The sequence below is a fragment of the Pseudopipra pipra genome, chromosome 8 (genome assembly GCF_036250125.1).
Source record: "Pseudopipra pipra isolate bDixPip1 chromosome 8, bDixPip1.hap1, whole genome shotgun sequence".
NCBI classification, from domain to species: Eukaryota; Metazoa; Chordata; class Aves; order Passeriformes; family Pipridae; genus Pseudopipra; species Pseudopipra pipra.
Window position 1 is genome coordinate 15,010,043 of NC_087556.1, and position 121,896 is coordinate 15,131,938.

Here is a 121,896-nt window from a genome sequence, read left to right on the forward strand (position 1 = left end):
CTATTGAATGTCTGAGTTCCAAGTGAGTCAATACAACAAAGTAATTTTCTATCCTAAAATAGGCTCTTGAGTAGCAGAATAATTGGTCCTACCATCAAAAGAAGTGGAGTTTACTAATGTTTATAGCCATAATAGAAAAATGGATTTTAATGAAATGACATCAAGGAGATTGCTAGCCTTCTCAAACTACAAATATTGAAAGTCATTCTTTATCCTTGAAGAGTACTACATAACAAGTCTCAAATAGACATGATTTGAAAAAAAAAGTTCTCTTTAAAAGCTTGCCAAAGGACAAGCTGTATTTGCTGTACATTTGCAATACAGTGTTTGCACTCTCTGAAACCTTTGTGCCCAAGGTCTGGGTTTCTTTCACCTACGTAACAGTGCAGGTAGATTTTTTTGAAGTCAGAATGAGGAAGAGCAGATGGGCAAGAAGTAAACCAAAACAATTCTCCCTCCTTCCTTTCTCCCTCCCACTTGCCCTCAAAGAAGCAACTTGCTAGGTGCTTGTTTCCTAGAAAGTTGAAAGCACAGAGCATTGGTGGCAAGTCTACAGAAGGACTGTGATTGTATGAGGACACAGTACAGCTGTTAACTGGCTATTCAAATCAGTACTGCAAGCAGAGATTCCCTTTCCTAGGCAGCATGTAACAAATTTCAGCCTGAAATTCTTAGTGCAGATAAAACCTGCAAGAAACTGAAAGTAGAGTTTTACAAACAGAAGCTTCACTGGTAAATGTTTTGGGGGACTGATAATACTGGAAGGGTACCATATGTATAGAAGAAAGAGATCTTTAGATTTTTTGATCTCCTGTAGGGAAGCTGTATCACAGCTAAAAGAATACTTCTTCCATTTGCTTAAATAGTGCACTTGAATGACTCAAGACACTGGGGGACAAAGATCTCAAGTCTTAGAATTGTTAAAACTGTCTAGTTGGCTCATATTTTTTAAATTCCAGCTGGGTGGCTTGGGTTCTGGTAAGGGGCAGAGGTTCGGGGCATGGGTCTTGCCTGTCTCGGACACTTGTAGCTTACTGCAGTGGGAGACCAGTGAAGAAAGGAAGCATTGCCTGATGACTTCAGGGTCAGGTTATGACTGAGATCTCAATTCTATTTCTGTCACTTCCACTTAAAACCCTGATTCAGCAGAGCATGTCAGGATGTGCTTAAGTACTTTGCTGCATTGAGGACTGACTGCAAAATCCATGTCTGGGAGAAGGCCAGCACAAGGTGCATGTGGCCCTTAAATGGGAATTTAAATAGGGTGTAAAGTTTGCCCAATTTCTTTCCCTGAGTGCAGTTTTACCCTTAGAGCTTCAAACCTCTGCATGCCGCAAATTTCTTATCTGCATAAAAGAAATAACACCTTATTAAATTTTTAATTACTGTAACAGCTCTCAGATGGAGTGGCTAAAGGAATATACAGGATCATTATACATTTGCATGCAAAGCTTCTGGCCGTGTTCTACTTTACAGTTTTACTTTGTTGGTAGATAACAAAAAAATCATAAGGGTTAAAAACACAAAATGGGACACTTTCACAGCTGGGGCATCCCCTCAAATATTCCTGCCTTCAGAGGCTCTAGACTGATAACCATGAGCAAGCTACAAGGTGTTAAGAACACATACCCTGTCCTAAAATTACCATGATGGCCTTTCCCAAACATGCAGAAGTCACTGGAAGATTGATCACAGACTCTGCAACTGTTTGCCACTAATTTTCAAGTTGAAAGAACCCTCTCGGTACAGTTGAGCCAAAACCAGGCAAGCATCGTGAGTATTTCTGCAAAAAACTGTCAAATAAAAGTTTAGCAACATTGAAAACCAATACAAACAATCATAGTTCGTGAATTCAAAAACTCCCGTTCCTTGAATGGTAGGAACTGTCAAAGTCCCCATTACCTGTGCTAAAGGAAGACCTATAAGTGCCTGAGGTTGAAGCCAGGTACAGTAGCAGGTTAGCATCTTGCCTCTGCTTTGGACTCTGTTCCGTTTTAAATATGCAGAGCATAGTGTGAGCATTTCATCAAACCTGTCTCCATCCTGATCATCTAATTACCATTAGAAAGAATAGCAATGTGTCCCTAAACTATAGATTGATGAGCCATCTGTAAGCTGAAACAAAGAGCAGAAGGAAGCTTAATTGAATCAAATATTTAGAATACATTACACTATCTTGTAGTTACCCAGAAGCTGGCCTTCTCTTCAGGCTTCTGTCCTGCGCATCTGGAATTCATCACCACTAACTGCATTTAATCCTTCAACCTTACTATAAAGTGACTGCTGATAATATATAATTATGGTTTAATTCAAGTAGTGAATCAGCTTTGGGGAATTTGTGGGGACAATGGGAATTTAGGCTTTCATTAGGTGGTGAAAATGGACCACCCAATAATGCAATGCAAGTCTTTGTCTCTCTCTAATGGAAACATCATGTATGGAAGCTCATGGCTCTGCTCATGCCTCTCAGGTAATACACCTGCCTGAGCTACTGCTTGCACTATAGAGTCTCAGTATTTTCTACCCCTTAGGAGGAGCTGACCCAGGGGCACAGCTTTTGCCCAAACTATACTACCCAGCTGTTCCTGTAACACTGGCATGTCTTCTAGTTGCAAGGATTGACCCCAGAGAGGCCAACACAGGTGACATGTACAGCTGGGACATGCTTAGAAGCAAATGCGGCTGAAGGATAGCGCATAAAAAACCAACCAAACGAACAAAAGAACAAAACTAAAAAAACAAGAACAGAACAAAAAAAGAGAATTCCCCCTAATGTGGTAACTCCCAGAAGCCACCATGAGAATGAAAGCATGTGACCCTAACTGCTGGTCTGGTATCTCAGTCCCTGCTCCAGAGATGTCACTTTCAAAATGGTATGACCTGATATTTAGGTGGGTGACAGTAAGGAACAGAAGGCTCTTTAAGAGTAGACTTTGTATCTCTACTTGCTAATTAAATGAGCAGACAAGGCTCATTAACATGCTCTCCCTTTGTGCTGGCCCTCTTCAATATTCCCAGAAGAAGAATAGCAAGAGCTTGAAGTTCTCTACAGCATGGAAAACACTCAGGACTGAGACTGGATGCTCCAAAATCTAGAGAGAGGATTGTCCCAGAAAGAAGAAACAACTTGTTGTCCAAGAGTAGATTCCGGAATGCTCAAGGCTCACTTCTGCATTTTCAACACTGCAGCTTTTAATCCTGCTAAGATATGTGGGGGATGAAGCAGAGCATCATAAGTGTCTCATATTCCTGCAGGCCTAAAGAAAAACTGGGCTACTGAGTGTAGCATAACATAGAGGCACTTGTTTGAACCTCTGACACTGCCTTCACTCCTTCTTTTAACAAACTCATGAAGTGGTTTTAATCTGTTTGAATTCAGTCATGGTACTTTCTGTGAATTGCTGCTCATGGAAGACAATTAGCAAGCTTTTTACGACAAAGCCCTTAGGATACAGGGAAAGGAATATGAATATAAACCTCATCCAAATTCCTTCCTTTGAGTCATGAGCAGTTCTCCAGAAACCTTGCAGCTCAGATCTGAAATGTACTGCAATCTTGATATTGGGGTGGCAACAACAGCAAGTTCCATGACTTTCAGCTGGCTCCTTTTTGACAATGTAGCATAGTTGGCTGCATTCCTGTTTATGTTCTCTTTATCACTTGAAGGCATCCATCCCCAATGGCCATAACAGGAGCAAATAAGCTAAGAGGTCAGTTCTAAGAGATTTTTCTCCCCATGTGCTGGTTTGGGCTGGGATAGAGTTAATTGTCTTCATAGCTGCTAGTACAGGGCTGTGTTTTAGGCTTGTGCTGGAAACAGTGTTGATAATACAGGGATGTTCCCCTCACCTCACCCCACCAAGGAGCAGGCTAGGGGTGCATGAAAAGTTGGGAGGAGAGAAAGCTGGGCCAGCTGACCGAAGATATACCATATGGCATCATGCTGAGCATATACAATGAGGGGAAGATGGAAAAAAGGGGAGACATTCAGAGTGATGGTGTTTGTCTACCCAAGTTATGTATGATTGAGCCCTCCTTTCCTGGAGATGGCTGAACTTGGATGGCCTGCAGATGGGTAATGGTGAATGAATTCCTTATTTTGCTTTGCTTGCATGCACAGCTGCTGGTTTTTTTGTTAAACTGTCTGCATCTCAACCCATGACTATCCTCACTTTTACCCTTCCAGTTCTTTCCCCCATCCCACTGGAGGTGGTGAGCATACAGCTGTGTGGGGCTTAGTTGCCAGCTGGGTTTAAACCGCAACACCGTACTAGAGTTGAGATTAATACTGCTTGGTTTTATCCTTCCCATCTACTGAAACTGCACAGGTCTCCTCCATCCCTGACACCACTTTTGCACTTATGGAATGTGACCATGCTGAGCAGCTCCATCCCTTCTTCCAAACAATGGCTTGACCAACACATTCAAATAACCCTCAAGCTCCCCACACACCAATGATCTGGGCCCACCTCTAAGTGTTTTGCAGCATGTTTGATTTTACTGCTCATTTCATTTTAATGGGAGAGGCAGTACTATCATGTCCTTCCCAGAATGAAAATGTGAAAAGCTATAAATAAAAAAAGAAGGTGCTTTTGGGGAGGGATTGCTGATGACATCCCAACCAAGTACTGAGCAGGAGAATGACAAGGTTGATGCTTCCCTCTTTGCACACCTAAGAGCTGCAAATGAGCATTCCTGCCACTGTGAGCACTGAAGTTTCTTCAGAGAAGACTCATTTTGTTTCCACACTCACCAGTTGCTCTGCATTCTGGTCTGCCAAGCCTTGTCCCAGGGCTTTGGCATTTCCCTGCTGCTGCACGTTGTGCTAGTGATTTGCACTGGGCTGAAAGGCTCTGCTGAGTATAAAGCATTACCTCTGCATAATTCTAATCACACACAAATTGGTCTCATGCATTTGCAGCTACTCATGGTTTCCAAGTCACCTGTTTTATAATAATTTTAAAGGCAATGTTTTGAAAAAGGAAATGAATGAACATAAAGCCTGCAAAAGAGGGAAATTAATGTGGGATTTCAGACAAGTTATTTATCTTCCTTTTTGGCTCAGTGCAATACTGTAGGGATAAGCACATAACTAGCTGCTTTAATATTTACTCCTATTATAAGAAAAGTAAACATTGCTGATAAGTCACTGCTTTCCAGGATTAGATTTCATATTTTAGAGACTGCTTTAAATTAATGCAGATGCAAACATTATCTTTTCTTCTTATTCATATATTTCCCTAATGAGTTCCAAGCAAATTATGCCTACTTATATTTTATGATTTTAAATAATTAAAACATTTTATGGAGGCAACTAAAATTCTCCCCAGAGTTAGCAGAAAGATTATTGATTGAACAGATCTCAGGCTACAAGGAAAAAATTATTATTTAGTTTAAAGGCTCATAATTTTATTCCTATTCACCTCCTGAAAAACCAAGAGATGGTGAATTTTTACAGCAACCTTTTGAGTTATGCTGGGGTAGGGACTTAGGTTATATTGGTGAGCTGAAAGTAGTAACTTTTTGACATCATGAAATTAGATTTCAGAAGATAGTTAATGAGAAAGTGTTATTGCTGCTGTCACAAGTAAATGCAATGCCTAAGTACTGCACACCCACACAGCACCACAGCATTCATAACCGAAGATAAAGCCTTGCTGTACATTCACTAAGAATTTTAATCAAATCTGCGAATGCAAAACATCAACAGAAGAAATCCACTCTCAGGACTAGTTCACAGGATACCCCGGCTCTGTGTATCACCTCATGTGTCATGGCCACAGAAGTCGATAGGGTTATGGCCCAGATGTTACTGGCCTATAGCACAACCCCCAGCAACAGAAAAGTGGGATTATTCCAGCATGAGGCGAAAAACAAACAAGCCATAACAACAAAAAAAGAAAGAAACCCAAAAGAGACAAACACATTTTAAAATAGGTGCAAAGAAACAGGTCCAGAGAGATCGTCACAAAGAAGGGCAATGGATGCCTGCAATTTCAAACACAAGTCACAGCTGGAGATAAAATTTAGACTTATTTGTAGGGAACCTTATGCTTGTCTATGATGTCACCTTTGTCTTTTAATGTGTCTTTTTTTAGGAAGCAAACTTTAGGAGCTTACATTTAAAGGTAAGCAAAACACGTAGCTCCTTGGACTACCAAAAAAAAAAAAAAAAAAAAAGAGAGAAATTACATTACTTAGATCCCAAACACTGACTTCTGAGCATTATTTTTATTCTGCATGCCCTAGCCTTTTCCTTATAACAGAGAAATTCACACAGGCTGTGGCTCACAACTCTCAATGCTTACTTCGTTTCTTTATAAGGTACATATTTTTGCATTTGCCTACTAGAAGTCAATATTACTGATATCTGCTACAGGTCAAAACCTGGAAAGCAGGAGGAACAGGAACAGCTGCTTCACCCAGAAGAACTGGAAAGTTTTATCAGATGTCAATGGACACGTTTGAAATGAAGCAGAGCTGGGAGGACTATATGGGGTCAGGGAGGGAGGGAGTGGACAGTGAGACCTCCATGCTGCTCTGTGTAGAGGGACCCACGTCTGCCTCCACCTCTGTCAAGGTTCAGCTCCATGGACAGAGGTGAGAAAGGGGCCCTCAGCTGCCTTCACCGCAACTTCCACCCAGCTACCAGGGTCTCCTCAGCCTCCTGGGCACATCAGCAGGGTATTGGTATGTTGTTTTCAGTGTCACCTTCAATATCCTCTAGCCATCTAAATGTCAGCTGCTATAAAATGCTCTCCCAAGACACTTAATCCATCTTTTCAATGTACAGTAATTAATGGGGTCGTTCTAAAGCAGAAAGCCACAGTTAACTGTGCAACTACTGTGCAATCATGTATTACATCGAAGAGATTACTACAACCTGAAAGGAATAGCAGAGCCCTCCTTGGTTTCCTTTGAACAGCAAAGCTAGATTATATTCCAGTGAGCCTCAAAGAAATCCCCAGAGCAGAGAAGCATTAATTCACTACCGAAGTTCAATTACAAAACAATGTGCACTAGGTCAAACTGCTGACAAAACGGTTCCTGTACAAAAAGCTGCCGTTTCTCCACAGGTAGAGACTACACAGATGTATAGAGCCAGCTTCTATATCACCTCTGGGTCTTCCTACAGCTCATTTTTGACACTTCCGGGGAGCTATTCCCACCAATAGAAGGTGTCCTGCGGAGGGTCTGGGCCACAGTACCAAAGCTGAGCTCCCTTGCCCCCTGTCAAGGACTGCTGCATGGGATCAGACCTATCCTCACAATCTGAGACTGATCCAAGTTATCACTGAAGACTAACTTGAAAGAGGCAAAAGCACAGACACATTTAGTCAACACCCAGAGACCTGGGACCACAAAATTCCTGCTGATTTTACAGAAAGTGTCACAGGTACTATCAAACCCATCTCGCTCCCCTCCCTCACACAGCTTTGGTTACTTTGATGGGTGCTACTAAGTTTTCCTTTTTTGATTTTCAACGTAGTCCTCACATACCATATACCGAGTGATACCCTTTAGCTCAAGCTTAACTTAAAGTTTGTATTTAAACTTCCAGACAAGGAGTATGGTAAACACTTAATGAAAACATCAGACCTGCAGCAAGGGTCTGCCTGTTGACCTTGGGAACCATTTATGGTCACCTCCACAAACTGCACTAAAGGCACATGATTAAGGCCGCAAGGTTAAGCACCGACAATGTTGCAAAAGACTAATTAAACTTGCACAAGCAATTTTAATTTTGACAACCTCTATTACATATAGGCATTATAATATGGATTTTAATTTTATGATCAAGCATTTCTGCATTCAACCTTTTATGTGCTCCTTCCTGACCTTATTAGGTCTCATTTTATTTCTTTTGCCTTCAGGCTAATATACTGAGAACCTATAAACAGGAGAATAGCTGCTTTAGACAGCCTGTGCCATTGGAGGATTGCTAGGTCTCAGAAGGGCCAAGCAGCTTTGTGCCGTGGTCACAATTGTCTAGCAGAAGAAATAAGCAAAATGAGGGAATCACCAGCAGAAGTTATAACTGCCTTTTCTGTGTTTAATTATCTTTTCTTTCTGCTTTATGTTTATCTCACTTCATCTCCATAAAAGACTGTAACAGCTACAGCAACACGAAGTCATTTCAGTTAATTCCCTGTACTTTTTCTCCAAGGAATCAAAGGCTATCAAATAAAAGGGAAGAAAAACAGAGGAGAAGTAAGAACAGGTTTTTCTAGGCAACAGGAAAGTTATCCTGTGGAGGCAAGTATTAAAGTATTTCTTCTCCTGGAAAGTTTACATTTTGAATGCTTCTCTGCTACTCAGTCCTTCTGTCCTTTGCTGCTCACCAGGTTGAAGTCTCTGTGCCTGTACCCCTGCCCCTCAGGTACCCATGAGCTGCTGTGCAGGCAGCACAGCTCACACGGTCAAGGCAGGCAAGTACCCGCTCCCAACAAACACCAACACAGCCACACTCCCTGGTGTGGCGGGCGCGCAGGGCCAGGCGTGCCCCAGCCCCACCAGACACGGCACGTGTCTTGCACACCATATTCTTAATTCAAGAAATCCCAGACAGAAACATGAGAGCAATCTCACATCATTAACAAGAAACTTAATTGGCTTAACACAAAAGCTTTGTACGGCAGTCGGCTCACGCTTCTTGCAAGCCCCTCCCTCTGTCCTCGGCAGTAAGTGGTGCTTTGCCAACACAGTGGGGAAGCAAGGGCAAGCACCTCGTATGCACCCCTCTGGTACTGGGGTGTGCTGTGAGTTAGGAGGAGCTGTGACCCGGGAGAAGCTGCTACTCATGACTGCGGTGGGACTCTATGGTACATTTCTGCTACAACTGCCCACAAAACAAAAGGAAGGGTTTGGATATGGGACCCTGAGCCAGACTGTTCTGAAGCAGGAGGTGGGTTGGTTCAGTTGTGCTGGCTTGGCAGGGAGACCTACCAAGACTCCTACATTAGTGCTTGCTCATGAACTCGCCTTGTGATGGCCATGATAAACCAGGTGAGCTTCAGGCTATATGAGTGCACTGCAAACAATTTCAACAGAAGCTCACATACCCTAAATGGAGAGACAACCTTTGCTACAAAGCATTAGGACTCACCTGAAAGCCTACAAGTCTTACACCAGGACTGCATGTTGTACCACATTTCCTAAGGTACTTCAAAAAGGTAAAACAAAAATAAAATATTTTCTCAAATACAGTGGAAGATCAGCCTTCTGAGACTGCAATACAAGCCTACATCCACAGTACCATACCCTGAAGAGCTATTTTGTGAATTGCAGTTTACTTAAAAACATTTCATAAAACACTGATTCTTGATACACCAGAGATGCCCATTCACACTTACCTGGTGTTGTCTCTGTCAGCAAAGGCTCTGCAGCTGGCAGCATAGAGGGCCACCACCTCTGCTTGTCACATCCATGGGGACATCTGTCAGAGCTCATCCTGTTCAGCTAAACCAATGAACATCCCAGGTATGAAAGCAAGAACCACTACACATTCCATCACTATGGGCAGGCTTTAAAGGACACACATGGAGCACCACCAACAAGAGAAAACAGAAACACTCCCTAACCTGCTCCCAAAAGCATGTGCTGCCAGTTAGAGAAGTGAAAGTGATACCAGGTGTCTCTTGTGATCAGTTGCAACACACCCAAAACAGTCAACAAGGTACCAAAAGAAAAATTGACTGCAGCATTCAATTTGTTCTGGGCCTAGGCTTAGCCCCCTGCACCAGGGCAGCTGGCAGTACACCCATATCTCCCACTCCCCAGGAGCTGAGGGACTCAACACACCTGGCAAAGAGATCTTTGCATACTCTGGTGGGCAGGAAAACAAGGCTCCAAAAACCAACAGGGATCCCCAAAGAGGGGAGCAGGACAAGGTGAGGCACTCTCCAGGAACAGGCAGTGGGGAGCCCAGGGCAGCAGTTCACTGTCCAGCATCATGGATGCACTAGTCTTATGTTTTTTTTCCAGGAAAGACAAAAGCTGTCTCTGCTCCCCACCTCCAGCTGAAATAGTCTGAACAGTACCTTTCTAACAGCTCCACTGTGTGAAGGGGATCCTGCTCCTTGCAGCAGTGCTGACCACCCTGTGACTGCTTCTGCCCCATGACATCAGCAGCTCAAGCAGCAAAGGGTAGTGCTTCACTACAGCATCACAGAATCAATTAGGATGGAAAAGACCTCTGAGATCATTGAGTCCAACCCATGACCAAAGACCATCATGTCAACTAGACCATGGCACAAAGTACTACATCCAGCCTTTCCTTAAACACTTCCAGGGACAGCGACTCCACCACCTCCCTAGGCAGTCCATTCCAATGTTTAATCACTTTCTCTGAAGAAATTCCTTGTAGTGTCCAACCTAAACCTCCCCTGGAACGCTTAAGACTATGTCCTCTTGTCCTGTCATTAGCTGCCTGGGAGAAGACGCTGATCTTCACCTGGCTACAGCTTCCTTTCATGAAGTTTAGAGAGTGATAAGGTCTTCCCTGAGCCTCCTCTTCTCCAGGCTAAACAAGCCTCTCCCCCAGCTCCCTCAGCCACTCCTTACAGGACTTACCCTTCTGACCCCTCCCCAGTGCCGTTACCCTTCTCTGGACCTGCTTCAGCACCTCAGCATCCTTCCTGAACTGAGGGGCCCAGAACTGGACACAGTACGCAAGGTATGGCCTCACCAATGCTGAGTACAGGGGCACAGTCACTTCCCTAGTCCTGCTGGCCCCACTATTTCTGATACAAGCCAGGATTCCATTGGCCTTCTTGGCCACCTGGACACACTGATGGGCACATCCACATGGGACAGGCCCTTAGCAGACTTGCTGGTCTCTTTTCCCTGTCCCCATGCTCCAATGGCTTGATTGGCACTTAAATTAATTGCAATTAATTGCAAAGATGGGGGAATAATTTGTGAGCTACCCACACTGTGGCAGTGTGAGGTGCCTGGGCTGTGGCCATGCGCCTGCACCGCTAACATGCCCTGTGGCTACCACAGGATTAGTCCAGCCCTGCCATCCAGCATGATGACACCAGACAAGGAAATATCATGAGTCAGCAATGTTTTGAATCCTTCCCCTTTGTCTGCTGGCTTTTGGCAGCTGGTGTGCCCTGTCCTCCTGCCAGCAAGTGCTTCTCAAAGCCAAGGGTAGCCAGAACATCTCCTTGGAAATCAAGGAATCGCAAGTCATTTGGGGATAACTTATAGAAAAGTGTTGTCAAGTCAGGAGCAGATCAGCAGTCAGGAAGATAACCTGATGCGTTAATTAATTCTGTGTAGACCGGGGAGTATATGCTCCCTGGAGACAGCTGCTGCAGCCCGTGAGGAGAACACGGCTGGCTGCTCCCTCTGAGCCCGCGGGTCGCAGGGCTGGAGCACACGGAGTGCCCGCGTACGCGCGGGGTTTCCTCTTCTATTTCTTTGGCTCAGAATCAGGCTCAGGCTCGCTGCCGTCAGTACTTCCCGCTGCCTCCCTCCCTCGGCGGGATGAGGACGGTGCCCGAGGAGCGCCCGCCGCAGCGGCTCCTCCTCAAGGCACAGCCTTGGCCACCAGGCGGCGCCGGCGGGCGCGGCGGGGCGGGGCGGGGCGGCCCCAACCCCGGGCGGGTCTGGGGGTCACACCCTCCCTCCGCTCACGGCACTGCCCCGACCCCGGGCTTGTCTGGGGGTCACACCCACCCTCCTCTCCCGGCACCGCCCCGGCACGGGGAATGGCGAACTTCAGCAAAGCTCTCTCAGAACCTGCAGGGAAAACACCCCGAACTGTGCAGGAGGAAATATACACATACACACAAACAAACACACGCACACAAACACACACGCACCCTTCTGCACACCGCAGCCAAGCGCTAAACACAGCATAGCAAAACTTAGCATTTCTTAAACAGAGGAGCTGCATGTGCATACTAGAGGATCCGTTAAAGTGTATTTTTGATAATGCCACCACAGACCAGTAAAGTATCCAAGAAAGCTCGCAGGTTCCGTGTAAGCTCCCACCTCAGCTCTTCCTCCACTCCGTGTCTCAGGTGGAGCTCAGGTAGCTCTGACTCAAGCTAGGAAACACTAAGATCAGGGAGATCTTAGTGAGATCAGGGACATTTCTGTAATAGCTATTTAGTACATTAATGCCCACAGGAGAACAGGAAAAGTAAACCAAAAAAAAGGTACCGAGTGCTAAGAATGCCAAATCGTTAAACAGACTCATTGCTTCAGCATTAGGCTCTTTTCCCATGAATCCAGGACAAAGAACATCCCATGAAAACACCCACCAACCCATGGGATTTCTGGTGTGTACGCTACCGTTAACCAGCAGCAAATGTGCTGCAAGTGCTGCCATGGTGTTGGGCTCAGCACAAAACTCTCATTTAAAAAGATGCTGTAGTAAAGGTCAAATGTTTGGAGCTGAAATAGTCCATGCTTGCCATCTTTAAAGGTCAGTTTTCCCAACACCAGTACATAAATGAGTGCAGATATGAACCAAATCTCAGTGCGTACACCCCACCTTTTGTCTAATAGTATTTTTGTAAGTTTTAATTGCATATTATTTCTCAGAAATTACTGCCAAAAAAAATTACTCCTTTCTATAATGAGTATCTGTATGAAACTTGCAGCTGAAGGAGAAGATGCTGTACATTAGGCTCACAAAAATCCAGTTGGATTGCTTTCCATTTGACCCAGCAGCACGTGGAAAGATGGACACAATGGGCAACTAAAAGGCAGGCCCAGGAACAATCATGAGAAGGGAAATATCACTAAAATACAATGAATGCACACTACGCTAATTGATATAATCCATGTTTTTATTTCTATTCCAAATTGGGAACAGAAACATTCCACTGCAAAGGGACACTGACAAACACAATAAACCCACTTACACAACGTAGCCTTTTCATGCCCCTTAACAACCCCACCAGCTTTTACTCTGGGTTTCCTTTCTGCCAGTTGGTTCACAGGAAGCATTTGTACCTGCGATTAAGACACTGCTGCTACAGGTGTGACCGTTTTATCGTCATTAATGATTTGCCTTGCATAGAATTGCTTCTGTCTTTGGTCACCAGTATGATAAGGAAACGAGGACCTTTGATAGGAGTAGGGCTGAATCATCCATGTGTGAGCTGCCTTCTGTTTGCTCAGTTCTGCTTCCCCAGTCACCATGGATTTAAAGGTATCTGTGCCCAGCTGACGGACTGTTGCAGCAATAAGCCAAACACCAGAACAGGACATTAGAGGGCAGCAAGCACACTTACTGCTGCCTGGCTTTATCCAGAGCCAAGGGAAAGGTAAAAACCTCTGTCCCAACACTCAGGGGCAAAAGGTTTCTGTGCCCATTTCCAAATAGTTCCAAATTTCCTGGTTTTGAATGACTGCAGTGTGCAAGAAGCAGATTTAGGAATATACTGCACCCCAGCTGAACCCTGTGAAGAGTGCAAGGTTAATTGAACCAACCTGGAGAATTTCTACAGCACAAGAACGTAAATGTTCAGGTCACTCAGACAGTAACTTGTGAAATCCAGGGCACCATAATCTCATGTGAAAGGATTTTTATTTATGAAAGCGTGATTAAGTCCCTTGCAATATACACAGACAACCCCTACTCCAGCTGTACCAGGCAGGAATGCAATGCTACAGTTCACACAAACAAGATGGAGAATGATGTTCTGGTCATTGGTTATCTCCAGTGGATTTTTTTTTTATTCAGAATGACACCTGAGGAAAGGCTGTCTGGCACTGAAAGTTATAATTAAGGCTTTTTACATGTTTTAATAAAATGGAACTATTGAAACTACCAACATTGCTTACCACAAAATTCAAATACACCGCCAGCTTCTTTAACAGTTGAAAAGAAAGTTTGAAGGCTATTTTTTTAAGCCTTGACAGATGTCAAGAAATAGACACTGAACTTCCTTTTCATGCTCAAAGTAGTGATTTATGACAGAATATATTAGGAAATCTCATATTTTCACGGTTCTCTTAACTACTGCAGAGCCCTTTATTTCTCCAGTTGCCTATCAGCATTATAACAAATAACACTACTTAAAGTTTAAAGGCTGAGGACTAGTAAAGTCATGCACATAAAAAGAGAGTAAAATGAGTAAGTTCAAGTTTTCCGTTACTCATTTGTAAGAGTGGAAGAGAAACTCTGCAATATGTGCTTTTATTTCCCTTATCCATTTTGTGACCTCAGGAAAAAAACAGCTAGAGGAACAGGTAGTGAAGAAAAGAGTTAGAGTACTTGTTTCTCAAAAAACAAAAACAAAAATCCCAAAACCTACAAAATACCACTACCAAAAAAAAAAACAAAATTAGTGCCAGACCATTACAGTCCTATCAAAAGCTGAGAAACATCAGTGTTGCAGCTACGCTGGTTTAAGGATGCAAACAAGGCATCATTCATAAGCAAAAGATGCAGTCCCTTATTTGCCTGGGTGCTACAGCTGGACAATGCATACCAGCACACAAAGACAGTTATACTACAAAGAGAATAGGTATTAAAATTCAATGTCTGGCTGCGTGGTCTCCAGCTTTTATGTGGTCTAGCACATAAAAACACCTCAAACTGAAAATATGTATTATGGACCTTAACGTGCAATGAGAGCAACAAATTGCACCTTACATGCTTCTTCCACCATTAAGAGGTGGAAATGCTCCTTAGAGGAGGGCATTTAGTGACAAAAGCAGTACATGATAAAGCATTTGTACTTCGAGTAAGAAAACTAGTCAAACACACTGGTAACCCTGCTCAAGAGCCTGAGCTGGAAGCTTAAGCTCTGCTCTGTCTTCTGCAGACACTCAGCTACTTCACAGCTGAAGCCTGAACACAGGCAGTTCACGTGAGAATTTCACTAAGAGGGCAAGTGGGGGATGGAACAAGGCCTCAAGCAAATCACTGGGACTTTTATGGGCAGTAAGTCTAATCCAGTATCAAACCAGAGAAAGCTCTCTGATCAAAAGCTAGCCACCTGCCCTATGAAGGAAGCTGCTGTGAACCACAGACTGCGAGAATATCAAGAGACACTTCTCAGCTTTGAGAGACTCTAAGTGGGCTCCTGGCACTCTGCTGAACTCAGTAAGTCACCATTCTTAAACATAAGCAGTGCAACTACATGTATTTAATATATTCCACATTAAAAGCATTCATAGCTAGTTACGTTTGACCCTAGGGGCTGTTAGGTTCACAGACCAAATATCCCTCATACTTCTATTCTCTCTCAATACTATCCTGGGAAAACATGAGTTTTCCCATTATTCTGTATGTTTCTAGACTTAAAACAGATACCTGCCAGGATTTATTTGTTAAAGGGAAAGCAAGATCAGATGCATTTTCCTCCATCTCCATTTAAAATTGTCTTTATTTCAGTCATTTTAAGCAGAAACCTCTCACAGCAGTTGGGATAAGCAGGCTGTTAAACCATTACACTGTTACATTCAATTGCAGAGATACATCTCACTTCATACAAGTATAAGCAAAGGTGTGTTTGTGGTGAGGTTTTTTTAAGGAGCAGTTTTTATATGTCTCAGTGTGCCAAGTACATTGATCTGCACTCTTTGCATCAGGAGGCCAACTAGGGACACAGTACATCTTGCCTGTGGAACACAGGGGGAATTAAACCATTGTGTCATGACAAACCTTACCTGACAGAAAAGCACATTCAACTTGCTTGAGGAATCCAGCTGTTCACCTATACTCAGTATTGTCATGGGTGGGGGTCCTTAATTGCACAAAGGTACAGAGCACTACTTCTTGGATTACTTAAAACTTAACTGAGCACTACCCTCATATCTTGACTCTTAAAATATCTGAGGCACAAGTATGTGTGTGTACTTGTTTTATTCATAATTTGTCTTGGGATACCAAATATATTTCTACTTCAGGTGATTCAACAGACTTGTTGACCTCATTTCAAAACATCCACTGATCCATTTTTCATTCAATGGCAATATCGAATGTTAAAAGGAACATAAAAACAAACATGCACACAATTGTACAGTTTTCATAGATGTCTATTTCATTATTTGTGGGTAGCGCATTAAACAGTTAAATACATTTAAATAATGTTTAAGTGACTGCACTAATGCAGAATTTTAACTAGATGGGTAACCAATTTAACTAGAAACCAGCTAACAAGTAACTGTCTAAATACTTCAAATACAGCTCTTGTTCTAGGTCATCCTTCTTGGAAAAAAAAAGCCTGCTGGTCACATTGGAAATACATTTTAAGGCCAAATTCTTCTGATATCCCTTCTCTGCAGCAGTTTCTTCACCTTTTTAAGCCTCCAATTCCAGGCCAAGACCAAGTTTATGGCCACCAGCATTGATGCTCTTTCCATCTATCAGGGCAGACAGTGTAAGCTTCACACCTGTAAGATTTTTAAGCAGCACGTTTACAACACACACAGTAGCTTTTATGCAACCCAACCTCCATCACTATGAGTCCCAGTTGTAGCTCTTTTTCTATTTCATTATTTTTTTACAGAAGAATATATTTGCCCACGAAATCCACTGAAAGTTAGTCATGTGAACCAAGCTAGATGCTTTTTGTAAACACTGTGTTATGAAGTGGATATACAAAATCTCTAATTGCTAAATACACAAGAGCTCTCCTTTCCTCCATTAAGGTCTGCAAAGGAGGAGGAAAATTGTGGACAGACAGACACGAGGTCAGAACAAGTTACGTTCTGGAGGGTTTTTTTACTAAATACGAAGAGCAGGAAGTGTGTTTTTTCGACAATTAATTGTTCTTTCAAGACCTGCTGTCACTCAGTGTTGTATGATTAGAGAAAACAATGCCAAAAAAGAAAACTTGCTTTGCCTAGCCTAAAACTAAGCTGTCAAACACAATACAGTCCACTCCTGTACAAATCAGTGAGGAATATAATGCATTAATACCATTAGATAAAATGGAGTTTGTCTTACTTAGATAAAGGTTCGATGTGCAACATAAGCTACTGTAAAACATCTACTTTGCCTTCAAGACAAAATTATTCTGAAGAAGGAAAATAGTTGCATATAAACACATAGATCAATTTTTCTTTGTGATGCATTAAAGATATATATGTGACATAATTCATGTGATAACTCTTACCTGGCCTCAGCGTCTGGGTGTAACCCACTCCAACTAGACTAGAATTGTTCACTTTTGCCTATTAAAAAAAAACAAGACAAAAGCAATTGAAAGGTAACTAATTAGTTCTTTGTTATCATTTAGAAACTAGAATAACTATGGCAACACTGCCATTATCAGCTTAACCAAATTTTACCTGTTCTTTCAATACCTCTCTGCTTCCTGAATTCTCTCCTTCAAGTATTTGCCCTTGTCCCTGTACTTGCAGCTGAAGCAGTAACATATTTAAGAACAGGGAGAACTGTTACTGAAATGTGGTTTTGCAGGTGAACTTCCCCATTTCTGCCTTTTCAGAAGGCCACAGGCATTTACCACCAGTCTCCCAAAACATGCCACTTCAGAAGAAACATCCATGTTCGTATTATTACAAAAGAATTAGCATTACAAGTCCAATCATCCAAGCAGTAAAAATTTTCTTATTTCTACATATCATAAACAATATGTGAAAACTTATTTATCTCACTTTGCATCACTTCCACAACAGGATGATTCCAATGATCCAGGTTCAATCCTAACTTTGTAATGTACAGAAAACTGTTGTTCTTATAACCTTTTTAATCACTATTGCAAGGAGTTCTTACCATGAGAATGCACCAGAGCTCCCCAAAAACTGGTTTTAAAGAAATTCTGTAAACTTACAGAACTAGACATGAAGGGTGGGTTTTTTTCCCCATTGTGTTTTTCTTTTAATAAACTCTCTAGAGTAGACCCAGCATTTGACAGTCAGGTTCTGAGAGACTCTGCAGACATTACAGAATTTAAATACTGCTGGTTTTATTATAACTGCCAGGATGGTTAAGAGTAATTCCTACAAGTGTTCACTATCTTTTTTTGTACTAATAGCACACAGGTTTGCAGACACTGAAAAGACACTGTACTCAGCACAACCCTTCAGGTTACAGCCACACTCACCGAGATAGAAGCAGTGGAATCCAACTTGTATTTAGCTGCAATGCCAAAGCGAGTGCTGTTGCTGCCTGCTGTCCAAGCCAGGTTTACAGCAGTTTCAAGATGGTCACTCACTTTTTGGTAGATTGACCCACCAAATTCAGAACCATCATTGCTGCACAAATTAAGAAAAAAGTTAAGTTTCCTATATTAACATACCCTCCCCCTTTTTTTTTTCCCCTTCTTTTTACTACTTCAAATTTTTATTTAAATTAGATTTTCAAAAGTTTGAGTTGTTTCTCATTTTTTGGCAAGAGAAGGGGAGATTTATTTTGCCCTAAAGTCTTTGTTAAATTGCAATAATTCATGGAAATAAAGAGGTATTTCAGAGTGCTACTTTGTATTACTTGCAATTCTCATGCTACTGTTGAATAAAGTCCTTGAACAAAATTTCAGATCGCATCCTTATGAAACTGATGGATAAAAGTTAGTTAGAAAATGGCCATTATGAATTCATGACTATTGAATACATATGAAAATCCTAAAATTACTTTTTAAAAAAATCTGTCATGTTTTACATTAGTAAATTGAAATGGAATTCTTACATGCCGGACTACATAGTATTCTCCCATACTCCTCAATTTCCATGAATTTGGACAGACACAATCCCCATCCTTCCCCTCCAAATGCACAAACTTCTACCTAACTAAATGCACTAGAACTCCACCAGTTTTTATTAACCTAGATTGAAAACACTGTTTTTCAGCAGGTTTTTCCGAGCTTCCTCCAAAGCACATAAGATCTAAAGGCAGCAAGTCTGAAATTTCATAAACAAGATGTCTTACACTTGTTTAGCTACACTGTTTTATGCACTCTTCATTCCTGACAGTCAAGAAGATGAACCTACTCAAAAAGTCAAAAAGCAAAGCTCTAGTCTTGCCCTAGAAGCTACTATTTACCTGCTTAAATAGTGCAACACTAATTACTACTTCTAACAAATCTGCTGTCCTTAAATTGTAGTCTGATACAATTAATTCAATGTAATAGGAGAGCTGGAAAAAGCATTATGATCAGTTCTGCATAACTGAACTACTGAACTTTCAATTGGCATGTACTTCAATATTATGCGAGCTGTATCCTGCTGCAAGTCACAGGTGTTTACTGTTTTGAAGAGAAATACAAAGTATCTTTTACATTTATTTAGTTTCCTATTGAAAAATGCACTCTATTTAATTGCCTCGTAAGCACCTGTTGATATTTCAAGCATTTGTATTTTCACTAGAAGGAAAGGCAGAGAAAGCGTGCTTCTATAAATCTGGATAAAATTTTCAGTACTTACACATTAGTGTGCAGCTGGAAGTCTCCAGTCTTGTAACCCACAGAGAAATTATTTCTTGTCAATTTTGATTTGGCACTATCAAAAGTCATCTGATAACCAGCAAGCCAGCCTTCATAACCAATGACAGCTGAACCGTGGATTGCAGGTCCAGCAAAATCAAAGTCAACATCACAACCTAGGTTTACGCATTCACGTTTGTAAGCTGACTTAATTTTACCACTTTTCTTTCTGAAACAGAGAAACAGTTATCTTAAGACAAGGCATACATGATCTTCCTCAATGAACTGCAAAATTCAAGCCACGTGACTCTAGACAATGTATCTAAATGCCACGCACACGCAGCCCCTAGGCCGGGCAGAAGTACAGGCAGCCCATCCAGAGCACATGGGGCTACTGCAAACAGGCATTTTCAGATAAAGGCAGCAGCAGTTGAATGCCTCCTGCAATCTTCCAAGTATTCTATCCCAGACAATAAGTGAAGTGGGCTGTTGTGAAATGTACAATACTAACCCCACAGTGATGTGATGAGAGCAGAATAAATAAAATTAATAGCACAATCCTTTAGCATTGGGATTTGCTAATTTGGATCAATAGCAAACCATACAAACAGCTTTGTCAATACCACAGACCAGCTGTTACTGCCCTAAGTAAGGTAAAAAGGTTAACAATTCTTACCCTGTATTTGGTGAGAAAGTTGTATCAAATGTCAACTTCAGGCCTTTGGCAAGCTAATTGAAGGGGGAGAAGAGAAGATAAAGCTATAAGTTCTGTTCTGTTAGATAGGTAAAATAAATAAATACTCTTCTAATCTATTACCTGATCTTCAATTGCAATTTCTGTTCCCAGAGTGTTATCTGTGTTCCATTTTTCTGTGAAAGTCAGCCCATACTCAGCCCACTTGTATTTGGTCTCCAAGCTCCCATTCACTTTTCCAGTGTCTGTGTTCGATGAACCAGATGTTGTGAATTCCTAAAAGGGACAGAAGATACATGTGATTCTGAAAGCATTATACAGTGTTTTCTGCAGCAAACACTAAGATCTTGTTATTCTATACAAGTTTAAAATTAGTAGACAACTTGCAGAGGGAGAAGGGAGACCGGCATGGCCAAGAAGAACTTCCCTAGTTCCCATCTCAACTGCAGTGTTCCTGCCAATATTACAGAATGTACAGGGTTGCAACCTAACTCCAAAGCAAGACAGTAGTCATCATAAGTATACTCCTTAAAAGCAGAAACAAGTTCTTTTAATGTAAGGCTAAGTTTGATACTCCCAAAGAGCAACTTAAAAATGAAACCAAAAGCCAAGAACACTAAAAGGCACATAATGCAACTCCAGTAAAATTCTTGAAGGATCACATACGTATTTTTTTTCCATTTTTCTTGTCAACCATCCCCAAAGATAAATTATGGACAACTGTAAAATGGCATAGAATGGCATGATTTTCCAAATTGGGAGTGGGTGGTTTGGTTTTTTGTTTGGTTTGGATTTTTGATTGATTTTTAAAGAGAGTTATTAGTCTAACCAACACACCAGCCTTTCAAGCCAGCCACAGGCACACATGTATTTACTGACATCTATAAAATTCCCTGGCACTTTGGTTTCATGACACACAAGGGTAACATTCATGTTTGAATAGTGAGCTCAGGGAATGGTCTGGTTTTATGGTACAGTATGGACTTACCCGGAATTCTTCAAAGGACTTAGAAGTTACCAATATCACTCACATCTCTTTATTAAAGGACTTAGTCCCTGATGTTTCTCACTATTTGGATTCTCACAAAGAACAAAATGAATAGTTTCTATGTACCACTATTCAGAAACTAAAGGCAATACATAGCAGAAGTGGAAGCCAGGTTTTACAATACATGTTAAAGAGTTCTTTCCATTGAAATATTACTGCTGTTATGATTTAAAAAGCTGACTATTTCCACTTTCTAAAACATATAAATAAAAATTTCATCTGTCTTCCTCCATGCACAACATTATTTTCAAATAAACTTCTCACGCTCACCTCCCCCAGAACGAAAAACAAATTTAAAATCACAAGTCCTTAAGCACTCTGACAGTCCAAGCCCAGAGAGCACAGAGCAAACGTGCATGAGACTGTTCTTTAATGCTGGCTGATCAAACTTAACCATGTCCAAGATATTTATTTGTGTTATGTTGGTGGACCCCTAAGCTATCCACATAATTGCATAATTCTATTAAGGTCTGTTTCTTGGCAAGGGGCAGGGACTACAGAAATACCTCCAGGTTTAACTTCTTGCTTTGTGCTGCTCCTACTACACAGGTCTGTGTGACTGACACTATTGTGGCAATAGCTTCAGGAGCAGCACATTATTACCTCTTATCTCTGCTTTAAAGCGTCTGCAGTACATTCATGCCAGCAGTTTGTCCTCCTGGGAAGAATGGCTTATAACTGATATGGGATTCACATCAGGGCTTAGGTTTTTCAGAGAGTTTTACCAGTGTAACCAGCATTCTTGAAAAGCACAAGCTAGAACACCACCACCTACATCTATAACAGGGCTCTTGCAAATTGTGCTTCAGTTGGGATACAGACCTCTGGAAAAAGCAGAGCATATAATTCAGGAATCTTTTTTCTAACAGCAAGTTACACTGCTAAAGCTCCAGTTATAGGGGAAAATAAAAAAATCTACTTTTATATCTTGCAAAGTCTGCTCTAGAAATTATAAAAGTTACAGGGGGCACTGCTTGCATGACAAAGACATCCTGCATGGAACACTACTGCAACACTTTAATGCCCAGTGGAGCCAAAGATTCAACATGCTAATTCAATGCCAGCTACTTCACACAAGCATCAAGATGGCAGAAATTTCCACCAAATACAAACAACATCACAAGGCACTATAATCAGTATATTAAAATACCATAAAAATCTGTCAGCTATTTGTTCACCTTCAGACTTAAGACCAGGGACAACTAACAAACCCCTTTATCTTACCAAGATTACTAAACAGTGCAATACCCCTGCTACATTCAGATCTTTAGGGGCTTCTGAAATTATTTTACACCAGAAGTTTATCATTCATAAAATCGATAAAATACTTAACAGCATTTGCAGAGCATCCCTTCTAACTAAATATCAGAACACATCCAGAAAGAAAACATAATGAATAAAAGTTATTTAAACTCACCACTCCGCTTGCAGATTTTGTTTTCACATCCAGTTTCACCAACCCAAAACCTTAACAAATAAAAGTCAAAGTTACACGATTAGGCCTTAACTAAGGCCCTGCACATTTTTCAAGAAGCTGGTCTTCCAAGCAGTCTTCTCAGCAGTGTGCCACATATATACATATAAATAAACAACTATAGACTGACTTCAGCAACGTGCAAATTTTAGATGCTGCAGCAGGTAAAGGAAGCTACTCCAAAGCAAACTGGGAGTTCTGTTCAATCATCACCACACAGAAAGTGGGGAGTAGCCTCTCAGTTGTACACTGTACATTTAACTACCAAATGATGGCTTCCAAGAGTAAATTTAGTGACAGAGGAAATACATAATTTTCCACTCCTGGAATGGCATTGCTTACATTTCCTCTCAGCACCAAGACAAAATATCTCAAAGTAAAACTCTACAAGAGTGAAGTCACCAGGTAATACACAACCATTGGAACTGTAATATAAGTAGGTTTTATGGGAGTGTCAATTCACATTGTTATCCCTAGAGCTGAGCAACAGTCTTGGTGAAAAAGCCCCCACATACATTCCCAAAGACCAGAAAGAAACAGCACTGTAACAAAGAATAATTTAACTATGCAACTGTCTGGTATTAAATAATTTCAAAATGTAGAAGGATTCTTTACCCCAATAGCCTTTCCTCTTTCTATTCCAAAAAAGGCTATAACATTACACTGGTATATAACCCTTTCTACATCAACAAATGTTGTGGCACAGACAGACCGGTAAACAAAGTGTACTCCTAAGTTAAACTACACTTGCTGCTTACATGCTTGCATACTTGTACACTTCTGACATTTACATGGCTAGAGCAGTAAAATTTAACAGACTTCACATCAAAACAGCCCACAAAAAGCCTCCAACAATGTTAATTGACTGCAATGATATAAAAACAGCACACCCTCTCCCTCCTCAGAAATACAGGCATTTAAGCATTCAATTTTACATACCATTTTAAAAAGGCAATTCATTATTGCACCTCAAGCACTGTATGTTAAAAAAGGTACTATTCTTACCATATCCTTTATTGAAGATATCTCTGGCAGATTTGCCAAGGTCTACGTATGACGGAGGAATCGCCATTGGAGCTGAAAGGTAAAAAGCTAATTAATAGTGAACCTTTTTCCACTGCACACAAAAAAATGCTACCACAACTCTTTCAAGATACTCTTTAAGGCAGTTTCATCTATATGAAGGCAGTTAATGGATATAATGGCTCACACAATTACAGTGTTCTGTGAAACACCTACATATTTTCAGCGAAGGTCACTGTGAACAGGGGATGTTTTCTCAGAAGAGGCATTACAAGACCACCCAGTTCTTAATTTTTCAAGTCCATTTCTCCATGCACCTTTAATTACTAGAAATAAACTAATACCTTACATTTCCAGAGTTGGCACAGTTACCACCAAAAACCCGGAAACTGTACATCTGAAAAACTATAATGCAGACAGTTAATTCTCTGAAGTTCTACAAAGTCAAATTTGACACATGCCTATGAAAATGACCTGAAAATCCTACCAGATTTATTTATGAAACTGTAAAAAGAAGGCATATCTCTTCTGCAACATCATTTTCACCCCACATTTTATATGGCAGACATGCCATTATTATTTATATTTATTATACAGAAACACATATAAAAATGTTTAAATTAAAAAAGAACACCTAACGCCATTAACTAGCAATCAATCTGTTGAAGTTTTTCCTCCCTACAGCATGCAAGAGTTTAAATTTGGGAGGTTTTCTTGTTTGTTTAAAACATACAAGTAGGAGGAGTGCTAGGTCCGTGAGAAAAGCTCTCTTGTGAGAAAAGCTCTCTTTAGAGTCCCTTTCTCTGACAGGGAGCCTCTGGCAGTGTGGCTGTTGGAGAATCTGTCACTCAAGACGAGCTATGCCCCGGCCCGGGGATGGAAGACACTAAGCTAAGGTCTCACCCCGGCCTGTATCGCCCTCCTCCCTGCGAAGATACACTCTATCTGCACCTTTCTTCGGGGACTGTGTTCCCATGATTTCAACAGCAAAAGGCCACTGCTACAGAGGCCCTGTATTTTAAAGCTGCGAAATACAGAAAACGGCATATTAATAACTCTCCTCATGCTGTGAAAGGAGGGAGAAGGGCCGAGGGAACAATGCAGCAAACTAGATAAGGTCATGAAAAGGCCAAACACAAGCAAACAAAAATCTTATCTACTCAAACTGATTGGTCACATTTGTTTAGCAGAGAAAGTCAGATTAACATAATTGACTGTTTATCTTGCTCTCCGTGGTGGGGTTTTAGGGGGTTTGGGGTTTTTTTTTAAGTAAATGAAAAAGTTATCTTCAGAACCTGAAAAAAACCAAGGGCAGTATTCTCACACATTAACTTCCAACTGAAAGCAAAAGTGATTACTTCATTTTTATATAGTACTTTTAACCAATATTTAAATTTCCATCATCTGGCTACAGGACTGCTTATCTTCTGCAAATCTACACAAGATCCTAAAGTGTACTCATTAATACAGGATCAAGGCAAGCCCTTTTTTTCCCCTTCTCAAAACCATTTCTTCCCATCTTTTCACAGCCTTATCTACATCAAGGAAAACTTTCCTGGAACATCCAATTTAGAAAAAAAAATGCCTTCAGGGCACCACACCATTAGTCAGACTATTGTTAAAGAATAGCATCCACATTAAAAAACCCCAAACCCTAATTACACCAGCTATATACAGCCTAATTGTATGAACTGCTACTATTAAAAAAAAAAAAAAAAAAAAAAAAAAAAAAAACCACCAAACTATTTCCACAATCAATGGAAAGGCACAAGACTGCTCCTTAACTTTCTACAATTCATAAGGCAGTTTTCCAGAGTACCTTACTCCATCTCCCTACTGCCAGAAGAGGATAACTTCATCCTCCTCTGAGCCACCAACATTAACACTCAGTTTCACACACACGCACACAAAAAAAACAAAAACAAAAACACCCAAACAAAAAACTTCCTTCAGCAAAGACATCTAAACTCTACAACCAGGTCACTACAAGAAGACATCTATCTTGCTCAAGAACTTAAAACAAGTCTGTTTTTCCAGGAAGTTAAATTAAATGTTAAATTTAAAAAAGACACGAAAATTACTTAGAGCATGTGAAGTTTAAAAAGGTTCAAGTTTATAGAACAGATCCTAATCCCAGTGACAAGCCATTAAATGGTTCCTATTATTTATTCAATAAAATGAAGCAGATGATTGACCAAATTACAAGGGAGTGTGGGAACACTGCTCTAGCCCTTCTACATTTCTGCTGTACAGAAATCACTGCTCACTTCTAACCAGCATCTTCAAAAGAATAATTATTTTTAGTTTTAAAATTTTATATTAGCATTCAGCATAGACATGATTTTAGAGTGCAAATAAATGAGCTTTTCGCTTTTGTTTTAATGTTTCCAATCTGACTAAATAACCATCACAGACAAGAGATTTATGCTAAGCAGAAATGTCCTGAGAAGTTAATAAACTTGTATCCATGTCAAAATTCAAAGGATTATTACAGTAAAGAGGATGCTGTCGTTTTATGAGGCCTAGTTAAGCATTCTTCCCACTGCAAGGAAACTAGCCAGTATTTGTCAGACATTCTAGCCTACACATGCAAGTTTTGTAATAAAAAGTTAGTACAACTGCCACGCTGCTGCTCAAATTCTATACTAACAGGGACAGACAAGGACAAAAGAGGAAACCAAAAGTTCATTTTGAATATACTAAATCCCCGATAAACCAGTGTCACCATCAGAACACTCATTAAATGAAAACAGGGCCATTAAAAAAAAAAAATCAATCCCGTGTCCTCCAATGTTAGCTAGGTTTGCAAATTCTTATAATCAAAAGTAAATTTCAATCCAATTTTGAAGAGTCTTTCACTTAAAAACAACTAATTAGAAGGGACTAAAATATAAGTACCATTTAGCAACTGGAGGTTTGTTGTAAAAATAACTAAGAAATAATTGACTCGAATTACTGAATATATTTGAAACAAGTGAGAGCTCCACCCTAATCTTTGTTTCAGGCCACGGGAAGGAAAAAGAGAAAGTTTAATTAGTCTGTTACTCAAGAGCCACAATCATGCTTTCTTCTCCCATAAAAAGAAAAAAGAATGACCCCAAGAAAAGAAAAATGTATTAACGTTATCAGAATTATTACATCACCGTTTTCCTTCAAGGTAGTATCCCACACCCTATAATTAAGGAATGTCACAGACTTCTATTAAGATTTCTAACAATTTTAAGATCTCAGGATATTGAAGATCAGACCAGAAAACAGATCAGGTTATTAACAAAAAAAAAGGGGGACTCATGTAATTTTAAAAAGCAGCAATAACTATGTCCAAATTATCCCAGTATCCCAGTAAACAGCAACAGAAAAAATGAGATTACTTAAAAGAAAATTTGTTAAAATACATTGGACACACTCTGACCTTCTGGCTTACAGGGATACTACATACAGCTTAAAAAAGAGAAAATCCACCTCCTTCCCCTTGCATTAACTGTCTCCCTACCTCAGCTGGGGGGTGGACACGCAAGCCCAACCCTGGCCAGGCCAGTGCACAGACTAAGAGGAGAACGCCTGGAAATTCACTACGGGCTCAGCACCGCAGGCAGGGGCAGTAACGCAGCGCCTCCCCAGGGGAAGGGAGCGCAGGGCAGAGCGGGGGTGCGGCACAGGGCCGGCCCGATCGCGGCCCCAGGCCCGGCGCCAGGCGCGCCCGCCCCGCCGCAAGGTGAACCCGCTCCGCGCGGCCATCTTGGGCATCCCGGCCCGACCTCCGCCCGCCGCGCTCACGCACCGGGCCCGGCCCCGGGAACACGGGGGCAGCGACCGCCCAGAGCCCCCCGCCCGCCCCGCCCGCGGCACCCGCCGGCGCCGGGGACGCGCCCTCGGCCCCGCCAGACCGGGCCGCGCGGCCCCAGCCCCGCTCGCCGCCTGGCGAGCCCCACCCGTCCTCCCCTGCCCCGCGTGGCCAGTGTCGGCCCGGGCCGGCACCTGCGTGTGTCGGGCGGGTGGCGGAGCGGGGCCGGTGCGGGGTCGGGCCGTGCGGAGACCGCGCTGCTGCAGCCGCGGGCACTGGAGGGCGAAGTGAAGGAGACACCGATCCGCCCGCCCGCCGCGCCGCCCGCAGGACCCCGGCGCGCCGGGGCCGCCCTTCCCGCCGCCTGCCCCGCCAGCCGCGCCCGCCGCCGCCCGCGCGGCCGGAGCGGCCTCCGCCCGGGGCGTGGGAACGGGCGGCACCGGGCGGGGACGCGGCACCGGGACACGGGCCGGGCAGGGGCGCCCCGGGCACGCAGGCACTCAGCGGGGCAGCCCCGGAGGCGGAGGGGGCCTGCGAGGGAAGGGGAGGGGCGAGGAGGGGCGGAGCGAGAGGGGCCGGGAGAGCCGCCGGGACCGCCCCGCGCCGGCCGCGCCGAGAGATCCTTTCTCCTTGCGGCGGCCAAGGGAGTGTGGGCAGCTGCAAGCGGCTCTCGGCTGCACAAACAGGAGGGTCCGTGCTTAGAGCCTCCCCCCTTCCCGGGAAAGTACCCGTCACCCTTCCAGAGGCTGCCCGTCGCTCACACCGACTCGGGGGCCCTTCACCCGAGCCAGCCGCCGACACCGCTCCGCAGCCCGTGGCCTTTGTGCTGGAGGCGCTTGCCAGGGGCGGCCGTCGCTCCTCGCAGCCCGCGGAGCCCTTTCTCAGAGCCCTTCCCTCCCCGCAGGGATCCGCGGCGCACGCGGAGGTGACGCGGTGCCCAGCATCGCTCGGCAGGGATGCTCGCCGTGCCTCTCCCACTGGAATTGAACACTTGGTTACACCAACATGCGCTGCTGTTGCTACCGCGAGCCCACAGACGCCCCCCCGACACCTGACAGGGCGGCTGTGCCATCGCTGGGCTGGCAGCTGTGCTCCGTATAACCAGGTTTGCTGCCTCTTGCAGACAAGCTACCACAGACTTTCCAACTGCCTAAACTCCACTTTTACCTTCCAGTCACCTTCCACCAGGAGATGCCCATGCACTCCACAACAGAAGACAGTGTATCTCAGGCCAAGAGAAGCAATAACCCTCGGAAAGCTTTCCTAGATAGTGCTGACCATAAATCAGACCTGCTGGAGAAAACAGTCCCACGACTATTGTGCAGCAGTCCCTGCACGGCTCTGCAGTAGGAATCACTGAGTCACCAGCGCAGACCATTGCTAGGCCAAGGAACTGCAGTTCTAAAATTCATAGCTGTGCCCTGGATTATGACATGGTCAAAATTACTCAAAGTAAAAATAATTAACAAATACAAGCTATATTTGCATTATATGAAAAACACACATTAACATCCAACACCATTTATTTTCCAGACCACATGGTACAACAGTAATTTTCCAGGTTATTGAGAAGAGAGCAGATTAACACCAATGCCCAACATAATGCCAGCCATCACCTACTAGTTATATTGAAAGATAAACAACTGATTTTTTTTTTCTGGTGCAAGTCAAATGCTTTCACACCAGAAAGCCCAACAGGTTTCTGTTATGTTTCATTTCGATATTTTTAAATAAGACAGCTTGGCATTCCAAAGATGGATATGTATTGATGAATCAAGAAGGAAAGCCACATGCTGAGAAATGAATAGCAGTAGGAGAAGAAAACTAGTGTATCTTATTGTGCATGGAAACATACACTAGGAATAAACAGATCTGATTAAGTAAAAATAGATAATGGCATAAGTATTTAAAGGCATACATTTATTATTCATACTAATAGTATACGTCCATTCTGAATAAAGGTTCAGTTACTTGAAGGAGATATCAGTTTTCTGCCTCTTTTTTCCTTAAAAGATTAATATTGTAGTCATTGTTTGGCTTTATTTTTAGCAATCCAGGAAAGGAATTACTGCCCCACCCTGAGCAAAAAAAAAAGCAGTGAATCATTTACTTTGTGAGACAAGGCAGAGTCATAATCTGTGACAAATAACACCACACAAACTCCTCTGCATTAGTGTTCCAGGCTTCCGTAGCAACAGCCTCTGCGTGCCAGTGTTTTTCACTCTCGCCCCATCCCTCACTCATACAACTATGCCTTATTTCTCAGCATGTCTGCTAAAGCTCAGAGCACCAAAAAGGCATCTTCAGGCCTCCGATAGGAAGACATCTAAATTATGCTGCCCTTTCCTCTTAGGGCTCTCCTCGCAGCATTCAGTGCACACACCTCCTGTGCAGGTGCACTCACTCTAAAGGGGCTGATTTTCCTTTGGAACTAAGCAGCTCTTGGTTTTTGTGCCAGTTTCAGTCGAACAATTACCACTTGGTGTGAATACAGCCATGTGTTTACATAACTGACATCAGAGTCAAGTGTTTTACTGGTGCCACCTGAAAAAAAACGGATCACTACAAAAGTTTACTGCCATTTGAACACAAACGCTGCTTATACATTACTGAAGTAATGTATGTGGCCAACAAAAAGAGAGCAAGTGGCTACAGTATATATCTGTGTCCATCAAACAGTTTTGATAAGTTATCTTCACTTCTAACATGAGCCTGAAGTCAGTGTCTGCTCTCTCCTCTGGATGCAGATCTTGAAGATTCAGTGGAGAAAAAAATCTTACAAGAAGTCTGAAAATGAACAGCTAAGTAAATTACGACTCATTCTGAAACAAGTTGACTTAAGGGATATAGCAGAGATAATGAAAGTGTAATCAGCAGGGAAAGCGTGGAAAATAGTTGAAGCTAGCAGGAAAAAAGTTCAGAACAAAGGGATTTTTTCCACTAAAGGAGTGCCATCCAGTGGAATTACCTGGCAAAAGAGGCTAAATGTTTATATGGGTACCAGGGGAAACTAGACAGTGGAAGAAAATCCAGCAAGGATTACTAATTACCGGTGCATTCAACCATTACCTATGGCTGTATAGCCTCTTTGGAGTCAGAAAACCCCTGCCAAGAAGCAGATGTGCTGGGGGAAGGATGGTGTGCTGAGTGGCAGGATGAGGTTGAGCTGGTCAGTGTGTCCCACGCGTGCTGTGACATCTTGTCTGGTTCTGGGTGCCCCTTTTGTTCGCAGGGTGCGATGCCAGTGAGCCCTGAGCGAGCTGGGGACCAGCCATCACCCGCCCTTAAAGAGTGTGGGGTGTCCCCAGTTTTAACCCACAGGCACACAGGAATGAAGTGTGAAGTGCAGGGTGAACACGCCCGCTCTGTCCTGCAGCCCCAGCAGTCCCGGCACTTCGCTGAGCCATTAATTCCCTGGCTGGTGCCTTTCGGGAGCGCCGGCAGCAGAGGGTAGGCTTTCCCGGCCGGCTGAGCACCGCCGGGCCGTGCTGTGGGAGGGAAACTGAACTGGGCATGGTGAGAGAGCCTAGACTTAGAAAAGAGAAGGACAGAGAGGGCAGTGCAGTTTCTTGTCACTGTCTTTCTAAAACTAAAGTGACAGGTTGTATTACAGAGTGCTCCTGCACCGCCTGGCAACATATCCCATGGGGAGACAGACAACACAGATGGAGTTGACCTAAACCCAATTGATCTGTGACCAGTTAGAGTTTCACCAGAGCAATATGACACACCTGGTTATCTGGGAGGGGAGGTTTATTTTGATAGGACAAACCTATTATATAATAATACTACTATAAAATAAAATACCTACAAGAAGTGATTTATCTACAGATCTATTTTGACAGCTCTCATGCTAACAAATATAAAAGTAGGGGATTAATTACTTTTTCCACCTGCATGATTTCCTTGGAAAACTGCATAAGCCACACCCTCACATGGCATGTGCAGAGTGAGCAACCTTTGCCAACATATGTGAATCATCCAGTCCTTTAAGGATTGCATTTTCAACTGAATATAAGATATTAGAGAAAAAAAAACCAAAACAAAACCAAAACAAAAAGCAAAAAACAAACCCCAAACAACCCTGTGGGGTAATCTGCTCTCTATGGTGGATTTTTCCTCTTTCACGGGAATTTGACTGTGTATATATATAATCATGTTCTAGTTAGCTGCCAGGTTCTCAGTGCAGGCCTCACTGCAGCAGAGCTGATGACAGCAATTCTCAGAATTAGATCTGCCTAATCACCAGGAGTAAAATTTCTTATTTTAGTAATACCTTATTTCATTGATTGATTTTTTTTTTTTTTTGCTCATATTGGAGGTTCTGATCCAGAAAATTGTCTCAACCTGAACATTTTGCAAAAGTTTTGATTAAAATGTTCAGTGCTTTATAAGGGAAAGATGCTGTTCACCCAATTGAAATAGTTCTTACAATGATTTAATTGAGACAGCTCGGTGCATTTCACATTAAAACAGGTATTTCAGACATCACATGAAAGGATTGCCATTTTGCTGTCTAGTAAAACTCACTCACTCAATCCATAAACTTTAGGAGGATCTTCCATGGTATGAGCTGGCAGTTGATTTCTACAAAGGGTGTACTGATGGAGCCAGCATCCTTAATCTCTGCATTTAATGTAATTGGCCTAAGCCATCTCCCAGGAGCAACTGTGCATATTTCATGCCACAGCTGAAAAAGTGGAATGAGATTTCTTAAAATTTTAACCCCATATTGTAAACTTGACTGTAGTTCTGAGCAGAACAGAAAGTCCTTACAGGTAACCATTCAGGAGCTTAAGAACACTAAATGCCTCCTGTGCTCAGGAGAAAAGAACAGAAAAGGGTATAAAAACAAAAGGCAAGACAGACAGAAACACAGGTAAGTACTAACACAAGGGGATAATGAACTGTGACAGGAATAAGGGCAAAGGTGTCTTCTAACAAGAATGAAGAAATTGGAGCTTTATTGCAGGTTTGCCTGCAACAATTAATTTCACTTCTCCTTAAGACCCTTTGTCCTTCTGCAAAAAGGGAGTAATGATATTGACCTCTTTTGTACAGCCCAGCACAAAGTGAACACTGAAAAAAATTGTCCTGCTTTCAAACCCTTACATAATTACAACTTTTATTTTTTAGTGTCACATTGAAAAACTCGCCTACCCAGGTACAAAACTAACAGAGCAAGTAATAGAAAGACAGATAAGATATTGCTTAAAAATCTACACTGACAAAATCCTCCCCATTCAAAGATGACAAGATAGGTACAATAAATGTGGCCTATCACAGTCTAAAGAGGCCATACGAATTGCATACAAACAAACCACTGGGAGAAATCATGTACCACTCTAAAACAAAACTAAATATCTTCTTAGCCATCCCCTTTCTGTTTGGAGGGCATGTCTAGACATGCCCTGAGAACATATTCACCACATTTTTAGAATTCAGGCATTTAAAAAATGTCTCCTACACTATGGTTTGGAGAGACTTTTTTCTGACACTGCTGCCTATTTGTTTTAAAAAGTATTCCCTCCCAGTGTTTAAAACACAAATGCTGAGCAATTTCCAGAATAATGAAGGTATGATAAATTTTAGATCACCAAAGAGTCCAGCATAGCAGAGGATGGTCATACAGATGTGCTACTTTATTAGAGCCACAAACAGCTCCATCTCTCTGAGCTGAGAGTAGAGAGAAACCACAATGTTCCTGAGGTGTTAAACTAACATAGATAATCTGGACATTCATAAAAATATGCCACATAAAGGCTTATCCTTTGATCGTGTCACTGTCCCTCCTCATTTTCCCCACAGATCCTATTCTAGCAAAAAAATACATAAAGCAAGTACTATCTGAAAGGTTTTTACCAAAATAGAGGACCCCATCTTTTATACCTGATGCTTTGGTTTAAATATGCACATGACTACTTTGAGTTAGATATTCACAAACATGAAGTGAAAATTGAAATTTATTCAGCCTATACTTCATATAGGCTTTTCCTAAGCAGTCCCCCCAAAAAAGCAATTTTATAGTATAAGTGGCTATGGTCAAAGAGCATAAAGCTTAGTACATGTTTAAATTTTAAAGGGGCAAATTTTCCAAATTTGTATTTTAATGGAGTAACAGGAATAAGTACTTTTTATATGTGTATCTGTATATAAAGCTGTTTTCAAAATGGGCCTAGACAGCATACATCAACCTAGGAAAAATAACAAGAACTATTCTAATGACCACTATATTATTGTCTATGGGGCCTGCAAGGCAAATGAACATTAACTTTGTTTCAAAAAGTTATCCTGCATTGGCCAGATATATCAAATGTTCGACAAAACTAAATAGAAGTAGTTATTGCTAAAAACCACTGGCTTTCAGATACAGTGTGCTGCAGAGACTTGAAAAGCCTTTGCTGGGGAAAATGGATGGTGTGTGTTGGCAGATGGGCTCACAGGTGCAGGTTGTGTGTGTCACTCAGTTCACCAGTATCAGTCACAACTGGAACCAAAGATGGATCTTTAGGACAAAGATCTGCAAGTAACGACCCACAAAATACAGATTTCTAAAAAATAATGTCACTGAGGGCTCTCAACCAACCAGACCTCTCACTCGATGAGTATTCACAGCAGGACATGGGCCAATGATTCAATTAACCCAGCCACAGATTAAGGAAGTAATAAACATGAAGAGGCTAGCTAGGACATACAGAGAGAAATAGCACATCATTTATTCATCATAAGGGCTGCTCACAAGGAAGGAGTCCTTTCAGAGAAAGAAGTGAACCTTTGCTCCATTTCTGTCACGCAGAGATAAAGTTTTCTAGAAGGATGTTTTCAGACCCAGGGGAAAATTTCCAGGCAACTAACATGATTCATATAGAAAATATAACCCTAAGAAAATATAACCCTAAGAAATAAAATATAACAAAGAACTACAATTCAATAAATTTTTATATAGCTTTAAACTTCACATTTCCAAATGCATTTTGATTATAGGTACACACTGCATATTTTAAGTTTATGAATGTAGTAAAAAATGTCTCTTGAAACAAGTTGAGGGTTTTTTTTTCTAAAATAGCTTCCCACATTTTAGAACATTATTGGAACATATTATAAACCATATTATTCTATAGTGGGTTTCTACAAAGGTATTATCAAGGCAAACATCAACAGGTTAGTAACGCTTCCTAAGTGATACTGAGGTTGGAATTTCACAGTCCTCCAGTATGTCAAAGGTTCTCCTTGCGTGAGTCCACACATAAGCCACATGAAATTGAGAATTGATGCTTCAGTTACCAGATATTTGATTTTGTGCATTTCAGAAGCTGAGAAACCCAGAAACTTTCTTTTTTTAGGTATTTGCACTAAATCTGGCTTCTCAGGTTTTCAGTCCCACGTGCCAAACTGCTTTAAGTTATTCCACACCAGGTATCCCTGTGGAAAGGACTAAAACAAATTCTCTTATTTTACTTTAACACTTCCATTTTTCTTGCAGACAGTCTTGAAGATTCAACCAAGCCACAATAATTATAGTTTTGAGTCAGGCTTCAACTGTTGTGCTTTCTTTATCAGTACAGCCTCTCCCTATTTCTCCTGCTAATAGGGACAATATTTAAAGCTTTTTATGACTGTAATAAAAAGCTACTAATTAGAATAACCTAGATATATTAATTCCTTTAGAGATTAAAAAAAAAAAGATTTGCTGTACCAAGGTTGCAAATAATAGCAGTAATAGAGATTCAGCTAGGCAGGAAGTGTAATGGTTGGTATTTGCAATCCTGCATTTCCAGAATAATTAAATGACTCTTTACCCAACAGTCATCCTTCAATAGGCTAGATTTATCCATTAGGATTAGATATTCATATGAGAAAGTTGTAATGGAGATCAGAAGATAATAATGTAAGATTTGTCATACAGTACACTAAAATAGAAGCTAGAGAATGACAAAGATAAAACTTGCAAGATGCTTGTACATGGAGATCTCTGTTCTGTTTAGACACAGGAAACAGCTCAGTCAAACAGCAGCCTAACATGCCTCAGCTTGATGACATCAGCATCCAGGATTATGCCATCACTGAAAATTCACCCAGCAGCAATAAATGGAAACATTTACCGAAGTGTGAACTCCATCAATTCAACTTTTTTTTCAAACACTTTTAAACCAGGAAAGGCAGAATAATCTACCCTTTGAAAGTTAAACCTTGTGATATCCAATATTTTTGACAGTGTCTCAGACTATGAAAAAGAAGTAACAAAAACCAAAACAAAAATCCTAAAATAAAGATGACCTTTGCATTAATCAAAGGCAGTTTCAGGCTGTATATCCACCTACACAGTCCAGGATGACTGATTCAGTGATACAGTGGACTTCTGAACTTTGTGTCATTACATGGCCATGAACATTTGTTCAGTTCTACAGCATAAGATTAATTTCACCAAGTGCCAAATATAACATGAGTCATATTGTGTAGAACTTTACCCCATCCTGAGGTATCTCACTGAGCTGTGGTTTTTCCTGTGAGGGAGACATCCTGTTCTAAGCTGTCATGTTTCCAGCACCATTTTCAAATATTTGGCAGCTTTCTTCTGACACAGGTTGCAGTTAAAGCAGTGTGAAGTGTTGCTGTGGATGCTTTCTGATACATCTGCCTCCCTGGCCTTTCTCTGCAGTGTACAACGTGCCAATCAATACACAGCCTTGTCTTCTCCACGCTTCTACAACTGGTTTATGTAGACTGTTAGGAACCAAGAACAATTGTGTACACTGTTTTTCTGTTTCCCCCTTTTTTTTCCCTTGCTTTCTCTTTTTTTTTTCTTTTTTTTTTTAGTTTTATTCAGCTGTTCATTGCAGGCACAAACAGGCAGTTTTATTAGTAGTGTGTTTATTTTCTTTGACTGTAGTCCTGATTTCTTAGAGCTCAGGGAACTTATATATTGGAGACTATGATTTGAAGATATTCTCACTGTTTTAAATAAGCTTTCTGAGAAGCCAGAGGCAGTATAATAGGTTTGTCTGACTAAACCCATTGCAATCTTTGGCATGCCTGGGACTACTTCTGTGCTTTCATTTTCCAAGAGGATGAATCTCAGACGTGCTTTGAAATCCTCAGAGCAGGATACAGATGTTCAAGTGACAAAAGCCAGTGCTCAGTAATCTTAATGCACAAGCATAGTTCTTTTGGCAGGATCCTGGCACTCAAGCCGTTATTCCAATCTGCTGGCTGTCTGCTTTCCATTAATCACTTCTGGCGGAAGAAAAGGCCTTCCAAAGATCTTTCACCTTTGGCCTATACTCAGGCAGCAAAAAGGATGTTGCAGCATAGAAGCTTTGTGCCAGAAGGGATCTTCAGCCTAACAGAGAGCACGTTTCTAATTTTTTTGCTTTGAGATTCCCCACAGGTCTGTCCTGGAAGACTCAAGAGTCTTATCAGCCACACCACATCTTAGGTTTCTTTATCTAAGGGTGTTAGTCCTCAGTTCCCCTGCCTGTGTTTTTAGCTAGCTGACAAGTTAGTTCATGCCTAGCACAGATCTGGCAAAACAATATCACAGGGATGATGATTAGAAGATGGAAAGTATGGTACAAGCTTTTTTTAATATCTCCGTGGTTGAGGGGAAAAAAGGAGGAAAAGGAATCAAGAAAATATGTATCTGAATCCAAATCAGCTTCAGCCTTTTCTTTCCTGTACTTGGGAACATTAAAGTACAAAAATCCTTAGACGAAACTAAACTCCTCTTGACCTAAACCAGAAGACCTTTCAAGAACACCACATTTTACTCACCATTAAGATAAAATCTTTAAGGAAGTCAGTGCATTTGATTAAGGAACCCAAAATACCTTTATTCTACCCCTGATAAATGCCTTCAGAAACACTGATGAATTTATGTCTGTCACTGCACTCTCAGTGAAGCTCCCTCATTTCTTACCAAGGCTTTCTAAGCCAGCAACTTTCTTACCTCTCTGAGAATGAATTCTCACAGTTCTTCAGTGGTTAGATTGGAATTTGAGATACCAGGGATCTGCATCTCAAACACCTATAGCCCCAGGATCCCAATGGGTTTAGGTTCCCACATCTTCCACATCTGGAGACTGGGGACCAGTGCCTCTTGAGAGCTGAAACAAAGAATGATATTGATAACGATATATGCGTTTAGTCTTACGTGGGGGATTTCCTAAGATCAGGTCAAGGATCTGAGCCAGATTCCTTAATTTTTGTGCAACTCTAGGTGTAAACTCTTCCTATGTCTGACATGGTAACATTTACTAGTACTGGATTAGCTGGCATTGAACTTTGAAGACCTAGGCAAAATGTGAATAAAGGTAAGCTCAGGCCACTGTCTTCTTATGGATAATGTGCTCAACCACACCATGTGCTGGCAGGGGAAATCCTGTGACTTCCAGTGGTGCTGCAGTGACCTGGGCTATTCTGTCATTCATGGCCAGCTCTCCCATGCCACACAAAAAGCAGAGGAGGGATTTGTACTTATAAATAGAATGTGGAAAACCAAGGGCAAATCAATAGCCATCAGATAATGTAGTCCACACTGTCTCTGGAAAGCCAAAGTGAAAATGACACAGGTGGTGAACCATCCATCAACCCCCCACCAGCTAGCACAGGTTTGAATTTAACTCAGATGCATTTGGATGTGGTAGAGATAATGCCCAAGAAAGAGTCTGTCTGTGGATTTATCTACTAGTGTACCTCTGTCCTGTAGACAACTTTTCCTGGAATAAAATAAGTTTATTCTGGCATATAAACCCCCATCCATTCCTGATTAGTGTGCACACCACACCAGTGCAACCCTAACTTGGTCATGCCATCACATCAGCCTGTCCCTGCTTCCTGAATCCCAATCTGAGTCATCAAGACAGCATTTCTGCAGTGCTAGGACAGAGATGGCACCTCAGTGGTCTTCCATGTTCCTGCTGGCCAGAACCAGACACCAGCCTTCTGCTAAAGCTCTGGTTTTCAGTCACTGCAACACACAGCCTGGGGAAACAGCATGATCAAGAGAAAAGCTGAACAACCAAAACGAAGACCAGCTCTGTGAAGGAGTCATCTCAAAAGCTACCAGAGACCTTCAGCAAGGACTGCCTTTAGCAGAGCCTGTTACAAACTACTGTCCCTCTTCCTCTGCTCTCTTCTCTTGCTCATTTCACGGAGCCTGCAGGAGAGCAAACTCTTTTCTAGGTATTTTCAATCTCATGAGGGACAGTTGCACCTGTCACATGTGGGGCTGTTCTGTCCCCTGGCACTAGCCAGGGGGGCTATTTTTAGTTGAACAGACAGAAACGGAGGTAGAGCCTTCAGCCAAGTACGCTGCAACCCTCTGTTACCCATAGATCGAATCACTTTTTGGCACCCTCATTAAAGCACTTGGCTAACTTTGCTTTTGTCTTCAGGAACACTGGTCCCAGCGAGCAGTGCCCCTGTTGTGCTCTGCAGCACTGTTTGATGGGGCAGGAGAGCACACCTTGAAATCATTCATCAGGGCCCTGTGAACTGAGGCAACATCTCCCAAAGCCAAGTCAGTATCTCACAAGAGAAGGCAGAGCTTGCTCAGACAGAGAGCCACTGAGAAGTAAAATAAGGCTGCAAGAATCCAGGCCTAATTTGGGCCTAGTTTGGCCAGAGCCTGATCCAGTGCAAAATAACATTTGCAGTTTTACAGACGCTGAAGCGAATGCTTTATGTTTTTATGGCTGCCTTCTCTCTCCATAACTTGGGCTCCTCAGCCGTGGTGTTCCACCAACCCATGAGGGGCTCAATAAAAGGTTGGGAGTCAGCCCTTGGCAGATTTTGGGCTGTTACAGAGGGGAGTGTTGAGCAGCAGCATGAGGGGCCAGCAAGGTGTTTCAGTGAAGTTACTGAGGGAAAAGCTAAGGTGGGTCAAGAGGACAGTTTCAGAGGTAATGCTGAGGGAACTTCGAAAGCACAGCCAGGGGATGTTTTGAGGGAAAATCTCAGGTAAAGTCTGAGGGACAGACTGAAGATCTTGGAGGGAAACGTTGAGCAGGGGACATTTTGGAGATGAAATATCAGTATCACTGAGGGGGAACAGGGTGCCCTGAGGGGTAGCCGGGTGTCTCGTGTGTCCCTGAGGGACTGTGAGTGACACAGGGCGAAAAGGGTGCCCTGAAGGATTACCGAGAAGCCATGAGGGTGCCCTGAAGGAGACGAGGCGGGGCAGGGCGGGTCGGTCGCTGCTGTGCCGCTTCTGCGCCGCTGTTCCCGCCCCGCACACGGGAGTGGTTTCCCGCCGCTCCCCTCAGCCGCCAAGTCCCGCTCCTCCCGCGGTCCGTGGGGCGGGCGCAGGCCAAAGGCGCTTTGAGAAGCTCGGTAAATGGTTGTGGAGTCGCCCTAGGGCAGGGTTCGGGCTGTTACACAGGTACGAAGAGTTAAGCAGCGGCGTTAGGGGGCCAGAGCAGTGAAGTTACTGAGGGAAAAGCATCTTGAACTCCTTGGTGAGGTAACTCAGAGAAGACAGAGTTTCAGAGAGGTAAAGCTGAGGGAACTTTGAAAGCACAGCCAGGCGATGTTCTGAGGGAAAATCTCAGGTAAAGTGTGAGGGACGGACTGAAGATCTTGGAGGGAAAAGCTGAGTTACTCACCTTTTCTTCCAGGGGATGTTTTGGGCATAAAAAATGAGATAATCCTTAGGGGATAAAATGCAAATTAAAATTTTTCAGGTGAAATCTTGAGGAAATATCAGGGACATAGAGGTGAAAATCAGAAGTATCTTAGGAAACGCAATGGCAGCTTTTCAGTCTAAACTGTGTCCTGTCTCATCAGGAGCCGTCCGAGAAGAAACCAGAGGCACGGAGTGGGACAGCGAGGCAAGAGTGGGCAAGAAGAGCAGTGGCTTCGACCTGAAGAGGGGGCATGAGAAAGGCCCTCTGGGCAAAGGGCATCCCTGGCATCCCCGGGGAAGGGATACCTAAGAGTCCGGTGGGCACCTTCAGGCTGCCCCAGCCGGCTTAGCGCTGGGCAACCTCCCTGTGGGCAGGGCTGGGTCTTTGCATTGCTTGTCGTTGGCCTTTTGTGGTCGTGCTCCTGTGGCTGCCCGGAGAGAGGGTCAAGCACCCTGCAAGGAGGGTGAGAGCCCCCGTCTCCGCACCCGAGGGGGGAAACAGAGCTCTCCCGACCCCCAGCCCACCCTGTAAGCAGGGCAGGGCTTTTTCCCTTGGCACCTTGGTGCCTGCTGGTGGCCCCTGGCCAGAGTGACCCCCTGTAGTCGGGGTGCGTCACAGCCTTTGTGCCTTGGCCAGCTGTCATACCCTAGTAAAAGTATTTTTTTACTTTTATTTTAATTTCTATTTTTATTTTTTATTCTTAATTTTTTTGAATTGTAGTTTATTTTTTCTATTTTTTTTAAATTTTATGTTATTATTTATTTGTATTTTCAGGGGTTTAAATTTTTTTTTAATTTTGTAATTTTGAAATTCTATAATTTTTTTATTTTTTAATTTAAGTTCTACAAGTTTTTATTTATTTTTAGGGGTTTTTTCCCCACCTAAGGAATCTTTGAGAAATGAAAAACTAGAGGTAAAAGTTTTAGGAAAGCCATTATAAGAAACTGTACCATAAGGTAGAAGAAAAGAAAGGAAAAGGATCGGGGGAGTGCCTCTGTGTGTATCACTTTCAGGTATGTGCATACATAGCCCAGAAGTAATAATGAGGAAGAGCTCAAGACTATTGCCAAGTTACAAATATGACTAAAGTTGCTAAGCTAAGGGAAAAAAAAGTCACCTTCCCCTTCTCTTTGATGTCTGGTTACTAACTTAAGCCTTTTGTACTTGATTAGTTTGTGCACTTTGTAGTCCTAGACTGACGTTGTTAAACACACTTTCTGACATTACGTAATAATTCATTCATTACTCCGAATTCAGATTATGTAGGTGCTCACACAGACCACAGAAGACAACATAGCACAAAACAGGTGCAACAGGTTAAACAACAGCAAAAAGATTGGTGCGTGAACATAAGGGAGAAGGACAACCATGAACATACTCAGCAATAAATCCCAGGCCCAGTGATGCTCTTCTGTTCTTACTTAAAAGTGCTTGTCAGCAGCAGAAGCAGCAAAATGCTTTTAAAACACTGACTCTTTCAAAAGAAGGTACAAAATTTTAAGCTTGTTTCCATCTAATTAACAGTAAAGCTGACATTATCAACTTTACAGAATAACCTGTGTTCTTTTGCATGCGAGACCAGATTTTTCTATCTATTTCAAGCCTTCCTCTTGCATGTTTATAGACAGACAATGAGTTTCCAAAATAGCAGAGAACAATTATCCTGACAACATTTTAACCCACTCCAATACTAACAAACCAACCTCTTTTTGCTACTTATCTTGGACTCAGATATTTAGTATCAAGGAAAACAGCACAACAGAGCAAGTGTCCTTTAAAAAACAATGATAGACAATGCTGATTTAAAACATAATTTACTTAACAGACTTTGAAAAATTAAATTAGAACAAAGAGAGAATCCTTAAGTTTCAAAGTATATGAACTTCATTTTTTAAAAAAGTAGTATTGAAATGATAGCTTTACTTTATGTAAACATTGCTACACTGGGCTGTACTTGAAAACTCTCGTGCATGTCTAAGTTGCAAAATAATTTTTCAGTTTAGACACAGCTATGCCAATTAGCACTCAGATGGTTATTTTCGGAATCAACAGCTTTGCAAATTTAATTGCATACCTCTCCATATAACTCAGGATACAATCCTGCACATTCTGAGAACAGATGTTTCCTAGAGTTTAGAAAAATAGCATTCATAACTGTGTGTGCATTGCAAAGGCAAATAAATTAACAAATAGAGCTCTTTCATTATAAAGTCTCAAGAGGAATGTTCAAATTGCCTTTCTGAAATCAGAAAGTTAGGAACAGCAAATGACAAGTATTTAAATATTTTAAAATATTTTCTCCTTTTTTCTTAAGTGTAAGCATACTCCCCCAATTTGGATGGCAAGAGCCACCAGGCTATGGCAGATTGAACAATATAGTATTAAACCTGCAATTTTGGTAGAAAATTGGAATGTTACAAATATAAAAGTCTGCAGAATAGTACAATGTACATGTGCTCAATACAGTTGGCAGAGGTACTTCAAGATGCACAATTCCTCTGTGGAACAGGAGCTAAAGTAATTTACAAAAGTAATATACTATGAAGACTGTAAGACAGTCAAGTTAGTACAATCGAGGTTTATAAAAGGAACACAATACAGCAAGGAGCAGCCCTCAGTAGGTTACAAACCTCCGAATACAAAACTGTCTGGCAAATTCCAAGTGAATTCATTTCCATGCACACACAAGTACGTTGCACTTATTAAGTCAGCTTGTACCAAGCTGGAACTCAACTAAAGCTGACTTACACCACCTTTTGCACATATCACCTATCCTGAAATTGCAATAATCAAATTAAAAGGTCTATACCATTTTATGATCTGTTCCTTGTACCTATCAGTTTTCATTTAGCAGCCTACAGCTCAATAGCCAACATTAGTATTGTCCCCTTACAATCCACATAACAGATCACCAGCTGTGTGTCCTTGCTTATGCATTACAGACTTGGAGTGTTGGTTTGAGGGTTTGGAGGATGTTTTGTGGTGGGTTGTGGTTTGTTTTCTTTAACAAGCAAACCTTGGTACTTTTCTCTTTCAGGATAGTAAATGAGCAACTTAATTTAAGAACCAGTCTATTTTCATACTTGTTAGAAAAACATATACTGTGTGTTTATATATATAAACAAATATACTGTGCATAAATATATCTAGAGATATTCACCATATTGTTGACACCAGAGTGCTAAAACATACATCAATATGAGCACTATATCCAACACTCACTATTATTACTTTTCCCGAAAGAGTTACTACATGCATTTTTCCCATCCATTTATGGGACAGTAAGATACACGAAGACAATTGTTCTGGTTTTCCAATGTGAAAGAGCTGTTCCTGAAAAGCATGCACAGGTTTGGAGATAAAGCAATTAAAACCACACAAAAGTTACTTTGTGGCTTTAAACTCACTAAAGCTAAGTTATCTTTACTTTCAGTGGCTGTTCCATTTACTTTAACTCATTTAAACACAAAAGAGAAAACTTTCAAGTGATAGAACAACCATATAGACAACTGATAGACTAGACTAAATAAATTCTTATTAAAAAAAATATCATCACTGCATAGCCACAAGGCAGACTTTCATTTTTGGCAACCTGTATGCAGACTGTCAATTACACTTTAAGACTTGTTATTTAACAGTTAAGAGACCCTTTCATCAAGAAACTATGCTGCTTTGTCAAAGACTTCATAAAGTTCTAATTTTTTAGTCAGTATATCTAAAGGCTGCCATTCAGGTAACAGAGATTATCTGGACCTGTAAAGGGTGTATTATATTCAACGCGAGCACATATTTAGGTTAAACTTCACAAACATTCACAGAGAACCTTACTAAGGGTAAAAGTATTCTGGTTTATAGTCATGGTTCATTGATAGCCTGTACCCGTCCCTGCATTGTTTTCTATTTTCACAGAAAGAAAACAAAGCACATCCCTGTGAAGTATGGGAACCCCATTTTATGGCTAAGAATCTAAGAAACAAGGCAAGGAGGAGGAGATCATGGAGTGAAAAATGTTATTTGTCTTCCGCCCCCCCCAGCTAGCCCTGCAGGATCTTAGTCATAATGCTTCATAAAAATCTGAACTGACCCACGTAGTCTTCAGCCAATCAATCTTTTCAGTATGGCAGGTTTTGAAAAGGGCCAGCAATACTCATTGGGAACAGTACCATTAACATTGCATTCAAAAAAAGAAAACATTGGAAACCAGATCCTTGCTCTCCTGCTCTGTTGATACGCTCTAGTATTAGCCAACGTATGGTAATACAAAAAGAGTCTTGTAGTGATGTAAAAGGCAATGAATACGTCTATAGAATAATGTTCATGTGCAGCCAAAATGAAGAAGATTCCAAAGAGATTCAGGACCCAGGACAAGGTGTGCAAGAAGTTCCAGCTCCTTGGCGTATCTAGGAAAAAACAGAAAATTATTAACTTTGAATGTCTCAAAAATCTGGGTCACTACAAAATCCAGACCTGGACATTTGACATTTTTATAGAGACTTTTCATCTAAAAATGTCATGAAATGACTGTCTTTATTTGGAAATACTGTATAGAGGTCCTGTAAATCCAACCAAAACAACCAATAAGTTATATATGTCTATTACTTCATAACTTCATTTACAAATGCATTTCTGGATTAATAGAGCATCCTAAAATAGCTTAGGATCCTGCAAAGCAAAATCCTTTGTTCAACCAACTTGTTTTAATGAAAATCAGCCATTTTCTATGTTGTAAGGGGGAAAATGTAACGAAACATACATTACTGTTGTTGCAATCAGTCCATCATAGGTGAACTCAAACTAATTATCTTTTCTTGCTATATTATGTATCAAGCCACACTTGGTATTTACAGAAGAGTACCACTGTTTCATATATTCTCACACATTTTGAGGCTTGGTATTTGGGCTTTACAGATGATACTAGACATATGGCCCCCTAGCCAGGTGTTTTGGCTGACAGAGGTCAGTGGCAGATACCCGGGAAGTGTATGGCAACAGACAACTTTAAGTATCTTCCCCAGTACTCTCCCAGTAGCAAGCCAGAAAGCCTTTGTCATTTCTTGGCTCACACATTAATTCAAGTGCCCTATTCATCCCCTCATTAATCCAGGTGGCAGTGTTCCTTTCCTGTCTGCAAGTCCACTGTCACAAACCTGAGAAAGAGCACAGGAATCTGAATTTGTATTTGTTTGCTTAAATGTTGCACTCTGAAATTTTTGAGGAAGTCAAGGAGCAGACACTCTTTAATACTTCAGGACATTTAAATATTTACACTGTCACACCCCTGGCTAACAGCAAGCAGTACATATTCTTAATACTTGCAGACATTTTAGTATTGACACTCTGTACTTACATTCTGTGACAAAGAAGTTGAGCATGGTCAGTACGACAGTGTGCCCACTGAACATATAGTCTCCACAGGTGTGTACTCCAGTCAGAGTCATTCCAAAGCCACTCCATATTGCAAATGCCCGCTGGAGTTTTGCCCAAACATTGCCATACAACTAAAAAACAGTGACATTAACCTTTACTAAATTCCAATCCCACTGCCCAAACAGTATGTCCTTAAAGTTACTTGTATCGCACTACACATGTTTAATACCATTTATCACGTTGTCTTTTATTAAAATGCAGGTTAGCACATCTTTGGATGTGCTGTGGCACTAAGTCACATTAGTAACTACAATTACTAATTGTATTCATCATACCTCTGATGAATACTGGAATTCAGAGCAAGTACTTTGTTGCAAGTGATTTACCCACAGAGTCTGCCAACTTTTTTTGAATGTATTCAGCTTCCCTATTGTCAAGCTTTCAATTTGTTCAGCTCAAACCTCTCTTAACTAAAAGTTAGGATTAAACCATAAAATCCCATGTTCTATGGAATATCCCTTATGGGAAGGGGTGAAATAATAACAGTTTGTTGGGGTCTTTTTCAAAACCATGCATTCAACAAGACAAAGAAGCGATTACTCCCCTTTCAGCCTTTCTTCATGAAGTCAGTATCTTAAGTGCACACTTCAGTGTATTCTCTCTGGTTTACACTGAAATATTCTGAACACCCTTCCCCAATAACTATATCCTCTCCGAAGTGGCAAGTGCTTCTAAGACCCCTAAGGATGCTTGCCTGCATATGGTAATTAATGCAGGGGCATGGAAGGAAACAGGAGAGAAACATGTTGTTCTTAAAAAACACACATCTAACACTATAGTCACAATAATCTTAAAATGCTTTAAATTCTGTTTCCTTTTAAAAAAAAAAAAAGTTAGATATGATTAAGTTTTTACCTTTCCAGTACACTGCAAGTGCTGGCCTGGCACCGAGAGTGAGGTAACAAACATTGTAATGCAACGTAGTAAGAACACTGTCCCCATGAGGCTGCACAGCCTGCGCAGGAGTATGGATCTGGGAAAAGTACACAAGAACTGGAACCAGGAAAGTTATGATAAAAACATTTCACCTCACCCCAGCCTAATCCCATGATGTCTCTTCATCACTGCTGCAAGTTTTACAACATGTTTTTTAAATTAAGTAGTATTGTCAAGATATGGTTACACATGATAGAGTGAGTCACTGTAGCAAGTTTACTCTCACCAAAAAATACCAAAAGCTTTGGCACTCATACCTTTTGTTGGCAAATTGACAAAAATCAATAAACCAGTAAAAATTTAACTTAAAATATGCATGCACACAAAAGCGTTTTCTACTCTCAGTGAAAGCAAACTGTGGAAATTCATTCTCGTAGGATTTTCTTATAGACAAAACTGTTACAGTAGGAGAGTATAGACTGACAAGTCTCTGAAAAAAAATATATATCTTCTGAAGGAAATTACTTATAAATATGGTAGAAAAGCAAATTCAGATTACTCCTTTGAAAGATTCCCAAATCATCATTCTTGATTCAATCCTCCCTAGTCCATTTTAACAGGGACATACTAGGATCTGACAAGATTTTTACTGAATGGATTCTCTTAAACAATCATTGCAAATTCTCGTTACAGGTCTTCTTCTGAATCAAAGTACCAGTTAATTTGGATTTTATATACTCTACCTGTGTTTGTGAAGCAGAAGAACCAGCAGCCAAATGTAGCAAAGAATTACTCCACATACTTCAGTCATAGCAAAAGCCCATGGTATCCTAGGGACACTAAAAAAAAGTGGACAAAGCAAGGAAGTTAATACAAAGGCTTAATTTTCTTCCTAGTCTCAGTATTGAAAATAAGGGCATATAAAGTTCTATCCTCAAAACTAATTTGCATTCATCTGACAATAGTATAAATTACAGCCAAAAATTCTTTTGTTAGACTGAATGAAATAGAATTTGAAATATTTTTAATTACATTATCTCCTTTCTAATAATGTATTTCCTGCAGACATTTACAAAGAATTCACTAAGTCAGAGAAAATCTCTAGTATGCTCTCTTAATTTACATATGTGATTTACTGACAGGATGTGTTCCATTGTTTCCCAACAACCTTTTTCATTCTGACACAAACTTGCATCATGTCAATTATGCTGCTTATGCTTGTAAGAATGCCATGTCAACACAATTCATGAAATGCTGCAAAGCCTAAAATCCTAAATACTTGTAATGAAGCAAAACTGCACAGAAAAGTGTCAGTGCAAATAAATCTTTTGACAAGGAAGGCTAGAAGGTCTGCATGTAGTGATTATCAATGAAATTTTGAAAAAAATTTTCAAGTCTTTCCTGTACACACATGGCACTAGTAAAAATTTCTACTCTGCAATCACCAAAATACAGATCAACAGATTTCCAGAGAGGTTGCTACTCATAGTTTTGTGCTCCCCCGATACAAAAGAGTAGCAAAGCGCTGCTCAAATATGAGCTCTGTAGTAATCCTCTCTCATTGTTTTGTCAGCTGCTGCTTTCTGACCTCCCCATCCTCCTGCCCACTGAATACCATGGTAGCACCCTGGGAACAAAATAGCTCCTGTTCTCTCTCCTCTCTTTGACTCTGCTGGATGTGGTACATCCTTGCTGCGTTATATATAAATTTAGAGGGGATTCTGCACACTTAGTCAAAAGATTAGACTCCTACTGACTTCTTGAAAGCCATTAATGAAAATGGAAATTACTGGTGGGAATAAGTAGATCAAAAAGACTGAACTTTTAAACAGTTTAGCTTGCCTTTTAAAACTCTCTAGGCAGTTAAGTTCTCTATGGTGCAAGTGCACTTCCTCAAAGGGAGCATTTATCCTTTAATTCAATAATCTGTAGGCAATGACTCGAATTTGACCTTTGCTATTGTGTCTCTTTTTGCCTGAAGTACAATATTTTTTGTTTAAAAAACTGAGTAGGCACTGCATAAGTCACAACAGTGGTTTAGTACACAGATACCCTATGGTTAAAACAGATGCTGGTTTATTCATTCTGCTTCAGAGTTTCCCTAGACCATCTTCAACAAGCTGACAGTGGGGAGATAGCAAAAATGCAGTATCAACGTCATTTCTTTTCAATTCCTTGCTCATTGGCAGAACAAAATATTCCTTCATCAAACGTTTTTCTATATTTTCTATATTTCTATATTTTCTACATGTTAAGCTTCATAGCAGCAACTGGATTTTTGAAAATACATATGGCTGCCTATCTATGCCAGCTGACCACCATCCTTTTTACTAGAAAGTGAAGATGGATGAATTAATTCCTGTGTTGTAATGAGCTAAAGATTTAAATTAAATATAAACTCGGTAGAATAACAGCTCAATTTATTTTCTCCTAAGACTAAATCTCTGCATCCAACTGAGGGGCATTTCAATCTTACCAGAATGATTTACTACACTCTAATTAGTATTTTGCAGAGGTGTCTTCTAGAGCAAATGAAACTCTGAAAACAAAGAAAAGACAGCCTATATTTTAACCATAAAGTTACTATTTTGTTCTAAAAGAAAATTTCTTACCTGTCTAGAAATATGTCTGGTAGAGGTGGATATGTTTGCATGTCAGGTACTCGCTCATGCACTATAACCATAACGAATGATGTAAAGCCAAACACTATGAAAACATACACACAACTTAAAACTGTCTTCCAGTACTCGGGGTCCAGTCTCCGTGTGGCATGTTTGTTCTTTCCGTTTGCATACTGGTACTGATCACCATTCAGGTCAGTCATTAGGCCATCATAGTCCCGGGGTACTTCACCATTACAAAACCAATCTGTACCCTGCAGGGAACCAGCTGGGCTCACTGTGCCAAGGTGACTGTCACTGTTGTAACCCAGCTCTTCCAGGACATCAAGATGTTGCTTCTGCAGTTTGCGTATAGACAGCATCAGTCTCTTGATATCCCCCAGGACCTTGATTTCCAATGGAGGGGATCGTAAATCATACTCAGTAAGTGTCAGCAGTGTGATTCCATCTAGCCTATGTCTATTGCACAGAACATCCACATATTCACAGAAACCTTCTTCCTTCAGCCACTTGGCCACATTCTTGGTAGTCCAACGTCGAATGCAAAGCTGGTTATTGCCTGCCATGGTCCCTCTTTATCCACCAATCAAACTGACCTGCTGATACCCGAGAAGGAGACAAGACCAGAATGTTTATCAAAGATTACGGAAATGCCAGTGTCTTTTGTGCAATTTTAGATGCTTAATTAGCCCAAGACTTCTTCTATAAGAGACAGCTAAAAACCAGACACAATTTCTCAGGTAATACAAAAATGCTTTGAAAATTTTTTTTATTCAAGCAAAACTAAATTAGGATTATCTCCTTTGCTCCTAAGTAGAAATTTAAAGCTTAGAAGAAGCAGAATATTTCCTATACATATCTAGTATACTTTACCCATCTCAGATTTATTTATTTAAACAAAATTATAAATTACAATAGGCAATGAAAACCAAATACTACCCTGTTTGAATACCAGCTCAATCATTAGTCTTTTCCACTGTTTGCAGTTCATCAACTACGCAAGAAAGTAGAGCCAGCAACCATGCAAAATTGAATTATAGCTGAAATAACACATTACTGGTCCAATATATTCCACTGTTTTAAAATATATACTGACGCTTTGGTGGCATGACATTTTCCCTCCATTTGCTTCCAAGTAAACCTAGATATCTACAATAATATTGACCTGAAGTATCTTAGTTCTGTGTTGATGGTACAATCATCATATTTCTGTCTCTGTTTGATCTCAGTAATTTAGACGCTTACTGTATTGTGAATCCTTTAAAATATTCAGCTTTCAAAAATAACATTACTAGAAATTAAGCATTTGCTTCGATTTTAAAGCATCTTTAAAAGTGATGTGCTAGTAGATAACATAGTAACACACCAAAACCAGAAGAGATGTATTCTCTTTATACAGATTTCTCAGTAATTGTGTTCCTGACTACAGAATAAAGCTTGAAGGAAGGAGAGACAGCTCAGCAACATTTTAGTCACATGATGGTGACGAGTCGCCAGAACAACAACCAGAAAAAAGTTAACTACAGGACATTACATGGAATACATTACAAAACTTTGAAAGGCTACCAGTGAAGTAAAAGTACTGAAAAGTTTATGCAATATTTAAGACCCACAGCAGTACAGAATGGATCTGTGCATAATTTATATTTGGTGGCTCATGCACAGCTACCATCTAAGAAACAGCTACAATTTCACAGCTCTTTTGTACTCGAAAAAACAGCCTAATTAACTAGAATGCTTCAATCATGCCAACCAAATCTCAGAAAATACAAGAGAGTACAATACACTAGTGTCACATGCATCATTCAAGGCTTTCGGAATGAAAGCAAAGAAACAGTGTATTTAATCTATTATTTAGCTTCTGTGTATAGTAAACTGGTACTCAAACCCATAATGAATATTCAGCACAGTTCTATATCTTTTTCAGAGGCACAGCTCTTTCAAAAACAGAAGCTCTTTCCTTCTCACTTATCTTTTTAAGGAGGTATAGTACCTATTTTGCTCTTAATATAATTATTGGATGCAACTTCTTCTTCTGGCTTTCATCTAACAGAACCATGAACTATTTTATACTGTATCAGAGAAGATTCAATTTGTCTAATGGAATTTCCCAGCAGTGCAAAAGTAATATTTTAGAAGAAAAATGAGCACACAAATCAAACTTGCCCTTCTAAAATAATCAAGGATGTGATACTTCTCAGGATATTCTCTCAGGAGTTGATTGTATATTAACAACATGTACTTGATTCATAGCTTTAATTTCTCAAAACTCTATATACAGTCAATATGTATATAAGCTTTAATACTTTGATTTAAATAGTTGCCAAAAATCCATAAAAAACCTACCAGAATATCTGGATATACCATATGCATCCTTCTCCATATAAAAGGGTATGTTCTCATTTTTACGCTATCTCACTATTTTTGAAAGTCTGGCTCAAAACAAATGTAACAATTACTTTGCTCACGCAGCTAAGAAATTATTACATTTAATTTGCAATTAATAATCTGTTAATTGACCTTTTTTGTATTACATATTTTTATCTTACTTCAGGGTTGCTGTTTAACCCGTAGTGGCAACTAACTGCCATGCAGCCATTTGCCCACAAGCAGTTTAATAATCAAGTAAAATATAATGAAAGATGAAAATAACAAAGAGAGACAAATAACATCCAAGAAAGACAAGTGATGCACGCTACAACTGCTTACCTGGCAGAGCAGGGGAAATCAAAAATTCCTTGACTTAGGGTCAGCATCACTTCACAGCAGCTAAAACATCACTGTGTTATCAACATTATTCTTATACTAAACCCAAAACATCCAGTAAAAACAAACAAACTTGAGTTGCTTATCTGAACCTCCAACTTTCCTTACTCAGAAACACAGACGAAATACTTAAAAAAAAGTTGTTAATCACAGTGTTTTTTATAACATAGTAATCATCACAAGTTTTCTAAAAGCAGTGAAGGTAGACTCACTACAAATACACTCAACTTACTGATTTGTCTTCTAACCAAAGCAACTTCTGAGGACAAAAGGAGGAAACTCTCCCTAACCTAAGAGAATTCTGTTCATTTGTCATAAGTCAAGTAAGCCTAACAGCAGCCTTGTCTTTCTTCATCTGGCACTGCCAGAACAAAATCCTTCCAAATGTGCAATGAGCATACCCATCAAAGGTCACTATGGGCTTGACCTGGGAGAAATTCTACGTTAACCTCAAGATGGAGCTGATAGGACCAGCTCCTGTTTTTAAACCCTGTCAGTGACAAGACCAACTGGAACAGACAAAGAAATCAACAAAAAATACAAATTTAAACACACAGCTTGTAGCTAATTTCATCTCAACAGCAACGGTAAAGTTCAGTTTTGATGACAAGGCCATTTCATTGAACACCGAAACTGCCTTCCCCTTCAGACTACTCAATTAGTGCCACTTCCATACTTTATCAGGGGAAGTGCTTTTTACACTTTAATCTTAGCACCTGGAATACAATACGTATCCCTGTGTCCAATTGCTGCTGTTCATTTTTGAAGCTGAAGAATGCTACATAACATTTACAACACCACCAGGCTGTTACACCAGACTAATGTGGCAGAAGGGACTAAGTCGCCTGGATAACTGTACCTGTCTTCTGAAAGAAAACAGCACTGGTAACTACCTTGCCTTCCACATTACTAGTATTATTGCTGAAGCCAAATATAGGATAACATTATTTACTGATGAATAACACGCATGAGTAACACAAAGCAAGCACAGACTTAAGTGTCAGAGGGCAAAATATACTTTTCACCTGACATTGCAGCAATGTCTGTATCCTGCTACTTGATTACTTTCCTGGTACTGTGACTTACGCTTAGCAAGCTCATCAACAGTATGTATCATGTGTCCCATTTTCCTTCCCCAGCCTTTCAATTAACAGCATGAACACAGCTGAATATGAACTGCAAGTGTATAAGGATTTACTTTTTTAAAAGAAAAATGTTACTTTACGAGCTATGAACATTCCTACAATTTGGTTAGGGCATTTTAAGAAATGAGATGCCTCTGAGAGGCTGAGTGTACAAAGTATAGGTGTATATTTAAATATGGAAAATTAACCTCTCTCAAAATGATTATCCATGATTCTATCATGTTTCCCTTTATTGAATTACTGCCAGTCCACCACTAAGTCCCTAACTTTCCTAGCTTACAATATATTGAGGTAAAAACGTGGAAAGTTGAATCTGCTTATCACTACTCTAGCCAAGGAAAAGTAGCATTAATATCACACTAACATTAGGCTGCAAACTTGTTACAGAAACAAAACTTGATTATACCAGAATCATAGCTGAGGGGTTAAACATGATCCTAGTTATGTCCACAGCAGTTAGCAGAATGCTGACTGGTTTTGTTTATTCCAGACACACATGCAAAACTCTATCAGCACCATTTACTGCTTCACCACCTGCCCTCATGTACCTGGGAGAGCCTCGCTGACATGCCTCTTGATTTTTTTTCCCCTAGGTTCAATTCCCACCATCCTTGAGAGGAATTATAGGAGGGATGCTGAAGAATATCAAATTTCAAGTGATTTAACCTACATCTCTTAGTGGAAAGTTTCAAGCTGAAGTTTGAATACAGGCAATTCCAACTCAGCCCCTCCTTTGCTGCATCTGCTGGCCCTGAAGCACATCTCACACCTCAGGGGAAAAGTTATTCTGTGCCAAAGCTGTTTTGCAATGTGGGCAAGAGCCGTGTTGGAGGCCTTGTTCCCCAGCACAGAAAAGCTATACACAAAAACATGTGCTGAGCCAGCCCACAATAGTAAGGCTACTGTCACATACCAACTTAGTAATGCTCCGCTGCAAAAAGAACACACAGCACTGCCTTGTTATGCAGCAAAAGTCTTGGATACTCTGCTGACTTGCATCAGAAGCCTGTCACCTGCTCTTCCTGGAAACTCTGAATTCTTCAGTGCTTATTTAAAGCAAATAGTACCAAAGATTTCACTGCCATATAGCACACAGTGACTTAATCACTACCTTCTAAATGCCACCAGATATAGTACGGTATCTTATAAACAAAAGGGTAAAAACAACACTTGCAAAAACAATACATGAGTTTTCAAGAGTTTTTAAATACAATGCTTACCATACTATATATAAAATCGATCGAACACAGCACAATACCCACCATGAGACCAAAAAATTGGGTAGTCTCATGAAGTAAGAATGCAATGATTTCAAATGCAGAAATATGCCTGTAAAACTTGCCTTCATGCATAGCACTAAGACCTTTGCTATCATACGTGAGATTATCAGAGGTAGCTTAACTGTACTCAAAGTCACTAATTGAAACTGAATGCAAGATAAGAAATCTCTTAAAGTAACACTAGTTTAGTCTTGAGTTTCAAGCCATCGAGGAAGATGAGCTTTTTGAGAAATATTTGTGGAAGTGTAGCATGCGGATCAAATATTAGCTCTAGACGCTTAACAGTCTTTCTGTTGGGACACCTCCATGCAAGACTGACAGCAGCTACTACAGAAAGTCCTGAAAAGCAAACATATTTGTCTTAAGAACCACTAAGTGCAGTTACATATTGCAGCAAACTGAACAGCATGCATATTGCTCCCTTATTTTTACACCTCATTGAGCCAAACAGGTTGTATTACACTCAAGTGAACACTAAGAGCAGCTCAACTCCTAATCTACCAACCACCTAACAAAACATTTTTTATCCTACTGACATAATTCAAGGCACACACAAGTGATTTTTAAACAACTGATCAAGTACTCCACCACTTATCATAGGATGTAATTCACAGTATTTCATTAATATTTGTACAAGCTCTTGAACATTTCACATGCTAAATATCAGGTGTCAAGTACTTTGGCTCCAGCTTCAAGAAATAGAATATCCATCTTGTAACAGAATGTTGGCTGCTCTTTATCCCTACACAACTTAGTAGTAACACACCTGAGGTTTGTTTTCCCCCTTTTCATCCCACACCCTCATCTCAGAATAGGGAAAGACATGAACAATCTCTCCATCCAAATGAATACCAGAACAATATCTGAAGCTGTTACTCTCCACAATCATTTACCACCTCATCTTTCTAGTCCAGTGAAAATCAAGTAGCCTTCCTCATTTTAGATGCATTAAAATAAATAAGAAATAAAAAGCTTTTAAAAGGTACACAATTATCAAACAAGCATATATAATGTAATATGGTTACTGGATCTCAATCAGCATAGCAGGCTGCAAAACTGAGCTCTGTACAAAGAAAAGTGATAGCACAGAACCAGAAAGATTGCAAATCCTAGGCCAAGCTGCGTTTTTAATTGTATTCTACCAAAATAACACCCCAATTAGCCAGTAAAAAGATCTCACAGAACATCAAACAAGATAATTTAAAATTCTTGCACTCAACTAATCTACAAAACATTTCCTTCACATCTAAGCAGCACAAATACAACAAAAATTTACAAAACTTCCCAAAGAAATTCCTTCCACTTAGTACAAAAATCACTTCATGCTAATCCTGCAGGTTAATTCTACCTTTTCTCTGTATCAGAGAAAGCAAAAGGAAGAACAAGACCACAGGAATTTCCTTACCTCTGATATCCAGCAAGAGGCACCCCCTATCAAACACGAGGGGCACTTAAATGCCAGAAACTGTTGTCAGCTCTTGCCACTCCAGAGCACAGCATGATCAGCTGCTCTGTGGAGGTGGCACAGGCTTCCTGTCCAGCTGCACGAGGGACCTCTGTGGACACAGAGCAGACTTGGCCAAGTGGAATCTTCCATCAAGTCATCTTACAACACAGAATGCATGTTGCATTTTTATAAAATTAATTTTGCAAACTGAAGCCTCAAATACAAAGCCACGAGACTTCAACTTCTCACAAACCAATAAATATGTGAACGTTAAAACTACTTGTCATTTGCCGCTTCTTCCATTAACTTACAGAGCCGAAAAAAATCTACCCTTTTGAAGTTCTTGGTTTTTTTTAAATCATCATGGCTAGGCTTCACGAATGAAGATTTGGGATTTGGTTGTTGTTTTTTTTTTAAATAGCAATCAGCGGTGACCAAGTGACTGGTCTGAGGCCACCTAATACATTAGCAACATAGATTTAAGAGACTGAGTGGGTAACATTTCCTGCAGTTTCAACTGTCTGAGAACGCTCAAGCCTTAACTCTCAGAAAACCTGTCCCTCAAAGGCAGAATCCTCCATTTAATCCTGAAACTTGAACAGCACACATGAAAATCAGTAACAGCACTTTTCCATGCTTCCTTTTTAATATTCTAATCCTACACGCTCAAAAGCATTTTTACGCAGAACTAAACACTTCGGCCTCAGAAACCCCACCAAATTTACAGAAAAAAAAAAAGGTAAGACCGCTGAGTATCTGTTTCGAACCCGGTCCAACTGTTTGGTTATCTGACTGTACGACTGACAGAGAGCATCATTTCCAGGAACGATCTGTTTGCTGCGCAGGCTGACACTGGAATCAGACCCCACAGTTCCCCAGACCCCCAAACGAGCCGCACAGCGACCGCACGGCCCGGCCTCCCCGAGCTGTGCCCCGGCCCCGCTCGGCATCCCCGCGGTCCCGCCCCTGCCCTCATCACCCTAACACTCCGTCTCCTACTGAGGCTTACAAAGTTTAGACGGAAACCGAGGCGACCGGGCACTGAACACTTCATCCCGAGCACCGCAGGACATCCCCCCACCCGCAGGCTCGTCCCTCACGGGCCGGCCCGGAGCGCCCGGCTGGCGGTCAGACGCCGGCGATGCGCCCGGGACCGGCCTGCAATCACGGCCGAGCGGATTTCAGTGCGGGCACACAGCACAGGGGGCTGGTGCCCCTCCCGCGGTAGGCGAAGCTGATCTCCTCCAGCACCGCCCCTGCAGCGGTGCAGCCCTTCCCTCCCGCAGCCCGGGGCGCGCACACGCCGCAGCGGGGGCAGCGCCCGCGGCCCCGGCGGGCTCCCACCCGCGGGGCGGCCCCGCCGCTCCCCCGCCTCACCTGCCGCTCAGTGGCGGTGCCGCGGCGCCCGCACCCGGCACGGCGGCTCCTCCGCGCCCTCGCTGTCCCCGGCGGCGGCGGCGGCGGCCACCGCCACCCCCCATCACCGCCCGGAAGCGGCGGCGGCGGCGCCGGCGGCGGCGGCGGAAGGGGCGGGACGGGCCCCGCCGCGGCCTCCCCGGGAGGGGCCGGAGCTGTGCGGGAGGATGGAGGTCTGTGCATGGGCGGCAGCGTGTTGTTTAGACCTCGTAAAACAAAAAAATAAGTAATCCGTAATCCCCACAGAGACAGCTGAAGGGAGACGCAAGGGTGTCTTGCGCATGCTTAGACCAGGCTAAGGGAGTTGTTCTCCTGGAAGATACCATAGCGTAGGTTTTTCCCATGTGATCTTTCTCTCCATCGCTGGGAACTTAGTACAGCCTGGATGTGAGAAAGATACTAAACAGGATTTTTTTTTTTTTTTGAGAGTAAAAACATAGAGTGATCCTGACATAATTTAAAAAGCCACCAGTGCAGTAATGAAAAATATCCCCATCCTTCATCTAAAGGCATGTGTCAGGACAAAATAGCAGAGAAAATTTACAGGACCCTCGTCCTGTCAATCCTCATATCAATCCTTATATCAATCATTGCAAAACATTTCAGTTGCAGCATTATTCTTTTCTGATGCCCGTAGGAAACAAAATAAAACTGCGGCTGGCTGACAGGACTCAGTCATTTATCCACAGTGATCTGCAGCACAGATGTGAACAGCTCAGATGACTTAGAGCTCCAGAAAGGCACTGTAATTTCGGGAGTTCCATAACCTATAAGTAATACAAATGGAGAGGATAGAAGGAAACAGACAAATTAGAAACAAATTGGTCCAGAAATAAATTTATTTTGTGTATCAACTGACTGTGGTAGCAGCCAGCCCTTTGCTGCAGTTTGCAGAGCACTGAAATTTGCTTTGTGGATGATGTAATGAGGTCCAAGACAAGTCTAAGTAAGTTGTAGCTTCAGTAGAAGTCAAAAGCAGGTGCTAGTGTAGCTCCATTAAGTTAATGACATTAGCCTTTTCAGAGAATGTGGCCTTGTGATCTTCATTCTTAATGAAAAAAAAAAAGGATCTTTCACAACGCTTATATGCTGCTGTATTGAAACAAGGAAATTTTGCATTTCAAAGTGCTTCAAAACTGCATCGAGTTGTCGTCATCAAGCAATCTAATGCAAATACCCACTGTTGTACAATCTCAGCTGTAATCGGCTATATACTGGATATTCAGATCAGAAACAAGCTGTGAGAACTGCTTTTTTCCCCATGCCCTGATATTGGTTCTAAGGTGCATATCTCTAAGCAGTCTGTTCTGTCCCACTTTTATTTTGTTAAATGATGTGGTTTCCCAGAATAACTTGCTTAAGTTGGAGGGAATGTTCCACTTTCTTTGCCAGTTTAGCAGCCTCTGCAAACAATGTAGAAATCAAGTGTGATTTCAGTCCTCACAATGTTCCCCTTCTTTCTTTTTGATGTGAAATTTTCTTTACCAACTGCCAGTCAATTGCACCTTTTTGCACAATTCCAGGTCCTGAATTGGTAAAATTTACAATAGATTGCTGCATCTGCTTGTATCTGAACAACTTGTATAAGCTAAAAATGTAAAAATAAGCACAAACTGAAATTAAAAATTGCTGCAAAAATAACTATAGCAGGCTGCAGGGCTGTCTCATCATGGAATAGGTCACCGTGACAGTGTCTGAAGCACAGTCCTGAATCTAACTCACATTTCAGGTTCTCATTCTTAGCCTTCTCATGGGAGGTGCCAGGAAACTGCTGCTTTGTTCAGAGTGCTATGGCTTTGTGATGTGGTTTAGTTTTTTTCATCTAAACATGCACAAGAGTCTACCAGCTCACCAGATTCCAGAAAGGAAACAAAAATTAAAGCAAAAGTTTCCTTACCCTGTTTCTCTACACAATTTGTAGCAAGACCAGCAATCCAACTAAAAATTACTTCCCAAATTCAGTCTATAGACTTCAGAAGTCAAGGTTGGAAAATGAGCTATATTTAGACAGGCATATGAATACAGGACTATCTGAAGTTTACAGGCTCTAAGGTATATTATTGCAGCAATTGATTTCCATGCAGTGAACCCCTGGCCAAAAGTTGCATCCAGAGTAAAAGTGAGTAAGACAGACAGACATATATACACTGGAGAGCAGCCTATGTCTGGCTACAGAGGGTGCTGGGCTGGTTTGCAGCAGTGATTTGCCCAGTGACAGGAAAAGGAGTAATGGTCATAAACTAAAACACAAGACGTTCCACCTCAAGATGAGGAAGAACTTCTTTACATTGAGTGTGGCAGAGCACTGGAATGGCTGCCCAGAGAGGTGTTGGATTCTATCTCTCTGGAGACATTCAAAACCCACCTGGATGTGTTCCTGTCCTGCTCGGAGTGACCCTGCCTTGGCAGAGGAGTTGGATTGGATGATCTCCAGAGGTCCTTTCCAACCCTAGCTAATCTGTGATTCTGTGAACCTCAGCACTGGAAAAAGGCTTGATCGTCAGTTTCTATCCAAAGTTATTGCTAATGGCATTTTTATGTTCTGTCTATTTTCATCACCTAACAAATATTTTGAAAATTACCAAATTAGCTTGCACAGAAAAGTAATAAATAGCATAATTTAAAACTTGTATCTCTCAGATGAAAGTAGATGTGTAATAGCTGCTTAGCTGCTGCACTTCAAAGCTGAAAACTACTTCTCTTTGCTAACAATTGATGTTCTTTAAAAGGGTGAATTATCTAAATAGTTTGTGCTTTATTTAACAGAAATTTCCAATAAACCTCATTCCTTCACTTTGAGTTATGTCACTTCATGCCATGTGACATGAAGGCATTGATGTAAGTTTGACAGGCAGTGCCAATGCTGACATGTCAGTTTGAGAATTTGTGACAAGCTCTATACTACAGATCTTTTTAAAACAACTATGGATTGCCAAGGAAAAGTAGTCTTTAAAATGTGTAATAACACTGATGCATCTTTAGATTGAAAACAATTTACTCAATTCAATAGTTAGATTGATTTAATGTTCAGGCTGACACTTAATACAATAAAAGAAAAGAAATTTATATTGAAAATTCCCAACTAGCTCAAGTTACAATATATTATATAGCAAAGGAAAATGAGATGTGTTAATGTAATGTTTTGGGGGTTTTTTAAACTGTCATTAAAGAATACTGTTAGCATTTAATAATTTGAAATAATCTGTCTCAAATTTTAAGTCCCTACACAGAAAAAAAAAGGCCTCAGCTGAACAGAGAAAGAATTGCTTATGAAAAATCTCAGCCAGCAAAGAATACAATATGGCAAGGGGAATGTCTTTCACTAGAAGTGCTAATTGATCTAAATCATGCTCCTTTTTTTATTTTCTGGGTTGGAGGATGTGTTGATTTGGTAATATCATTTTTGCACAGATCAGGTCCTGCCCTAAAATTTCTTTGTAATCTCTTTACTTCATTTGAAGAATACTTAGGTCAGTCATGTGTGAACTTTCAAGCATCTGTTTTATCTTCAAATTTCCTAATTCTGTACTGGAAGAAAAATAGATTGAATGCCTAAGGGCTAATCAAAGTAGTGAATCATAATCATTTTTCAAGACACAAAATGAGCTTATTAGAGGAGGAAAAAAAGGGAAAAAAAAGAATTAACTCTTTATGATCATCAGAAAAATTGTTTCATATGTTAAAAATACATTAATATTGTGGAACACCAGAAAACTGTCTCACTTAGCATTTACCAAAATGTACCAGAATTCAAATAGTTCAATCCTTCTTCAATAGTTAGCCATCTCAAAAATCAAATCCTGAAAACAGGCTGATGAGTGAAATGAGAAGATCTTTTGCAGGTGGAGACACTGTATCTATAGAACCCTAGCTAGCTGAACTTCCATTCTGTAATGTTTTCCCTGTAAAAGCTTTCTTCTTTCAGGATATGTGAAAGGAGCCTGATTTTGGCCCTGTTTTCATTAGAGAGATGGAAGGGTGTCACAGGCATCAGTTAGAATTGATAGCACTAATTTCAATAGAAGAAATAGAAAAGCTACCATGAATTTCCCGTTCTCAGCTGCTGTGCATTTTCCCGATAATGCCGTGCTTCGGGCTACTAGAGCACTCCACAGCAGTTTACACTGTTGCTACCTAATATATTATTAGCCAGGGAATGTTTGATTTAGATTATTGCAGCAAGTACTACCTACAAAGTAATCACAAAGGCATAGTCCAAGTAGAAGGATGCCTTCTGTTGCTTGTTCTGAAATTAATCATGCATTAATTTCAACTGAGACAGCAGCTACTGTTCATATATAATTACACACAAATGTTTGGTTTAGTGCTGCCCACCATTCCAACAGCCAGGAGAACCTCCAAATTCTTGGAATCTCGAAAAGTGCCTCCTGCAAAGAAAGCTACATTTGCCTCTATTCAGTGTGAACGTATATCAGTTTGTTGCTTTTTACATCCATTCTTAGTAGATTTAAAAGGGCCTGGAAAAAAGCACAATGTAGAGAGGCAAATGTATCTGAAAGCCAGATCTCTGCCTCCTGTCTGTTTCAAAGGCAACTCCTGGCTAAAAAAGGTCAGTAACACAGCTTTACCAAAGCCATGCTTGCAGACTATTAGATGTTTAGAAGATGTTAGATGTGGAATGTCAGTCTTTTGAAGCAGATGGCTGCATGCCATACAAATGTTGAAGGCACTCAGGACTTGGAGATCATTTTTGCTGGAGTTCACGTTTTTCTGTTTGTCGTCTCTCGTGCTGTAGATGAACTTTGAATTCTTAGTCAGTGCATTTGGAGTAGAGGCCAATAAAAGTTTTGCAGCTGAAAAGGGATAAACTTAAACATGAATGTCACCTATTTGACAGAACTTGATTGGCAACAAATGGGCTGGGGTTACATTTAATAAAACCTCATAGTAAAGCCTCACCTTGAGTTTCCACCCAGAAACCTGAGAAAAGTAAACTAAATTGAACGACTTAACCTGCTCAGTCAGTTTGAGCACAAATCAATTGGCTTAAAAAGCGCTAGTTTACTGAAGGAAAAAAAGAAGACCACAACAGAAAAACAAGGTAACATATTAAGGGCATATACCTATTGCTTGTAGTATAACTTCAGCCATTTTTCCAGTCCTCTCCTCTGCTGGATCTGACCAGCTGATTGCCTCACTCACAGCAGAGCCTGACTGCCTGTCCCACTGCCCCCTCTAAATAAGCACTGCAGTGCTATTGCTTGTAGTTTCCCTTATTTCACCTTTTAGGTCAGAACATATATGGCAGGGGGAAGTAACAAGTCTCTTTGTATACAGCATGCTCTTAAGCAGTTTCTTCTCTAAATCCACGGAATATTAGTAATTTCTGCTTCATGGGATATTCTATACAAAGTCACTTTCTTTCCTCTTCTTGCAGATGACTTTTGCCCTCTGATGCTGGAAACTATAGCATTGTATTATGGTGATCTCTCACCCTGAGTACTCCTAAGCATAGTTAATTAGTCCAGACTTTAATACCCAGTTTGAAATGGCTCTCCATGATATGTCTCTTGATAAATTAGAGCAAACCTTCTCTCCATCATAGTATATAAATGCATGCAGAATAAAGGTGGCTCAGACCTGACCAAGAGCTCTTTTGGTCATTCATTGCCTTTTTTCCACAGGGGATACTATCAGCAGCAAGCTTCTCCTCTTGAGTCACCTCCTCTGGTGGACTGCCAGGCTTACAGAGAAAGAGCATCACTGTTTCTTTTGTTTTGCCTCATAGCTCCATCACTGACAGTTTTACAGCCCCCTGCCAGGAGTCACACATCCTGCACAGGCACCATTGTACTTAAAAGGGCCCAGTAATACAATTTGATAGGATGGGTCCCTAACCTGTGGCTCTCCAGACCTTTCTATATAAACTAACTCAGTGGCTCACAAGTTTCACCTGACAACCATTACACTCATGGTCTTTGTTCTCTTTTCAACAGAGGGAGGTATCATGCAATACATGGCAGGTGTATTGTATTAACAGAGTGATGAAAGAAGTAACTGCAATAGAAAATATTAAAAATATGAAGTACAGTTAGGCTCAGATAATTTTACTCAGTGAAAAAACACTAACTTCAAGAAATAAATTTCTCTAGATTATCAGTAATAGGCAAGACACAATCATCTGCTTGGTGTTTAACCTCCTGGTGACCATGTTGGTAGGACCTGCTGGTGTATCTCTGACCCTTTCACAGATATGTTTTTAAGCACCTCAAAATAAATGGCAGACAATTGTTAATGAGACAGTGGCCACTCTATTTGCACTGGACAGGTTTCTATTTTTCCTTTATCAGGTCTTTAAATGCTTGTGATGAATGCCCATGCTCTGTCGAGGACATGACTGAGAACAGTCACAGCCCTGTTCTGGGGGGTGTCCTGCGGGCAGGGGGTTGCTGCCAAATGTGGCTGATGTGCCCGGTACCAGGGCTGCTGTGCGAGCCCTGAGAAGCGGACTGGAACAAGTAAGGCCCCAGCAATGCCCAGTTTGGTCCCTGCACCTGTTCGAACTGGCTGTGCCGGTCAGGGTACTGCAGAGGCGAGGGGCCAGCGCTGGGGAGGGGGCCCGGGGGCGGCTGCAGCGCAGGGACGGCCTGGCTGCCGGCACAGGCTGGCTGCCTGCACAGCCTGGCTGCGGCACCTGCCCCAGCCCATCTCCAGCCCATCTCCAGTCTCCCCGTGACCGACCGGGGCTGGCAGCGCCCCAGGGCCCACCGCCGGACTCCGGCCGGGGCAGCGGGGTCTCTGCCTGGCTCCCAGCATGTCCGGGGCGGAGGTGCTGGACACCCAGGGACCTGCAGGCGCTGTGGAATGCACGGGGGATGTCCCCTCTCTTAAAGAAATCGAGCAGCTCCTGAACACCGGGCGGCCCTCTTGCAACCACGTTGATGAAGTATGGCCTAATCTCTTTCTAGGAGACCTGTAAGTACAGCTTTATGGACACACCTCTGCCATACCTTCTGTCTGTTAGTATGCCTCATGGGTGCGGCTTTAGACAGCTCATAGCTTTCCTAATTGCTGTCATTTACGCTGCAGACAGCACGATTTCCGAGATAAAATTATGTCTCAGCTGGTACTTGCTTCTAGGTTAGCCCTTAGAGGCAATGCACAGCCTGATGCTCCAGCTTGGGAAATGCAGTCTCACAGTGCTACTCCTGATCTGTGAATGTCACTGCACCCATTTGATTTGTTTGCCTTTGTCTTTTCCTTAGAGTAACAGCTCACAACAGATTTATTTTGTGGAAGATGGGCGTGACCCATGTTTTAAATGCTGCCCATGGCACAGCCTACAGCCACGGAGGCCAGGACTATTATGGAGCAACCATTCATTATTATGGTGTACCAGCCCATGACCTGCCAAGCTTTGATATAAGCCAGTTCTTTTTCTCCGCAGCACAATTTATCCACAAAGCCTTGAACACTCCAGGAGGTATGAAATTATTGTTGGTCATATTTTTATGCAAGTTGGCAGCCTCTTATAACAGATCAGCTCCACAAGCTCAGTGGTGGACGAGTCACTACATGGCGTCCTGCTAGCTGCTGGTTACCTGCACGGTGGGTGGCAGGAGGAGGGAGTGCTGTGTACCTGGACATAGCTCTGACTAGGTCCCAAAAAGCTTATGTGAGAAAAGAAATGAACAGTGCAGGAGAGAGACTGGGATGGAGAGAGGAAGAGAGGGGAGGAGAGGAGAATATCTGGAAGGAAAGGCTCATTCAAAAAAAGGAGAATCAAAAACATGCATTTAAAATGAACACCCTCTTTTGAGATCCTTTTATAGCAACTGTACTTATAAGAACAAATGAATAAAGAAACAAAAGTCCTAATTTCTACAGTCACCAACTGTATGAGGAGGCTCAGATATTGCAGATGAGGTTCTTGTTTGAACATGGCCTGCAGGGCTGTGTCCCCAAGGAGAAGAATTACCTTTACCCAAGGAGATTTATAGTGAATTGCACAAGAAACTGAGCTTCTTGGCAGTGGTACAATATAATACTAATTAACCTGTTTTACATAAAAGATCATTTCTTAGCACGAGTAAACTGGCATTAATGGAGCTGTCTCTATATCACAAGTTTTGCCTTCAAAATACAATTACAGTTGCATCAAATTGCCTTATTATGCAATGGTACTAGCCAGTCATTTTTCTTTTGTTAGTGCCATCCACTCAGGCCAAATTTTAACATTCTTCTTCACCTAAGTAAGCCCTTTGAAACCAATTGGTCTGATTTTCCTCTTTCTCACAACAGAACAACTTCATTACTTCAACAGGGTTTTTTTCTGTGATTTGCCATTGTTTCTGACATCAGGTGGGGATCTCATGGCACTTCTTACACAAGTGAGTGTAACAATGGCAAATTAGAGTTAATTGTTAGCAGTTCATATGATTTATCAGAAAGGTAAGAAATACATCATGTTTGCAGTGTTCCTATGAATAAGCTGGAGAAAGCAGAAGGGCTTTGCCTTCCCTTTAAATTAAACTTTGTCCACTGTACTGCTTCTCTTCCATGGTTATAATTTTTTAATTATTTTTTTTTTACCAGCTAAAATATTGGTACATTGTGCAGTTGGAGTAAGCAGGTCAGCTTCCCTAGTCCTGGCATATCTCATGATAAATCACCACCTCCCATTAGTTGAAGCCATCAGAACAGTGAAGGAGCATCGATGGATTTCACCCAATCGTGGCTTTCTGAAACACCTGCGAAATTTGGATGTTCAGCTACGGCAAAAGAAGAACTGCTGACTGGGAAAACCTGTTTGCATTCACTTTACTGAGTTTCAGCCTTCACAGTCATTGTGCATACACAACTTCCTATGATCAGTGCATGTTACAAAAATGAAGAAAATTATGCATCAAAGTAAAAGGTCAAGAGACCTGTAAATGGATTAATTTTGATAGTTCAGTTCCTCCAAGACCAGCTCAGCCAACATCAGCACTGTAAGCACTGTGTGTTGTGGAGCTGCCGTGCCTACAGTGGCACTACCATATAAATCCACTAAAGTGGTTAAGATGGACCGAGTTTGTTCCTGGTTTGTGCTAATGCCAGAGGAAAGTTCAGTAATTGCATCTAGCTGTAAAGGATGTTTGAGTCCCCTTTATTCGGGAGGGTAACATAATCATCTTGGTCAGTTTGGTTACAGTTCTCATATGCATGTTCTCATAAGAAAAGCTCTTTGTGTTTCAGGCCTGGTTATGTGGCAAGGGCAGTTTCTTAAGAGCCCAGGGACTCCTACAGAAACATTCCTCTTTCACAGGTCTGCTAAATATTACAGTGCTATAGAAAGCTGTGACAGCCAGAAGACCCACACCAGCAGAATAAACGTCTGTGAAGCTCTCTGCAGTTTGGGTCAGCAAAACCACAAATCTTTTCTTGTTAAATACATTTTCAGCAAGATAATGTATATCATGTAGTATATTGAGGACATTAAAAAATGTCAGGTCTCTGAAGTATTTTGTAAGCTTAAACTCATCAGTTCGTTCTCACTCCAAATTATTCCAGATCAGTTCTGTGTCAGTGGCTTTGAATCATCCATGGTTTAATATCAGGTAGAAGCTTAACTTACATCAGTGGCTTGGCTTTAATTGATACAAATTAGTTTTAAGCTGTTTTGAGCATGTCACTTTTCCTATCACCAGTTAATCGGTACTTACACCAATGTGATTTTTAATATAGCAACTGCATTTGAAATTCATGCTACCACTCTGACTGAAAATTAGCTTGTTACCTTGTGGTGAACCATGAAGTGATAATCAAATTTGGTTTTGCCCTTTGCTACTGGTTTGATTTATTGATTAGTAGACCTTATAAAGATTCTCTGCTAGATTAAGTAAATACCTTTCTGCTTGTTTGTTTGCATTTGAAGCATCAGTTCTGATAATTTTCCTCTCTGCTGGAAGAGAGGTTATTAGAAGACTAAAATAGTGGTAACTTGTGAGTTGAACCTCTTCCTTCCCAGATCCCCATATTCTCCTTAATTCTTGGAGATGTTATGACATGAATGCTGATTCTGCCTAGCATTTATGGAGAAATCTGTCCCTATTTTGCTGTACACAAGTGCTTTGCAAAATAAGCATATTTAAGATTCTTTCAGACATCAATTTCACTGTTCAGATTTTCCTAAACCTTGCCAAAGAGCTCCACTGATGAGAGAAAGATAAGACATTGCCATGTAAAAAGATCAAATAGGAAATCACATTTAAAACCCAACAGCGGTGGGACAACTTTTATAACTCACAAAGAAGCAAGGTGGAGGAGGAGGAGCTGGGTTTGCTTTGAAGTTCTCCATTAAAATTAATAGGGATTTATATGACTTAATATTTCATTATAATTTATACTTCATTCACATTACAGTAGCTTTTAATCTGGAAACCTTTTGAAGACTTGGCATTGAAAAATCTGAAACTCATGTGAGTGAAATAATGCATTTTAGTGGCTTTAGGCTGGGCAAAATTAGACACATGTGAGCAAGATTAATGGAATCTCCCCATCAGGATAATGCTTTGCATGCCCCTGAACATCTGTCCTACAAAGCCACAGCTGTGAAAGCTGCTCCTGTTGTAAATTAGTACCTGCTCTTGAAGATACTGCTTATCCTGGGAGAGTATTGTTTTAGCAGGGGTAGAGGAGAGATGAGTACAGAGCAAAGCTGAGTCAGTAGGGCATCCAAGCCACCAATGACATGGTAGTGATCTTGTAAGCAAAACTTACCTCAGTGGAGAGAATGAACTAGTGCTCTTTTCAAGGGCACTAGCAAATCACAGAAGTGTTTTTAATCTGTGGAGTCAGCGTTGCCTACATTTACCATCTGTCTGCATTGCCCCCTTCCTTATATACAGATTAACTTTGACTCCAGCTTTGTTCAGGAAAAAAGATTCCAGTCAACATAAGCAAAAGCAGAAGAGTTAGCACATCACAGCAAACAATGCTTTCTGTTTTAAGAAGTTACATGACTAAGAGGAAAAGGGACCTCCTCACCTGTTACTTACAGTACCCAAAATTCAAGCCATACTGGGATATGACATTAGCACTTCATTTCTTTCTACTATCAGCATGAAAACTTGTATTTTGCGTGTTGGTTTGGCAAGTTAGACTAAGGAACCAAAACAAAGGAAAAATACTTCCTTGCCAGTGGCACTTCGTTCAGAAAAATGCACGTTTGTTAAGAGTGTCTACACAACCCAGGAGAATAAAGGCACTGAAATTTAACTTCTAACTGAGGGAGAATTCCATTTTGAAAGATGTTTAAATACCTAAAGGTAAATTAGGTACCTGCTGAGCTGGCCAAAGCACCTAGGCTCATGCAGCAGTGCCTGTATACCCTCCCAGGAGCTTGCAGGAATTGTCAGTCCTGGTGGTCCTTCCTGACCAGGAGCTAATTACCTTCTATCTCCTCTGAAGCTACAGGTGCACAGACCTTCCTGCCCCAGACTTTGTGGGACAGAAATCCATTCAGGTTACAAAATACTTAGAAAATCCATCCAGATCAGGAAGCTCATGAGCTGCAGCTAGATGGAACCTGGGAGAGATTAGAAAGCAGTAGAATTCATACTTGTGTGTTCTTACTTTCTATAGGCATCCACTTTGCTTACATCCAGTCAGGCACAGGATAGTGGGTAAGGCCCAGGACAGTGGCTCTCATGATCTTTATTTTGAACTTACCCTTAAGATGTGCTATCCCCTCTTTCCTGGTAGCTTATTATTAGAACTGGGTCACATGAGGCATTTGGGACTGTGTCTCAGTTGCATTGACCGACATTTCTTTCCCAGGGAAAGCTCTATGCTGGCAGGAACAGCAATACAGCTCATGTGGGGAGGGGAGTAGCATTTTTTTTGCATAAGATTCAGTTAATGCAGAGTTTTCGTTTTTCTGGCTGTTGCCCATTGCATGAGGGATGTGGCGCTGAGCTAATCCAGGGAGGCGTCAAGGCGCGTGCCGTATTTAGAGTCAGCCACCTGCTTGGAACATCAAGCAGCAGCAAAGAGCCTGCTTCAGCACAAAACTGCCCTGTGGGTCCTGCAGCAGCGCCGTCCAGCAGGCCCTCCTCTGCCTAAATCTGCGTGTGGCCTCCGAAGGGGTCAGCACCTGAAGACAGTCAGACCCTGTCAGCCTGGGAATGCTCTGAGGCTGGCACTCCCTCTGCCCAGGAACTGCCAGATATTTTGGACAGCTGCAAGGTGGAAGTAAATCACGTGGGTGAAGAGTGGCCTAATCTCTACATAGGCAATATGTAAGTGTTATTTGAGGCTGAGCTGTTCTGAAGGGCTGGGAAATACAGTACTCGTTAACATATGCTGTCCAACTTTATTTAGTTAGCATTGGTAAACTTCATTGCCTTAAAATAGACTTAAGATTAGCATAGAAGAAAGAAAAAGGATGAGTCATTAAAGAAAGAACCCACTGAACAGAAAATTAATTAAAAAGAGAACTAGACTCTATTGCTTTGCATTATTTTATAAATGCTGCAGCATTTACCATACAAAGCACAGGACAGACTCATGATCCTGAGCAGCCTTAAAATTGAACAGTGATTGGTTTTACCTTTTTTGTTTTAATTTAACTAGAACGGAAATTTTCACATTCAAAAGTATTCTGATTTTGGCTGTTTATATGACAACTTGATTTGCAGTTGAAATTTCTAACAAAAAACAATATGGATGTTCTGAATGACAGCAGATTCCACTGTTTGTTTTTCAAAGCTGTATAGATGGATATTTCACTCATGCAGTCATCTGCACTCAACGTGCCTAGTGCCCAATGTTATGCCAAAACAAGTTTTTTTCACCACTACCAGGTTGCAAACTTGTTGACATATCTGGAAATTAAAATTACAATAATTCCTACATGAGAGAAGCAGGAGGAACTAACAATTCTTTGGCTAATTGCCCATTGATTACAGATAAATGTGGGCATTCTTTTAGCTGTGAAAAAGCAGAGCCAAAAAAATGAGCTAGGTGATGGGGAAATAATTTTCATTTACAAAACTTGGTTTTACAAATTACAACCTGCTTCCCAATCTCACTGCACTTCTAATGAGGAGTGTGACACCCTGCAGGTGGGCCCAGCAACAGGGGCCATGAGTGTGGAAAGGCAGAAGCCAACACAACAACATGCAGTGCTTCACTGAACTTCTGCCTTGGCAGTGAGAATGGGGAACCAACCTCAGCTTTTCCAGTTAAACCTTGTAACTGTACTTGGAAATTAAAGTTTTACTTATTAGAACCATTTGGATTTGTACAATTGAGCCCAATAGGTAGTAAAAGTAAAGATTTAATACAAAAATCACTGAAATTGGTGGGGAATAAAATGTAAAACAGTGTATGTGTAGTAAAGAAAATATGAACTTTGAGAACATTCAGCTAACAGGAATAAAAACGTAAACAGGTTTGTTTGCTAATGCAACAGCTGATCGCTAATATCAGTTTAAATACAAATTACAGACTGCAAATAGTGAAACTGGATCAAGTGCTACAGACAGAATTTTCTTCATTTTGCCAACATCAATAAGACAAATATGAACAACTCCTGAGAATAAGGTTTCATGGGATCTTCATGAGATAGAAATGGGGAATAGAGTATTAAATTAATCATTAAGTATTTGCATTTAGGGCCCAACCCAACACTCAGTGAAGTCAATAAGCAGTGTATGTTTCTATCGCTGAGCAAACCCATGCCAGCATCAGGACTCCTGTCAGAGCTAAAGTAACCCAAACAGTACCATATATTGTCACTTCTTGTTTCTGTGGAACCAGTTGTATGCAGTTTCTGAGCAACTACTTGGAAGTCAATCTAGAATTAATGCTGTATTTAATAAGAAATATTTCTCCTTATGTGTTTATCAGACATCTGATGATCAGTGTCTTTAAACAAGTTAAATCTATCTCGTAAAATAAAGTGGGGAAGGCTGATTTTATATGATGACCATCCTGGAAGACTTTGAAGTTGTCAACAAACTGATTATTAAATATTTGTCTGGCTATTAGCCATTGTTTATATGCAAGGCCAAGGCCAAGACTCTCTGGGTTTAAAGGTAAAATGTTTTTTGAAATACTACATAATAAGTGGCTGAGGGCACAATATGTAAAATATTCTGCAGAAATCAAACCTCATGCTGATCTTAAGCAGGCAGGTTTGTTTACTGGAGTTTAGCCAGATTGACAAGGCTAATATCGTTTCATCAAAGAAACATCATACAGGGTGAGGCAAAATGGTTACAGGATGGGCTAAAACCTTGTGTATTCTTTCAACATACGTATTTCAAGTTTAATGATAGGAGGACCTGAGCTACCTCCTGAAGTGCATTTTTGTAAGGTGTTTAGGCCAGCAATCCCCAATGCTTTTGTAGTCAACTGGAGCCTGTAAAACTTGTTGAATTTATTTATTTGCAGAAGTGAAATAACTTGGAATTCTGCATTTCCAGATATGTTTGAGTATATTCAGAAATCACAACTGTTTACCATTCTTTCACTGCCTTACTTTTTCTTATAAATGTCAAAGGGGGAAAAATGTCTCAAAGTTTGGTGGGCACTGCTCTCTACAGACAGGAATACACTACAAGGCAACAAGATACCTTGAGCTACTTTTTGTAATGAGCTTTCATACATGATCCTCCTTAGTTCCACAACCCATAACAAGGAAGACCTGAAAAGGCTTGGTGACACCCACACACTGAGTGCAGCACATTTTTGCATGGAGAATCAAATGAGACCCAACTTTCCATGGCCAGGAAATGCATTATTATGGAATACCTGCAGAGGACACGATTGACTTCCACCTTGTTGCACATTTCTGTACCACCTCTGAGTGCATTCACGAGGGCAAATGGCAAGGCCCTGTCCTGCTGGTAAACCACTGCTCCTACTCAGCACTTCCATTAAGCAATCACAAATTAGCAGCATTAACTAAACCTCCCTCAACCACTTGTGTGAGCCTAATTATCTACCTACAGACATTGTCTCCACTGGCAAGTGGGAGAACAGCAGGATCCTGAAAGATTAGGAGTGACCAGCAAAACCCTACCCACATCAGTGGCAAGGATCATACACGGTCTACTGCTAATCCATCAGAGCGTATCTTCTGTAGCCATAGGGGAAAAAAAACAATTATAAAAGGGAATGATGCTGTATTTTAGTGTCTGGGGAGAAAGTTCTGAGTTCTCAGTCAGAAATCACCGACTTTTTTAGTTTTTCTGTATTGATTCATCAGAATACACAATACAAAAATAGTTACTTTCTGGTTTGAGGAACAGCCAAAAGCTGCAAAGAGCTATTGCAGAGACATGCCAATTGGCCATTTACAATGCCTAATGCCATGTGTTTCCCTCTATTTCTGAACTCAGGTCTCTAGTAACAAAAAGTGGTTCTTGATTTATGAAAGGGATGTATGTAATACCCTGGAGGCTACTTTATCTCATCTCCTGTAAATTGGATCTCTTGGAGATGAGATAAGATGAGATGAGATGTGAGTGAGGCAGAAGAAATGCAATCTGTGACCATGGCACTATTCCTTGCAGCTGGAACAGCACTACATGTATTCATTGCTGTTTGTAAGGGAAAAATCTTTATTTGTTGTATTCTTAGAAAAGCAGATCCGCTTCTTTTCTGCTGGCTGGCCTTATGATACTCTGTCACTTTCCTCTAGGCAATGCTATCCAAAGAGTTGTTCAGTAGTGAGCAAATTCATCAAGCTGCAGGATTTACATATTGAACTAAGATACAGTATACACCTGTGTCAACTAAACTCTTACATGATTAAAAAACAAAGTGACAAGGAGAAATGTCAGACAATCTGAGTATGACATAAAGATGTAAGGAACATGACCCAAAGTTTGGCATCAAATCTATCTTACCTGTTTAGGTGTAGAAGGTTTCTGAATTTTGTATGCTCCAGTCATTCCTCGATCATTTGGTTAAATGAAGGCAACAAATGTGTTAGACACTCCTCTAGGATACATTCCTAATTTGTTGTCCATTCTGCTCGTTCAAACTCTTCAAACTCAATTCCAAGAGAAAATAGGCCCCTGTTTAAAATTAAAGCTCTTAAGTATGTTCCTGGACATAAAAAGATGCAAATATGTTTTGCTAGATTGGGATCAGGGGAAAAAATTGTCCAAACCATACAAGAAGTCATCCAGATGGGAGACAGAGACAGAGATTTTCACCTTGGTGACAATAGATGCTGAATGGCTGGGGACTTCCGTAAGGTACCTTCCTCCTGCCGTGCTCTCTGCCCAGCTCTGTCTTAGCTTTATGGACCTGAAAATTACTGCAAATGTAATAAATTTGCAGCCATTAATTAGCCTTTTTTTTCATGCTTGGAGTTCCCACCAAAATTCTTTTTACTCAAACGTTGCTGTGTCTCTACCACTAACAAACACAGAAAGACACAAGTTCTTTAATTTTACAGGAATATTTAATAAAAGAACTGCTCTTTCAGCCTTACTCTGCTGGCTTAGAAGACAGGTTTCTCCCAGTAACCTGTTTTCTGTCAATGTCTCGCAAAGGAAAGGGGACTGTAAAGATAAAAACAGTTTTGAAATGACTACCCAAATTGGCAAGCTAAGCTAGACCACCCTGGGGTAGTTCTCATCTTAGAGCAGGTCTTGGAAAACAAACTGTAGTTTTAGACTGAAGTCCTAATCATGCAGAGGTAAAATACCTGAGAAAGTTGCTGGTGGCAATTCAGCATCTCAACAGAACTCCATAGCATTTGCCCGGAGTTCGTTTGTCATGTGTGCATTTCCACAGAATATAATACAGTGCAACATCACAGCACCAATGCTGGGGCCAAACTAATCCTTGTGGAAACCCTCACCTAAAACCAGTGGTGCAACCCAGAGCTGAATTTGCCCTCCTATTTCTGAAAAGAGAAGTCTGCCAAGGACATCATGGCCTATGAGGCACAAATTGCTGGCAGGCTCTCAAGTGCCAAAATAGAACCGGCATTGCCAGCCGCGCACATCCTGTGCTTTGCAGGCAAGACACAGACAAGAAAAGCAATCAAGTTGTCTGGTGGAAAAAGCGGCTTCCCAGGATCTCTCTGACCACGGTGTAATTGTGATCAATCCACATTGGCAAGTATCATCTTTCCACGTGTGTTCCGCCTAGTGCAGGCTGCCTGTGTGAGCAGCTCAGGCAGGCTGATGCATGCTTGTTATTGCCGGCATAAATATCTCTGCCTTGTGTTATTGTGGCACAAAGCAGCTGGACCATTTGAAAATCATTTAAAAAGCACTATAAAATTAGGGCTCCAGTGCTCTTATTTTATGACTTTCACAAGCAGCCGTTGCCTGGAGAGAAATTATCCTCTTTATTTTCCAGGCTAAAGGTTCTTTTAACATTCATCAAAATCAAAGTGCACCCTTGATAACACATCGAGCTGTTACTTATCTAGTACAGACTCTTTACCTTCTGCATAATATCACATTTGAGATCTCAGTTCTTCATATACAACTCATTTCATTGTGTCTGCTGTTGTTTTCACCAAGTGAATTTGCATAGTTTCTAGAGAGGTTGGATGATGCCCTGAAACACATTCTTTTCATAATTTCCCTTTTTTTTTTTTAATTTTATTTTTAGAATAATAGCCTGGAGTGCTTTTGTTACTGATCCTTCTATAAAAATGGTCAATTACCTCTTTGGCAATGGATTTGCACAGACCAATTAAGGACCGTAAGTGAAAGCTTATCAAGGACAGAAATAGCACTTATGTGCATAACCTGATGGACTCACCTTTCTGCATTCGAAAAAATCTCTTTCCCATATATAAAAAAAAGGCTTTGATAATTTTTTTTTCTATTCTTGTTTTTACAGACAGCTGCTTTACCAAACTCAGGAAAACGGTGAGTGAACCAAAGCAGCATGAAAAAAATGCAAACAGTACAAAGGGAAAGCCATTCTTTTTAGAAATAAAAAAGAAGCACAGCTGCATCAACCATACTTACAGCTCAAATCTGAAGGGCTTAGGAAGAAACACTGCATGAAATCCTCAACCACAAAGGTGACAAGTGGGGAATGCCCTGCACATGCTCTGTGCTGCAGCTCAAGAAAAACACTGTGTGTCTCTGTGTTGTTTAACCTGCCTTAGGTTTCTGTAAGGGACAGGTCACCTTATTATCCAGACATCAAATACACACTGGAGATAAGCATTTACAAAGTCATAACCTTAGCTCTGTTCTCATGGTTCCCTCTTTGGCCAAGATTTTTGTCTTTATGTTCTCTAGGGGTAGCAGGCTCATTCCTGTGCCAAAGAGCAGCATGCTTTCAGATCCCTGCAGGGGGGGTTGGTTGTTGCTAATAGATCCCGCTGTGAAGGCATGTGTAGCCACATAGAGCATCTGTACAGTCAAGATGCATCATCCTGCATGGAGGAGGAGATGTAACCAGCCAGAAGGCAGGCTATGTGTGTGCAAAGAGAGCTTTGCCACCATGCCAGCACCTCTGAGAGCAGAGGGAGTCTGAAGTTTTTATGGCAGATTTTGCCTGTCATCACCCAGTTTGTGACCCATCAACAGAATGGTTAAGCTAGCAGAGGAATGAGATGAAGTTATTTGGTAATCACTATTGTTCATGACCCTGGAAAGGCAGAAAATGGGACAGCCATGACAGACATCTTCACGGATAAAGGAAGTGGGACAGACATTTAGTAAGTCAGGATAAGAAAGCACCTCAGCTCTATGGTACATTTTTCTGCTTCGATAGTCAGTAATCACCTTCCTGTGCCTGACAGTCTCAGAAATAAAAAGAAGAACCCAAATAAGCATTTCAGATCAGATTTGATCTTCTGGGTTAAGACTGACCCACTCAATCTCAGCCCTTACTTGTGGCAAAGTGAAAAGTGGCAGAAGAGTAGAGGTCAGTGTAGCCCTCTCAAGACCTGATCCAGCACAACTGTGATTAAGTCACCTGTGCAGGAACTTCCTCCCTTCTGAGCTGACCTGCACATGTGTTTGTTCCCTCTGAGGTATATACACCTTGCTCAATAGAACAAAAATTAAAAACTCAGGGATAAATCCCTCACCCAATAGAATAGAAATAGAAAATCCCTTCTACCCAGAGATTTCAAATTTCTGGACAGCCCTGAATTTGCCTTTGTTTGGGGGATAAACTGCCTGTGGTGAACAGTTTCTCACTCTTGGTCTTCACTAAAAAAGATAGCAAATTGACACTTGCAGTTAATGCTTCAGTGCTGAAAGTGGAGGATTTTCCTTTCAAGCACTGAAGGGGAACAGATGTCTATAGAGTGTTGTTTCTGCTGTACACACATATCTACTAACACCTCAGTGTGTAAAGGCTTGCTCACCTCATGTCCAGAGCAGGATTAAGCATTCCCTGGAGCTGCTTTGACCTAGGCGATCAGTGGCTGGAAGGCTGGCAAAAGGACCCAGGTTGTGGGATGTGGTGGACAAGGCAGATTCAAAGTCATTTGTGCTCAGTTAAACCTATTAATTTCCAGGAAGGCTTAATCTACTTCTGAATAGCAAGTGCGATCCTATAACTCTGAGGTGGGCAGCCAAAGGGCAAAAGAAAGTTCCTGGATGCTGACAGTGTTCTTGTGGTGTTGCCAGCAGCTGCAGAGCTTCCATCATTTTCTTTCCTCACAAAATGAAACTGATTCTGCTACTAGCTGCAGAACCAAGCTGGGACCAAAGTCATTTTACCAAAAGAAGCAATACAAGAAAGAATACCTTAAAAAGACAAGTAGGATCAGAATCTGGAAGGGAAAGGTGTGAGGGCACTGGGGTCTGTGTTCGCATCGGCTCATGGGGTAAGGGTGTTCCTTCCCAGGTGATGGGCACCCATATCATCAATTCTTTTTCCTTGTCGTCATAACTGTTGAAACTTGCTTCAAACATTTTTCTTTTGCTCCTTAACTCTTGATTCCTTGTCATCCTCCTCCATGGTGCCACTGTGAAATGGCAATTGGTTCACAGTGACAAATGTATTCCCAGCCTGGGGGACAGATTCTGTATGTTTGGTGCCCATGTTATAGAATGCAGTATTTAGTAATGGGTACTGTGCACACTGCATTCATAAGACAGGTGGGAAAGGCACCAAGGCAGGTTAGACCTGAAGGTCTGGATAGTTATTGTCTCCATCAGCCGAGAGCAGAGCCTAAGGAAAGACAGCATAAGAAACAGGACAGCTGCTTATCTTCCAGCTTTTGGCTTTCAATAGATTGGCTACTTCCTAAACCTCTTGATACTTTTAATTACTACTGACTGGATGGCAGGGCTAGTCCTAGTACAAAACTCCCTGGTTGCCCCAACAAGCACCTGGCCTCCATCAGCTCCAGGGAGGTTAACTTGGACTGTGGGGAAAGAAAGAAAAGGAGGGGGGAAGGCTGGCTGAGGAGAAAGGGTGCCTGGGTGAGGAGCAGGCTGGGTGAGTGAGGAGCAAGCTGGGTGGGTGGGGAGCAGGCTGGTGCTAGAGGAGGCTCTGGGGAGGCTGCTACCACGGTGCAGCACAGCTGTTGTGGCCATGAGGTTCATCCCCTCATCAGACAAACTGCAAATGCCTCTTTGTGAAGAAGGGGAAGGTGAAGGAGTCACAGGAACCACTGCACTGACTCTGGAGCAGGAATGCCTCGAAGCCTCCAGGCAGTCTGGTTGTACTGTCCAAACCAATTTCCATTCTTGTAGAGGGTTTATTTACTTTTAAGAAAAGTATTTGAAGCAGCCAGGGAGAGAGCATGAACAGCAGACTCCTCCATCCTAGCCCTCTTCCAAAGCCCCATTGGCTCCTGAGAGGTTCAGTCCTGGCAGTGGAAGTGTCTCGTCTGTGACACCCATGTGAGTGAAGGGTCAGTTTCCCCCTGGAGAACAGGCAGGAGAGACTCTGAGGTGACCCCACTGCCAGTGCAGCACTCAGTGCAACAGCCTGTCAGCACCAGGTGTGTTCTCCTGCACAGCCTCTGTCCCTCATTCCTCCCTCTATTCCCAAACACCAGAGCAGTGCATCTTTCCTCTAGCTTTTCCTGCTGTGACTCAAGGAACTGGGAATGGGAAGAGAAATATATTTGGAAAAAGAATCACCCTGCTCTTTATTTTGGGCGAGTGCATTATGTCTTGGACTGGTCTGTACAACAGATTTTGCCAGTGGAGCAAAACCAGGCCAAACTATATGGTGTACAGGGAAAAAATGAGTACTGTCACAGGCTTCTCTTATGCAGAAAACCTGCATGGGAAAGGATAAGGTGTAGATCTTTTGATGTATACATCCAGGTCATTATCAGTCTAATTAATTCCGTACATTTCACGTTTTTCTTCAATCCAATCTGTGCCATTTCTTGTATATTAGTAAGTGTTCCCTTTAAATGCCAGTCAGGAGCGGATTCCGTCATGAGATGCCCATTGCTGCGTATTTTTAAATCATTCAAGATTGCTTTCTCCTGCCATCTTGTGGCAATAGGAAAAATCACAGTGTTTTACTAACAGCAGCATTGCCTGCTGGTCTAAGGCAAGGGTTGTTAGTAAAAGCAGTGTATAATTAGATTAGTTGGCATAATTGGAAAAAAATATAGCCTTTCTTGCATATTTAAAAGGTTGACTAATTCTTCCAGCTCTACCAGTTGATCTTGTAGCAGTGGTTCTTTGGTTATCTCAGCACAAAATGTCTGTTTTGTAGACCTCATGTTTCCAGAATGTCTGTAATAGCAAAGGAGAGTTGCATAACAGATGAGGCCTTATCATTTTATGACAAGACTTCATCAAGTGTATACTAAATATTTTGAAGAGGGTCCTTTTTGCCAGTTTTGCTCTCAGGCCTTCATAGCTCCTTCACAAAACCATCTTTGTTTCCTATCAAACCGTAGGAAGATCTTGTCTGACAGGCATGTAAAACTTTTCCTTTTACTACAACAAATATTTCTGTCTGATCTCTCAATGTAAACACCACAAAACCTGCCAAAGCACCCTGCATTGTTTGCTTAATTCTAAACAAAAACATTTTCATTATTTTGTTAAAAATGCATATAAGATTTATATAAGATTAAATTTTGGTTCCTGGTTTCTTTCCCCCCTTTTCCTGCAATTACATTAAGGTTATTTGGAAATGAATATTTTTGATCCCCACTCTCCCACCACAATAGCTTTTCCCACATAGTTGAGCTAAAAATATGAAAATCATATATGATAATTAAAAAAAGGAAAAAATCCAAAAGGAAAAAATGCCAACATTTTCCCTTAAAATAAATGCAAAATTCAGAGCCAGTAGGAAAAATACTCACAAAATTCCAGCCTGCAAAGAGAACATAAATAAAAGCTCTTCAAAGCTTTTTTCATTTTCACTAGCACCAGCAAAAATGACTGCTTGGGATGCCAGGCATTGGAAAGAAACGATGTTAGTGCTATTTATAGCTCATGGGTGGCTCCCATTACCACTGTACCTGAGAATCTCAAAGTCCTTAATGTATTCATGCTCACAGCAACTTTCCCAAGCAGAGGACAGCCTTCCCAGGGCTGTGCTGGAAGCACTGAGGTTTGCTTAGGGAAAATGGACTGTTACGTTTGCAGCGTGTTCCCAAACTGTCTGTTATAATCTGCCTGCAGCAGGCACAACCTCCAGCAAGGCGGCCTTACACCCTGCTACCTGTGCTCAACTCTCCCTCCTGGGAGCCATGAGGCTGCTGCTTTGCTGGAGGCTCTTTCCCCCCTCCATCAACCAACGAACCAACTTTGGCTTTGATCTATAGTCCACACCAAGCCTCAGTATGAAACAGCATCAGAAAAACAACAGCATAACACCTGGCAAGATAAAGGTGAAAAGACCCTCCAAAAACTTGCTGGCATGTAACAATCCTTGCTCCTGCCCTGCCTGAACAACTGCAGGACTCACATAACATCAGCATGGTGTCTGGGGAGTGGGGCAGCCCTACCCTGCCTGCTTCCCACAGAGATGTTGCAGCAGGGCCTGGCAGAGAAACTTCTTCCCACCAGCCAGCAAATGGCAGGACAAGCTCTCCTAGTGACCCTGGGACTGGGACCCATAGAGCAGCAGCATGTTCCCACTGCCCTTGACCTCTCATCTATCACAGCCCGGAGAGGTGGCTGCACACCCTGCTTTACCCACACCCCTGACAAGGCAGCTCCCTGCTTCGCTCTGATTTACCTTGCACCCCAATACCAGGGAAGCACAACAGGCAAACCACTCACAGTCTCATTTCTTCAAATTCAAGATAAGAAATCAGGAGCAAATATTCATCACGCACATAATCAAAAGCTGGCAAGAGAAAGTAAATCCCAGTTCTAGATCTTAATATCTCTTTTTAATTGCTCTTGTGCACCTCATCAGTGGTCAATTCCTTTGTGACATACAATCACACTTCTTAAAAGATGACTTAATCAAAAAATAAACAATCATTTTAAAATCAGCAATCAAAAAAAATCTCAAAACCCCATTCCACTCTGCCCCAACAAAGCAGAGAATGTCCCTGGAAAGCTTTATGATGTGCCCAAAAAATTCAAGTGCCAAAATAGATCTTCCACTGGAGAGTTCTGAAGTCTTTTTTGCTCTTGATTCCACAGCAAAAATTTTGTACAGCTTTGTCAACCTTAGAAAAAGGTGCCTTTTTTGTATGTACCCTTTCAAGCAAGGCAAAGCAAGGAGAGCACTTCACTGCTTTTGTTTAAAGTGCAGAGAGACAGACAGCTCAAAGCTACCCCTGCCAAACGACCGAGGAATATCAAAACCCCTTTCTCATGCCTTCAAATATTCTGAAATCTTGCAAGCTTGACAGCATTGTCAATTTTGTATTGACAGGAGCAGTCAGATAAAAATCATTTGAGGAGTAAATCAAGGAGAAGGAAAAAACTTCTTTAATCTACAGTCACACAAATCCATACTGCCTGCAGAAGTGCAAGTGCTTTGGAGCCCCTTCTAATAGCAGTATATTAACATCCTTGTTTGTCTTTCCTGAAGCTTGCAAGACATTATTTTTTTCCCCTCTCTCTGAGTGTGGTCTCTTTGACACCATTTGTATCAGAACTGCCCATAACTTACATCTTATCGACAGCCTGTGACACCACTGAAATCTTGGCACAGCACTGGCTGTGACAGCACTCACTGAACTGTTATCAATATCAAGGTCACTTTGTTTTTCTTGCTCTCACTGCAGCTGCAGCTTCTCTGCCCTCAGGGCACGAGCTGCCCAAGAAAGCTTTCTGTCTAAGCTCCTCACAAGCCACAGCCTCTCTGCTCCATTACTGCCGTTATATAAGATTAGAGTGAAGTTTCTACTATTAGAAGCAGTTAGCTGCATGGTGACTGTGTGCTCCCCTGATTACAGCATACAGCACAGTTATGGCTGCTGGCAACAGGACTTAAAACTACAGTGTTTTAATTCAGGGAGAAGCATGACTGTAATTGAGACGTGTCAAGAAAATCAGTAATTTTGGAGGGCTTTAATTCCTAGCTGTGGTACCCTGGACAGGAGTGCTCCAGAGGAGAAATAAAGGGGAAAGCATCACCCTAGGCTTGACAAATATCCACAGACAGTCGGAAATTGTGGTAGGAGCCTGTGGAGGGCAGCGCTGTCTTGCTGGGGATGGTGCACTGAATAGCTCAGAGATGCCAGCTGCTAAGGTAATAATTCTTTTTTTTATCTCCTTTGAATCTGAAAGCTGCAGATGTAAAAGCTGTCGTCATGCCACAGCCATGACCTGTCACTGCAAGCAGGACTCCCCATTTTTCCAACCAGTACCTCCATTTTTAAAGGATCCTTTCCTACAGCCCCATGTGTGGGCAAGTGCCCCTTCCTAGGCTGTGTGGCTCTCAAATGGGAGGGTTGGGGGAGGAGGCACAGGGGGCAGGAGGCAGCATGGAGGTTCTCCCCCCTTGGAATGGCAGTCTTGGGAAAATATGCGCAGATCCATTATATTACAAAGGAAAGGAAATGTTCTCCAGGAGCACTTCTATGAGAAAGCAGTAACACCCTCTCCCCAAAAACCAGCAGGGCACAGGTGAAGTTCCCCCCACTGAGCCTGAGCTCAGCAAGCTCTTTCCCTCCTGGGTGCTTGCCTTGTCTAAGGACAATAGTGGCTGTGTGACCTGGGATGGGGCTGCTGGATGGGGCTGTGTGAGAGTGAGAGCTGAGATGCTCAGGCTTCATGTCTACCTATGTGACCTCACAACTCTGCCTGTGCCTGGCCATGCACCCCCTTGTCTTCCCACTTCACCTGGAACCTTCCTCCCCACCAGGAACTCTCCGGGCTATCCCAACCCTGCCTGAGGCTGATTACCCTCACCTGCCCTGCCCTCTGACTGCTCCCACCACTGAGATGGCCTTTTATGTTCCTGCCATCCCCAGGTGGATGCAGGTCCTGTGCGGCAGGAACAGCCTGCTGCTGCCCCATAAGAGCCCCTCCAGCCCCATGGGCAGCTCTGTGCAAGAACAGGAGGGCTCACAGAGGAAGGAGCCTTTAGCTTTCCAGCCCAGCTCAGGCTCCTTGTGAGCAGAAGTTGGTACCTTCTGGCTCCATTTGGAGACGCTGAGAGGGCCCCATCATAAAAGTACAAGGCCGGATGTGAACGGGGATGTCAGGAGGGAGACCAAGCAGTGAAGAGGTGTGAAGATTTGGATTTTCTCTCACCCTGTAAAACACAGTTGCAAGTGTAGGGCAAGGGGCATCTGCAAGCTGAGCTGGGCTGGGCTGAGCCAAGAGGGCAGCCATGGAGGAGGCTTGCAGGGCTGCTCCTGATCTTTCCCAACACTGCTATTAAAGAGAGGGCTGTGTTTTCCAGAGCCCTTGATCTGGCATCTTTCCCAGGTAGTAAATTCCCTTAAAACCCGAACCAAACAGAGGTTTAATTGTACATTCTGCTTTTCTCTTCACTCTGAAATAATGGCAGTGGCATTAATTCAGTGCTGCATTGAACATGTACCCACAATGAGGCTGAGGGACCGATTCTGCTTTCCATTATTTGGGGGCACTGCCTCCAGTGAGGCAGATCAGAGTTTAAACAGTGAGCTGGAGCAATGAACTTTCTACTATTCCCTGCTGTTTGACTGTGGGCAAAATAAAAGGCCATAATACATGACGCAGTCAGCCAAGAAAGCAATATTGCTCTGCCATGTGCACGGCCTACACTGAGACAAGTCCAGGATCTCATTTCTAAATTCCCATAGGTGCCTCATTTAAACCATCAGCCATAACCTGCTTCTCATTTTCAATACCACTTGGTATTAGAGCTGCAGTGAACTGCTGGTGAGAGATTCTAATTCCTGCAAACAAGCCCCTGTAGGCTTGCAAGGAAAACAGAGAGTTCCCCTCTCGGTTGCCTGCTAGGTTCCCATCTGGCTGGTTTAACTTTGCTATTGCTTTTAAATGTGCCTGTTTCTGCAAAGAAGCTTTCAGCTCTACCTCAAGAGACTTCTGGGTTCTCTTAGCATCGGATTCTGACCAAAGTGTAGAGACACAGACTGGGTCTTCTTAACAAAAAGGAAGATCATATTTCACATTACAGTATCTGAAAGATTAATTCCACTTACATGATCATTTCCTTGTGAACTACACTTCTTTCCATCTGGATTTTTCCATCAGGAGGACAAAGAGCCATAGTGTAAAGCGCTACCTGAGAGAAAAGAGCAAGGAGTGTAAAAGATGAGTGCAGAGATGCTTGCTGAGAGAAGAGAGAAGAAAAAACAGAGTAGACAGCAATTTCAAATGCATCAAGAGGCTGTCTTTTTTTTTCCTTTCACATGAATTATATTCTGACCTCATGCTTTGGAATTTTGAACCATTTAGTTTGTCAGGTTTTTGATTTAGGGAATTTAGAATATTTGGTTGCAGGAGCTTTCTGTATCATGCTACTGTTAGGTAGTGTTCATGCTATTGTAGTAATCACAGGCCCTGCTGTGCCTTAGGCTCTTAATAATCTCATGTAAGGCCTTGTTACTGAAAGACACCTGTCCCCATCCGGGCTATGAACATAACCACAGGCAGAGCTGTGCCAGTTAGGGAGGTGCTAGCAAAAGGGAAAGAGGGATGCCTGTGGTCCAACTAATGCCCTGCCATACTCCTCCTGGGACTCCAGACATTCGTTTCATCTCTCTACAGCTCAGTTCACTCTCAAAGAGACAAGGTAACAACCATGACAAAATGGCAGGAGGCTTTCCCCTGTTACAAAGTGAAAATTAGGGCTAAGCAAATAGGTGGCCACTCAATCTGTGTTCAATTTCAGTTTATTTCTCAACCAGGAACAAGCCGTTTCATCTTGTTTTAATTTTTTAAAAGATTTTATGCAATGCGGCAAAACAAATTCCAAAACAAAGTAACTCTGAATAGAAAAATGAAAATGGTAATTTTTTTGAAAATAACGAAATGAACTATTTCAAATCTACAATATTGCTTCTTTCTCCTGAACTTTGCTGAATTTTCTTTCACTGGAATCTGCAAATGCAACACAAATCTGTTAAATGCTTTAGCCAATTCCTGTCAGTGGGGGTTTGTGTGGGTTTTTTTTCCTTCCTTTGCCAGAAAAATCTTCAATAGAAAATGGCAATTGTTTCCACCATAGAGAAGGAAAGAAAAAAAAACCCCAAACAAGCAAACAAACAAACAAACAAACAAAACCAAACAAAAAGCTTAGCAGACTGTAGTACTTAAGTGGCTAAACAATAGTGGGGAGATACTAACTAGGTTGTTGTGGACAAGTCCTGGCCTGACTGGGTCCCTCAGGAGCTGCACCCAGCTGCATTCAAACAGCCTGGAGTCACCCACAGCCCTTCCTGGGTGCTGCCTGCAGCCAGGCAATGCCACCCCACGACCACCTTCAGCCTGGGCCTCAAGGGCAGCTCTTGGACCACTGGGGAAATCTGGGCTCCACAGCTCAGACATGGAACCAAGCAGGCCCTGGCCATGTGGGGTGCACCCCAGTGCTCCAGGTGTTTGGGAACCGTTGCATAATGACAAGAAAGTTTTAAAGCTTGTGCTGCCTTGGATTCTCTGTATTGCTCTTAAAAATCCTATCCAGCCTCAAAAGTCTCCCATAGGTAGAAGGACTTTTTTTGTTTCTGTTTTTTTATTTTTTAACCAGAAAAAAAAAAAAAAAAAAAAAGAGAGCAAGAAAGAATCTAATCTAATCACATCTGGTCTTTATGTGCTTCCAGGCTACAATTTAAAAGAAAAGTAATCCTATCCTACTTGCATGGTGTAGATCTCTGGAGAAAACGTTAGTGACCTTGTAAGATAGAAAATTTTTTTCCCCAGGTACAGGGACTCCTGCCCTCCTGCAGTCACTGGCTGTTTCCAACTGGAACAGCTTCTGGGAGCCACCCAGAGGGAGAAGAGAAGCTTAGAGAAATGTAATCAGTGGCAGCACTTTTGCTAGCTCTGCAGTATCTTAAAGTAGGGGGAGGGAGGAAACCCTCAGCAAAGTCCCTGGCCTTCAATTAAAAAATTCATATTGCTTTCCTCATTAGTCCAATCATCTGCTATAGCTATTTCCAAGCTTACCCTGAAGGCCCTGTAGAGCAATTCAATTTCAAGGCCAGTGCAGCGCAGGAGGGAGCATTCTTGGGAGGAGCTACGTTCGTGTTGACACGAGGAGCTCACTTGTTTGGCATTAGTCATGTGAATAAAATGATGTTGATGTGCTTTTTGAAAAGCAGATTGCTGTATGAAAGGGAGCTCTGTTGCAAAGCACCTCCCTGGCTGCAAAGGATGGAGTCACCTCCGAAGTGTCACTGGCACCAAAAAAACTCAATTTTTGGAGAATTTCTTCAAAGTCAGGTCTTGGACAAGAGGCCTCACAATCTAATTCTCTCTGCTCATCATCTCCATTACTGTAACTAGGTGACAGGCTACAACAGAAGTTTAAAGCAGCAGGGGCTAGGAGAACTGAAAGTTTGGTATCTATCTACTTACCTCCACAACTTCAGCCCTTAAGCATTTGCAGCGACTCAGTCAGCCACACTCCTTGAAAATTAGCCTGTGATCTTATGAATCTCCTGATGTAGAAGCTGTATTATCTTTTTCTTGATTTCTTTTACTGCTTCAGCTTAACGTTCTGTGTCGATGAAAGTACAAACAGGTCATCATGAAGATGCTGGCAGTAGCTCTTGAGCACAGTGCATGACTTTCACAAGGCAGTAAAACTTGTAGGGCAATGCACAATATCTGTTTCTGTGCTATTCTTTATGTTAATCTGTGCAAGGATTGCACAACATTTTCCTTTACCAAAGCTCTTGGTGTTATATTTTCTGCCCTGAAAAATTCGTAGGCTTTTATCTCTGTATTCCTCTCTACTTCCCTGCAGTTCTTTTCCTCCATCATTAAAAGTAAAACCAGTCACTTTTTTTCCTATCTCTCCCATGATTTTTACTGCGCTTTTCACATTTTACTTATTAAATAGTTACCCTAGGGAGACTTCTTTTTTACTGGAACATACAAAAAGCTATCACTGTGCTTAACATTGGTGGGGAGGAGGAGGGAGAAAGGGGCAGGGGAAGAAAATTTAGGCTGAGGTCACAGAAATATATGTAATGTGTTCCATAATGTGCTTCACATCATCTCTACTTCTTTATCCAGAAGCAAAAAGATATTCTCCCTTGTTTTCTGCTTATTCCCCAAATCACCCTACATCATTGAAAATAACATACCTGGATGCTGGACAAAGTTGTTGTTTTAGAAGCAACATCCATCTGGCTGCTGCTGTGGGGGCGGGGGACAGACTAGATGATTTCTGAAGGTCCCATCTGCACTTGTTTTCTAGAATTGCTAAGAAAACAAACCCAAACTCTAGATTTAGGCAAAGCTGACACCACATGAGAATAAACACCATCTACTCTACTTTGGGAAGAGTTCTAGTGTGGCTTTCACTAGTTTCTAGTGTGGCTTGATTATGATTCTAATACCGACAGGCAGCCAAACAAAGCTCATCAATATTTTCTGGGGGCAAGAAGAACAATTCAGGATAATGAGATCCTGGCAGGAGAAATGCTCCTAAAGTCTCAAGAAGGGACTGCTTGGATATCTTCGCACTCTTGCTCTTGACTGAGCCGAACCGGCTGGCCTGAGCTTCCTGGGTCTAAACTAGCAAACAGGGATGCCCAAATTCCATGGTGTGATCTGTGAGGCATCACAGATCTGTGATCTCTCGGATCCCTCACAGATCTAGGGAAGGGAGCCCTAGATGGGATTCTCAACAGGACAACAACACCAGAATTTCAGCTCTATAATTTCAAAAAATTCAGGTGCTCTCTCTTCTCACATCCCAGGTAAGTACCTCACCCCTCAGATGAGAGAAATGGCCTCTCTCTGGAGGCAAGTACCTATCACATTATTTATACAAAGTGGAACAGCTCCCAGAGGAGAGACAGAGAGAGATAGGCACAAGAATACCAGTATAGCTAAGTGTTCAGGGGTATTCAACTGAGAGAGAGAAAAAACTAGTTCAAATTCTCTCAATTTCTATTTCTGTACATACAGACATATCTATGTTTATATACGCATGTGAAAATCCGTTCATACATAATATGTTTGTGTATATATGTGTTTAAATACATCCCTACAAATGAAAGAAAATTGTGTGCACATATATTTCATATGTGTATACACATGCATTATACAAATGTCGCTCACACACACATCCTAAAACTTCCACCTTGGCCCTAAAAGCATTTTAAGTATAAGTTAGCCCAGTAATGTATTCTTTCAAAAACTTCCAGTTTTAATTAATCAGAATCAAGTGTGCACAAACACTTGGTAACTCTTCAACAAAAAGAGCTGATGGTTTTCTGTATACCCTCATCAGTAATTGAAATAACACCTGCACCTACAAGGTTCAGCCAGTGCGGCATTTGGGTGGCGCAGGATGTTCTTTTCCAACATCAGTACTTGACAAGAAATTAAATCACATTGTCTTATGCTGCTTTCTCAGGGGAGGATTTACATGCCTATAGAGTCCTGCCACAGAGTCACTCCTGCTCTCTGGATGTTTTTAGCAACACCTGCAGGCCCTGCTGCACAGACTAGTTATAATAATGTAATGCTATTTGGAGGGTAATGAACAGGACTACTTTCTAGGGAATGTTCTATCTGTATGAAAATTTCCTCTTAATTCATTTCAGAAAAGCTGTCTCTGATACAGCCTGAGTGCGTGCAAAAGAGCAGCAAGATGCCTCACACCAAAGACTCTTCATCTCTGACTAGCAATGATTCCTATGAAACACCAGCACTATCAGACCTCCAGCGGCTTCTGTGGTTCAGAGGAGGGTCTGATAATCATGTGGACCAAGTCTGGCCAAATATCTACCTGGGAGATGCGTAAGAACATATGGTCCTATTGTTAAGCTGTTATCAGTCCCTGGGAGGAGGAGGAGGAGTGGGTGTGGTACACTGAGGAGCAGCTTTTGGGTCTACAGGAATGTTTTTACAATACAGGCCTCCAAAGCTGATGACATAAGGAGTCTGGATGTCAAGAAAAACATGGCATGCAAAATGGTGACTTACTGTGTCTGACTTGTGTTTTTTATATTCTGTGAGCCACCGTGGATTTGGCAGGGTAAGAACTATTTGTATTCTAGACAAAAGTCCTCAAAGAATTTATACCAAATTGGTGTCAATTCTGAGATACATTATTTGTCCTGAAAACTGTGCTCTAAAGCAGCAGACAAGAGCATAGTAGCTCTCACACTCAAATAGGGGTGGCAGGATCAAGAGCCAGAAAGAAGAGGACCTAAATGAATTATACAATAGGGATTTTGACATTTGAAATCAGAAGTTTCTTTCAAAGATGGCAAAACTGAAAATATCAATCTGGTATTTTTGTGCAAACACCTTATTCTTGTGACCAGTAATATTTATTGCTATTTCCTTCCAATTGGATTACAGCAGATTACATAGGTCATCGGCTTGTTTTTCCCAGCTCCATTTCCTCCTGAATATATCAGTTAAGGCTCAGAGTTTTGTAGAATGCATTTAGTCCCCCTTTATTGTGGGAAGGGGGGAAAACCTAGCTGGTGAATACAATGCATCCGCTTCATGTCCAAATCAGGAACATGGTGTTGCTTCATTTGTATGAGTTCTTACCCTTGAGACCCAGGCAACCTATCAATGAGAGATTAGCTCTAAAACTTGCTAAACAAATATTTAAAGGAAAATCTTGACCACTTTATAGAGTAAGCCATGTTCCCAGGGATTAACCGCTAGGAGGCATTTGCTTAACTGACAGTATCCCACTGGCAAGTCTGTGCTCCTGCTGCTCTCCACACCCCCATATCATATTTTTCCCGCACAAAGTACTATGTGCTTCTCAAAATTTTCTCCTCTGTAGGCAAGATGCAGTTCCTGCATCCTTTCTTAGTAGGAGCAGGCACTAACTTTAAACCATGCTATTTTAGCAGAATGTTGGGAGCGTTGCCAATGTGCCCTTCATGTCTTTCAACAGGTGGGCTGCCAGGAGCAAAACTACTCTTCAAAGCCTCAACATTACTCATATCCTTAATGCAGCAGATGGACCATATAGCATCAACACAGGAGCCAAATATTATGAAGATCTGCAAATAGAGTACTATGGAGTAGAAGCATTTGATGATCCTTCCTTCGATTTAAGTATCTTCTTCTATGATGCTGCCAATTTCATAGGCCAGGCCTTAAACTCTTCAGGAGGTAAGAGGGAAGCAAAGATAAGCTTTGGGAGGAAGTTTCAACACAAGCCAAATGACTTCTTGCAGTAACAGGCACCAACAGAGCTCAGAATCAGCATAAGTTTCGAGGTGGCATATGCAGAACCACTGAGGAGAGGATGGAGAAGGGTGCCTATGCCATGTGCTGCAGGGAAGGTGGCCATGGCCAGGTTCCCAGGAGCTGGGGAAGACTTGCTGCCTGCAGCCCAGCGTGGCAGTAGGAAGGGCAAGCTCTAATACCAGAGTGTAGAGGTTATGGCACTGCAGATACTCCCCCCTGGGCCCATGCTGTAGGAATTGGCATAATCTGTGTGCTTCTACACACACCTCCCACCCCTTGCACATTGGCATGGGCTCTAGATGGACAATCCTGCTCTGCATGCTGCTCCTGGTCCCGATGCACTCAGCTGGGAGCAGTGTCACTTCAGTGCTGGCTCGAATGCTTCACATGCTTAAGTACTTCGCAGAATTGGAGCTTTATTCAGCCTGTCTATTAAGCTAGAGAAGCAGCAGAAGTTAATGAACTAAGTCAAAAACTACAAGCCTGACCCACAGCCTGCTGAATTTTTGTCAGCAGAGTTTGGATTATGGCCTAGTTATCATAATTTCCATTTGTTCCAGAGTTTGCTCTGACTCTGACTGGCTGTAGGATCTGCTGCTTTCACTGGAGTGCTTTATTAAATCCCCAGTTATAGCTCACACTGGGCTGCTGAGATACAGTAAATTACGACTCCATTTTTACAGGCAGACTATCCCACAGAGTTTATGGAACTTGCCAGTGATCACAGTCAGGGCTGGGCCAATTTTTTCTGCCAAAGCTTATTTTTTTCCACAGAAAACTATACTAACAAGTTTAGTCACAGAAAGCTTCTCCTGCCACAGAAAATTTCAACTATTTTAATCTGAGGCTTAAATTAGATCCAGGAGATCAGTATGAAACACCACCTTGCCTGAGAGGTCTAGCATAATCTTTCTGAAAACATGAGGATTCACTAATTGTCCCCATTGTTTTCCCAACTTGTTTCTAGTATTTTTTCTCCTCCCTGGGTCTTTTTCACTTTAGAAATGCTAAAGCACACTCACTTTGCTGTACCTCTTTTTTTCTGCAGGTAAGGTGTTTGTTCATTGTGCCATGGGAGTGAGCCGCTCAGCGACTCTAGTGCTTGCCTTTTTAATGATCCATGAAAACTTGACACTGGTGGATGCTCTGAAGACGGTGGGTGCTCACAGAGACATCTGCCCAAATTCAGGGTTCCTCAGCCAGCTCCGGGACTTGGACATTAAACTGAATGAAGAGAAGAAAGGAACAAGAGCATCTGCTCCTAAAGAGCTGTAAGAGAGTATTGCTGAAAGAGGCAGGACAAAATCTCACTTGAGTTGCCTGTATCTCTTATAGATGAACCACATTTATAAAGTAAGGACACAAGATTATGAGACACCATTACGCATGTTATTAATAAAAGTAGATTTTGCCTGATCTTTCCATTTTGCAAAGCCCTCCTAGGTTTATACCTATGATTGATTGCATACTCTATCCTTCACTCTCCACCTTAAAACATTGCTCTCTACTGGTTAAAAAGAAAAAGAAAAAAAAAAAAAGAAAGAAAGATATCAGGTTCCACTTCAGAAATAGCTGTGTTTTTAGCAACTAGTGAAGCTCATATCACTTTATGAAGTGTTAGGCTATTTGAGGTGAAAGATGCCATATTATTTATGCTACAGTAATGCTTAGAAGTTTTCTTATGAACCAGCCCCCATCCCTTTGCTCCCCGTATCTCAAAGGGTTTGTATTTTGAGACTTGAATCTGGCACTGGTTAGTTCTTGATTTTACAATAGGTGGAGCTCCTGAGTTGGGGTAAGAGGTTTTTTAAAGGCAACACAGCTGTGAAACAACACAAGCCCCTCTAAGGAGTTATTCCAGGTCTCTCTATAGTGTTTTCCCTTTGGCTATTCATCAGAGTTTTTTTCTCCACAAAAATACATTTCTTTGAGAGGATATTCAAATATTTTTCATCTTCCATAGCAAAAATCATCCAGGAATGCTGCAGAAAATGCTTCTGAAGAAGAAGGTGGGTTTCCAGCTGAGGGTCCAACCAGCTGCATGGGCAGTGAGAGTGGGTGCAAAGTTCAATATATCCCAGATTTGTCTGACAGTTGAAAATTACAAAACTTGGGATTTTCTTGCTCAAAAATAAAAGTTCATTAACATTGCAACATCATACTCTGTGGCATTTCCTTTTGTGAGGTGGACTCAAGTGAAAGCTGAAGACACACAGGAATGGCAAGGGAGGTGTTGACAGGCATCAGGCTTTCATCTTTGTGTCTCTGGGCCACCATAAGAGCACTCAATAGCTACTGTCATCTGATGGATCAGTGCTGCCTGGAAACTATGTGAAGCACATCTGGCTTTTGGTTCCCAGAGGACAAGCATTTGCAGCACAAAGCCAGCTCGGGGATGGCAGTTTGCATTCCTAGTACCAAACCTCAGAATGCAGAGGCATGAATACTCCACACCATATGAGCTGGCTACTCAAAACTAGCACAGCAACAAGGAAAACATTCCTTGACATTTCCAGTGTTGCCTGCAAGGTTGATTTCTGCCTTCAGAAGAGAAAAGTCAGCACCTTTTATAACACTCTTCGGCAATATCTACATCTACTCTGTGGGACATACTATACGAGTCAGAGCACAAAGCAGAACATTTGGCACTGAGGACCTGACCCTCACAGCAAGGGCGTCTCAGGGGGTTTTGCTTTGGACTAACCCTGTGGGCTGGACATCCCTGAGCAGCAGCAGAGCAGTGCTGGAGCACTTCTTTGCTTTAGTTCCCTGTGTGAGGAAACCTGCTCATGAGCTCTGGGGCTCCTCTGCAAAGTCAACAAAACCACAGCAAGCAGGAAGAGCCAAATTAAAAGTATGTTTCAGACCCAAATCAAAACAGGCATGTTTCCATTACCAATTAAATCTAACGAAGTGATTTAAACTTACAAAACAAGTGGCTGTAGAGATGCCCCCAGCCTCAAGCACAAGAACCACATTGTCTTATGCTTCCCTGTATAGACAGCAGGAGCGAGGCCAGCCAGCCATTTTCGGCTGTAGAGCACAGGGCAGAGCTGAGGATGCTCTCGCTGGGGGTACGAGAGCACTGGCACAATAAACGGATTTCACAGGATACCACGTTTTTAAAATACCAGTGGGTACAACTGGAAACCCGCAGCTTACTCGGATGATAAACACAGAGAATGTAACTTCTCAGGCCGCGATGTCTCGTGCGGGTTTTCTCCCAAAGGCGCACATCCCGCATCCCATCCCGGGCCCAAGGCCCGCAGCACCGCGCGGCGCCGCCAGGTGGCGCCGTCGGCCCGGCGCGGGCGGCGCCCTCCGTGGGACCCGCACCGGGATCCACACCCGGGATCCGCTCCCGGACCCGCACCGGGATCCACACCCGGGATCCGCTCCGGGACCCGCACCGGGATCCACACCCGGGATCCGCTCCCGGACCCGCACCGGGATCCACACCCGGCATCCGCTCCCGGACCCGCACCGGGATCCACACCCGGCATCCACTCCCGGACCCGCACCGGGATCCACACCCGGCATCCGCTCCCGGACCCGGACCCGCACCCACACCGGCTCAGGAGGGTCCCGGCGGGGTCGAGCGGCGGGCGCTGCCCACCCGGCCCTGGGCCTCAGCCCCGCGCCGGCCGTCCTGTTCCGAATTCGGGTCAAGCCCCGAGGGGCGCGGGGCAGCCGGTGCGGGGGCTGCGCTCGGAGCGCGCCCGCCCCGTCTCGCCCCGCCGGCCCGGCAGGGGCACAGCCCGCCCGCGGGGACGGACACGGCTGCCCCACCACGGACCGGGGCCAAGCCCAGACACCCCCCATTGCTCACAGCGGGGCTGAACCGCAGCTGCCCCGCAAGGAGCGCCCACGGCAAAGCCCTGTGTCGGGGCAGAGCGCAGCCCCCGGTCCCGGTCCCGCCCGGCCGGGTCACAGCCGCTGGCACCGCCCGGCCACCGGCCCCCTCCAAAACTCTGCCCCCGCCGCCTGCCAGCTGCCGCGCTCCGGCTGGTGCCTGCAGGTCCAAAGAGGGTAGGGGAGTACGGGTTATAATTAACAGAATTAAAAATAGGCCTTCAATAAACTGAACACCCGGAGAGGCTAGAAATTTGTTGTGCAAGTGGCACGTTAGGAGGAAACCGGACTAGTATTACTCAAACAAAGGTAATCCAAGACACCGCAGCGCGGGAGCTTCGGCTACCAGGCAAGTACCTTTACGCTTGTTTACAAACCAACCCCCAGTGAACTCAGTACCTGCACCCAGCAGCGTGAACACAACCACCGCCAGCTCCACCAGCAGCGAGACCACGGCAAAGCCAGGCCAGATCAGCGTGTCTGCCCTTGTACTCAGGAACTCTAATATTTGTGAAATTTTTAGTTAGCTTTCCAGCAGGATCACAGGCTGAGGATCTCTCGCTAAAAACGATGCTTAAATTCAATGGGTTGTTTTTTAAAATACAAATCTAGCTTGTATTCAAATTGCTTACAGATCTATCTTTAAGATAATAGCCATGAAACACTGTATCTGGGTTTCCTTCTTCTCAGCTGATGTTCACGAGTTGATCCTGGGAAGGGGGAGACTGTCCACATTGTCTCCAGACACTGGAGAAAATGTGAAACAGACTATGAATGAAATGCTGTGCAGTTCAAAAGCAAAACCTGTGAGAAACAAAATGAAAGAGTAAGAAGTTTGAGAGGGGAGTGGGATTTTTTTAATACCAACTATTTATAGTTTGGGGCATTTATGGATTATTTATAACTAAAATAGAATTTTCAGACAGAAATGGGATTTTTAATATCAGCAGTCTTCCTCAGAATATTTTTATTGAGGAAATATGTTTGTATGGCTATGGAAGCCATTGTGATGCTTGGAGTAAAAGAGCACAGAAAGAGAAGACTGGGTTAAATTAATTCCTTCTAAATACCTACCAGCAGACTTGCTGTCTGTATGGGGAGCTGGAGACAAAATTGTACCAGGGTAAAAAGGATACTGTGTCTATTTATAGTGCTGCCTTCAACACCATAGGAATTCAAAGGAAAACTCCAACTCAGCACATAGTCTTCTCATCATCTTCTTCTGTCAAGATTAAATGGGGCCTGAGATCATTTCCCCAATAAATCCCTGCCAGGAAGTATCTGTTCCTTCATGCAACAAGGAACTACCATGGTACAAATCACTCCAGAGGTCAAGTCCTCACCCACCACTTTCCTTTTGGTAGTTAAAGGAAGGGGAGAAAGAGAGCCTTACAAGCCTCAGCACTTAAGCAGGAAAAACCAAAGATGTTTCACCTGCCGTGCATCCCTGCTCCCTGTACTGTCCCCTGGTCTTCTCACACAAGATGCTCCAGGGCACTTGCAAACAAAAGGGTAGCATAGCTCCAGCACAATTCCAGTGCCAGGCAGCAGTGGTGGGAATAGGAATAGGGCACATGGTCATGGTCATTCATGGTGTCACTTGAGGCCGATATTACCCTGTGTGCTCCTCTTGCCACTGCAGGACCATCCATCTCTGGAAAGGAATGGGCTCCAGTAGTCATGTGGGACACCTATTTATCAGTAGAAATTATCTCTGGTGTTGAGAGTAGAAATGAGAGCAGCTTTGGAAAAGGTATTAGCAAAATCCTGACTGCCACTCTAAAAATAAGGCAGGCTCCTGGAGTTCCTTAGCGCCACTCTTCTTTTAGCATCATGGTGCCTCAGATCTTTCCTTCTCATCTTCCACCTTCCGGTTTCTCTTTAATAAGAGCTGCTTTTTCATTCTGCACAAAGCACTACCTACTCTCTCAGTGTTCCTCTTTTGTAATTCTGTTACCAAGCTGTCTGCTAGGTGGGGAGCAGAAGGTGCAGGACTTGGTGCTGCCTTTGAGGTACGGGTAATTATTATGTGCATCTGTTATTGTGGTTGCTGCCTCAACAGGTGGAAAACATGCTGTTCTCTGATAGATTTGCAGCACCCCATGCTCCTGCCTTGTCTTTTCTCTAAAGCCAGTCATGTGGTGTTCCTAAAATAATAAACACAGCCTCACTGCTGCCACAAAAACCCCTGGTAAATATATTTTTATGGGAATGAAGTATTAAAGGATTTGAACACTTATTCACTGAAAGCAAAATATGAGCAGTAAGGTTGGGTAAAGATTCAAAGGCTGGTTTGCTTCCTTTCCCTGGGGCACATCAAGCCTGTACTGTTTGCACTTTAGAGATGGATAGTGAGGAATTACTTAACCCAAAATGATGGAAACAATTCAGACTATAATAATATAGCATGAGAGTTTCTCACATTACATCTATTCCCCATACTGCTGGCTATACTCTGCCTTCAGAATCATGTGCACAACTCTCACTGGATTCTGGAGGAACTGTATTTGAAGCCAAAATGCATTTCATCATCTTTCTGAAGTCTCTCTACAGTTTAGTGGCTTAATTCTGAGCTCAAGGACCAGGAACAAAGCTTGTCTAAACATTTCCCAGTGTCTGTCTCTGTGAGATTCCCATCTGTTGGGGTTTATTTTGAATTTCATCTTCCTACTTTCTTAAAAACACAAAGCACAAACACACGTTTCCTCTGCCCTGGAGTGCAGGAGTCACCAAATTTCCCAGCAGGTTCTCTCACAACATATGATGGATCCAAGTTTGTCTAAAAATGCTACAAGCCCTTTGTGGAGTAGAGAGGGAGGAGACTAGAAACGCGGGCCAAATTTCTGAGTGTTATGAACATCCCCCGTCCCCCAAAGGGACTCCATATCCTGTTTCCTCTCTCCAAAAAATTTCACCTGGCTTTGGGTTTCATTAAGAGAAATATATATTGCTCAAGTCCAGGCTCTAAGTCTTCAGTTCGTGCTTCCTGCTGACACTGCAGAGACTACAAGAACCATGGAAGCTGAGTCTGACTTTGGGGCTTCAAATTTGCTACAATAGCAGAGCAAATTAAATGGAGGGCATGTTAAGTGGATTGGGAGATTGTTGTTGACTAACAAATCTTCATTAAATTCCTGCACCAAGCTGTGCTGCATCTCTGATGAAACTGATCACTGTTTCTCCTTCTGTGTTTCAACTATTTCTCCACCAGGTTTAAAAGAAATTCAAGCTTGCTTGAGGTCTAATTAGAAATAAAACACAATATTAATCCATCTTGCCCCATACATGCACCCAGTTTGGAGGTGTTGGTGTATCTTTCAAATAGACCAAGTTCCACTCTGTTCACCACCAGTTATTTACAGCCCTAGTTTTTGCTAGCTCTTTTATTTACTGCCAGTGACTCACAGAGACTTTGTTCACTGTTTTATGGTGATTTTCTGGATCACTGGTTTGCATTACTGTTACTGGTTTGCATCTCCAGAGGTTTCAGCTCAAGAGTCACCAGCGTGAACCCCAAGAGTTCATAGAACTCACACCCCCCCCAGAGCAAAGCCTGTGCCCAGCATAACATCAGCTTTCACAGGATTACAGCAAAGTCCTTTTCTGATGACGTTTGTGATTGAAGGGAGGCTACCACAACTGGGGCCTCTGAGAGCCTTCCCTGTAGACCACTACAGAAATACAGCTCCATAGATGTAACTCAGGTGCCAAGCTACTCTGCTGTATGGGCCTTAAAAACACTCTGCCTGGTTTGGGCCAGACAGATTTAAGGAAAAAGTGCAAAATAAGAGGAATGAAACACAGTACTGAGAATTACATACCTTTAGCATCTGTAGGGTACATGCAGAGCAGGATCCTCTACCACAGGCTGTCTTTGCTGGAAGGGAAGAAACAATTACTAGGTATTTCTGTTCTAAGTATAAGGTAAGGAACAAAAAGTACATGCAGATACAGCATGAACGGGGAAGTTAGCCTTCAGTATTATTCTCTGACAGGTACCAAAATACTTGTTGGCCATGGAGATTGGCCATACCCCACACCACGTTGTCCTCAGAGTAAGATAACACTTAAAAAATTCGGGTGGCCCTCAACCTTTTCTGTATAAAAAAGAAAGCATCGATTATTTTGGTTTATGCAGGAGCACCTCAGCACACAAACTTTTACTGGTTTCTAGCACTTGGGCACTGCAACCTCCCCTTCACAAAGCTGCCTGTTTTGTCCCAGGCAAGACCGAAAATTGCAATAATAGCAGCTGCTTTCTAATGGGATCTGAATTTTTTTCTGTTTGTGGTTAACTGTTTCCTATGTTCTAGAGGAAAATGTGTTCTGTTTTTGTACCAGGTGATCTATGACATTTGGGGGTATGTATTTTCAACTGCTAGTTAGTTTTAGAAAAATAGTAAGAGTTAACCTGAAGGACAAATGATCAGAAATACCTGTAATCCCAAGAGCTAACACAACCGCTGGGAAATTCTAGACCTCAAATCAGCTGTGCTACGGAAGATGAGGAGTTCCTATTTTTTTCCCTCCCACAAACTTAGTAGTGAGATTTTACAATGAGAAGAAAGCAATTTGCTTAGCTGACTTGGGATTTCATCTCCTTCCGTTGAATCCCTTAGACTATACCCACATCAGCAAGCAAGTGTCAGCTGTGTTCAGGCTCAGTCTGACCTCTGTACTAACTTGATTTATTGTTTTTAGTTCTCAGATAGTATATTACGTTATAACTCAAAGGATCTGATTAGAACTAGCCAGTATTTTAATGATTTATGAGGGGCATCTGGGACTGCATGGGTAGCATACACATTGTATCATTGCTATAGGAGGAATCTGTACTGATCATATCAGCAGGCTCCAAGACAAAAGCATGTCAAATTCCAATAAGACTTAGTTCACAAACCTGATCTGACAGGTGGTCAAGCTTGCACTGGGACTGACTGTAGTTCTCATGGTGGGAATAAAACAAAACAGCTGGATTGCTTCTAGCCATCACATTATGAGAGGATTGCCATTCCTTTCTCTTGTTCTATTTCTGTCTTGCAGTGCTTAAGGAGGTGTTTATCCTTCCCAGTTCTGTAGCCAGAAACCTGGGCCACAGGAGCTTGCAATCAGCTCTGTGGTTTATCCTTCTGCCAGAAGATACTGGTGCGAAATACAGGCTACTGGAACTAGCCTTCCAGACCTCTCCAAGTGCTGCCATGGCTATCATATTGCTAGGAAGAATCAGATCAGAGAGGCTGGGGTTTTAAGTTGGTTTTAAGCCATAATGTCACTGCATTTAATAAGAGATCATACTATATTTTTTTTATATGTCTCTAAAAAAGGACTTTGCAGGCATGGAAAGAAAGGTATCAGGAGCACAGCAGAGTGATAAAGGGTTTCTGCATCCTTGGCTCGATTTTATGTGTTCTGAATTTTCTTCTAAGCACTGAAGCCAACATCTGCCAAAGCATTCCTAGAAAACCTTGTCCCTTAGCATGGAAGTCCAACCTTGACTGTGACTCACCTCATATTGTAAGCTGCTTTTTGCTCATAAGAGGCAAGGGAAAGATTTTGACCCACATTAAGCCCGAGGGTGACTTCTTACCCAGGTTCAGCTATCACTACCAATGTTTGGCAGCACTCTGTCCCTGGGCTGCCTCCCAGCTCAGACTTGTGGAGAGATATAGAAAAATCATCCTGCTTAACTTTACCATCTCCACCTGTGCAGTAGGAACAGCGCTGTTCCTCACAAGCTCGCTGTGATAACAAGCATGAAAGGCATCCCAGTGCTCAAGAAACACCAGGGAACCTTGGCCACCTACCTCCTGCTGATTCCCATCTTCCTTCCTAGCATGTTATTCAACCCTCCTGCTATGCCAGTGTAGGGGTAAGTGTCTGCAGTCTCTTGTAAGTTGGGTAGCATAGAGCTATGTCTGTGGTGCTGGTAGAGACCACAGGACAAGAACAAAGAGCAGTGAAACTTTCAATGCCCCCAAACAGAACAGAATAAAAAAAAAAGGCAATATATTGTTTTTGAGATAGAAAAACATACCAGAGCTAGTCACAGGGGAGAAGCGCTTTGCATTGTGCCATCCTTTTGGTTAGATCCTTGGGGCAGAAACCATTCATTTGTAATGGGATTCTTTGAATTCTGAAGCCTGATGTTTTCAGTTCTGGGCTGGAGGACAGTGCTATATTAGTTATTGTTAACAGCAGCCTCATTCACCTTCAGATGTGGGCTGCTAAACTTTGTTGGGCCACAGGACACCAACCTAAGGGACTGGATTCCAACTGAGGGGCTGAGCAAGGCACAGCACAGGAAATCTTTGGCCTCTGAACATTGCCAAAGCAAGAAACAAACATTTAGGAGCAACTTGAGAAAATTAGATGAGTCTAGATTAAGGGTAGGCAATATGGAGTTAACCTGAAGAGTAAATCTATGGCTGAGAGACTGGAAGCAACATCCAAGTGACACTTTGTCCTTCTTTCATTAAGCTTGATGCAGCATACCCAATAACTGGCTTTCTCCTGTTGTGTTCAATTAGAAGTGAGATGTCACCCCTTATAAAGCAGACTGTATATAGAAGAGTGTAGTAGTAGGGCTGGTTGGCAGTCATAGTTTCACCCCAAACAGCCATGAAGAGGGAGCAAAGAATGTGCCATGGAGTGTACAGGCTCTGTCTCTCACACGGCGACAGTGCTGAAGCTGAAATGCGTCACCACAAAGGTGAGCCTCCAGTCACCAGATCTGCTTCAGAGAAACAGACTCAGCACATTTCAGGCCATCTGTGAATAAATTCAAGGTTGTACCTCTCCGCAGAGCCATGCTGTACTAACATCATTGAGTAATGAGAGCAACACGCACTCTCTGCAACCACAGGCTGCAAATACAGGTAAAGCACTGCTACAAGTAATGAAAAAGCAACTAGGATTCATGTTGTTCGGGGAGGGTGAGGGCTTTGGAGTGGTTGTACCAAAAAACCAGTGTCAGCCAGACAACCCAGCTGGTTCTGACTGGCAGCTCCAAGAGGAAATAAAAGTGGCACATGTTGCTCCTGATTTAGAGCAACCTGCATCAGCTTGCCAGCCTGTCTTTTAGAAATGTTTTATCCTTCAGTTTTTTCAGTAAGCTTCTGAGGGTGCTTCTAAAAGGAAAAACAGAGTTTGCCTATTCAGAGGATACAGGCCTTCAGCTCTAACAAGTTATTGCTGGAGGCAAGAGACATACAGTGATGTAACAATCCTTGTGGCCAGGAGAAGAGCCAACGTTAACACAGAACTAAATTTTAGGCAAGCTTGTCTTCAAGGGCAACCATAGGGATAGCAACAGTGTTTCATGAATATAGCGTGTCTAAGAGCTGTTTAGTGCTACAGTGCTGTAGATTATGAATTTTGTTTTCTCAAGAAGGAGTGACAAATGTCAGTACCGAATGGAGGAGGGAGTTAAAGACTGTCAGACTGACAATTGGTGAAGTCTGGTGGCTGAAGTCCATCGCAGTGGAAGACACAGCAACAAAGTTTGATCTAGGAGCGGTAGCCTGATGGGGAGCTAGAGAGACTGCAAAACACAGGCATACTGTTGCAGTCACAAATAGCAGGGAGGTGTGGTAGATGCATTTCAGACCAGCTACTGTCTTTGGGTCATACGAAGTGTGTCTGATTGTCTACTAGATCAGGTTGGGTTAATGGGTATAAGGATGCACTTGGCAGCTAGAGCAAATGGTTTCCAGAGGGCCAAATTTTGCAGCTGAACTTCTGTGCTAACAACTAAAAGCCCTGCACATTTGCTGGGACTAGGGCTGGAGGGGAACCAATTTTCCTTTGCTTGCTTGCCAAGAGCCAAGTTCAGGTCCTTGGAGCTCTACAGTGCTCTTGCTCCAGCTGATGACTTCATGAACACCTAGTGTGGGGAGGAACATGGCTCCCTGTACAGCCTTAAACATTTGTGTTTCCCTGCATATGCTGGTGACATCATTGCCACCTGAGGGCCCGAACTCCAGTCTTGGCAGGTAAAAGCTTTTTTGGTCACCTTGCATTGGAGTTCTTGCTCTCAATGCATATTTATGTAATGATTGTTAGATGGCTGTAATTAAATGACTGTAAAGCACCACCTAAAATGCACCAGTAATAAATTCTTAATAGCTGATGCTATAACAAGCGGTTACCAAAAAAAAATATATCGTAACATGCAGATTGTTAACAACGTCTGGGCCTGTTTAATGCTCAGCTTTAAATAGTTACAATGCACACCATTAAAATGGCATGTAAAATTTGTAACTAGTAAATAAAAAATCCAATTCAGCAACAAAAATATACCCAAGCTTCAGTGGCGAAGAAGGCACAGAAAAGCTTGGGGTGGATGAACCTCTGCAATCCCTCTTGTGGTGTTACCTATCAGCCATGGTTTCTGTAAAGCATACTCCAGGTGCCTGCCTCTGCCTTGTATAGACTCTGTCCAAGCCTCTGGCCTGACACATAAACGTGGTTGGGATCCCACTTATATTACAAAAATGGAACTATGTCCAAAAAAACCTTGGTTTTGCATTTTGTGAGGAAGGGGTGGGTCAGGGAAAATTTATTTTGCTGCTCATATTGTTCACTTCTCTTATCCACTCAAAGCTGCAGTGTGGGCAATAACTCTACAGAGATGATTTCTCATGGCTAAAGAATAAAATAAATACACATTCAAGACCCAGAAAAATTAGCAAAATCAGCAGGTGATCAGCTTTTGCACACTTGGTACAACACTGCTGCACATCAAAGGATGGCTGCCTCTGTCTGGCCAGTCAGGAACTGCACACATGATTGGTAAATACAAATGTACTAACCAGATGATGACAAGAGAATATTTTATACTACAGCTACAGCAAAACCTTCTAAGGCCACCCTGCCTCAGGGCCTGCATGCTAATGCACATCCTGAAACAGTCAAGACCATCAGGTCTGAGCCCTGCTGCCTGGCCCACAGACTTGCTATGAAAAAATTAGACATTTTTGAGGCTTCTGAGGCCTGGCAACCCATAACATCAGTGGAAACTGTGGTAAACTCAGCATATTTGAGAACCAGGATGGGTTGATTAATTTCTTCCTTACATTTGAATAGTGCTTTGCATCAAAAATGTAGCTGCTGTTTTCCCTGGATGCCACACAGAGGAAAACTCGACAGAGGGGAGGCATTATAATCTCTAAAGTCAGGACAGAAAATTTGCACCAACACAATACTGAGGGGGGAAAAAACCCCAATCAGATGTTTTCCCCTTCCTTGTGCTGCTCAAAGCTGTCCAGTACAGAGATTTAGTTAGTCTGCTCCTCAACACAGGCTCTGCGTGGTCTGTGGAGAGCAAGTCCACCTAATGGATTTTGCCAAGCCACACCATGTGGGTGACAGTTGAGGGTCTGGAAGCCTCTACTAAATTTGGAAGTACTGTTCAGATTACATCCTCCAGCTGCTGGAAAGATTTTCTTACAAACAGTTGGCTACTCAAATACCTTGTGCCTCTGTAGAAGCTGCCTCTATCTCAGCACTCAAGTGCAGCCAGCCCTACCTCAGTCCTCGCTGTGGTTGATTCATACCATCCATGTCTCCTGGTGCTCCCAGCAATTGACAAATTGTGACTCCAGCGAGACTATCGGGTTAAACACTACAGAAGAAAGAATGATGACAGTAATACTTGTCATTTGTGTGGCAATGTAGCAACACAAAAACCTCTCTCAAACATATGTTATCTTGGAGGAATCTTTCCAAGGGACAGGCTTTCTGAGAAATGTTTATGACTTTTGAATACACAATAGGAATGAACTTGACATGACCTACTCGGCCAAGCCCTGGGCTTCAGCCTGGTCTTTTGCCACCATAAATCAGTCTATTTGAAGTGTAGTGAGCCTGATATCTTCACTAGGATAACGAGGTTACAGTACATACCAGCTTGAGAAAACACAGGATGTAGAGTTCTTTGTTCCCATGATTTAAAGATCCAGAAATAATTTTACTAATGTTAGAGGAAAATGGCTATGTTCTACCCATACAGAAAAGCCAACACAGGCCCTGGGATCATTAAAATATTTGGTACATGATTGAAATGACAGCATTGACATCTATATTATATATTCTCATACTCAGATCCCTCCTTTATCTTGGCATTGGAAAACACAAGGAAAAGCAGAGGATGTAAAGGCTTTCTAGTAAATATCCTAGACACAAGAGTTGTTTTTTTTTCTCCTGACTTTCCAGGTCATCATGCTGCAGGGTTTTGTCCTGTTTCATCTCAGCCTTCATACGAGCTTGATCTTGTACCAACATAATGTCAAATTGTCAAATTACACTAACTTTTGATTTTGTTCTTATTTAATTAAATATTATGGACCTGGAGAAATTGGATAAAAAGTGGTCTATGTGTGCAAGGACTGAGACATCTGCCATGGGATGCCTGACTCTAAAGGTCCTCTCCTCAGCATGGCACTGGATAGCACTAATTATGTTACAGACAAAGCTGTAGTCACTGAATTAACTGAAAACCAACCAAAGCATGCACAGTATAATGCAGTCCACAGGGGCACTCACTGCTGGGAAGAGCCTAAACAGTCAGGAGCCATTAGGACCTCTCACAGGACCACTTTGCTTTCTTCCTGGGATATATAAGGAACCATTGACCTGGCTGCTCTCATAGCCCAACTGCAGCAAAGCCATCAGTGCACACCAGTCCAGGAAGGTGGCTACAGGTGCAGGCATGGATATGTCATACTCTAGGTCACTCTAGATCATCAGAATGACCTTCTGCTCTGCAATAGGCCCCTTTCATTACAATTCTCCTGCTAGTCATAATTAAGGAAATTCTATTACATAGTTCAGATACAATTACAGTCACAGTACAAACCAATTCAAAATTAATATAAATGTAATGGTCAGATTTCTTCTATGTGATTGACTAATTACTGTAATACAACTCCAGTAGGGCAAAGATCAGGAATATTTCATATCATCATCATTCAGAAACAAGTATTTTAAAACTGTATTACTCATTCATACAACACACATCACAGAAACAGATCCACTACAGAAAATCCATATAGAGGAATTGAGCTGAGAATCATTAAAAACATATTTTTAAAATGAACAACCACCACATTATTACATATAATCATTTTCCTTTCACACTAATTTGTTTTAATCTATTCATGTTCCTTATAAAACATTACACAAAATTTTAATCACAGCATTGCTTTCTTTAAATATGTGCATTTCAGTAATGACACTTGCATGTATAAATTTAGTGAGTTAAAATGTTAGACTGATGCTAGAACTGAGCAGTCATTTATTCAGAAAAAAAAATTGCCTTGTTTTCCTGTCTGTGAATTTTCTATGGAAAGCTATTATTTTTTCAGTGTATTCATTATTCAATATATTAGTTGAATAGTCCTACAGAGAATTCTCTGCTTTTGAATCATTCACAGCCTGTTAGTTCCAGTTATTTCACATTTGAAATTTGAACTCCAGTTCTTCCTTTTTATTGGACATAGAGTTTACATGAACTGATGCTGTTCTCCAGTTGAAAAAATGTGACCAGAATGAAGATGAAATAAGTTTTGTACACAGCATCAGCACTTCACATCTGTGATTCAACAGGAGTAGATTCCTTAGCTATAATACAACATCCATATGAGCACAAGCTGAAAGTCATCTTAGGATTTCTGAAGAAGCACACCCATCTGATAAAGAACATTATTCCACAGCTTTCAATATCCATGTAGCACACAGGACCTCCTCTTTCCTAGCCTATGTAGTTTTGTTCCCTTCTAGAAAGACAACTTTAACAAAAACAAAACCAAAAACAACAAACAAACAACAACAACAACAAAAAACCAACAAAAACCACACACACCAAAAAACCCAAACTAACAAACCAACCAACCAAACAAAAAAAAACCCACAAAAAACCCAAAACCAACCAAACAAAAAAAAAAGGAGCACTTTTCCTAAGGCGCATTTATACATCAGAGTTATCCACCCAGCCTTTTAACAGCTGGAGTTATGGACCCAGAAAGCCCAGCTCCCAGAAGGGCTGTGCTAGTGAGTTGCTGGGTGTCCCTCCCTGTCTTAGCAGGAACCTGAATGTCACAACATCACCAGGACTTCTGGGGAGTACCCTGCAATTCTCCACTCCCATGAGGCTTAGGAAAGCAAGGCTGACAGCAGCCTTCAGTCCTCTAAGGTTAGGTAATAGGAAAATCAAAGTATTTATACAGTGGAGAGGACAAGGGGAAGGGAGGACAAGGGGAAGGGATAACAGGCAGCACCCAAAAGAGTTTAAGGCAGTTTAAAGTAACTTCACAGGGAGTGAGTAGTGCCCTAGAGTGGTCATTAGATACACTGCAAGGAATGAGGTACATCAAAAAAGGGTAACATTTGCTGCAGATATTATGAGGTGGGAAGGATTGGAGGAGGCTGTTGTTCTTGAAAGTACTTATTGAACTGGCAGATCGCCCTGTGGTTAGGGCACAGGAAATGCAGGTCCCATTTCTGCTGCAGACCTCCTGTGTGGGATCAGAGAAGTCACACTGGTGTCCAAGATCACCAGCAGAAGCCAGGCAGACTTAGCACAGGGGGCACTAGGGTGACCAGTGTCAAAGAAGCTATCGAAATCAGTGGGAAATGCCTGTTCCAGTACAGGAATTTCTCCATGCCTCCTCTTGCATAAAGCCATCCAAAATGGGCAAAAACATCTGCTTTTGTTTTCACAGTAAAAGCTGACACTGGAGGAGATATGCACATTTGGGAGGGGAGCACATTCCACAGTGGAGCTCTTTGTAATGCTCTTGGAACAATACAAGATCATCCTGGGAATATCACTTGGTGAAAACTTGCTGTATTCAAGAGGCCAAAGCTGCCACTAAGGTAGCAGAAGGAGGTGTTCTGAAATAACAGAGGGCCCCTCTTGGCAACTGAGTGGCAAGGCAGATCACCCCACGTGCACGGCAGGAGAGTGGCTTCTAGGGTCCTTTCTGTGGCCTAACACTGACACTTCCCTCCTCCATATCCTATGGATATATAAGGGAATTAGTTACTCCATTTTCCATTCAGCAAAGCAATGGATGAATATGAAGGTGCAATGAGATCCCAAAGCATGCTAGTCTCCAGACCCTCTTGCTCCATCTTTGTGCATGCAAAGATAAATATTTAAGAAAAAAATATACACCAAAATCTGAACTTAGGGCTAGAGAAAATAGGATGATGAGAAACTAGGGAAATCTTTTCACTAGAGTAAGTGTTTGGAAAGAAATTGTCAATGTCCATACTTGTTAATGATAGAGATTTTCAGAAAAAGATGCAAGATTTCAGGTTTGCTGTCCTGGACTGTTCTGCCCCAAACCGCCCCTCAATTTATGCAAAAGACATGCAGCAGGCAGTGCCAGAGCAAGACTTTGACCCACTGACTGCAACTTCACCCATGTCCTAGATAGATGCTTCTGTTTTAAAGCTCATGAATTGACAGACCTCGTGATATCTCTGTAATGCAGATACTTGACTAATTTTTAGAACATAGAAAAAATATATTTCTAAAATTTTCTTAGAACAGAATCCTGAGAAAAATAGAATTTCTGTTCCCCTCTTTAAAAATCCTCGCAACAGATCAAATCTATAGCTAGCACTAGGAACCACTATTTCAAAGAAACATACCACATGGGAACAGAGTAATTCCAGAGATAAAGGGATGCCTAAAAAAGTGTTTCTCCTTGTAACTGAAGTACTTACTTCGAGATTAGAAAGGGGATAGCTCTAGGAGGGAGCAGAGAGGAGAGGAATGCAAATGAAACAACTTATTTAAAAAATAGGTTAATGCACATATGAATGACAGCTGGAATCACTTTAACTCATGCAGATTTTTCTAAACATTTGTCATAAGGACAAGTATGGCTGGTAACAACCAGTGGAAAGAACCAAAGTATTCCTTACAGAGTTTTTCCCATTGAAGCTGACAATTAATAGCTAATCAGTGAATAAGATTTTTCATGACTGATTCTGTTCAGTTCAGCTCAGTTTGCTGAGCAACTTATAAAAGACAAATCAGATTAAGTATATATAAGGAAGTCCTAGTTATCTGATTAAAGGAAAACCTCAGCATAACAAATTAGTACCTTGTTGTCTACCCATTGAGTAGACACCTTTACACAATACATATTCCATAGCATTACCGCTTTCCATTTCAAAGGGGAACTCTCCTGCAGGCACATCGAGGGCTGGGCTTTTTCACTGTGTCAGTAGTAGTGTCTAGAATTCCAGAGAGTAGTAGGAACTTCCCCACTTCCTATTAAAAGAAAAATCTTTAAAAATTATAATAATTAAGTTTTAATCATCTGTTTGACAAGGTGAGTGAAAGAGAGGGAGTCCTCAGAAATGTCTCTGGCTGCTGGTGAATGTCTGCTCTCCCTCTTTCAGGATGGCCTGGGACTCCTTGTGCAGCGGGGACTTACGGCGCCCCAAGATAAGAAGCACCTCGAGGTGGACGCCTGGCAGTCAGAGCAGTGCTGGGACACCATCCCTGGAGGAGCTGCGGCGCCTGCTCTGCACACGCTCATCCCCCACGGGGCACGTGGATGAAGTCTGGCCAAACCTCTATGTGGGAGACCTGTAAGAGAGCAAAGGGTTGAAGGTGTTAATGCAGCTCTTAGTCCCTACCCTATTTTCCCCCCACATCTTCTGCTCCTTATTTAAAAGAAAGAGAGCTAGGCACTAATTTGGGGACCCCTCACAACAAGTCTAAGTGTTGAACAAGGTTGAACTTGCATAGGATGCTGCAGCATAGAGAAAAGGCATCCTAACTAAAGTAAGTAACTGAAAAGAATACACACACACACACACTGCTCCTGGTTTCTCCTCCTGCTTTAGTACAGGAGTCCCACACTGCAAAAGTTTGCTGGAGCCATGGCATCAGTACTTCAGGCAGTCATGCCAGAGCTGGGTAAAACAGGACCAACCTCATTTTCTCCTCACATTCCCAGATGGCATCAGTCCCCTGAATTGATGGATGCTCAACAGAGGTGACTTGGTGAGAAAGCAAACCAGAAAGATCTTGGCTTGTGCAGAAATATCTCCACCACCACCTTTCATCAGTTGAGAAGGACCACCTAAACAGGTGTTTGGGAAATAAATGTGGAAAATCTAAAAGTCAGTTTCTTAACTGCTGTCTCAAAGCATTTTGATGGATGCTTTGGACCTGATTAATCTGTCTGAAAATAGGCACCACAACTTCGTACAGTTTTAACAAACTCAGCATCAGCAGCATATTCTACCCCACATTGCAATGCAGCAGTCAAATATAACTCACCATCTTTCTTCCAGGTATGTTGCTCGTGACAAAGCCCAGCTGAGCCGAATGGGCATCTCCCACGTGGTGAACGCCGCTGCCGGGCGATTCCGCATCAACACTGGGCCCACCTTCTATAATGACTTGCCTGTGCACTACTACGGAGTAGAAGCAGAGGACAACCCAAACTTTGATCTCAGCATTCACTTCTACCCAGTTGCTCAGTACATCAGAGAAGCACTGAATTCCCCAAGAGGTAACTAGACCATCTGCGCATGTTGCATATCTTCTGCATGGCAGACAAGCAGGACAAGTTATCAGATATTTGACATAAACCAACCACCTACATATGTGAGTAAGAATAGAGATACCCAAACCCAGTAGAATCCCACCTGCCTCCTGAATTCCCCTGTGGGAGTTTCCCTGTTTCAGGGTGCACTGAACAGGCTTTCAAAGGGGTTCTCCCTGTGCCTACTGTTACTAATCAACAAAAGACAAAATAACAAGTATCCTTTATTACCTATAGGGACACACTGATCTGGGAGGAGGCACGTTATTTGATCTTTTAGAATTAGTGGTGGTATTTAAAATAAAAGACAAGGGCAAATATCATATTTGAGTAAAAAGATTCAACTATAATGCTACGATCTGTGCAAATCCTACAAACACAGAATAGGGAAGTACTTGCTAGAAAGCAATTCTGTACAAGAGAACTTAAGCAAGACCACCAGCCAGGTATAATGTTGCTAGAAGAAATATAACCTTGAAATAGGAAGATAACAAAAAATCCAAAATCTCTGGATTTGCTAAACACAGACCAGGTATAATGTCAGAGTCCTGAGTCTAATGGGGGATCACTACTATTAAGGACAAACCTTCACAAAAGAAAGTCTCCACTGTGCCACGAAACTGTACAGATACTACTCAAAAATAAGTGATTAAGAGGAAAGTTATACAGTCAGCCAACTTTGCTTGCATCATGGTGAGCCTTAATATCAATCAGGGTCCTAAAGTACTCTCTACCCAACTTACTCATATGTAGCTAGTAGATATAATCCACTCCATACAAGCTAGGAAGAGGAGACGCAGTGACTGCAAACAAGGTACCTCCATGCTGGATACCTCTGCAGTTACTCTTCTTTGGAGGGCTTGATCTACTCCATTAAAAAAATATTTGCCTTTGAGCAATTGAGGGCTGTGTTTGGATTTCAAAACCACAAACATATTTAGGGAACTTGGATCTGCACCCATTTCTATTACAGCATACGCTATTTGCAATTGAAGCCATTACTGGCAATGCTCCAGAGAAAGGTAAGATCTGTGTGTAAGAGCAAACTTGCAAATCAGTTGACAAAAGACAGAAAACAACAGATGAGTTGTGGTAGCCAAAAAAGCAAATGAAACTAGTGCTTTGCAAAATGCATGCCCGAATAATAAAATTATGAATGCAGAACAAGTTACGGCTCAAGGCATATTTATCCCTACTCCCATGCTTTTAATATTGCTTTACTGAACTCCATATGGAAGCAGGGTTCTGGGAATGGAGACAAGGTGAAATTTAATCATATACTGTCCAGCTGTTCCTGACATTCATCATTTTAAGGAAAGTGCAACAGTTTAGAAAATATATAAACAAGATGTTCTGGAAGCATAATTTCCCAAGGTACAGAAATTTAGCAGCTAAATACCCATGACCCGTTCACGGATGAGACAGGGAGGGGATTGTTACTCACATCATTCAGAAGAAGAAAAAAAATAAGCATTTATTATAAGCATTGATGTTGAAAAAAAAATATACCAGGTGACAAGAGGCCTGTTCATATTAAATTCAGGATGTAACAAGGTACTACTGCTTGTCTGAGAAGTCATTTAAGACTGCTGCTTAACTATGACAAGCAAACTCAACTTCTTTTTTCTTTAATGAAAATATATTATCTTTTGTTACCTGGGAGGATAGGTCAAAGTTAAGACTGTATGAGGCACAAACATATTTAAAACTATGAATCAAATACTCCTTAGAATTAAGAACTGTTACTCCCATCATGCTGGAAAAAAATTCTGATGCTTTACATAAGAAGTCCAGAAAACAGCATGGACAGATTTATTCCATATTTCTACCTTAGCTGAACAGAACATGTCTTTGATGATGTAAGGAATTTATTTTTAAGGCAATTTCTTCAAAACCTGATGCCAGAGGGTGCACAAAAGGAAGCATGGAAGTGTGCACTCACATGCTTCTAATTGGGAGCTATTCCTGTCACAGTGGTCAATGGTTGCATCACACCCTGACCAACTTCCTTCATCATCTCTGTTGTACAGATTAGGAAATACATGCACTACTATTGCAGCCATGCCATATAAGCATTATTTTATGATCCTTGCTTCCTTGGCTGCCTTTCCTTCAGCACAGCCTGGCTGTTTCTTTGCCCATGCAACAGAGCTGTTTGGGGAGGCTCAGACAAGGGTGAGCAGATGCATAATCTGTCCCCTTCCCTACAAGGAAAAACATGGAGTCAATTCTTCCTCATGCTCAAGCTCAAAGGGCAACAACTTGAATATCAATATTGACCCTTTGCATGGCCACCTGTACAATTTGCATTTTTCTGGAGTGCAGCTAAACCTGAAGTAAATCAGCAGGGTTTGGTAAAGTCTAGCAGAAGAGGGACAGAATGGGAACTTGATGAAAGCATGTCACAAAAATCATTAAACTAACACTGCTCAGAGAAAGATTCCCAGGTAGAGAGTTTCACCTATTATTGACCTCTGAACATGTGTAAAACAGGCAGGTTAAAATTACCCATTAACTTCCTGAAATGGCAAACTCTCTCAAAAGCCCTTCTTCCACTTCAGTAGACCAAAAGAAAAGCTAGGCTCCCTTCTCCTGCTGCTTTCTTGTTGGTGGGAGTTGTGAAAGCAGAAGAGAAACCCTTTGGAGAAAAGGGACCTCTCTCTGCCGCAAGTGCATAATGTACATCAGTCTGACTTCCCACTCTCCAATAGGTGACAGCTCTTACCTATTCCGGAGACAGGGAAGAAGGGACATGCCACCATTTAAAGCTCTCTGTAGGCTTCTTGGTATTTTCAGCTGTGACAAAACAGATATTTGGATTAATCAAGAAAAAGACAGTGGATTCTGCACCTGGCTAAAACCTAACAGGAGATGAGAAAACCATGGTGGAGTGGGAAGAGCCCCTGGGGCCCATTAGCCCAGCTGAGCTCTTCTCCTGGTGAGCAGAATGCTTCTGCTGGATCCAATGGAGCAAGGGCAGCTGGGGAGTTCACTACGAGTGACAGATCTAGAGTCTGGTCTAAAGCCAAATTGAATCCATCCTGCAAGAAAGCAAGGGCTAGTTCAGGACATTTAGCTCTGTTAATGATGATTAGCAAAAGGACAATAAGTTATTATGTGTTTTAATGACTGATTCTGTTCAACAGCATTGAATTTCTCAACTTGAATTTGGCCAACAATGTTGAATGTGCAAACTTTATCCCTAGTGCAAACCCTTTGATGTTAGTAGAGTTATAGCAGGCATGAGCTGGATAGAATATCCATAATCCACTGTTAAAAACCAAGTGTTATTGTTCTGCAGAAATCCCAGCCAGATGACAGTTATTGTCTGCCTCCGCAAAAAGTAGCTTGAGATGTGTGGTGCAAAATTTCAAATAAGGATTGCAAGATCTAATAATGCCAGAAGCTAAGTGCCCCCACTTCTCCTCAGTTAATCCCATTATTCCTAAGGGATCCTGTTTCGTGCTCAGAGAGAAGGTTGCAACATGGTTGTAATGTGGGAGCAGTCCAACTTCTCCTTGCACTTCTCCTATGTTCAATCAAATGGGGGTGGGGAAGGCAGAACTGGAGGATGCCAGCATGGACTCCATGCTGCAGACGATCTGCAGCCTGGCCTTCTTATAGCCACACAACAGGGGAATGCACCACAACTGCCTCTGTGAACGTTGCTTTCCCAGGCTGTGGTCCAGGAGCCACCCAGCAATCCGAGCCTTGGTGCTGGGACAGGACATCTCGGCTGCCTCCCGTGAGAGGCTGAAGGAAATTGCCCACCACAGTTGGCCCATGAGGTACAGACGTGCTTCAGGCACTGGTCAAATGCAGTATATCATGGGGGGGTTCAGTGTCACAACCCATTTGCAGTTACTGCTAAGAGACAAGAGTCTGAACCTGTCAACAGAACCAAATAGCAACAAAGCTTGTGTTTCCTTACTCAAGTTCAACATTCAATTTGTTTGCTACAAATAATCACATAGTAAATTCATATCTGCTTTCATTAGAGCAATTTTACGTTAATTAAATCATTTCACATGACTGATTTATCTGCAACAAATAAGTCATTTTATTGTCAGTGTATCAGCATTTATCATAACCTCTGTGCATGGTGAAACAAAGGCTAACAATGTGGAACAGATATTGCACATGTGAAAGAGATAATACACCTGCATCCTCATGGGAACAAGTGTATTAGAGAGCCATGCAGATTAAGTCCAAGGTCAATACTTGAGGTTTGTCCAGGTTTTCGCTGAGACATCTTCTAAAGCTATTTACTGATATAGGAGGATGCTTCTGAAGTGCAGATAAGACAGAGAAGCAGGGAAGAAAATTCAGTGTGTTCTTACTGGACACTGCCTCCTCTCAAGTTAGACACAAAACAGCAGAGAGTCAGTCTGTACAAGCAGAAGCCTGGAATTTGTTCTGCTTTCTGTGCCTCCAAAAAAACCACAACAGGCAATATTTAATGGCAGCAGCTATACTTGTGCTCAACTTGGTCTTCAGTTCGAGGCTGCAGACAAAAATTAAGTTCAGAACATCAAGTCTCCTGTCCCTCATCCAATTTATGGCCAAATTTAGACTGAATTTCAAAACATACAGTGATGTAAAATTAAATCTAACATAAGGCCATCTCTTTCTGGTTTTTTCTTGTTTGTTTTTCCCTCTCCTGATGCAGTTCAAACCATACATTCTTTTTTTTTAGTTGGAGAGTGCTGGTAGACAGAAGTTTTCAGGGGAAAAAAAAAAAAGAAGTGGTTCTGATTCCAAGAAAAATTTTCAGAACACATTGTTCCTTGGCTTCTGTTATCTGGGGTGCACATTATGGTGAATATCTGGATTTCCCCAGTCCCTGCCACTACATTGTAGTTATGCCTACTGAAAACTACTGAAGCACAGATTTTCCAAAGATCTTTTGGACTAGCCCTATTGGCAGTATTTGTCAAACAGAAATTGTGCTCCTGACTCCTTTACACTTCTCTGAAAATCCCAGACTAGGATTATTTGGGTCCAAAGTGCCTCCTCTGGGGAAGATACTACAGCATATACATACCCTACAAGGTTAGTGAGAAGGCTAATGATAGTGCAGCACAGTGAAAAAGAGGTCTAGTGGAAATTCAAATTAGTATTATCTTTTAGCAGGGGTGCAAAACATTTCTCCATATTCCCATAAAAAGTAGAACTTCACTTCCAAGAATTCCCATGGAGTTAATGGAATTGACAGACAGATTAATTTAACTTGAATAATGGCATTGATATCCTAGTAAATTCTATGAAGCTGTACCTGAATGAGAACAACAAACAGAAATTCTGCAAAACTGGCATTACACTGGAAAACCCTCTTCCTTCCCCCAAAGGTTTTGATGCCCAGTCCAACTCTGCTGTCACCAGAGCTGTTTTCACCACTTTCTTGGAGACTATATTTGTCCCTTTATTTCTACTGAAGACATGTCTATCTTTAGGTCTGTGCTCAGATTTCTCATGCCAGGATAACGAGAGGTGGCTGTGTCACACACATTGTGGAATCCAACACTTCTCCCAACCTGCTGGCCAGAGCAGGTTTTTACAACACATGCTTGCACTCTCCGAGCATGTGGCTGTGCCATCATCATTAGTCAGAACTAAAACGGTTGCTAAATAAATACTCTGTCATAAACAAAGTGGGATTTAAGATTAAAAGCTGTGCACAAAGTACTCAGTATTAACACCCGGGGAGATGGGGGCAATCAGTCTGATGTTTTTGTCTGGATCTAGACTTATCATCCAACAAGGATATTTTTGTCTCACTTCCTAGAGTGAGAATTTAAGATGCTGTAAGCACAAACAAAACAAGGAACTGGCCCTGAAAAGCTGTCTGTTCTTTCTACCCCTCCTTACATTTTGCACAGAAGTAGCATCTGAGATAGTTTATTCCATCTCGGAAGCAAAGAAGTAGCATGGGATTTTTGTCACTGATTTTTCATCTTTTTCTGGATATAAACTGTATTGTCACTAAATGGCATTGTGTACAGCTATACAATTAGTGAACGAGAGACCACAAATGTGACAGCCAATAAAAATTAAAATTTAAAAAAGGTAGAAAATATTTTGTTTCAAACTTGTTAAGATTCACAGTGAAGAAGTGTTCTGAAATTTTCATGCCAAAAAGACCACATTTTCTTCAGCTGCCTTAATGGGAGACAGAGTTGTCCATTAGGTGGTCAGAAGTTCAAATCTGATTCTAATTACTTGTTACTTTAATAATGGCTAATTGCTGAGCCATGCTCTCTGTGAAAAAAACTAGATCTCATTGCAGCAAAGGACGAGAGAGTTTGAAAATGTTCAGGCATGGCTATAATTGAGTAGAACAAAGAAAAATTTTCCCCAAAAATTTCCCACTAATTATACCATTTTTGTGAAAGTTGAAGAATTTTACAATATTTACAAGATGCAAATTTTCAGGTTCCAGAATGAGCTCTTTGTTCACATCCAGGGGGAAAGGACTAAAAACCTGAATTCTTCCATCTGAGAGCAATCCTTTTGAAAAAAGTTTCCATTAAGTTCAAGTAAGACCATTTAAAAAAGTGTTCATCTCCTTTCAGCATGGGTCAAAGTCATATATTAGAAAGCTCAGAAACAGTCACAATAAAGAATTGTGTTTCTCAGGCTGCTTCCATTTGTGATCACAGCAGGAAAACCAAAAGCAGAGCAGAGGGATGGAGGGAGCTATACTTCTGGATCCCTGGAAGGTGCTTTCTGAGGCTGGCTTACAGCAAGAGGGGAAGGATTCCCAAAATTACTCTTAATGAACTCCTAATGAAGATGCACACCTCACATGGAAATCTCTGGAAAACTAAAAACATTTCATAAATTGTCTTTCTATTGATCACTTAACAAAGAGGGGAAGATAAAGGCATTAGGGAAGGATAATGACTAGTACAGGGTAGGCTACAGAAATAAAAAAATATAAGTGAGCTGGTGCAAACGGCACATACAAACAGGAGCTGCTCTTAACAGTAATGCCCATTTTCCTCACACACTTCCAACAAAGTCTGGGCAGCAGTAAGAACCCTCAGAAAGCATTACTACCCTAAGCAAAATAAAAAAAAAAGAGCTCGTAGAAAACCAGGACTGTTCTTCTAACAGCAGTGAGCACTCCTGAGCATTGCACTTTGGAAATCCCAAGTTTCCAGGCCCTGTGGTAGTACATAACCTGCCAAGGCTGCTTCCCACAGCATGGCCTTCAAGCATGAACACTTGAAGCTTTGCCAGGGAGTACATCACTCCCAAAACCACACATGAGCAAGCAGGGACACAGTGGATGGCAGGCTGTATAGGAGGGATAAGGGTATGCTGTCAGGCTGACAGTTAAACTCAAGCAAGCAACCACAGATCCTGGAACACAATAATGAATTTTCTGTCCCCAGCCACCAAAAGCCCCATGTTCCCCCACCAGCACTGCATGAGGGCTGCTCTGCAGGGCTGTGCACACCTGCCTGCCCATCCCCAGGATCAGCTCCCATCTCTGCTCCAACACAATAACCCCCACCATTTGGCCTGCTGGTGTAATTGCATCTCTCTCTCCTTTTTCCAGGCAAAGTACTGGTTCACTGTGCAATGGGAATCAGTCGATCTGCAACTCTTGTCCTCGCTTTCCTAATGATCTGTGAAGACATGTCCCTCGCCGACGCAATTCGGACTGTGCGCTCACACAGAGGGATCTGCCCCAACTCCGGCTTCCTCAAGCAGCTTCAGGAGTTGGACCTCCAGTTAGGAAGGGGGACGGGCAGAGGAGCAGAGGCCTGCTAGCGCCAAGAAGGCATGTCTCCTGACACCAGACCAAGAGATGCTGCCCTCACTGAAGACTGCAAGGATGCTGTCAGGACTGCTCTGCAGATGCACTGAGAAACTTTGGGAAAAGGCTGAGCATGAGCAAACTGTTAGGAGCTGTTAGGCATGTGTTTTTTGGATAAGCCCACTAATTGGAAAGAAAATGAAATAAAGAAGGATTCAAACTGGCAGTTTTGCTCACCTGGGCCTGTTTATTTAACTACCTGTTGGGCAGGGTATAGGGAGCAGTTGAGTTTTCATGCAGAATTAAAAGGCAGCACAGTCAACTTGAAAAAATACTTTTTACTTGCTTATAATTACATTTATATGGCAAGAGGGAAAATGGCTAAACTAGTAAATAGAAAAAGAAAGTGTGAGGCTTTTAAGCAAATCTTTTAACATTTCACATCCAGCTGGCTTAGGGTGAGACTTCAGACTTTGCAAGCTGACACGCTCCTTTGGTCTGACACGGTGACACTAGTCAGGATCCAACTCAGAGCTAGGGCTCCCCCTGTTACAAGCCATGGAGGCTGTTGCTGGACCTTCACAAGTCCTTTTAGCTTCAAATCCATGGCAAATGCTCAGAACACAAAATCCTCAGGAGCCAGTACTGGAGGTCCCAACCAGAGGCTGCACCCTGGGGCACAGCTGCTGACAGCCTTTCTGCTGGTCAGAGGGGAGAAAGGTATCCCTTTGCACACACAGAGCAAGAGGCAAGCTCAGGGCACACTGCCCACTGGCACACTGCAGGGCAGCAGCAGTTCCAGACAGAAATGTCCTCCTCTTAGCTTGCAACCCGACGCTCTAAATCACATTCCCCAAATTTCCCTGTTTTAATGGGAAGTCAGAACCTAGTGTCGTCATGTCAGAGCAAAAATGAGCAGTGCTTCTAACAAATCCAAAGCAGCAGCTCTGCATTTCAATTACTCTTTTACGCCCAATTGGCCACATTTAATCTTGTGAAGAACTTGAAGCAGATATTTGCTTCAGTGCAATTACAGCCACATACAGAACATTGGCAAATGCAAACAATATAGAATTTCCACTTGACGGCAGATTAATTTGGTGTGATGTTTTCCCTCGAGAAGTCTTAAAGGCTTGCAGTTCTGAAACTACCCTGCAGTTTGTATTTATAGCACTATGGATGTTGAATAGAAAGAGGGAAGCATATACTTCTTCTGAACTGAAGTTTCTTTTGCCTCCATACATTAAAAATATTAACTGAGCATAGCACACTTCCACTGCATTTCTCATAATGCAATATGGAAACATGATTTCCCTGCAGAATCTATAGAGAAATTCAGGTGGTATTTCCACTTTCATAAACATATTAAGTAAAGCATAGCAATGCTACAGACTAATTTCCTCTCAGGGAACAGAGGCACAGGTCTTCCCCCCAGAAAGGGTCCCATCCTTTGAGACTGGAGTAAGCAGTCAGAAGGGAGGTCATAGCTAATGATGGAAAAAAATCAGTGAGGTTATAGTTTTCACAGGCTTCTTATTGCCTGCCATAGCAAGGAGATTACATTTCAGTGAGCATGGTGACTGAATCACTCCTGGCATTTGGGTCTCTTCCACCTTGGTCTATCTAGGGATTCTTTTTTATTGCAGACCATGCTGAAGCTGTTTTGTGAGCAGTCTTTTCAGTTGCCTTACTAACCACTCCCTTCAAGCCTCTGTAACTCAGCCCATGCCAAGCCAATGGCACCCCTTCATACACACAAGGGTGTATGAAACACAAAAGTCAAAAATCTCTGTGCATTGAGCCCAGTAGGACAGGTTATAATTTCCAGCAAATTGCACATCTGGAAACATCTGTGGTTTCAGGGCAGAATTTAAAGTGAACAACATGTCAGTGACTGAGCCTAAAGTGACCCCAGCTGAGGCCCATTGCCCATTGTGAGACTATTTCAGCTGGCCAGGGCAGGCCATAGATTCCTCTGCCATGCATGACTTGCAGCTGGGATCAATAAATCTGTCTGGAGCTGCAGCCTGCCAGGTAAGATAGGGCACTGGCAGAGCAGGGCTTCTGGCTGGTTGTCACCATTACAGGTTTATAGTAAAAGCTTCCTCTTCAACCTGGAAAAAACCCCAACTAAACAATAAAAAACAAGTGGTCAAAACCACTGACTCAAAGACAATAAAGTAACTATCCAATCCCAGGACAAAAAAATTCCCTTTCTAGAAATGTCTGAGCTAATTCAAGTGCTTTGCATTGCATGAAGTTCAGACAGTGGGAAGCAGGTACCCCCATCTCCTTCCAGTTTCTCCATCCCACAGGAGATGAGGTACCTGAGCCCACCACCACCTCCCCTCTGTGTGAGGGCTGCAGCATCATGGAGATGGCCTGTAAGGGGCACGGGGGCAGGGTCTGTAGTTGACAACAATTAAGCAGTCCTAATCTCTGATCCACATGTCCTGCACACTGAGGCTTACTGTCCCTGTGCTTAGTTAAACACAAGTCTCTTAAAATTACAGCTGGAATCAAAGTAGAATGAAAACAGTATTGGGGGTGGTTCCAGGTATATCTTGTGCTACAAAATCCAGAATTAAAAACTTCCAGCTCAACCCAAGAAAAAAGCCACCCTTGCTAAAAATGAGGTGTTTGGTCCTGGCGTGCAGCTGTGCATGTTGATGCTGCTGAGCCAGCTGATAGAAGCCCCACTCATCCCTACAGGTTTGGTGCCTCTGTGGCGCATGCCCAGTGCCCTTCTAAACATTACCTGGCAAAGCCATGTCAGTTGAGATGACAGGCAGGGTGGAAGCAATCAGAATAGCAGATACATTAACAGACACAGTGGCAGTGATGCTGTCATCATTTTCATGCCTACCTTTTACCCAGTGCAGAGCAAATGCTGAGCTTTACTTACAAACACCTGTCCATTCTGTGCTTATGAAGGAACAACCTTGAGCACTGTAGTGGTATACATCCCACACAACAACCCTGTGAGGGAGGATTGCTGCCTTAGCCCCTTTTTACAGACAAGGCACATGGAGTTTGCCTGAGCTGCAGCAGGATGTTTATGGCAAAGCACACAGGATTGCTCTCCAACCTCCAGAACTGGCACGAAAAAAACATGAAAATAGTTTTCTCACACAAGATATCTTGCCTTCACCAGCTTTTCCTCTCAGACTTTCAGCAGTGATACAAAGATACTTTCAGCATTGGACACGTCTGCATTGCATTATTTATCCTTTGGATTTGCACTTAGGGTTTTATTTGTAGAAGGAAAATGAGACCATAAATCTGCTCTGCAAGGAGCCAAGGGAAGAGAGGACAGAAATTTTCAACAAGTTGCATTCAAAGATATGATGCCAAGGACAGGTTTCCCATGGAAAGAAATGACAGCCAAGATATTGCCCAGGTACTCACCATGTGTAGTGGCCACAGCTAAGAGTGTCAGCCTTTTTCTTGTAGGTGCATTAATTCATTTCTCCTTGCACAGGTAGCTTTGGGGTTGCTGCAGCAAGGATGGCCCTCCTGTGGGACTTTCTTCACTCACAGCTTTTGCCTCTATTGGCAAATAAAAAAATAAAATGAACTGAAACCAGAATAGACCACAAAGCTGAAAAACAAAGTGTGACTAAGACTAACTTGTTCAGGTTGAGTACCAAGCCACTGGACAAGCCTAAATGGGCTACATTCCAGAGTTAATGTTTTTTTATGGCCTCCAGCATACATAGGATCACTCTTTGGATACAGCACTCCTAAAAAACCCCCCATGCCTATAAACAAGGATAGAGGGAAGCAGTCTCACAGGCAGAGCCTGGTTCTCCATTACACCAGCCTGTTCCAGTTTAGCCCATGGCTCCGAGTTCTGCTTTAACTTTGGCACTACCCACCAAGACCAGGCGACATTCTTCTGCGTACCCCTGATGCCTAGGCCAGATCTGCCCAGCTCCTGCCAGCCCCTCCAGAACTGCAGAGCACTGTCAAGTCCACTTGCCAGACTTGATCCTCCTCCCTTTGTTTTTTGTCCTGTACTTTTCTGATAACAGTGCTGAACTATGTTACTGTGGAAAGGGACTTCAAAACAGCTTGCACTTTGCAAATTTACTTCATAGTCTAAGGTTCAAACAGTATATGCAGCTCCTGAAGCCAAGTCAAACAGGAATCTAGGGCCTGTGGGACTTTCAACATTTAACTTTTCTTTAGGCTACAATTATTTTGCTTAGAAACTAGACCCTTGATCTGTTGCAGGAGGCTGCAGTTTAATAAAGTCAAACAATTTGCTCTTTGCAATGTACTATTTGCAGTACAAGTATCATTGAGTTACACTGCTCCCCCTCACTGCTGCCTCCTGGAACCTCATCTGTTTATATACAGAAAGCACTCCTAAAAATACCCAGTGATGTTAGCTGAGGATCTGGCTCTGTCTTTCCTCCTCCTGCTTTTGCCTCCATAACATCCTTCCATCATCTTGATGCTCAACAACTCCAGCTGTTCAAGCAACCTTATTCCTGTCTCACTCTTTAAGAAACTGTCCTTTTCCTTCCTCCTCTGCCAGCAGCCATTCTCACTCTACCACAGAGCAGCTTCCATGATGTTGCCATGTCATGTTCCATCTAGTGTTTTCTCACTTGATCACTAAATTACAGTGAAGCCTATGTTGTCTTTCTCAAATCTCTGAGTGCACCTACATGGCTCTGCCCACTTTTCAGACAATAAGAAGGTGCCAAGTCAGGGCAATAATTGTACCAGAAAGAGAATAATATCTTCTACTTTACTTTGTAAAGGGACATTTGGATACTGAAAACAAGATACAGTATTCTCCACAGATTAACTTTTGAAACCACTCTCAGAGAAGTTACTCTGTAGAGAAAGCATCTCTCAATGGAAATACCACTGCAAATAAAAATATTTTCACAGTAGTTCAAATAGAAAATCTGCACAGCAGAAGTCCAGCCAGCTGACAAAAACATCAGTTCTTAAACTTTAAATTCAAAAGCAAGTCTGGGATTCAGCTCACACTTCTGATCTGTCTGTTGCTCAAGAT

General features: G+C 42.1%; 4 protein-coding genes and 3 long non-coding RNA genes across 18 annotated transcripts; 4 read left to right on the top strand and 3 right to left on the bottom strand.

Annotated features, from left to right (window-relative positions):
• Window positions 1-13,532: 13,532 nt before the first annotated feature.
• On the bottom strand, window positions 13,533-27,723 carry VDAC2 (voltage dependent anion channel 2). 2 transcript variants are annotated; one of them, XM_064662634.1, is made up of 10 exons: window positions 27,573-27,723; window positions 23,577-23,648; window positions 22,515-22,564; window positions 20,173-20,325; window positions 20,032-20,084; window positions 19,357-19,584; window positions 18,042-18,192; window positions 17,266-17,337; window positions 17,091-17,148; window positions 13,533-16,365 (listed from the first exon to the last, which is right to left on the bottom strand). In XM_064662634.1, the coding sequence occupies exons 2-10, from the start codon at window positions 23,641-23,643 to the stop codon at window positions 16,274-16,276; spliced, it is 924 nt and encodes a 307-aa protein (XP_064518704.1). In that variant the 5' UTR covers window positions 23,644-23,648; window positions 27,573-27,723; the 3' UTR covers window positions 13,533-16,273. The 2 variants fall into 2 exon arrangements, with proteins under 2 accessions (XP_064518704.1, XP_064518705.1); XM_064662635.1 differs by lacking the exon at window positions 17,266-17,337 and having other exon boundaries at window positions 15,339-16,365; window positions 27,573-27,722.
• Window positions 27,724-27,931: 208 nt separating this feature from the next.
• LOC135417939 (uncharacterized) lies at window positions 27,932-29,359 on the top strand. The gene is made up of 2 exons (XR_010432277.1): window positions 27,932-28,483; window positions 28,553-29,359. It is a non-coding gene; the product is annotated as an uncharacterized LOC135417939 (long non-coding RNA).
• A 10,151-nt stretch (window positions 29,360-39,510) lies between these two features.
• LOC135417938 (uncharacterized) lies at window positions 39,511-41,014 on the top strand. The gene is made up of 2 exons (XR_010432276.1): window positions 39,511-39,757; window positions 40,162-41,014. It is a non-coding gene; the product is annotated as an uncharacterized LOC135417938 (long non-coding RNA).
• Window positions 41,015-41,799: 785 nt separating this feature from the next.
• On the bottom strand, window positions 41,800-57,083 carry SAMD8 (sterile alpha motif domain containing 8). Of its 6 annotated transcripts, none has more exons than XM_064662640.1 (7): window positions 56,573-56,764; window positions 51,635-51,730; window positions 48,917-49,521; window positions 47,048-47,143; window positions 46,284-46,401; window positions 45,349-45,499; window positions 41,800-44,401 (listed from the first exon to the last, which is right to left on the bottom strand). In XM_064662640.1, the coding sequence occupies exons 3-7, from the start codon at window positions 49,489-49,491 to the stop codon at window positions 44,097-44,099; spliced, it is 1,245 nt and encodes a 414-aa protein (XP_064518710.1). In that variant the 5' UTR covers window positions 49,492-49,521; window positions 51,635-51,730; window positions 56,573-56,764; the 3' UTR covers window positions 41,800-44,096. The 6 variants fall into 6 exon arrangements, with proteins under 6 accessions (XP_064518710.1, XP_064518709.1, XP_064518708.1 ...); XM_064662639.1 differs by having other exon boundaries at window positions 48,917-49,524; XM_064662638.1 differs by lacking the exons at window positions 51,635-51,730; window positions 56,573-56,764 and adding an exon at window positions 56,941-57,083.
• Window positions 57,084-57,800: 717 nt separating this feature from the next.
• Window positions 57,801-77,534, bottom strand: LOC135417940 (uncharacterized). 2 transcript variants are annotated; one of them, XR_010432279.1, is made up of 2 exons: window positions 76,292-77,534; window positions 57,801-58,027 (listed from the first exon to the last, which is right to left on the bottom strand). It is a non-coding gene; the product is annotated as an uncharacterized LOC135417940 (long non-coding RNA). The 2 variants fall into 2 exon arrangements; XR_010432278.1 differs by lacking the exon at window positions 57,801-58,027 and adding an exon at window positions 71,689-73,010.
• Window positions 63,613-91,834, top strand: LOC135417932 (dual specificity protein phosphatase 13B-like). 4 transcript variants are annotated; one of them, XM_064662645.1, is made up of 6 exons: window positions 73,961-74,063; window positions 74,569-74,661; window positions 74,803-74,831; window positions 88,058-88,253; window positions 89,377-89,597; window positions 90,724-91,834. In XM_064662645.1, the coding sequence occupies exons 4-6, from the start codon at window positions 88,105-88,107 to the stop codon at window positions 90,948-90,950; spliced, it is 597 nt and encodes a 198-aa protein (XP_064518715.1). In that variant the 5' UTR covers window positions 73,961-74,063; window positions 74,569-74,661; window positions 74,803-74,831; window positions 88,058-88,104; the 3' UTR covers window positions 90,951-91,834. The 4 variants fall into 4 exon arrangements, with proteins under 4 accessions (XP_064518712.1, XP_064518716.1, XP_064518715.1 ...); XM_064662642.1 differs by lacking the exons at window positions 73,961-74,063; window positions 74,569-74,661 and adding an exon at window positions 63,613-63,915; XM_064662646.1 differs by lacking the exons at window positions 73,961-74,063; window positions 74,569-74,661 and adding an exon at window positions 65,832-69,221.
• A 1,678-nt stretch (window positions 91,835-93,512) lies between these two features.
• On the top strand, window positions 93,513-117,090 carry LOC135417936 (dual specificity protein phosphatase 13B-like). Of its 2 annotated transcripts, XM_064662656.1 has the most exons (5): window positions 93,513-93,876; window positions 106,247-106,400; window positions 107,943-108,134; window positions 108,846-109,066; window positions 116,664-117,090. In XM_064662656.1, the coding sequence occupies exons 3-5, from the start codon at window positions 107,944-107,946 to the stop codon at window positions 116,876-116,878; spliced, it is 627 nt and encodes a 208-aa protein (XP_064518726.1). In that variant the 5' UTR covers window positions 93,513-93,876; window positions 106,247-106,400; window position 107,943; the 3' UTR covers window positions 116,879-117,090. The 2 variants fall into 2 exon arrangements, with proteins under 2 accessions (XP_064518726.1, XP_064518725.1); XM_064662655.1 differs by lacking the exon at window positions 106,247-106,400 and having other exon boundaries at window positions 93,519-93,876.
• Window positions 117,091-121,896: the final 4,806 nt, after the last annotated feature.

Coding starts and splice junctions, on each gene's coding strand:
- VDAC2 (XM_064662634.1), bottom strand. CDS start 23,643: ATGGCGATTCCTCCGTCATACGTAGACCTTGGCAAATCTGCCAGAGAT. Junction 19,585..20,031: donor ACTTTCTCACCAAATACAGG/GTAAGAATTGTT, acceptor TCTCTGTTTCAG/AAAGAAAAGTGGTAAAATTA. Junction 17,338..18,041: donor ATTCCACTGCTTCTATCTCG/GTGAGTGTGGCT, acceptor TTACTGCTTCAG/CTGCAAGTACAGGGACAAGG.
- SAMD8 (XM_064662638.1), bottom strand. CDS start 49,491: ATGGCAGGCAATAACCAGCTTTGCATTCGACGTTGGACTACCAAGAAT. Junction 45,500..46,283: donor ACTTGCAGTGTACTGGAAAG/GTAAAAACTTAA, acceptor ACTGTTTTTTAG/TTGTATGGCAATGTTTGGGC. Junction 44,402..45,348: donor CAACTTCTTTGTCACAGAAT/GTAAGTACAGAG, acceptor GTTTTTTCCTAG/ATACGCCAAGGAGCTGGAAC.
- LOC135417932 (XM_064662642.1), top strand. CDS start 63,755: ATGTCCGGGGCGGAGGTGCTGGACACCCAGGGACCTGCAGGCGCTGTG. Junction 63,916..74,802: donor AATCTCTTTCTAGGAGACCT/GTAAGTACAGCT, acceptor TTGTTTTTACAG/ACAGCTGCTTTACCAAACTC. Junction 88,254..89,376: donor AATATCTACCTGGGAGATGC/GTAAGAACATAT, acceptor GTCTTTCAACAG/GTGGGCTGCCAGGAGCAAAA.
- LOC135417936 (XM_064662656.1), top strand. CDS start 107,944: ATGGCCTGGGACTCCTTGTGCAGCGGGGACTTACGGCGCCCCAAGATA. Junction 108,135..108,845: donor AACCTCTATGTGGGAGACCT/GTAAGAGAGCAA, acceptor TCTTTCTTCCAG/GTATGTTGCTCGTGACAAAG. Junction 109,067..116,663: donor AGCACTGAATTCCCCAAGAG/GTAACTAGACCA, acceptor TCCTTTTTCCAG/GCAAAGTACTGGTTCACTGT.